General features: G+C 44.4%; 1 protein-coding gene and 3 long non-coding RNA genes across 10 annotated transcripts; 1 reads left to right on the top strand and 3 right to left on the bottom strand.

Annotated features, from left to right (window-relative positions):
* Positions 1-51,780: 51,780 nt before the first annotated feature.
* Positions 51,781-83,614, bottom strand: LOC121042974 (uncharacterized). 3 transcript variants are annotated; one of them, XR_005796574.1, is made up of 6 exons: positions 83,068-83,614; positions 82,566-82,901; positions 71,466-71,584; positions 68,686-68,841; positions 66,913-67,023; positions 51,781-52,036 (listed from the first exon to the last, which is right to left on the bottom strand). It is a non-coding gene; the product is annotated as an uncharacterized LOC121042974 (long non-coding RNA). The 3 variants fall into 3 exon arrangements; XR_005796576.1 differs by lacking the exon at positions 71,466-71,584; XR_005796575.1 differs by lacking the exons at positions 82,566-82,901; positions 83,068-83,614 and adding an exon at positions 73,313-74,618.
* Positions 82,822-112,787, top strand: LRATD2 (LRAT domain containing 2). Of its 5 annotated transcripts, none has more exons than XR_005796572.1 (3): positions 82,889-83,082; positions 83,676-84,910; positions 107,348-112,787. XR_005796572.1 is itself a non-coding variant. In XM_040494415.1 (2 exons), the coding sequence occupies exon 2, from the start codon at positions 83,772-83,774 to the stop codon at positions 84,711-84,713; it is 942 nt and encodes a 313-aa protein (XP_040350349.1). In that variant the 5' UTR covers positions 82,822-82,931; positions 83,676-83,771; the 3' UTR covers positions 84,714-87,139. The 5 variants fall into 5 exon arrangements, 3 of the variants coding, with proteins under 3 accessions (XP_040350349.1, XP_040350345.1, XP_040350348.1); XR_005796573.1 differs by lacking the exon at positions 107,348-112,787 and adding an exon at positions 93,530-94,327; XM_040494415.1 differs by lacking the exon at positions 107,348-112,787 and having other exon boundaries at positions 82,822-82,931; positions 83,676-87,139.
* On the bottom strand, positions 103,444-106,363 carry LOC121042975 (uncharacterized). The gene is made up of 4 exons (XR_005796577.1): positions 106,312-106,363; positions 105,961-106,221; positions 105,683-105,761; positions 103,444-103,763 (listed from the first exon to the last, which is right to left on the bottom strand). It is a non-coding gene; the product is annotated as an uncharacterized LOC121042975 (long non-coding RNA).
* A 12,632-nt stretch (positions 112,788-125,419) lies between the features above and the next one.
* LOC121043221 (uncharacterized) lies at positions 125,420-128,498 on the bottom strand. The gene is made up of 3 exons (XR_005796739.1): positions 127,508-128,498; positions 125,915-126,171; positions 125,420-125,597 (listed from the first exon to the last, which is right to left on the bottom strand). It is a non-coding gene; the product is annotated as an uncharacterized LOC121043221 (long non-coding RNA).
* Between the last annotated feature and the right edge of the window lie 15,681 nt (positions 128,499-144,179).

Genomic DNA, 144,179 nt, shown 5'->3' with positions numbered 1-144,179 from the left:
GGGCTCTGTGCTGACAGCTCGGAGCCTGGAGCCTGCTTCGGATTCTGTGTCTCCCCCTCTCTCTGCCTCTTCCATGCTCGTGCTCTGTCTCTCTCTGTCTCTCAATAACAAATAAACGTGAAAAAATTTTTTTAAAAAGCTGGGGAGGCCCGATGACATCTGGGCTATAGCAATTTTATATTCAAAATAAAAATTCAGCAGGCATATGTTGAGAACATGAGGCTCTGTGCCAGGGGATTATTCTTGAGTTGAACATAATAATGCTTTAGTTGTAGATAATGACTATCCTGTTTCCTAACTAATTTGCTAATTCAGTATTCTCCTCCATGCTTGAGACCTATCACTACTCTAAGAACCTTCAATGGCTCTCCACTACTTACAAAATCAATTCTAAACGACTAAGCTGGCATCAAAGTCTTCCAGTTAAAACATCAAACTATACTCTTTTTTTTTTAAGTTTACTTATTTATTCTGTGAGAGAGAGAGAGCCCACTCATGAGAGGGGGAGGAGCAGAGACAGAGGGAGAGAGAATATCCCAAGCAGGCTCCACGCTGTCAGCACAGACCCTGATGTGGGGCTTAAACCCACAAACCGTGAGGTCATGGCCTAGGCTGAAATCAAGAGTCGGACGCTCAGACCACTGAGCCACCCAGGGGCACTGCCCCCCCCCAAACTATATGCTTTGTCTTAGCATCTAATATTTCTCTTTAATTAAAGAGGGTCCCTTGGGTGGCTTAGTGGGTGTCCAACTCTTGATTTCAGGGCCGGTCATGATCCCAGGGTCATGGGATCGAGCCCCACATCCAGCTACATGTTGAGTGTGGAATCTGCTTAAGATTCTCTCTCTCTCTCTCTCTCTCTCTCTCTCTCTCCTCTCTCTCTCTCCTCCCATCTGCCCCTCTCCCCTGCTCGTGCTCTCTATCTCTCCCTCTCTCTAAAATAAATTTTAAAAAACATATTTCTCAGGTCGCCCTGGTGGCTTGGTCATTAAGCATCTGACTCTTGGTTTCAGCCTAGGTCACGATCCCACAATTCATGAGTTTGAGACCCACATTGGGCTCTGCACTGAAACTGCAGAGCTTACCTGGGGTTTCTCTCTCCCTCTCTCCCTGCCCCTCCCCAGCTTGCTCTCTCTCGCCCTCTCTCGCTGGCTCGCTCTCTCTCTCTCTCAAAATAAATAAGCATTAAACAATTAAAGTAAATAAATATAAATATATAAATATAGAATATATACAAATATACATTTTTCTCTTAAAGAACATTCCACCCTAGTCTAGTCTTTCTGGTCCTAAAGTAACGTCTTACACACTTATACTTCTGTAATTCTCTCTCTCTCTCCCCTTTGCCCTCCATGTCCCTCCCCACACGAATAAGGGTTTTTTACTCTCAAGTCCCCTATGTAAGTGTGACCTATCCCTGTCTTCCTACTTCAAACCCCATGTGTCACTATACGGTATACAGGGACTGTCACTTAGTGCAAGAAAAACCTACTTAGAAGAAACGAAGAGTTGTCTGAGTGCTGCATTAATCGTAAAGCCACCGTTCTAAGTCTCTAGGTCTGTGTTAGCCAACCTGCCTTCAGCTCTAGAAAACATGTAGGCCCACATTCTGCGATCAATCTCATTCACGATGATGATCCAGTTAGGTCTTCCAAGAGATTAACACAGCAAACATTTCCGAGCACTGACCAAGTTAGACACTTTGCTGAAACTTTGCATGGATTGTTGTGCAGTGGCCCTCACAGCACGCTGCGAGGTTGGGACTAAGTGTATTCTCAAAGGAGATAGGTAACTCGGGCCTGGCGAGGTTGGCTTGTCCAAAAGCCAGAGGGCCAGCAAAAGACACCCTAGCAAGGCAGGCGTATTGCCTCACATTCCTCACGGCTATTGAAAAGGGACCCCTTCCCTAGTTACTGCAGACCACTCCGGCAAGGGGACAGCTCTGACAGGGTCTCCCAGAACCTTGCATGGCTCCCTCTCTGCAGAACTTACAGATTCAGAGAAGTGAGGAAGCTTCTTTATTCTCAGAGCAGGTTGAACTGGGTGGCTTTATCTCAAAATTCCTGGAAGAATGCTGACCAACGGTTCATTCTATTCAGAGCACTATTGTTTTCCCAACATCCAGTCTTCCCAAGACAGTGAGGGCCATAGGGATGACCTCAAGCAAGATGCCTCTGCAGACCTCACACATCAATAAAACTGAATGGACATTATCTTCCCCATTTGAAAAGCTCCCTGCCATTTGTAAGCACAATGCTTCCTCACAAAGTACATTGTGAGATGGGGGCAGTACAATGGCAGAATGACTGTCAGTGTCCCCAATTTATAGGTAAGGAAACAAAGGCTCTAAATGACCGAAAGCATCCATCAACTTGTAAGTAAAAAGAAAGGGTATGGACATTGTTCTATTTCTTGATCGGATTAGTACTCCCACAGTATTCATTTTGTCATGATTCACTGAACTGTATATTCTGTTTTACGCACTTTTAAACATATGTTTCCCTTCCAGTAAAAGAGGTTGAAGATGGATAAAAAAAAGCACATGATTAATTTAATAGGAATAGACCCAAATGCATGTGTGATTAATGATCTCTCCCTCCCTCCCCTCCTCCTCCGCCTCATCCTCTCTCTCTCTCCCTCTCTCTCTCTCTCTCTCTCTCACACACACACACACACACACAAACCACTGCATTCTTTGTCATTCTTTGTCATAGCTGTGTAGTATTCCATTTTACAAATGCACAGCAGTGCATTCAATGGTGTTTTCCTAATTGAGTTTGTTGCTAATCTTTGATATTACATTATATACTGAAATAACCATCTACGTACACACATCTTTGCTCATATGTACATGTGTATCAGTAAGATACATTATTTAAAATCTCTTTAGCATATTAGTCCCTAACCAAGCATTTTTATTAAAGCTTTGATAGTTAATGCCAAATTGCCCTCCAAAATTTTGCACCGATCCTTGATGAAAACACTTACTTTTCACACCTTGTCGATATGATGATCATCAGACTGATATTTTTGAATCCAGTCTGGATGAACTTTGTGTTTGTGTTGTAAAGTTCATTTCTTTCATTGTAAGTGATGCTGAGCATTTCTTTCATTTGCTCATAAGCCAACTTTACTTCTATTTCATCAATTACCGTGTTCGTGTTTTTCCCTCTTCATGTTCCTATTGACCAGATGGTCTCCTATTGCTCTGTAAGAGCTCTTTATCTATTGAACAAATCAGTTCTTCATTTGTCATTTGTTATGCTTTTTCTCCTGGGCAGAGATGTTCCATTTTTATGTAGCCAAATATGTTATTTTTTTTCTCACACTTTTGGGGGTTTCGTCTTGTTTAGAAGGGCCTTCTCCATACCAAAATAACTTGCGATATTTTCTCTAATGCAGCATTCTTTTTTTTTTTAATTTTTTAAATGTTTTTTTGTTTGTTTGTTTATTTTTGAGACAGATAGAGACAGAGTGTGAGCAGGGGAGGGGCAGAGAGAGAGGGAGACACAGAATCAGAAGCAGGCTCCAGACTCTGAGCTGTCAGCACAGAGCCCGATGTGGGGCTCGAACTCACAAACCGTGAGATCATGACCTGAGCCAAATTCAGACGCTGAAACAACCGAGCCACCCAGGCGCCCCTCTAAGGTAGCATTCTTAAGGAGATTTGCCTAATAAGATTTTGCTCCTCTCTGTACAACAGAATGTTAACGATAATATTCAGGCAGATTCCATCCATGTTGGGTTTAATACCTAAAGGATTCTTTAATGTGAAACTAGAAACATGATCAAAAGAAATACCTGAACAAGACTAAACAGCCATATAGTATGGCAAATAGAGTTTACTGGACAAATAACTAAAGTTTTATTATGTACAGGAGACCACAGGCATTATTTGACAGGCTTCTGCTACTTGCCCACAATTCCCCATTATGGAGGAAATGATGAAAACATGTAGTCAGATGTAATCGAAGTTTTCATGTAACTTTTCATCTTTCTGCCTTTACTAAGTTCGTTTCGTTTCATGCTATGCCTGATCTTCAAGTGGATCAGACATCTCTGTAATGCCCGAAGTTCCGAAACCTCCCACAAAAGTCCACCAGAGTCGTGAGTCAAAGCCAAGCGGCAAGGGTCGTTTATTGCAGGTTCGAACCTGGCGCCGGTGACGCAAGAGGCCTCGATCAGGGTTGGTACAGCGTTTTTATAGACAGAGACAAACAGCACAGGGGAGGTTTCAAATTATGAGGGGCCTGATTGATTGATTTTAAAGTAAGGACATTTGTTGTTCTCTGATTGGGCGTCCTTTGTCTGTCCTTTGGTGGGAAGGCTTTGTCCGGTTACTTGTGGCGGGAGGAAAAAGGGGGAAGGGGGAAGAGGGTAGGGTAGGTGAGGAATGTGCTAAGCAAGCAAGTTTACAGAAGCGAGAAATGCCGGTTAGTTTATGTACAATTACTCATTCCATTACCTATCAGACTACATTTAGGAAGGTTTACAACCCATTCTACTACACAGCGGGTTACATTCAGGAAGGGCTTCACAATGCTCATAGCAAACAGCAAGCAAAACAGACTTCTCAGCAGTTGTATTTCTTATCAAAGATCCATAATAAGCAGAAAAGAGAACCTAGCTTTAAACTAAGGCAGGGCTGTCATTTGGATTGTTCCTTTCAATCTCCTTTACTTTTGGGGAACAGATCCTCAACCTCCACTTGTGCAAAAAGATCACAGTGGACTCAACGTATAGAAGCTTTACCTGCAGTATTCCAAGGAACTTTCTTTCCTTCTGCGAAGTCTGCAACATCTGCATCGCTAGGAACATGTTGTTCCCAAGATATTACAGTTTGCTGTGGTTTCTTCGCCACCACCAGCTCTCTGCTGTCCCTGGTATGGGGAAGGGAAAGGGAACGGGCTCAAACATTCGCGAGACCAGCCGCTGTCGGGAGGTCCTGCACACACACCACTTCCTCACTGACTGCTACTTAAATTATTTATAAAAAGAGAGAAGAGAGGCTCCCAGAAGTGGGGTAATATGCCCAACGCGGCACCAGCCAGACAGAGATACACACAGAACTTAAATCTAGGTCAGACTGCAAAGCCTGAACTCTTAGGCATCAGACGATATATCCATGTGAGACATTAAAATGTACAAGGTCGGGGGGGGGGGGGGCCTGGGTGTCTCAGTCGGTTGGGCGTCCGACTTGGGCTCAGGTCATGATCTTGTGGTTCATGAGTTCGAGCCCCACGTTGGGCTCTGTGCTGACAGCTCAGAGTCTGGAGCCTGCTTCAGATTCTGTGTCTCCCTCTCTCTGTCCCTGCCCCACTCACGCTCTGTTTCTCTCTCTCAAAAATGAATGAACATTAAAGAATTAAAAAAAAAAAAAGAATTGAAGTAAAGTTCTAAAAAAGCAAAATGTGCAATAGGACCTCAAAGGAGAGGCTCAAGAAACTTTGCCTGGAGGTCCACAGAAAGGGAGGCCCTTGGGAGGGGTCTCAGTAATCCCAGGCGCCCCCTAAGTTTGGCACAGCAATAGCCCCTTACAGAAACTCCCCTGCCTCCACTGATGGGAACAACCAGGGCGCCAGGGGGCTTCCCTTTCCCTTGGTGGCTTGTTCTCTGATGGCTGCAGATGGCAGCGTGGCTGGCTGACTTTTTGTCTAGACAAATCTACTCCCCACAGCTCCCATAATTTTTCCGATGCTGCCAGGCCACCTCTACCTCCTCATTTCCCTCCTCCTCGCTGTTCTGTATTCCCTGCGTCGCCCCGTCCTGTGCAAACGAAAACATCAAAGCCATATGGAGTCATTCTTTCTGGGCGCCCGTGTCCTTTCTCTCTTCTCCTCTTCCTGGAACATTAATATTAATAGCTTGTTTCTTCGCACTTGCTTTCTTCTCCAACCTCAAGGGACCGGAACCTTTTCTTGGTCTTTGTGCCAGACGGAGGCCTTGTTTGAAGGTGTGGGGAGGCGCTCGGGGAAGCGCAGGCACGGATGATGTCTCTGATGTAATCCCGGGCCATGCAGCGCAAGCATGTGACGCCGCTCCCCTGCCAGCCCAGTCAAACCGATCGTTCTTTGCAATACGTGTCCTTTTGGATGAGGAAGAGGAGAGAGAGAGAGATGCAGATGATCCAACAAAAGCCCAGTGAAATCATCCCTAATTAATAATCACTGGTTCTGAAGCCGGGCGCCACACTCATTTTGCATGCAACCCGCTATCACAGACAACATCACAATTCTCACAAGTTAATACCGGTGTCCCCGTTTTATAAACTTAGAGGCTCAGGCTCAGAGAAAGTCAGCCACTTGCCCAATGTCACACAGCTGGTGAGTTTGAAAATGACAAATCACACGCCCTCACAGATTCCAAAACCCAGGCTGCAAACCTTCGCCATCAACTGTTTCCTGCCCTGGAGCCTCTATTCAGGCTGAATTCCCAGAAAATGGAGACAGGAAGAAAGGCTTCTTTTGTGTTCCATCAGCGGGCCCTGGCAGCATCGGAGCATGAGACCTGGCACGGTGGGACCCCGTCTCTGTGGGCCTGCCTTCTCCTCACTCAGGCACACCGCGGGCAAGCTCGGCACCACCTCTGAGGCTCCCAGAAGCTCCGGCAGGAGACAGAGTGAGCCCAGAAGGCCACGGCCAGCCCACCGGGGGGCCAGAGTGCCGCTGCAGGTGGGGAAGAGCAAGGGAAGAGGTGCCAGACTGACCTGGGGTGAATCCCAGAGGGTCAGAGGTCACGTGGGAGCAGGGAGAGGCCACACTGTTGCGAGTTCGTAGGGATAATGAGATGTGGCCTTGGCACAGAGAGCATCCCCGCTGGCTGTGTTTTGTTTTCAATTTGTAGTGCATTCCCTGGACACCGAAAGTCTGACATGGTCAGAACGTCTAGAAACTTCCTGGGGCGCCTGGGTGGCGCAGTCGGTTAAGCGTCCGACTTCAGCCAGGTCACGATCTCGCGGTCCGTGAGTTCGAGCCCCGCGTCGGGCTCTGGGCTGATGGCTCAGAGCCTGGAGCCTGTTTCTGATTCTGTGTCTCCCTCTCTCTCTGCCCCTCCCCCGTTCATGCTCTGTCTCTCTCTGTCCCAAAAATAAAATAAACGTTGAAAAAAAAAATTAAAAAAAAAAAAAGAAACTTCCTTGGTCGTGGCATACAAGGCTTTGCGTGATCTGGCTCTGGAGGGCTTTGGCAGCCGGACCGTGAATAAGTCTCCGACTTCCCCTTAGCCGTGACCGGAGTGGCCTCCTTTCCCTTCTGCACATACCTCAGATTCCTCCCCGAAGGAGGCTTTCCCAGGCTCGGGGCTCCTCCCTCTGCCTTGTATTTACCTGTTTATTCCCACTTCTCTTTTGGGCTCCGCTGTTCCTGCCATGTCAGATTAGGTGAGTTCACCCGACAGGGGAGCCACCGGAGAGTTAATTTATACACGGCACCCCGACAGTGAGCAACGTATTTCCTGTAAAGGGCCGGAGAGTAAATATTTTCAGCTCTGCATCCCATCCAGTTTCTGTCACATCTGCTCGATCCTGTGGTTGGAGTGCGAAAGCCGTCAGAGATGACGCCCAAGTCTAAGTGCATGGGTGTGGCTGTGCCCAATACAACCTTATGAAAACAGGCGGTGGGCTGGATTTGGCTTGTGGGCCATAGCGTGCTGACCTTTGCTCTGGGACATCATTATAATCCCGAAGCAGTTAACTCAGGCTGGCACAGTAAATTTACAACACTGGCAAAATGTAAATTGCTCTTGATTCCAGAAAAGTCAATCACACCCTTGAGTGTAAATTGAAGCAAATATTTCTTACTGGGCTGAGCTCGCCTGTGGTGCGTTGTTTTTTTTGTTTGTTTGTTTGTTTTTTTAAGAGATGCCTATTATCAGCAGTCAGCTGCGATTCAGAATCCCAATAATCCATGCGGGGAAATGAGAGAAAAATTATTTATTTTAATATCCATATCTTGGATCCTTTAACAGGCCTCCCAAGATGCTTTCTGGCTCGGGAAATTGCAAAAGAAAACGTAAGTGAGAATAAGAACCGCGGGTACGCAGACAACATTTTGCCAGCAGTGTTTCAGAATACCAATGCTGCTTTAGTCAGTGAAGTGAATTCACGGGAAGAACTATTTTGGTATATAATTGTGATCGGTTCAAATAAGTTTCTCTGAAGTCTGGCTACAGGCAGGCCGCATACCCTACGGCTGTGTCCTCTGTTTGTAGCATGTACCGGACCCCAGCCCAGCCCACAGGCTATACTGCTATCAGTGTTTCAATAAAAAGACTTCCCACCAGCTTCCAGGGCCTTGTGGAGCCCAGCGAGAGCCAGCCAGAGGAATCTGACCATTGATTGGACACCTACGATGGGTCAGGGGACACAAGTGAGTGAATTACGGACCCTCCATTCAAGGAGCTCCTTGATCAGGCGAGTGTGTAAGTAATACTTATACGTGGAATATAATTCAAAGGAATGAAAATGACACGCGGCACTAAATGCATCCACATATGGGCACGACAGCCGCTCGCACGGTGTGACCCTTAGCCATACACATCTTTGTGGTCATCTTGCTGCCAGAGGACTGGGCCGCCTGGATCCAGGCTGAGGTTAGGTTGGGGCATTAGAAGGCATCGAGGGTAAAAGCAATTGTGTTGCTAGAGAACATGGGCAACCAGAGCAAAAGAAGGGGCCCTTTTTCATGAGTTCGGGCCCCCCATGATTCTCGCACAAATGCCCATCACGTCTGTTAGCTGACAACAGACAACCCTGCCAACACAGGAGTAACGGATGGGCTGACGGAGCCAGCAACAGACCGCCTTTCTTTAATCTTTCCTCTTCTCTCCCACACCTGCTTTGGGATGGTCTGTGACAAACCCCAAATATCTCACTCAGTAATTGCTAGGAGTCCCTAGCAACGTCATAGGGGGCCACATGGCCATAGAGTCCCCATGGGCGTAGCAAGAAATAAAAGAGGGAAGCCGTGAGGTTATGTGGGATGCCTGAAGCACTCCACAAACTCCCTAGCTATGGCACAGGGAGAAATCTCATACCCAGAACCCAAATGTTAGGACGATGTCATGACTCTAAACTTAGGTGAAAGGCAGGTGTAGACTCTTGACCTAGTGCATGGGTCATTCTGCACAGGCTGCTGAGACACGCTCTCCCCCCGCCCTCCAAAAGGGCACATCTGTAAAACCATACCTGCCTGCATCAACACGTATTCTCTCTCGTGCATACCCTTCAGAGAGCCTGTTTGCTGTTTCTTTAAAAAAAGAGGGGGGGGGGTAGTGAATTCTCATTTAAAGCCATTTTGTCCTGCTTCCATTAAATAAAATGTAAACCAGTTTTTTTAATCCATTTGAAAACATACCAACTTATTAGTCTGTGTAGGGCGTGTATATTTTTGAATTTCTCTGGCACGCCTTCTCATTTCTTCTTATACGTCTCTTTCATAGCCCTTTTCAAAATGACAATGAGTTAATGTTTTGCTAATTATTTCTGTAAGGTCTCTTCTGATCATATAGCACATGAGGACAGAGGCCGTGTTTGTTATGTTGTTTCAGGGCCCTTCAATAGCATTTGTTGAGTGAGCAAAAAGATGTGGCAGACTCTCCATGGCCTGCTTCATCAAGCTTCTCCTGGCGATGCCTACGTTTGGGCTGGTTACCGCTGACTACTATCGGAAGCCCATCCGTACCAGATGCTCTGCATCTAGGAAGCCCCTCCCTGCACGCTGGATGGCAGCATCTCCGTTGACCCCCGGGTGTGAAAACAGAAAGAAAGGAACAAAAGGAAAGACTGGTTGGGAGGGAAGGCACTTGCCCACTGGCAAGTCAGATTATTAATATTCCATGGAAAATAAGACACCTGTTTAATATTCCATGGCAAATAGGAAACCCAACACGGTAACAAATAACTTCCTGCTGGACATTTCAAGTAATCCAGACTCTACTTCTGCTGCATGAAAAACTGTGTGAGTCCTGGAGTCAGAGAGCCAAGGCTGAGTTACAGTTTGCAAGGCCAACATATTTCTGAGATCACTCCAGGAGCCCTAATGGGAAAATTCAAATGAGGACACCTGCTTTATTACGCGTCGAAAGGAGTTTCCCCCTCCTCCCCGAGTGCAATTTATTCTCCTAACCTTACAGCATGGGAAATGGGATTTTTCAATGGATTTTACCTTCAAAAGTCATCATGTCTTTACCAAGCCACCAAGCTTTTTATTGAAAATGGATTTAGATAATTTGGGGTTTGGCGTGTCAGGCCTCTCTCTCTCTCTCTCTATATATATATATTTTTTTTTTCCTTTCAATTTTCTTTTTCTGTTCAGGAAGAGACCCATTCTGGTGTAGTCATGCCCCATTGAACAAAGCCAAACCTGGATATAATTATTTCCTCTGAGATGAAAGCAGCCTAATATGGAAGAAGCTATTGAAATTGAAATCTCAGAAAACCACCAACTCAAGGCAGTGGTATTTTTATCAATGATGCATTCTCCCAAGAGGCAGGTTATTAAAATTTCAATTTTATGTATGTGTGTGTATATATATATGTGTGTGTGTGTGTGTGTGTATATATATATATATATATATGCACATGCATATGTTCACACATATATGCATGTGTGCATATAAATACACATATAGTTTTATATATATATAAATATAGTCTTCAGAAGGAAGATATGTGGTAATTAGCAGAGAAAACAGAATCACTAACGTCTAATTAAAATGGAGAGATATCATTTTTTTAAAAACCGTCACATATTTAATTAAGAAAAATGAGCATTTGGATGCATGGCTACCAGTTGGTAGAGAGGTGAAGAGGAGTGGGTTTCAGGAAAACTGGGACATCTAAATGCACAAGCTACCCCACCCCCAAACAACCACGGACCTTCCAACTGGAATGACCATGTGGCAAGTTGGAACTCTTTTTCTATCAGGTTACTCTTCTCATTAAAGAGCCACTGGGGAAGCACATCTGGCCACACCAGGGCTTTAAGAGGATTCTGGAGTCTAGAAGTGTGCACAGGAGTGTCATGTGGGTGTGACATTGTCTCCTGCTTCCCTTCCAGAGACTAAGAGAGGCCATTAGATGTTTAGGGTCTTGGCCCTCACCAGGCAGGATTGCCAAGAAATAACAGATCGTTCCTTCTATCAGCTATACTCGGTTAATTGTTGGTTGTTTCTGACTTATTTCTATCCACCGCCCCTTTTTGAGCCCTAATATGTATTAACAGGAAACCCACCAGGACAGCTGTCTTAGTCCATTCACACTGCCAAAATAGAAGTTCATAGACTGGGTGGCTTATAAGCAATAGAGGTTGATTTCTCACAGTTCTGTAGGCTGGGAAGTCCAAGATCAAGGTGCCAACACATTCAGTGTCTGCTGAGAACTCATTTCCTGGTTCACAGACAGCCACCCGCTCATGGTAACCTCTCATGGTGAAAGGGGCGAGGGATCTCTCTGAGGTCCATCTTATAAAGGCACTGACCCCGTACATGAAGGCTCCTTCCCCACCTCCAAAGGCCATCACACTGAGGATTAGGTTTCAACATCTGAATTTGGTGGAGGAGGGCCACAAACGTGCAGTCTATGGCAACAAGGAGCTCTAAAACGTAGACCTTGTGCTTTATGTCTTGGGGCTAGAACATGTCAGACTTCACAGTCCTCACAAGGAGAACACCTGCTGCTTGCTTAAGGCAGGGCTTAATCTCCTTCTATTGTTCTCCCTCCTCTTTTCATTCCCTGGAATATCCTCTCCCATCATTTCAACCTGGCTTTCCCCTAGGCATCTTTCCAGAATCGGTTTGGGTCTCGTTCACCTTCTACACGCCCCTCAGATGACATGCATGGCCTTCTGTGTGTTCCCACCAGACTTTGTGTTTGCTTCTCGTGTTCACTGACCTCCTGGCATCCAGTTGATTTGATCATGAGTCTGTCTCCCCCTGATTAAGCTCTTGGTGGGCAGAACATCTGCCTTTCTAGCCTTTATGTTCATAGCACCAAACAGAGTAGGCAAATTTTAAATGACTATTAATTTAATTTAATTTAAAATTTTGTTTCCTCTTCTGTATCTGTCACAGTGAGCTGGGTTATGCTACAAACAAACCCTGCAACCCAGTGAAGAACAAAAAATTATCTTAAATCCGGGCACCTGGGTGGCTCAGACGGTTAAGGGTCTGACTCTTGATTTTGGCTCAGGTCATGATCTCACAGTTCGTGGGTTCGAGCCCTGAGTCCGTGTGGCGCCTGCTTGGGATTCTCTCTCTCTCCCTCTCTCTCTCTCCCCCTCCCCCACCCACTATCTCTCAAAAATAAACATTTATTTTTTTTTTTCCAACGTTTATTTATTTTTGGGACAGAGAGAGACAGAGCATGAACGGGGGAGGGGCAGAGAGAGAGGGAGACACAGAATCGGAAACAGGCTCCAGGCTCTGAGCCATCAGCCCAGAGCCCGATGCGGGGCTCGAATTCACGGACCGCGAGATCGTGACCTGGCTGAAGTCGGACGCTTAACCGACTGCGCCACCCAGGCGCCCCACAAAAATAAACATTTAAAAATAAATAAATAAATTGGTCATGAGAAGTCTGGGAAGGTTTTAAAAAATTATCTTTTTTTAAACAAGTATTTTTTTTAACATTTATTTATTTTCTGAGAGATGGAGAGAGATACAGCAAGAGTGGGGAGAGGGGCAGAGAGCGAGGGAGACGCAGAATCTGAAGCAGGCTCCAGGTGCTGAGCTGTCAGCACAGAGCCCGACGCGAGGCTCAAATACATGGACCATGAGATCATGACCTGAGCCAGAGTCGGATGCTTCACTGGCTGAGCCACCCAGGTGCCCCTAAAAAAATTACCTTAAATCAAAAACATTCAGTAAAACACAAACAAACAAAAACCATTTCTTTTTCATTTGTACCACATGTCAATCGCATGCCAGTTGGGGCCTCTGTTCCATATCAACCTCACTGTCAGCCCCAGGATGATGGCATAGGCACCGCTAGGTTGTTGCTGCCAAAGAAAACTCTGGAGAACCTTATACTGGCAGGTAAATACTAACCTAGAAGTGACACGGCTGCCTTCCACTCACAACTCACTGGCAGGAAAGAATCAATCATACAGCCCCCACCTAACCACAATGAACCATGAGTTTCACTCCTGATCCTAGAAAGCAGAGTAGAGAATGTTTAAAAATTAGCTCAAATGATTCCAGAATAACCGTTGAATGGTTCACTCTGAAATCCTGGTGTGCAGAAGTGGCGGATGGCCCGTTACAGAGAAACACAAATCATGCCTTATTTGTCTTAGAACTGGGACCTTGCACTGTGCCTGGCAGGGACTGTCTATGTGCCTTATTGGCCTCCAACTTATGCTCTGACCTCCGTGCTTTTACATAAGCTCTTCCTTGAACTTTGAGCTCTCATTGTACTCTGCCTGCTGTCACCTGATGATGTCCTACTTATTTCTCAGATATCTGATTATATGTGATTCCTCCAAGAAGTCTTCACCGGAAACCCCTTACACATACCATCATATTGCATTAAATATCCTTTGTCTCTCCCTCTCTCTCTCTCTCTCTCTCTCTGCCAAGAATTTAACACTCTATTTTAATTGCCTATCATCTTCCACTAGGCTAAATGTTCCATGTGAGTACGAATCCCACCTTTTCCAATAAAGGGTAACCAACCACTGTATCTCCAACACTAAACACATATTAATTGCTCAGGAAATATCTTTGAAGGAGTGAGTCAATTAGTGACTATATGAATGAATAAATGAAATCTCAATGGTTTTCTGTACTGTTTCAAGGTGCTCTGATTCCTTGGATGCCTTTTAATAGAGAAAGGAATCCATTCTCTTTATTCATCTTTGTGTTTAACCCAGAATCACTACCCAGTGCAGCTTTAGGTACACGTCTCTCTGGCCAAAATTCTAACTCGCCATTTTTGTTTTATTTCTTAAGTTGAGAAATCCCCCTTTGGTTTATAGAAGATCTTTACAGAGCTCTCCTCTCTGAATTCTATAAACTCATTGAACACATATGCACACACAGTCGGGGACTTGATTTCACACACATCAGATGGAAGACACGGCCTGACCACCTCTGGGGCTCCTGCTCAGACACTCTGATTTTATGATCTCATAGAGTTGCTGCATTCCAATCTCTTTATCAGAGTTTTGTTTTGTTTTGTTTTTACTTATAATAAATGCCTGGCCCTCTGACCAGCTGAGCTTTTTCTAAGCCATCTTTGGAAGTTATTAGCCTTATCCGGAAGGAAGCGATACGTAAGGTCATTGCGCCCTGGGATGCGCAGAAAACTTTTTTCTTGTCATCAGCAATATTGCCTGAAATTCCAACATTCATTGATTCAATTTCCTTAGACATTAGTGTGTCAAATCCTATGCTAGCTGTCTTCCCACCGGTAAGTCACAGGTGCTAAGATAAACCTCTTCCCTTCCTCCCACAGCCTACTTCCTGGTGATGTAATCGCTCAGTGAGATATGCCATCACCTTCACCCTGCTTGGAGAGTATGTTTTACTCCAACTCGTTCTCCCCTGGGGAGGCTTTCTGGGACCTTTAGTCTAAGACATCCACCCCTGCAATCTGTTCCCACTACACACTATTCCCCCAAACAACACCCCCCTCAAACCTTGTAACTACCTACTTACAGTCTCTCTTCCCCAGTAGAGAATCCACTTCACTAGGAGTGTGACTTGGGGGGCACCTGGGTGGTCAGTTGGTTATGCGTCTGACTTCAGCTCAGGTCATGATCTCACTGTTCGTGAGTTCGAGCCCCGCATCGAGCTCTGTGCTGACAGTTTGGAGCCTGGAACCTGCTTCGGATTCTATGTCTCCCTCTCTCTCTGCCCCTCCCCCACTTGCACTCTGTCTCTCTCAAAAATAAATAAACATCGGGGCACCTGGGTGGCTCAGTCGGTTGAGCATCTGACTTCGGCTCAGGTCATGATCTCGCGGTCTGTGGGTTCGAGCCCTGCGTCGGGCTCTGTGCTGACAGCTCAGAGCCTGGAGCCTGTTTCAGATTCTGTGTCTCCCTCTTTCTCTGACCCTCCCGTGGTTCATGCTCTCTCTCTGTCTCAAAAATAAATAAATGTTAAAAAAATTTTTTTTAAATAAATAAATAAATAAACATCAAAAAAAATTTTTTTAAAGGAGTATGATTCGTGACTCATGCCCAAAATCACCTTCCCAGTGACCAGAACATAATTCAAGTACTTTCTTAATAGGCACATAGTAAATGTAGTAAATATTTGTTGAATGCATGAAGAGAACTTTCTGGTTGAGACTGAACTGGGAGTTAAATTCTATTATCAGTACTGGATTATCCAATTCTCAGGCTAAGCACATGCTTAGGGCACAGGGTGAGGTGGTGGGCGGGGAAGTGAGGGGGATGGAATTGGGGGTCAGAACAGTTAAAAAGCATTTTAATAACTCCTTTAACCAAATATCCAGAACATTGGGCTCTACCCATCCCATAAGTAGCTATTTTCATGTTAGGATACCATCAATACCACATATTGTTTCAAAAATAGTAAAATTCTATTTGTAGCAATCTTCTAGCCTAAGAAAGCCACCATTGCATTTATTAAAATCAAATTAATGGTCTCTGAAGTGCTGATCGAGCTCATAACTGAAACATCTCCAGATAGCCTTACTTAGCCTTTTATTTGGACTATAGTTACAACTTCGCAACTGAACACCTTCATGAGGACAAGCAAAATGTTTAATGTGAAAGAGAAACCAGGACCTGTGCGCCCAACAAACACCTGCAGGAAGCAAGAAGCCGGATCGCGACTTGCCTGGTCCTGGCCGGGCACCAAAGCGGCTGGGGTGCTGTGTAAGCCACTGCCGAGGAAGCGCTCCAATAAATCTCACCTGTTACTTCCCAGGTGTAAACCTACATTTAGCAGCTCCCAACTTCCAAATGTGTTTCAGTCCAAAAGTACACTTCTTTGTCAGATCCATTGCAGAATTCAAAGCCATTTTCCCACAGAAACGATATTGTAAGTGGTTCTAAGTTTTCTAGGCTCGCTCAACTGAAACCCATTTATTTTATAATTTAGCTGACATACGTTTTCATTTGCAAAAGTAGAAGACAGTGCTCTGAAGGGGATGTTTTCTTTTAATGCCATGCAATACATCTAAACATGGAGAAGAGAGCAAAACACATTTAAAACTCACAATAATTTTTCAGGCCTCAAAGTTGAAGATACAGAACTTGAAGGAAAATGAAGAGCTAGGTATTAGGTTGCCTGCTAAGACTTATAAAAGCGGGACACACAACTAGCTGTTTCCTAACACCCAGTCTCTTCCTCTTCCTTTAGAGAAAGAAACGCTTAGCTTTTATCTGGATACAAGTCCAAGCAGAAGAAAGAGCATATCGCATGATTCCCTGTGCAGCTAGGTTTGGCCATAGGATTCATTCTGCCAGCAGGTACGCGGAAGTGATTTAACTTAACCTCTAGGTTATGCTCTTAAAATTCTATGGTCCTCCTCAACTGGCTGGAACATAGAAATACTGGGGAGCCAACTGAAGACTGATACCCTGGAAAAGATGAAGTCCAAGAACGGTTTCTTAGACGGTCTTGTGATACAAGGCCACCATCAGCAGTGAACCATCTACTCAGCTGTCGCTGTGACACTGAAAAATAAAATTCTGACTTGTTTTATTGTGACTCTGTGATAGTAAACAAACGCATATCTTAACTAATACAAACAAAGAATGATCATATAATCCTGTGACGGCTCTGAAGAACTTCCGGGATGAGGCTAGCTCAAAAAAAATGGTTTCTATTCAAAATTCAAGATGTTTCTCTTCCTTGAAAAAATACTATTCTTTGCCTCATGCGTATTTGTCAAAATAGGTCACAAGGATATTTTTTTCTGGAGCATATTCTACAGACTAACCCAAAAGTTCTATTGACAATTAACTTCCTGCCTCCCTCCCTTCCTTCTATCCTTCCTTCCTTCCTTCTTTCCTTCCTTCCTTCTTCCCTCCCTTCCTTCCTTTCTGCCTTCCTTCCTTCTTCGAACCCCAAGATATACCAGGCATTAGGCTAAAAAATACAAAGTTCAATAAGGCACAGCATTTTGTCCTCAAGGAAGTTACAGGTTCACAGGAGAGACAGAAAAAGAAATAATAGCTTTGGCATGTGATTAAGTGCTATCATGCAGTTATTTCCAAAACTAAGCACACAAATAGAAATGCCTTTAAAAATTATCAAAAACCTTACCTCAAAACCCCAAAAAGGGGGTTTGGGGAGACACAGCTAACAGATACAAGTTTCTTTTTGAGCCGATAAAATTTTTTTTAAATTAATTATGGTGATAGTTGCACTATTCTCTGAATATAGTAAAAGCCATTGAACTATTTGAATGTGTGAATTGTATGGTATGGGTGAATTACATTTCAATACAGCTATGAGCAAGAGAAAGAAGGAAAGAAGGAAAGAAGGAAAGAAGGAAAGAAGGAAAGAAGGAAAGAAAGAAAGAAAGAAAGAAAGAAAGAAAGAAAGAAAGAAAGAAAAGGAAGGAAGAGAGAGAAAGAGAAAGAGAAAGAGAGAAACTCAGGGAAGATTCAGAGTTCCACCGGAAAGAAGTTTCAGTTAACCTGACTTTTCCAAGATGACCCAATGGGTACTCGTATACACATCTGTACTTATTTGATTACATAAAAATAGTACTCCAAAAGTTTGTATTTTGGATCTAAATTAGCTCCATGGTAAGAATCAGAGGCAGCTCCCATAGACACCCTGATTCAGAATGTCCTGTTTAACATATTTCACAGAAGACCAAGGTGGCGTGCATAACGGTCCCAGTTGTCTGCCCTTTCCTGGGTCTGTGTGGTATGCCCTGGAACATCAGTGGGCATTGCAGGATTCAAGTCTGGAAGCACTTGTACGCTTAGCATTATTCTTGCACTTCTGATGCTGCCGTGTGGAAAAGTCACCCCAGCTGTACCACTGGCCCAGGAGAAGGATGAGGGTCATGTGGAAGGGCTGGACCCAAGCCAGAACAGATCAATGAGCCAGCTCGGCTGAGGGAGGAGACCAGTGACTCTATGAGCCAAGTTCAGTCTAGATCAGCCGACCCCCATCCAAAAGACAGAAGACATGGGAGCTGAATAAATGCCACCAACATGCAGCCGTTATGTGACAAAAGCCATGGCTATTTAACTGACATGGGGCCCAAGTAGGATTTATGATCAGGCAAGTTGAGAGCACACTTTTCTGGTCCTTACCCACTTTTCCCCTCTCTTACCTCGAATGCCAGCAACAGATCCTGGCACTCCAGGTATAACTTTGCCACTTCTGTGAGGCTCACTGTTTAAGGTTTCACATGTACCACTGCTCTGAACTCTGAGACTGGAGGAACAGAGATAAATCAAAGTCTTCCTATTGGTGGACAGAGAAACGTCAAGTCACTTTCTCTCATTACCACAGCTTTATCCTTGGCCTTTTGCTGCTGGTCAACGTCTGCATCTCAAAGCTACTGCTCTTAGGAACCATAGTGCAAAATCGATGGCATTGATCCCAGGAAACAATGGAGGCCTTTGCCTACAGAGACAAACTCATTTCTCCCTGCAAAACCCATGCTTCCTTTTCAAGTTCATGTGACTTGTTCACTCAACACGGAGCATGTGCTGAAAGAAAAGAAGATGGACGTGGTTGCTGCAACATTTTTCATTTCCCTTTACATGTGAATTGTATCTGTGTCCGATGCTGAGTGATCTCCGTAAGGGATTAGGATAGGATTTAATAGCTCATATTGGTCTCCTAGGATTAACAGAAGTCCTAACTTCTCTTTTACAGCAATCTCAGAACTGCAGTTGTTCGATCTGATCTTACAAGTGTCTGTTTTATTGCACCTGTATTCTCAATTTTAGGTTTCCAGTCTTTGCCACAAAGTCAAACACATACTCAGTAGATACTTTGGTGCATCTGAAAACACATCAAAATCTTTACAGAAAGAATTTATATTATAGGTTCAAAATCAGATCATCTCTAAGTGGTCCTGAAATCCAGATAATGAATGACAACTTCCAATGCCACAGATAGATCCATAAATACATAGATAATATATATATATAATCAAAAGAGACAGGGTAGAGATTTTTTTTTTTTAATTGTGAGCTTTGGAATTAGACAAACTCGAATTTGAATTCCGATTCCATTATTTTCTATTTGCTTTCTTGGCAGATTAGTTCAGCTATTATTCATACCTCTGTTTCCCCATTTGTAAAACGGGGATAATGAAGACCTCACAGAATTGTTGTAAAATTGAAATCACTTGGGGTGCTTGGGTGGCTCAGTCAGTTAAGCATCCAACTCTTGATTTCAGCTCAGGTTATGATCTCACAGTCATGAGATCAAGCCCTGCGTCGGGCTTTATGCTGGGCATGGAACCTGCTTAAGATTCTCTCTCTTCCTCTCTCTGACCTTCCCCCCACCTCAAAAAAATTTTCAAATAAAACAAATTAAAAATCACTTATGTAAAACACTTAGTATATTCCTCGTGCACAGAAATGTAATAAATAGTTACAAATTGAATAACTTTTAAAAGACCTTCCAGATCATCTTTGTGTTTTATAGAAGACATTTAAAAATGTACTAGTTTTAAAGGAAGCGTGTATCAATTTAGAGACATTATTCCATTAGGCTTTAGCAACTTATTTTTGATGAATTAGTCACCCCGATTCACATAACCATGAAAACAGTGTATATGTGGTTGTATCAGAAGCTCCCAGCCCCACCTTACGTGAGGAATGGAGACTGGATTAAAGTATCCAGGGGGAGGAAGAAACCTGGAAGAGGTGTAGGATGCGGGAGCTAGCTAGGTCCGCTCTACTCCCAGGGCACCCTTCGCATTTAATGAACATTTTGTAAGTGATGTGGCTAGAGAACAGAACACAAACTCCTAACCACGTGTCAGCAGAGCAACAACCTCTTAACCTGGATGCATTTCCCCAACTACATCTAAAGCCTCAGTGGTCCCATGTAGGGCTTTCGCCATCCCTGAATCCCTAGTAGGAACTTAGTACGTACCTGCCACACAGCAGGGGCTAACTAAATATGGACTATTGAGGGGATGAATGAATACCTTTTACAACAGTCCCACAAAAGTCATGGTGGCAGATAGTGTCCTTTTTAGGTCAACAATAACAGCCTTCAACATTGAAGAAAGCACCCCTCCTTACATGGTGTTCTATCTCCCTATAATTCAAATGGGATCACCCTGGGACCCCCACATTGGGCCATTATCAAATGACATCTGAGATCATATGTCAACAGTTTGGAAACAACTGTCGGAAACACTGTGTGAGCGTTCTTACACACGCACACACATGCACACACACACACATGCACGCACACACACACACACAAACACACATACTTTCCTCACAGAAATAGTGGTCACCTTACTTAACCACTCATCCTAGGATCAGGAATAGACATTTAATTTCCCAAAGAGGCACAGTCTTAAACGTATTCTGACCTGGTTCCAGGAATCATAAATTCACATAAATTAAAATATTGAAACCGTGACTTTTAGAAAGAATATTCCAGAAATGACAACTATATTTAAAATAACGAACAGAATGACGGCATCCACAAGAGGCCTGACTGGCGCATCTTGTGTAGTGACTCCCTTTACGTGGGGCTTAGACTAGATGTTTAAAAACATACAGATTGCCAATCCCTGTATATTGAGATTGTCCTAATTCTGTTAGTGCAACTCCGGCCCGGGTTTCTCTGGTTTTAAAAGCCTCCAGGTGACTCCAGTTCCAGTTATGAGAACCGCTATCTTGAATCAACTCATGCATCTTTCTATTCCTAATGTTCTGTGACTCGGCCAGGTAAGAAGCCTGCAACATCACCCCACAGATCTTGAGGCGCCTGACTCAGCAATCTGGAGAGGTACACCTTACTTCTTCGGCTGTCTTTAGATGTCCAGCTGTGAGCCAGGTACGAGAGGATAACCATCCCAGCCAGATGTCAGCAATTCAGGCAAGAGTATGCATTTGCTATGATCCCCTTCCCAAACTTCAAAGGTTTTCTCAGGGTCCATGTTTGAACCTGATGAGTCTAGAAGTCAATTACTCTCTACCCTCGGAGTTTCTCTCAGAGGCTAATCCCCAGAAGCTAAGACAGTCACTCAGAGGCAACTGCTAAATGGGAAAGATTCTACTCCACTGATTTCCACATTTTTCCTTGTTGGAACCCCAAGCCCCATTTCATCTGGGTCCCGTGATCTGAACCTCCTCCTGGGCAAGGATTCCAGAACCAGGAGACAAGGCTGTCAAGTGGATGTAGGGTCTGGCTTACCTAATAAGTCCCCCCCACCTCACCCCCCCTTCGCCCCAGGGACTATGACATTATGGTGACAGCACCTAGCACAGAGCCTGACACACAGAAAGTGTTCAGCGAATTCTCACTCAGTAACACAAGGGAATGGTCTGGTTATGTTTGCACAAGGAAGTTGGTTTCCTGCCCTCTAGGAACATTTTCTTTCAGAATCAGTCTATTGACGAATATTCATTGCTCCCATCAATCATGGGAATTCTGGGCTCCCCTGGCTGCCTTCTAAGAGGATAAAGTAACCAAAAGATGCAGAAAGCAGCTGAGAAAGCTGCAGATAGTTAGCTTGACAAGTTTAAGCCATAAACCAACAATCAACAGAGATGGGCTGTCTGTACTAGTTAAGGAAAAAGGGTGATGGGCAAGTTTAAAAGTCCCCTGTTCTGCTCCTCTGGGAAGTACCACACTGGAGACGTTGCAGGCAGGTGCACAGTGCAAACCGAATGGCCTGCTTCCGGCCCAGAAGAAGCATCCGAACAAAGCGTGCATCCTGCAGGATACTGACGAGGGCTTGAGGAATCAGAGAAGGAAGGGAAATGGAGGCAAAAGGACAAAAGGAGAGAAAAATCTTAAGGGAGGAAGAAAAGTGAGTCCAAGAGTGTTTAACCAATCGAAGTATCTTTTCATCCTGACTTATAAAACACTCTTTTCAATAAGCGAAAATGTCTTTCTTAAACCCTCACCTAATATTTCATCACCACAGTGGGTTGAGATCAATTGTCCTTATTTTACAGCACCAAAGAAGTGAGAGAATTTGTGAGAACCCAGAATAAATCAAAACCAGAAGTTTTAGACCTGGGATGGATTTTTCCAGAAATCTTCTGGCTCAAATGCCTGACTGTGGATAAATAATGTTTAATCCCCCGCCCCCCTCCCCGATTTTATAGGTAACACAAGCTGGCAGTGGGACTGTGCTTATGTTAGAAGGATGTGAAGGGACTCAGAAGAACATAACTTGGTCCACTAAACCGTGCTTTGTGAAAATCTACTCATAACCTTAAATAAGTAAGGACCTGATCCAAGTGACCCAGTGATTCCCAGAATCATCAGAATATCTTTCAAACATTAGTGAGTGATTTCCATGTGTCAAGTTCTGTTCAAAGTCTTTTAATCCTCACAACAAACTTGTGAGGTATAAATAGGATCAGAGTTTCCATTTTACTAGTAAAAAAAAAAAAAACGAAGCACAGAGAGGTCAAGTAACTTGCTTGCAACTGCACAGCAAGTAAGTGTCTGAGTCAGAATTATGAACCCAAATACTCTACCTGCTGAGCCTGGACTTTTCGTCTGTATGCTACCACACCTATTAATTTAATATCCTATTGGTATATTCTGTTTAGGGAAGAAATGACTTTCTAAAAGTGCTTCCCCTCCCCCCCCCCAAGGAAACCTTTTATAAAATGTCCTGTAATCCCATTACAATAGAAAACACCTCAGAGGAGGATGAGAACCCAAGGCCAAAAAAAGCTAAACCTGGCACAAGGTCTGGCTCATCCCTGCTGCATTCTTCGGGTGACTATGGCAGTTGAGAGGAGGAAGTATGCCCAAACCATCACCGGAAAGACAGATGAGAAGTAAGCACAGAGAATCATTTCCTTCGGCTCTGGTGCCCATTTTATACCCACTCTTCATTTGCCCATCTATTTGGGAGCCTAGGCTGCAGAGGCAAGACTTCCCAAATGGGACTCTTCATTTTCCCCACTTCTCTGTGGGGCCTCAGTCCAAAATATATCACGTATTAAGAAGTGGCTGTGTCTGTTCAGGGTTTATACATTCCCAGAATAACAGGTCTGGAGGGTCCCTGACTCCTGTGTGTGCCCAGTGACAGCACCTGTTCTAGAGGTTCCCTCCAGCCTGAAGACACCTGTTCCCCCACTAGACTGAAGCTCCGTGAAGATGGTCCACCTCTGTGTCCCTGGTGCACAGCACACAGCCTTCCCAACCCAGGTGTTCTCCATACATGTTGGGTGAATGTAAAATATGCTTCTAGCCAGTCGTTCTCAGCTGAGAATGACACCCCCACCCAGGGGACATGGGGACATTTGCCAATGGCTGGAGACATTTTTTTGGCCGTCACAATTCCAAGGGGTGGGGACCAGGGGGAGTATGCTGCTGGCATCTATTGGGTAGAGGCCAGGGAGGCTGCTAAACTCCATGCAATGTGCCGGGCAGTCTCCTTAGTGACGAGTCACCTGAGCCAAAGTATCAACACCACCGAGGTTAGAAACCCTGTTCGAACCCAACATCGTCATTTGATACATGAAAAAAAAACAACAAACCAAAACAAAACAAAACAAAACAAAACAAGCAACAAAACCCCTGGGGACTGAAGGGGTGACATTTCTTGCCCAATCTTGTGCCTTCGAGTGGCAGCAAAGTCAGACCTAGGGCCTGACTCCCAGCCCGGCGTCCTTTCCTCCTTCATAAATACTCCAGAGATCACACTGTTCTCTGCAGGGCACACGTGTGGTTTCTTAGGCCAAAAGGCTCAGGCTAAAAAGACAGTCTTAGATTATAGCACGATTCCTTGATATTTGTACTGAAAACAATACGCGCATAGCTCGGTATATATAAACAAGGCAAATGTTGCATACATGTGTATCCTTAAGCATTTTTTTTTCTTTAGTTTCCCACAGACTGATGAGACATTGCTTCTTATCACTCATTTTCCTAAAGATGGGTTGACGGTTGAAGAGTGAAAAATTAAGGGCCAGCTCACATGCCCTCTCCCTCTCTCCCTCCCCCTCCACTTTAAAGAGAGTGACCTGAAACAAATATGGAAGTTGAAAGTCAAGTCTGCTAACTTCAAGTAGACGTTGCATTATTAATTTTGGTATTTTTCAAACTCGAAGCAAGACGACCTCAGCTCGAGCGCCTCCTGGAGCCGCCGCAGACTATCCCCAAACCACTCGCTTTCCATCTTTCTGCGGGTCCAGGAGGCAGAATGGACCACGAGGGGAAGCGAAATCTTTGAGTATCGACATCTCCGCCATTTATTTGGGCAAATTAATTAACCTCCCTGAAACTGAATTTTCTTTTCAAAATGGCTATTTTTAAAAAGAAAATAATTATAGCGATGTTAAAAAAAAAAAGCCATTTGGAAGATGAATTAAGTTCCTTCTGAGAAGAGTGAGCACACACTTGGAGATAATAGATGTCTGCTTTTTACTGTCGACAAAGCTTTTACTTTTTTTCTCCTTTTTTATCTTTCATAAGAAGACTAAAAATACCAGGCAAGAATTAACAGGTAAAATCTATTCCTCCTCCTTCTCTTCCTCTCCAGTCGGTAACCCCCAACTCTTCAGACACCACAACGTGTTAAGTAGGTTGCTCTGGGAGTTAACTTGGTGACTCAATCCTGTCACCAGCTCCACAGATCCCAAAGAACACTGATTACCTGGTGTGTGTGGGGCAGTTCCCTGGGCCGTGGAGGGGAGAAAGGGAGAAACGGGAATAACTCTAATTCAAGGAATAACTCTAATCCAAGCCCTGCCCTCAAGAAGACACCGATTTCGTGAGGAGACAGGACAAGGGTACACAGAATCCTGAAACTGCTCATTCTATAAGGTGGATACAGGCTACCCATTCCCTAGTTCAAACAACAGATTTCACTTCTGGCTGAGCACTGAGGAGAAGCTTCACAGAAGTGGGGCCATCAGAGGTGACCCTTCAAGGAGGGAAGGGATTCGAGGAGAGCTGTCAGGAAGAAGCACATTTCAGCAAGAGGGAACAGCCTGGTTACAGAAGGTAGAGCATCCACATGTAAGAAGAATGATGTCCCGGGGGGGCAGCCTCTGCGAGAGGGACTAAGTGAGCTGAAAATGAAAGGAAGACAGGCTTTGAAAATAGAAATGTGCTTTAGACTGATTGATTGATTGATTGATTCTATAGGCAGATGGGAGCTGCTTAAGATTTTGGAGCAGTGGTGGGTCTGAGCTGTGTTTTCAAGAAGGTCATTCTGCAGCACAAGGAAGAACAGAGGTGTGAACTGGTACAGGAAAGGAGGACACCATGAAGACGGCCTGACGCTCTTAAACTGTGACCTGTTCATTTATTCCTTGGTTTGAACTGGAATCAGGGTCTGACATTTGCAAGTGGGCCTTAAGGGTCATCTGGGGCAAGTTGGCACCCAGTGCAGGAGTTTCTGGGGTTACACACTCTGCCCCAACGTTGCCCGCGATGGGAGGGTCACTGGGACACAGAATGACCAGGGCGTGAGTGGACAGCTCAGGTCCGTGGGCCCAGGAGGTAGGAAGGCACAGGGGAAAGACCACACAGGCCCGGACGCACATCCCCCTTGGCCCTTACGAAGCAGAGCAACCTGGGACAGACTATTCTCTGCGTCGTGGTTTCCTTATAGGTGGCATAGGAATAATAACCTTTCACGTACGAAGATGCAGCGACATAGAATGAAACCTCTCACCCACTATAGCCAAGCACGGTAGACACATACTCTTCCCCTTGGTCTGAGCCAAAATCTTCCTCTGTTTCACCCATTCATGGGACTTACTTTCCCCTTCTAGACATGCCCAGAACACATTTGCTACCAATTTCACAAGTCAGATATTAGAAGATAAAAGTTATGTGGCCATAAGTCTTCTCTTCGCTGAGTTAACATCACCATCCTCCTCGGATAACACATTTTCCAAAGCACTTATCTACGCAATCCTAATATGTGCCCTGTGATGATGTCTAAATCCTTGGTCTTCAATATAAAACCATACTTCCGTGTTGGGCGAGGGGTAGAAGAAGGCTTTCTCAAAGGCAGTCCTAATGATCTCATTCCTGCTAATGAGTAAGTTTATGGACTGAGAGGGAGACAGGGGGCCTTGTTGATGGTCTCTAGAGACTTCTGACCTCTTTTTTATTCCTCCAGGCTCTGTTCTGACAACTTCTCAAATGCAGTCTAGGACGAGGCACCGGAAAAAAAAAAATTGAGAACCACTGGTGTAAGACACATGGATCAGTGTTCGGCTGACTACCCGAAATAAACTAAGACTAACAAGACTAAAATAACTCCGACACTTCATGTTAAAGAGCTACCGATGAGCTCCCGTTAAGGCAGCGTAGAAAACAGGGCTGAGGTTTTGGGTACAGTTGGCCTGGCCTGGGGAACCAAGCATGGCCTTGCACACGAGGGAAGAAATAAAAGCTTTGGGAGAGGCCCAGGGCTGTCCCACCAGTGTGGGGCACAAGCTATCTCTGCCTTTAGCAAACTGGAGCCCCTCTTCCAGCAGATCCAAGGACTGAAGCAAACACAATTAGCAACATTCTGTATCCCAGAAAATCTGCGAGCCAAGATAGTGAAAACAGAGCTTTAATTACACAGTGAGAAGAAGAGAAAAGTTGGCTGACCAATGAGTGGAATAAGGGGGAAACCTGAATGAATTCTGTCTCTATAACACAAACATAATCAAAGCCAACAAACTATGGACAGATGATAAATTCTAAGGGTGGTCAAGAAGGAGAAAACAATCTGAGGTGAGAAAATGGGCTAGGCTGGTGGTCATCCCAATTTTAAGACTGAATTCTCTTAAAGGTGAGCCATTTTCTTTGTCTCAAATGAGGGACTTTTGGATTAGTTAATGGTAAAATCGCTTTTAGCCATCAGTTTCTCTGATACATACCCCTCATATGCACATAACTGAGTCCATTTTCCATTACCAATTCAACTCATGAATTTTCACGGCATCAGAGTATCTCCCTACAAGATGCTTCCTAATTGCAAAGGGAAAGTTTAAAACTTTACGGTGGGAAAACCTGATAGATACCACCTTAACCAAATGATCAAAGATTACCTCACCAGTAATAAAATGTACTGACATCATGTACCTTCTGATAGATGAACTGAGAAGGGCATAATATCACTTATGTGAGAGCCCATCCCAACCATTTAATCCGCATCAGTGCAGCGAGTTTGGGACCATCTTTTCTGTACATTGTCTTTTTTTTTTTTTTTTTTAAACCTACTTAGACATTCATCCTCCTTAAAGCAGTGATACCTATGGGTACAGAAGCTGAAATACCATTAATTTAGCTGACTTTATCAACAATCATCACAAAATAGAATCATGTTGATGTAAAAATAAGCCCTCATTCTACTTGGGAAAAAAAATTCAATTAGCAACAGAATCATGTAGAGCCACCGTGGTTATGGAGATTTAGTGACTCATTGCAATCGAAAATTGCCTGTAGTGGTTGGTGGTGATATTTCCCTTTTATTCTAGCTTTGCCAGCCCCCAGCAACCATGCCTGGTTTCCACCCATCACAAAGCAAAATGAAACAAAAATCACCAGGGGTTAAAAGACCTAAATTGGATTACAGTCACACCATTTAGAAAACAAGGTTTTACTGGTAATTGCATTCAGCTGAATAAATATCTTTGCATTAGCTTATGGCCCATTAGTATTCTGATGGTGATTATTTTTGCTTAAATGTGTCTGCCTCTGAATAAATGGGGAATGGGTGGAATGATATGAGGTTTTGAGATGAAATGGATATTCTGTTCAGTAAACTAGAGTTTTTGGCATGGAGCTGGGACTGTGGGTGAGACTGAAACGACACAGACATTTGTTTAACATCAGTTCTTTGCAAAGTTATCTACTGGAAGCATGAACTTATGGTTTCCAAACTCTGCTGCATGCATCAGAGCCAGGGCCTAGAAATCCTGAGGCTGAGGCTCTTCCCCAGACATTCTGCATTAGAATCTCTAAGAGTGAAACTCAAGAACCTGTATTTCTAACACAGCTCCCAAGTATTCCAGCGAACAATCACTTTGAAGAATACTGGTTCCAAATGTTTCCCAGTCTTATTCCAAGTTATCAGTAACGATTCAAGCACAGATTGATCTAAAAGGACAAAATCCACCACTGGAGATAGACCAAGGATCAGCAAACTATGGCCCCTGGGCTACATCTGGCCCAACACTTCTTTTTGTATATAAAGTTTTATTGGAACACAGCCACACCCATTTGTTTACAAATTATCTATGCCAACTTTCTTGCTAAAATGGCAGAGAGAGCAGTTGTGACAAAGACCATATGGCCTGCAAAGCCTAAAATATTTACTACCTGGCCCTTTATAGAAAAAGTTTGCCAACTTCTGGTGTCAATAGATGGGGACTATTGGGGGTCTCAAAGGACTGAGAGACGAAGAACGTGGGCATGCTAAGAGATAGGCTAGCAGAGTAGCTGGCTTCTAGCAAATTGTCCTCTCCCTTCCCTGGACTTTTTTCTAAGTGATCCAGGGTGGGTGAACTCTATTTTTTCCAGCTTTACTGATATATAATTGATGTGTGTGTGTGTGTGTGTGTGTGTGTGTATACACACAACATTGTATAAGTTTAAGGTATACAACACCTAGATTTGATACATTTATATACTGTGAAATGATTCTCTCAGTAGCATTAGTTAATTCCTCCATCACCTCACATAATTGCCGTGTGTGTGTGTGTGTGTGTGTGTTGAAAACACTTAACGTCTACTCTTTTAGCAACTTTCAACTATATAAGTATATAATACAGTACTGTTAACTTAGTCACCCGGCTGTATATTGGATCCCAGAACTTTTTCATCTTACAAGCTTGTGCCCTTTGACCAACATCTCTCCATTTCCCCCTCACCCCAGCTGCTGGCAAACACTATTCCTGCTTCTAGGAGTTTGGCTTTTTTCCATATGTAAAGTAGGATTCCACATATAAATGAGATCAAACAATATTTGTCTTTCTCTATCTGACTCATTTCAGATGAAATGAGCACAACACCCTTAAGTGTCATCCATGTTGCTGCAAATAGCAGGATTTCCTTCTTTCTCATGGCCAAATAAGATTCCATCATAAATATATATATGGTGGCTCTTCATCAGACATTTTTCATCAGAATCTCTAGGGGTGAGGCTCAGGAGCCTACATTTCTAACACAGTCCTCCATTCTTAGCTACTGTGAATAATGTTACAAAGCACATGGGGGTGCAGCTAGCCCTTGAAGATAGCAATCTAATTTCCTTTGGACATTTACCCAGAAATAGAAATGCTGGATCATATGGTAGTCCTATTTTTAGTTTAGTTTTTTTTTTTTTCCAGTAACCTCCATACTGTTTTTCCATAGTAGCTTCAGTAACCTCCATACTGTTTTCCATTTCCGTGGATTCTAACCTCAGCTCTGCCCCATACTAGAAGAACTTAACCTCCCTGAACTTTAGTTTTCTTTATCTGTAAAACTCAGAAGGTTTAGACTAAATAAAACAACATTTAAAGGACAGGCACTATTGCAGTCTTTGTACTAGATATAAAGAAGAAAGATGAATAAATCATAGTTTGTCTCCTCAGGTTGCTCAAACATGATCTCTGGGTTCTATTTTATCTTTAGCTTGAAAAGCTGAATGGTATAGTTATTTAAGAGTGTGGGTTCAGAGGTCAGATCTAGGATACTGTTTAAAATCTGGTTCTGCCACTTAGTAGCAATGTGACCTTGAGAGAGTTCTTTATGCTCTTTAAGCTGCGCAGAAAAATGGAGACAGTATTTACTGCAAAGTGCCAAGGTGAAGTTAAACTAGACAATGCAGGTAAAGTGCCTAACACAATGCAGGTCTATAATACCTTGTTAGTACTAGCTTTATTCACATTCTAACATTCGTTAATCAAGGGAGACCCCACTGGTTGGGGCCAGACAATTCTTCTTTGTACAAACCTCTCCAGAACATTTAGCAACCCCAACCCCCAAATACTAATAATGTCCTTCAAGTCAATGGGATAACCAAACTGCCCCCAACATGTTCAAACGTGGAGAGAGAAGTGTTGTTGCCTCCTGGTTAAGAACGACTTAGGCAGTGAACTCCTTGAGGACTTGTTTATTTTTGTGTTCTCTATCCAACACTGTGCCTAGCACATAGACAGCTCAATAAACACTCCTAAAAGAAATGAATGAAGGTGAATGAATAAAACAGTATGACTTTGTAAATACGCTTCACATGCCACTATTATATATTTATACCTTTTGTTGTACATGATTCTATTAGGTTTCTAGAATCCCTCATTAAATTGCAAATCATTCCGAGGGAAAGTACTTTCAGCAGTTATTAACTAACATCAAGGTGGCTGAATGCCAGCTGTGACAAAAGCCCTACAGGAGTAGTTTACAGAACAGAAAGGAGATGGACTGGTGTTCAAGTACATGGTCAAAATGGAAAGCTTTGTATGATCTCTAATGATGCCTCTGCATGGGTCCGTGCATAAAAATAAGAAAGTATATGTAATGGGGGCTCCCTGGGAGATACATCTCTTACCCACCTCCCCCTGTATTGTTAAAGAAATTGAAACCAAAGGTCCTTTGTCATTTACCATCATTTTTCTCCTTTTTTTTTTTTTAAAGAAGTGATCAAAATATCCAATAATAAGGATTTTGGAATCATTATGGTATGTCCATATGAAGTAATATTTTAAGACCATTACAAATCATGTTTGCATGAGGTAGTTAGTGACATGGGAGAATGCTCATGATATAATCTAAATGCACAGAAAGAGAAAAAGAGAGAAAAACTCAGGGGGAAATATACCAAAATATTAACAATTATAAATCTCTTTGTGTTGGGATTACAAATTATTTTAACATTGTTTTTACCTTATCCTTTATTTTCTAAAATTTCAAGGACCTTAGTCAGTTGAACAACACAGATAAAGAATATAATATTCCTGACTGTATTTTCTCATTACCAGGACCAAACATCTAGGTTATGGCTGGTATATTCATATTGCCTTTTTCTTTCAGTCTTGTTTTCAACTATTATTTTCTAATTAAAAAAAAATTTTATTACATTTATTTATTTTTGAGAGACAGAGAGAGACAAAATGTGAATGGGGGAGGGGCAGAGAGAGAGGGAGACACAGAATCCGAAGCAGGCTCCAGGCTCCAAGCCATCAGCACAGAGCCCAACGTGGGGCTGGAACCCACGAACCGTGAGATCATGACCTGAGCTGAAGTCAGATGCTTAACCGACTGAGCCACCCAGGCACCCCTATTTTCCAATTTTAAATTTATACTTTCCTCCAGGATCCCCCAATGGGGTTCAACACCCTGTGGAAAGAAACAAGGGACTAAACGCACTGGCAAATGAGAAAACTGTGACATGTAGGTCACGAGTGACTCCCCTACTCGGTTCTCTTCACTTTGAGTCCAGGTCATGTCCCGAACGTGGCATGGAGCCTCCCTCTCTGACATTGGACTTGTTCTTAGATGCGTGATGAGCACAGGATGCTTGGGGGCCAGTGACTGGTCAAACTCAGAGCTCCTGGGAGCTGAAGCTCTTCTCATCCATAGGTCAGCGCTGGGTAAACAGCAGTGGCATTTAAGAGAGAAGGCACAGGGGCTTCCACTACATCTCACTCTCCACTTCCTATGCCTAGAGCTGTGCCTGGAATCTTCAAATATACCCAATGTCCTCTTTCTTTCTTAGGAGCATCTATACCCCATATGCCTCTTTCCTCAATAACCAGTCTGCCTGAGATAACAAATCTGAATTCTCTTCTCTCCTGTTTACTTTTTTTTTAATTAGCCAAACGATTTTCATACTTCCCTGAAAGCTCCTGGCCCAGCAACTATTTTTCTCCTCAATCCTCTAAAAGTTACTGTTTTCATGACCACCTTGGTTTTCTTTCCAGCTCAAAGTGCTTCCTCTGAAGAAGATATCCATTCTTGTGGCTTTAACAACAACACATTATCTTTACTTGAATATATAACCTCAGAATCACTGAGTTTTTTTTATATTTTGTCAATATAAAAATATTTACCCAAGAACTGACAATTTATAAAAATTCGTCTCAGGGCGCCTGGGTTGGTCAGTCCGTTTAGCATCCAACTTTAGCTCAGGTCATGATCTCGTGGTTCGTAGGTTCCAGCCCCGCATTGGGGTCTGTGCTGACAGCTCAGAGCCTGGAGCCTGCTTCGGATTCTGTGTCTCCCATCCTCTCTCTCTGCCCCTCCCCCTGTTCACGCTCTGTCTCTCTCTCTCTCAAAAATGAATAAACTTAAAAAATTTTTTTAAAAATTCGTCTCCACTCAAGCATCCTTCCCTATTTAAAACAAAAGTCTCCTAGTCCATCAAGACAAGTAAGGCAGTCATTCACTGATTATCACATGTAAACATCTACTAGCACCATGAAATACAAGAGCAATTCTATTTCACGGTAAAATTGCACATCTTGTAAAAGACACAGGATTTCAGGGCACCTGGGTGGCACAGTCAGTTAGGCATCCGACTTTAGCTCAGGTCACAACTTCACTGTTCTAGAGTTCAAGCCCCACAATGGGCTCTGGGCTGACAGTGCAAAGCCTGCTTGGGATTCTCTCTCCCTCTCTCTCTCCGCCCCTCCTCCACCTGTGCTCTCTCTCTCTCTCTCTAAGTGAATAAATAAACTTAAAAATTAAAAAAAAAAGACGCAGGAGTTCATGAGGTCAGAGTATAGCTGAAACACTTCCAAAGGCACTCATATAAGAGAACTTGGGAGAGGTACTTCAGTTAAGAAGTGAAAATCAATGTGTAAGGATGATGACAGAATAGTGACTTCAAAGTCTTCACAGAAAATTATCTGAATATGGGGCGCCTGGGTGGCGCAGTCGGTTAAGCGTCCGACTTCAGCCAGGTCACGATCTCGCGGTCCGTGAGTTCGAGCCCCGCGTCGGGCTCTGGGCTGATAGCTCAGAGCCTGGAGCCTGTTTCCGATTCTGTGTCTCCCTCTCTCTCTGCCCCTCCCCCGTTCATGCTATGTCTCTCTCTGTCCCAAAAATAAATAAACATTGAAAAAAAAAATTTAGGGGCGCCTGGGTGGCGCAGTCGGTTAAGCGTCCGACTTCAGCCGGGTCACGATCTCCCGGTCTGGGAGTTCGAGCCCCGCGTCAGGCTCTGGGCTGATGGCTCGGAGCCTGGAGCCTGTTTCCGATTCTGTGTCTCCCTCTCTCTCTGCCCCTCCCCCGTTCATGCTCTGTCTCTCTCTGTCCCAAAAATAAATAAAAACGTTGAAAAAAAATTAAAAAAAAATTATCTGAATATCAAAACATTAAGAGAGTTTCTTAGAAAAAACTGGTGAACCCTCAAATATTTTTGCAATCTTGTCCTCTTTATAATGATGCCATAAATGTAAAACAGAGTACTTGAAGAGCTAAAACAATCTTGAAAAAGAACAAAGTTGAAGGTCTCACACATCATAGTTTCAAGCTTATTACAGAGCTACTATACTCAAAACAGTATGTTACTGGTATAAAGACAGACACAGAGACCAGTGGAATATAGTAGTCCAAAAATAAACCCCCACATATACAGTCAGGTAATTTTTTTTTAAGTTTATTTATTTTTGAGAGAGAGAGAGTACAAGCAGTGAAGGGGTAGAGACAGAGAGGGAAACAGAGAACCTGAAGCAGGCTCCGTGCTGACAGCACAAAGCCTGATATGGGGCTTGAACCCATGAACCGTAAGATCATGACCTGAGCTGAAGTCGGGCCGCCCAACTGACTGAGCCACCCAGGCATCCCGTCAAGTAATTTTTAATAAGGATGTCAAGACTATTCAACGGTGAAAGGACAGTCTTTTCAGTAAATAATTTGGGGAAAATTGGATATTCACATGCAAAAGAATGAGGTTGTACCCTTATCTTCTATCACATACAAAAATAAACTCAAAATGGATCAAAGACCTAAATGTAAGATCTAAAATTGTAAAGTTCCCAGAAAAAAAAAAAAAAAAAAACACAGGGGAAAAGCTTCATGACACTGGATTTGTCAGTAATTTCTCGGACATGTATGACAAGAAAAAAAAAATTGCCTCGGCCCTCTTGGGATCCCTGGCTGAGGTTGAAAATTAAACTGATAAAGACAGATTTAACAAGAAATGGCTAAACCTGAGTATCATTATGCTGGGTCTGATGAAGAATGGACAGTTGTGGAGAAATATGACAGGGCAAAGAGTGCAGGGTAAGTGTAACAAACCGGGGGAAATTTAGCAAGGCCTGTTTGTAGGAATTCTTCTTGCATTCTTTTCTCTTCAGAGGTAAGAATCTCCTTTCCTCCAGTTCCTCCAGTGTGAGAGGACTTCTCACACAGGGTTTTATGACTGCCATTTTCTCAAACTCCTTCAGCTTAAAATACTGAATATGCCAAGGTGCCATACTTTGGGGGAGCGTCCTCTGATCTACATCAGATATGACATGAAAAGCATAGTCAACAAAGGGAAATGCATATAAGTTGGGACACATAGAAATTGAAATTCTGTGCATGAAAGGACACAACTGACAGAGTAAAAAGGCAAAAGCACACTATGAAATGGGAGAAAATATTTGCAGACCACATATCTGATAAAATGTTAACATCCAGATTATGTAGAGAACCCTGAAGAATCAACAGCAACAAAAACCAAACAACCCAATTCAAAAATGGGCAAAAAACTTGAATAGACATTTCCCTCAGTATAGACGAAATGGACATTTCTCCAAGATATATGGATGACCAATGAGCACATTAAAGGTGTTCATTGGGAAATGCAAATCAAAACCACAATGAGATATCCCTTCACAACAACTGAAACAGCTACAATTTCCTCAAAAAACTGAATTTCTGTATATATTTTACCACAATTAAAAAAACTATTTTAAAAGTTTAGGGGAAACCATTATAAAAATCTAAAAGGATACATCATCAGATTGCTTCCCAAAAGAGTTTAAATTTTCACTCCATGTTGAGGAAGCAAGATTGGCTTCTTTACTATGTGTGAGATCTGTGCATGAGAGACCAGTCAAAACTCTAACCAATATGCCAATGATTTATTTTTAAAAAAAGATTTAAAAATAAAAATGCATTTGCTGGTGGGAATGCAAGCTGGTGCAGCCACTCTGGAAAACAATATGGAGGTTCCTCAAAAAACTAAAAATAGAACTACCCTACGACCCAGCAATTGCGCTCCTAGGCATTTATCCAAGGGATACAGGTGTGCGGTTTCAAAGGGACACCCCCTTGTTTATAGCAGCACTATCGACAATAGCCAAAGTATGGAAAGAGCCCAAATGTCCACCGATGGATGAATGGATAAAGAAGATGTGGTATGTATATATATATATACATATATATGTGTATATATATATATGTGTATATATATATGTGTATATATATACACACACACACACACACACACACACACACACACACAATGGAGTATTACTCGGCAATCAAAAAGAATGAAATCTCGCCATTTGCAGCTACGTGGATGCAACTGGAGGGTATTATGCTAAGTGAAATTAGAGAAAGACAAAAATCATTATGACTTCACTCATATGAGGATGAGAAACAAAACAGATGAACAAAAGGGAAGGGAAACAAAAGTACAAACAGGGAGGGGGGCAAAACAGAAGAGACTCATAAATATGGAGAACAAACTGAGGGTTACTGGAGGGGTTGTGGGAGAGGGGATGGGCTAAATGGGTAAGGAGCACTAAGGAATCTACTCCTGAAATCGTTGTTGCATTATATGCTAATTTGGATGTAAATTTAAAAAAATTAAAAATAAAATAAAAAAAATAAAAATAAAAATAAACATGCATTTATATGTTTTTTAAAGTAAAACAGAGTGAAGAGTCTCCTAACTAGCGAGTGCACAAGTTTACTGGATGTATGGTAATAACAACAACAAATAAGCAATTAATTATTTGTTCATTCTAAGAATTAGTAACCAGTTGGAATTATAAATCATTTTAAATATAAGATACAAATAATTATTTGTAATTATCTGTTTCTTTTGAGGCCCCAATTTAACCAGTTTTCCACTATTTATTGTTAAATATCAGTCTTGTCCCATGTGGATTCATTTAAATGATCTTTTTGCAATATAAATCTTCGTTGGATAACAGAGACCTCCTTCAGTTATGTCCTCTGCGCAGATGACTCCCCACTCTATCTGTGGACCTGAGCAATCTAAGTTTTCCAAATGCCCCAGGACATTTTTACTTAAAGTGTCTCTCCATTAATTCAAATTCAAAGTAAAAAGTCAAAGCTATCATTGCCCTTCTAAATACCACCTTCCTATTTCGCAATGTCATTATATACACCCAACCAAGTGAAATGAGAACACCAGTGTCAGTCTGTCTACTTACGTCCATTTACTCATCATCATTTAATCAGTTTCCAAACCTTGCTGACTTTTCTTTGCGAGGGCATCTGTCCCCGTCCTCTCTTCCATTCCTTCAGTGGTTCCCTAGTTCTCTGGTCCTTTGTACTCATGTTTGGATGACCACAATACACTTCTCTTGTCTTCTCACTTCTTGGGTCTTTTCCTATTCTAGTTCTACCTAAATAGCCTGCCCAGGTTAATCTTTCAAAAAGGTAGCTCTGATCTAATCAAAACATTTTACTCACTCTCCCTTGAACACATCTTTCTCTTTCTGTTTCTTCCCATGTGCATCACCCCTTCTCCCTCGAATTCCCTCTTCTGAGTCTCCTGCCTCTCCAAAGTCTACTCAGATCCCAGCGCTCTGTCCTGATGAGCTCAAGCTAAGTGTTTTCTCCCCAAGAACACATTCTGCCTACATCTTTCAGAAGAGAATTAGCCAAGCAGGTAAACTGTAGCTGTTTACAGCATAGAATCCAGAAGTAGGAGACCTGGGTACTTCCCAATTGTATAATCTTGAAGGAATTCTCAATGGGTACGATTACAAACATTTGTTATTTGTTGACCACCTACTGTATGTCAAGCACTTTATATTTATTAGAACAGCCATTATTTACTGAGTACTCATTGGGCACCAGATCCTAAATAACATTACATAAATCGCTCCACATAAAAAGCTCTATAAGAAAGGTAGTATTATTAGCCCCATTTTTCAGATGAAGAAACTAAGGCAGAGAGAAACTTTATAACTTAACAGAGAAAGTTGCTTCTACTAAGTGGCAGAGCAAGGATTCAAACCCAGAGAGCCCAGCTCCCAAATCTGTATTCTTAACCACTACCCTACAGTACATTAGAACATGCCATTTAATCCTAGTTACCCTACAAGACATATATTAGTTTGCCCACTTTGAAAATGAGAAAAACTAAATTCAAGAAAGTTAGGAAATACTCTAAGATGTGGTGAGTTGATAATGCTAGACTCTATATCCAAGTCTGTCAGACTCCATTAAATATTATTTTTTGTGTTCTTGAGATTAACATCACTACTTCAAAGGTTATTATGGGAATTAAACAGGATCATGAATGTGCTTTACAAATGCTAATAAACCACACTGAATGTTGGGTTGAGTTCCCTGTGAGCACACTCTTATGGAGCCACCATGCCAATTAGTTTTAGATAGTCTCTGAACTTTAATCCCACGCTTCTGTTGGCCTTTTTATTGGTTTAGAGTTGTACTAATTTATGCACAAGTTTAATATATGTATTACTATACTAATAAATCTTGATTCTATCTCTTATTAGTTAATCAGTCTTATGCTAGTTTCTTATCTATGCCTCAGGTTCCTGATCCTTTAAATAAAGGATCCTTACAACACCCAAATACATCTTAGGATCCTCCCTCTCTCTCTGCCCCTCCCACACTCATGCTCTAGCTCTCTCTCCATCAAAAATAAATAAACATGAAATTTTTTTAAATTAATATATGTAAAGCATTTAAAATAATACCTGGTAGGGCGCCTGGGTGGTTTAGTCAGTTGAGCGTCTGACTTCAGCTCAGGTCATGATCTTATGGTTTGTGGGTTTGAGCCCCGTGTTGGGGTCTGTGCTGACAGCTCAGAGCCTGGAGCCTGCTTCGGATTCTGCATCTCCCTCTCTCTCTTCCCCTCCCCCCACTCAGGCTCTGTCTCTGTCTCTCTCTCTCTCAAAAGTAAATAAACATTAAAAAAAATAAAAAATAAAAAACAAAAAACAGTACCTGGTACACAGTAGAATGTATAAAATGCCAAATATAATAATTATTATGATTGTATCTATTGTAAAATACAAAAAAATGAAATTTAAGGAAAATCAAAAATAATAAATTTTAGTTTAGTTTACTGATTAACGACATAATCTTCTGTGCTGAAATATTACTGATATTTATTTTACTGAAATATATTACTGAAATATTACTGAAAATATTACTAATTATTGACAATATTACTGAAAATTATTACTGAAAATATTACTGAAAAATATTACTAATATTAATTTTACCAAGAGAAATATGATTAAATATGCTCAGTTGCTTTTGAGAGTCTGGACACCACATTTCATGGTGCAGCAATTTCATGGCCTGGTTCAAAATGTATTTTGTTTCCTGAAATTACTAACTGCCTAGTTGCAAAAATATACTTCACAAAGAAACCACACAAGTCCTCATGGAAAAAACATATTCATATACAAGTGATCATATCAGCTCAAATTATTAAGTCTTGGTCCCTACTTTTGGTCCCATTTATTAATAATTCTAAGTTTAATGTTGATATGTGATCAATAAATTTCCATCTTATATAATGTCAGTCTCTTTGGTTGAAAATTAATGGAAAGTATTTAACATTTATATTTTTACAATTGGTCTTAAAACCTACCTAGAGTCTTCATTTGGAAGATTTTCTTTTAAAGCTTATTTATTTTGAGAGAGAGAGAGAGAGAGAGCGAGCATGAGCAGGGGAAGGGGCAGAGAGAGAGGGAGAGAAAAAGTCCCAAACAGGCTCCACACTGTCAGTTACAGATCCTCATGTGGGACTTGAACCCACAAACCATGAGATCATGACCTGAGCCAAAACCAAGAGCCTGACACTCAACCGACTAAGCCACCGAGGTGCCCCTGGAAGATTTTTGAACAGACTAGAAAATTCAGCTTGAAAGCCTTATTAATATCAAAATACAAGAGTTTTACAGGTAAAATACATCCATGTTCATCTCAGGAACAAAAATCACATAATGATGGAAATATTTTTAAACATATATTTTCAAAACTCTTTCTCCAAAGCATGAATTTCTTTCAAAAAGCTGCCATTTCCTCATTTATTGTCAAAAAATTACTTTTACCTCGAAGGGATCAATTACGTTGACATTATTTTGTCATAAGGTCATTGTCAGATTATCTATCACCAATCACCATTGTTTTCAATCCCATGGTATGTCTGGAAAAGAGCCCAAAATAGAAGAACGAGGCTTGCTATTCCTTCATTTTCTTGTTGTTATCTTGGGCTTGAATTGTTGGTATCATTTTTTTTTTAAGTACAGCTCTATGCCCAATGTGGGGCTTGAACTCATAACCCTGAGATCAAGAGTCCCGTGCTATCCTGACTGAGCCAGCCAGGTGCCCCTGTTAGTGTCATTTCGACCTGCAGTTTCTTTGCAGGAAATAGTTTAGGTCACCTGTATGTTTTAAGAGGGTTAGTATATTAAAATCAGTAATACAGGGACGCCTGGGTGGCTCAGTCGGTTGGGCGTCTGACTTCGGCTCAGGTCACGATCTCGCGGTCCGTGAGTTCGAGCCCCGCGTCGGGCTCTGGGCTGACGGCTCAGAGCCTGGAGCCTGCTGCTGATTCTGTGTCTCCCTCTCTCTCTGCCCCTCCCCCGTTCATGCTCTGTCTCTCTCTGTCTCAAAAATAAATAAACGTTAAAAAAAATTTTTAAAAATCGGTAATACAGTGTACAAACACATTTCATCAAGAATATGCAAACTGTAATATGTCACCATACATTCAGAGCAAATTAATGAATGGTGGCTGGCCACCACCAACCTCTAACTTAGGGTCCCCGTTCTTGGAGTGTCCTTGCAGACTGTGTGACACAGAATCATCTGACTTACTGATTCGGTGATGGAACCAGTACGAGGCCATATATCAAACATTAGTAAAGTTCAGTATATTTCCATTTTCTGAAGAGAAAATCTAGACAGAAATTGAAGTTGTACTATTTTCTTCTGGGATATTCTTGCACATCCCTAGAATGTATACACCCCTCTTTGGAGAGGACAGCACTAAGCTGTCTCATGCCAACAGCGCCACCACGTGGTCACCAAGAAAACCAAGATGCCTGCTTTTCCTCCTACCTCTATTCCCATTAAAGGGAGCCAAGCACTCACCCCCTCTTCTGTCCTTCCCCGTCTTTACTGGGAAACTCAAATTAAGACAAACATATCATTTTAAACGACATCTCTCTCTTGTTTCATATATATTCCCCGTAAATGTTCCCCCTTCTCACTCTTTTTTTCCTGTGAGCTGAAAATTTATCATCGCTTATAAGCATAAAGATAGTATTAGCTATACGTCAGCATTCAAGAAAATAGAAACCATCCATTTTTATCTAAAATGAAACAGTAAGTTCCAGTATTCTCAATTTCAAAAGCCTTCACAGATTTTTAGACATCTCCTTCAGAACTCCTATTCTTCACTTAAACTACCCATCTCTTCATCTTCCCCTAATTACATCTATTTGCCTTAAGCATTAGCATCCTGTCTTTTTCTTACTCAAGTTTAATATTGTTCTGTTTCAGGAGTTTCCAGTTCCTAGTAAGATGAGTGAGCACAATCCACTCTTTCTCTTTCCCCGGGCACAGCTACAAACGGTCAGAATACACGAAAGAGCTACTCGGAGGCTCTAAGAAGTGAATAGTAGCAGGACGACTGGGAAACAAGGTCAGAAGTTGAGCTACCACCTATCCATGTTGAGTTTTTTCGTTTGTTTTCCCTTAGGTATCCCTCCACCTGGGTACGGTGGAGCCTGAAACCAGGAAGTGAGTATCAGTCCAGAGAGCTCCAGAAGAAGCCCTCAATTTGGTGTCGAGACGTGAAAAGAGAACTCTAGTTCCGGAATAAGAGCGTATATAAAGCTCTCACATTTCTTTCCCCTTCTGTTTTGCATCCCGGTCCCCAAGCAACACACCATGGTAGTGGTGGCAGAGACCCTCCACGGGAGCCCACTGAATGGCGAGGGCCCTGGGGTGCCCTACTCCTCTGGTGGAGGTGGAATTCCAACAAGTTCCAACAAGGTTGGAATGCCAACAATTCCATTCTCCCTCTCTCTCTGTCCTCCCAGAAGTTGGCCCAGGCCATGGGCATAGTCGCAGAAATGTGTGGGGGGGGGGGGGGGGATTAACAAAAACCTCACTTTCCAGCTAAAAGAGCAAAGGGAACAAATAAACACCAGTAGATTGCAAAAAGGAAACACATGAAGAAAATCACCCCCATGAAGTTACTTATAAACTCGAATGCATTCCCTCGACCTGCACATGCATGGAGGTGATCCTGACCTGCATATCAAAGAATTTGAGAACTGAACACACAGGACTCCGCCCACATCTCAGCCTGATCCCTGAATGCCACACACATGGGACTGATCTAATTAGACCTGCAAAAGCTTTTCTTTTCTTTTTTTTTAATTTTTTTAAATGTTTCTTTATTTTTGAGAGAGGGAGAGAGGAGGGGCAGAGAGAGAGAGGGAGACACAGAATCCGAACCTGGTTCCAGGCTCTGAGCCGTCAGCACAGAGCCCGACGCGGGACTCAAGACCACAAACCGTGAGATCATGACCTGAGCTGAAGTCGGATGCTCAACTGACTGAGCCCCCCAGGGGCCCCAGACCTGAAAAAAACTTTAAAAACTGAACTGACACTGGAAAGATAGCCCACAGAATAAAGGTTGGAACCTGTAGCCTGAACCTAACCGGACAATTACCTGATTTAAAAACAAACAGACAAACAAATAAAAACAACTCTCAATCCACATAGGAGAACATAATCAACAGACAGCAACCTCAAGATGACACAGTGTTATGGGATGAACTGTGTCCCCACAAAATTCTTATATGGAAGCCTTGACCCCTAGTATCTCAGAATGTGACTGTATTGGGAGATAGGGCCTTTTACGTGTGATTAAATTAAAATGAGGCCCTTAGGGTGGGCTCTGATCCAATCTGACTGGTCCTTATAGGAAGAAGAAACGACACACAGAGGCACAGGGATACATGTGCACAGAAGAAAGAGTGCCTGAGCCACCATAAGAACACAGCCACATGCAAGCCAGGGAGAGAGGCCTTGGAAGATCCTAAACCTGCCGGCACCTTAGTCTTGGACTTCCAGCTTCCAAAACTGTGACAAAATAAATGTGCGCTGTCCAAGCCCCTAGTCCGTGGTGATTGTTACGGCAGCCTTGGTAGACTAATACACACAGATAGTATAATTTTCTGACTAGAGGCACCTGCGTGGCTCAGTCGATTGGGCGTCTGACTTCGGCTCAGGTCATGATCTCGCGGTCCGTGAGTTCGAGCCCCGCGTCGGGCTCTGGGCTGATGGCTCGGAGCCTGGAGCCTGTTTCGGATTCTGTGTCTCCCTCTCTCTGACCCTCCCCCATTCATGTTCTGTCTCTCTCTGTCTCAAAAATAAACATTAAAAAAAATTTTTAAAAATAAATAAACGCCACAAGCAATAGCAAACATTCTTGAAACAATTGAAAACTAGAAAATCTCAGCCAAGAAATAAAATATCACAAGAAACAAATGGAAATTTTAGGAATAAAAAGTACAATAGCCAAAAACTGTATCAATAAGCTCACTGGATGGGCTCTGAGACGACAGACAAAATATTCGGTGAACCTGATGACAGATCCATAAAAATCACCCAATGTGAACAACAAAGAGAAAGGAGATTGAGCAAAACAGAGTCATAGGGACCTGCAGGGCCATATAAAACAGGTCACTGGCGTCCCAAGACAGCATGGTGCCGAAAAAATATTTCAGGAAATAATGACTATTTCCTCAATCTGGCAAGAGACTGAAACCTACAGATTTAAGAAAACTAAGCAAAACCCATACAGGATAAGCCGTCAAAAATCCAGGTACTTTGTGGGGGACCTGAGTGGCTCAGCGGTTGAGCATTCCACTTCGGCTCAGGTCATGATCTCCTGGTTTCGGGAGTTCGAGCCCTGAGTCAGGCCCTCTGCTGTCAGCACAGAGCCTGCTTCAGATCCTCTGTCCCTCAATCTCTGCCCCTCCCCCAGCTGTTCTCTCTCTCTTTCTGTCTCTCTCTCTCAAAAATAAATAAAAATTAAAAAAAAAAGTATAAAAAAAATCCAGGCACATCATCATCGAACTTTCAGAAACTAACATAAAGAAAAAAATATTTAAAGCAGCCAGAGAGAAATAATGCCTTACCTACGGGGGAACAATTTGAATGACAGATTTCTCATCAGAAACCAAAGAAGAGAGAAGAACTGGAGCTCTCAGAAACGAGACCCAAAGCACAACTCATAAAAAAAATTATAAACCAAACTTCATTAAAATTAAAAACTTCTGTTCCACAAAAGACATTGTTAAGTGATTGAAGAGACAAGCTACAGACTAGAAGAAACTAATTAGATATCTGACAAGGGACATGTATATGTAGGTATAGAAAGAACTCTCTCAACACAACAGAAAGAAAACAGAAACCCAATTTTAAAAATGGGCAAAAGGACAGAGGATAGCGGGATGGCAGATACGCATATAAAAAGATGTTCCACATAACTAGCCAGCAGAGAAATCTAAATTAACAGCATCAGAAAGATGCCACTACATGTCTATTAGAATGGCTTAAAAAACAACGGTAATTATTTTGAATTATTTTGAATTAATTTTAATTATGTGGAATAACTGAAACGCTCGTTTGGTGCTTGTGGAAGTGTTAAAATGGTACAGCCACTCCGGAAGACAGTTTGGCAGTTTCTTACACACATACGTGCGTCATACGACTCAACAGCAATTTCACTCCTGGGCATTTTCCCTTGAGAAATGAGACCTTGTAATTCAGGCAAAAACCCTGTACCTGAATGTTTACATCAGCTCTATTTCAAATTGCTAAAAACTGGGAAGAAACCAAATGTCCTTCAGTGGTCATGCAGATAAATAGACTGTTGTATGTTCATATAACGGGATATGATGCAACATTCAAAAGGAATAAACCGGGGGCGCCTGGGTGGCTCAGTCGGTTAAGCGGCCGACTTCAGCTCAGGTCATGATCTCGCGGTCCGTGAGTTCGAGCCCCGCGTCGGGCTCTGTGCTGACGGCTCAGAGCCTGGAGCCTGTTTCAGATTCTGTGTCTCCCTCTCTCTGACCCTCCCCCATTCATGCTCTGTCTCTCTCTGTCTCAAAAATAAATAAACGTTAAAAAAAAAAAAAAGGAATAAACTGTTGAGATATTTAATAACATGGATAGACCTCAGTAGGATTATGCTGAACAGAAAAAAACCAACCTCAAAAGATTCCATTTACACAATATTCTTGAGGTGACAAAATGATGGTAATGCAGTGATTGGTCCTTTGCCAGGATTAGGGGTGGGGGAAGCTATTTGAAAGGAGGGCATGAGATAGTTTTGGGGGCACCATAACTGTTTGGTAACCTGACTGGGGAGATGGCTACATCAATCATACATGTGTTCAAATTCAAAGAACTATGTACCCCAAAACAGTCCATTTTCCTCTGTGATAATTTAAGAAATAAAATTAATAAATGAAAAAATATATTCTTCTGTTTTATGTAGTTATTCGTTTGGTAACATCACCACTTTTCCAAAAATGTCCATTGTCAGATACGACTTCCAGTGTTGGAGAAATGAGCCTTTGGCAACTGGCCTGGAAATGTAAATACAACTTACCACAATATTTTCAGCAAATAATAATAATAATAGTAATAATAATACATTTTGGGTTTCCACCTTTACTTGACAAAGAAGGACGACTTCAATTCAAAGTCAAAGAAGCAAGATGGGGCCAAATTAAGACTAACGTGGCGGGGTGGGGCCAAAAAGAAAGCTGTGGGCAGAAAACACGTTCAGCGCCAGTGAGTGGGGGGTGGGTCCTCAGGGAGACAGGAAAGGACAGATGTCCTAAGAGGGAAAACATCGGGCCTGCAGGGAGGTTGAGCTCTTAATCAGTGGCTTATTTACCGGGCCTGCAGGGAGGCCTTCAAGAGTCTGAAGAAACTGTTTCAAAAAGAAAGAGATTGATATTTTCAGTCACCAAATGTTAGTATGGCTACTCTAGGCCAGCTGTCTCCCTCTGCTGGGGCTGTCTTAACAGACCACCACAGACTGGGGGACTTAGAAACGATGGAAACCCATTTCTCATAGTTCTGGAGGCCGGGAGGTCCAAGATCAAGGCCCCCAGCAGATCCTGTGTCTGGTGAGAACCACTTCCTGGTTCATGAACGGCATCTTCTCGCCTGGACTTCACATGGCAGACGGGGCGAGGGGGCTCTCTGGGGTCTGTTTTATAAGGGCACTAATCCATTCCTGATGGTACTACCCTCATGACCGAATCGCCTCCCCAAAGCCCCACCTCCTCCTACCATCACATTGAGGGTTAGGATACGAACACAGGAATTTGGGGGACAACATAAGCATTCAGTCCATTGCACCACCACTCAGTAGTTAAGGGCTTACCAGAGCAAGATGCAGTAAATTCCAGGTGTAACATCTTTTTATTTTTCTTTTTACCCCAAATACTGACACAGTATGTGTGCCCAGTGGATGAGGACTCCAGGGAAGTACCGAAGCAGCTGCTACCACTGAGGCTTGGCTATGAGCAGAATGTGTCAAGGACAAGGGCAGCCTACCTGTTGTGGTGATCCTTCTGCAGAGACTGTTTCAAGGTGCTTCCTGTCCACAAGGTCAGAGCCAGGCTTGGGAAAACCAGCTGATCTTTCCTGGCAAGAAGTTTCCACGTGGGGGACGGGCGCGGAGGTTGGCTTTGTCCAGCTCCGTGAACCCGGAGGTCCTGGAGGGCCTGAGGGCAGATTCCGCCCAAAGACTGCACTTTGTGCCGGGGTTAGCCCTGTCCACGAGAGAGCAGCCTGGAGCCAGAGCTGGAGGCCAGAGGGAAAGCCCTGGAGGAAATGAAGCTAATCCTGCAGGCTGCCGGCTTCCCACGCAGGCGCAGGCGTTGTCGGAAGAGGTCATCCGGAGGACACGACTTCCGGTTGACCCTCGAGCAATCAGAGGTTCTTACCCCCTCCTCTGTCCTTGAAATATACACTCAGCCCACCATTGCCACACTAGGAGCCACTCGAGGATGCAGCTGGAGGGAGGGAGGTGCTGGCGGGTACCATGACTGAACCCCGTTAAGGCCTCCGTGTAAACCGCTAAGATTCTGGCTGGCAGGTGCAGAGATCTACGCTCTTGGCACCTGGGATGATCCCCTGCCTGCCTCCTAAGTTCCCCTGCTATTTAAACCCATCACCTACTGATCTGGAGTGGCCTGCCTCTTTCTTCCTTCCCCGTGTCCTCCCTGTGCAGAGTCTGGTTTCGAATTTTACCTGGAGATCTGAAGTTTCAAACCACCCCAAAATCAACACACATTAGAAGAGATGTTTGGCCTGGGGCGCCTGGCTGGCTCAGTCAGTTAAGCGTCCAACTTCAGCTCAGGTCATGATCTCACGGCTTGTGGGTTTGAATCCCCAGCTGGGCTCTGTGTGGATAGCTCAGAGCCTGGAGCCTGCTTCGGATTCTGTGTCTCCCTCTCTCTCCGCTGCTCCCCCCGCTCACGCTCTGTCTCTCTCTCCTTCAAAAATAAATAAACATTAAAAAAAATTTAGAAGAGGTGTTTGGCCTGCTGTGGTGTCCTGGTGCTTTGGCCAGGAGCAGGTGGGGACCAAGCGGGCCAACAAGGCACCTGCCTGTGAACTGTTTTCCTCCAGCAGCAGCAGGTGCTGAGGGCAGAGGGGCCAGGGAGAGCCCAGGCCTGGCCCCGACAGAGGAGCTGCTGCCCAGACCGGGACTCTGTCCAGACTGTTTGACTCAGTGCAGACACCCACGGACCAGGGTGAGCTTCTGCAGACCCCATGGACACATTTGATTCTGTAAGTGGCCTGGACACTCCTCCATTGAAATAGTAGAGTTTAAATCCCTTCATCTGGGGGCACTGAGTGGCTCAGTCGGTTAAGCCTCTGATTCTTGGTTTTGGCTCAGGTCATGATCTCACAGTTTGTATGTTCAAACCCTGTGTTGGGCTGCACGCTGATAGCACAGAGCCTTTTGGGGATTCTCTCTCTCTCTCTGTCTCTGTCCCTCCCTGCCCATCTCTCTCTCAAAAATAAATAAATAAACTGAAAAAAATAATAATAATAAATCCCTTAGTCTTGAATGTGAGCTGAAGTTAGTAACTTCGTGACTCCTTTTCAACAAATAGATGTGGTGTAGGTGATGGTATATGACTTAAGATCCTAGGTCATAAAAAACATACACCCCTGTGCCTCTCTCTGCTCCCCCCACATTGTTCTGGGGAGGAGACAGCCACCGTGCCATAAGGCTTTTCAAAAGCCCTACAGAGAGGCTTACACAGACACGCATCAAGGCTTTCCATCAACAACCAGCGCCACTGTGAGTGGAGTGGACAACGTGGAAGGGCCACTCTCCAAGTGGATTCTCCAGCTACAGCCAAGCCTTCAAATGACCACAGGTCCAGCTAATATCTTATTGCACCCTCATGAGAAACCCCAAGCCAGTGGGGCACCTGGGTGGCGCAGTTAATCATCTGACTCCTGATTTCGGCTCAGGTCACGATCTTACAGTTCATGGGTTCGAGCCCCGCATTGGGGTCTGTGCTGACAGTGTGGAGCCTGCTTAGGATTCTGTCTCTCCCCCTCTCTCTGCCCCTCCCCCCTCCAAGGTAAATAAACCTTTTAAAAAAACAAAGGAAAAACAACAACAAAAAAGAAACCCCCAGCCAGAACAGCCCAGCCAAGCTGCTGCTGAATTTCTGAGCCACAGAAATGGTGAGGGATAATAAATGAGTATTGCTGCTTTAAGTTCGTAAGTTACACAGCATTAGATAACCAGAGCCTGTCTGCATCAGCCTGCCTATGTGCTACCTTAGTTAACTCTCTTAAAGCGCAACATCTCATTTTACAGATCAGCAACCTGCTGCCTGGAATTATTGAAGAACTTATCACATGGTCGTGGAGCTAATTTACAGCCACGCTGGATTTCACACTCAAGGCATACCGTACAGGTCATACGACTGAGTGCCAGGCACGGGACAGAAACACAGACATGAAAACAGGTAAGTGGGGCGTCGATCGGAGAAAGAGGGTATGGAACAGGAGGAGAAGGGTCATGGAGCTCAGCTGGAAGGAATGGAACTGTTAAATGAGCAAATCCAGTAGGGTGAGGAGTAAGATCTCAGGCAAAGAGAAAACCACAGCAAGAGGAGAAAAAGGAGAACAAGGGAATGGTTTGTTTTCTTTTAATGGCAAATGAGGGGACAGCAGAGACCACAGCAGGAACCAAAGTGGAGAAAGAGGCTCTGGCAAAGCTAGCCTGCTTATTTTCTGTTACTCATTTTCTGTCACCCCTGGCAATAGGACCTCCCCCCTGTAGTAATGGCATTTAAATGAGAAAAGTGTATGCAAACGAAGTAACTTGTTATTTTATTGGTGCTAATGTTCACATTCCTCAAGTTAGCTCCACCTTATCCAGAGACAGGAGTAGGAATCTGAGAGTTTTGTCCCAGAAAAAGAATGAAACCAAAAAAGGGAACGTGGAGAATATGACAAGGGCCTCCCAGGAAGGTCTCCAGAAGCCACAGATCTGATTCTTTCCCCCGTAACCCTGGTAAGGAATCAGGGTTAAGTAATAAATTTTGCAGTTGTCCATGCGTGATTCATTCTGGCGTTAATGCTGAGGGAAATCCTAGAACTCAGGCCCCGGGCTGGCCAGCCAGTCACTCCCAGCGCTCTGTGTAAGGGGTCAGAATCTTGTAGGTGCCCTGCCTGCTTTGGCCATTTCTACAGAGAATTAGGCTGCCCACGAAGAATGTATTAGTTTCCTAGGGCTGCCTTGCCAAGTAGCACAAACTGAATGGCTTAAAAGAACAGAAATTCATTATCTTAGTTCTGGAGCCCTGACATCTGAGATCAAGGGGTGATCAGGGCCATGCTGTCTCTGAAGGCTCATGTGGGAGGATCCTTCCTTGACTCTCCCTCGCTTCTGGTGGTCCGCTGGAAATATTGGCTTGCAGTTATAGTCCTTCAGCCTCCATTATCACATGACCATCTTCTCCATGTGTGTCTCTGTGTCATCTTATTAGGACATCAATCGTGTTAGATTTGAGACCACCCTAGTGACCTCACCTGCAGAGATTACATCTGCAGAGATCTTTGTGCATCGTAAAGATCGCATTCTGAGGCGTTGTGGGTTAGGATTTCAATATAAGAATTGGCTAGGGGGAAGCATTCAACCCATGACAGAAAGGGAGCAGAATCCAGAGTCAATGAAAATAGACCAACGGAGAAATGACCCCAAATGAATAGCCCAAGTTGACTCACACCTTAGATGTACCCACCTGCATTCCCGTGACAGTCCTTCCTCTGTCTCTTCACATCACTTGCAGTCCCCACAATATCACAGTTAATCTGCGAGATAAGGTGCCAGGCATCGAATGAGAAGATTTGGCTCAGCATGACTCCGCTGCTGACTGTGTGACTTTTCCAAGCTGCCCACCTGATCAGTGACCTTCAAGTGAGTGTCCCTCAAACACGCAGCAGCTCATGGGTCACTTGAGCTTTGGTGAGGCATTCACACTGGGCAGGAATTTCAATATGGGAGACGCCTACTCCTTAAATGGGTGCTGGTTCCAAGATGTATCTCTTAGCTCCCATCATGGCATTTGCCACTCAACCTTACAGAAAAGAATGGGCAAAGGGAGCATCCACCCACAACTAGTTACAGGACAATCTAGAAATGGCACACACCCTCCTGGGAACATCCCATTGTCCAGAACCCAGCTATATGGTCACACTTGGAAACCAGGAAGGCTGAGAAATGAGGTTTCTAGCTGGGTGGCCATGTATTCAGCTAAAAATCAAGAGCTTTGGGGCACCTGAATGGCTAGGTCAGTTAAGCATCTGACTCTTAATTTTGGTTCAGGTCATGATTTCATGGTTCATGGGAGCCTTCACATAAGGCTCTGTGTTGACAGTGTGGAGCCCGCTTGGGATTCTCTCTCTTTCCCGCACTGTCTTCCGATCCCCCATTCTTGCTCACATGCTCTCTCTCTCTCTGTCTCTCAAAATAAATAAATAAACTCCAAATAAAATTTTTTAATAATAAGGATAAAAATCAGAAGTTTATTATTCAAAGTAAAAAGGCCGAATGGATATTAGTGGAAAACTGTCACATACTTTATATATATTTTTTATATTGTGAACATTTTCTGTGTCGTGATCTTTAAAAATATTATTTTAATATTTTCATAGTTTCGACCACTGTTACATAGTCATATAAAAATTTACATCATTATTTCCTTCTTGTTGGACATTTATAATGTTAATTTTTTCACAGTATAAATGCTGTCGGAAAGAACAAACTCACTTATCTTTTTTTAAATTTTTTTTAATGTTTATTTATTTTTGAGAGAGAGAGAGAGACTGAGTGCAAATGGGGGATGGGCAGAGACAGAGGGAGACACAGAATCCCAAGAAGGCTGTGCTGTGTCAGCAGTGCTGACCGCTCAGAGCCTGACACAGGGCTCGAACCCACAAACTGGGAGATCATGGCCTGAGCCAAAGCCGGACACTTAACTGAGCCACCCAGGCACCCCCAAATTCACTAATCTTTGTGCAATTGTTTGATCATCTCCTTAGGATGAGCTTCTAAAAGGCTTCCTTGAGGCCCCACGACCCAAGTATTTGTTACAGGGACCAAATTAGCCTGAAAAACTGCTGATCCAAGTTCTGAGAGAAGTGAATCTTCCACGTTCTTGGTACACCTCGTGCCTCCCTCCCCCATGCCGCCTAGCTTTGGCCAGCTCTTCTAGGCCCAGAGCTGGTTAGGAGCACCAAGGTACTTGGGAGATAATTTGTTTGTAGCTGGAAGTGCCATTGCTGGATGTGTTGAAGGAGTCTGATGTGAAGGACTTGCTTTGAAATTGTGTGCCAGGCACTTCTAGGCCTTGGTATGTGTTCTCTTACTCATCAACTCTATTTGATTTTGTTTAACATTTACTTATTTTTGAGAGACAGAGAGAGACAGAGGGTGAGCGGGGGACAGGCAGAGAGAGAAGGAGACACAGAATCTGCAGCAGGCTCCAGGCTCCAAGCTGTCAGCACAGAGCCCGACGCGGGGCTCGAACCCACAAACCGTGAGATGGTGACCTGAGCCGAAGTTGGCGCTTAACCAACTGAGCCACCCAGGCGCCCCCCCGCCCCCGTCCCCCCTCCCCCCCCGCCATCAACTATATTTATATACTGCTCTACAATTTGTAAATACTTAACCACACATGATCTCATTGGCTGGCTCCAACAGTGACTTTTCTGAGACACAAATCTGATAACTACCACTTCCGTGGCTCACACACTTTGAACTAACCATGGCACTCTCAGATTCAAGTCCAAATTCCTTAACATGATTTATACATCCCTATAACTGCTGTATTAATTAGTTTTTACTAAAGAAAAAAAAAACACTCAAAATTTAGCTGATTAAAATAATAGCCATTTATTTAACTCATGATTTTATGAGGCAGCCACTCGGGCTGGGCTCAGCTGGGCAGTTCTTCTCATGAGCTTTGCTGGGCTCACTCGTGCATCTGTGGGCAACTGTAGGAAGCTTATATGCAGGCATTTTTCAAGCCTCTTCTTTGCATCATATTTATTAATTTCTCATTGGCCGAAGCAAGTCCCATAGGTGATTCAGATTCAAGGGATGAGATGGGAAAGTCTATGACCCCTGTTGATAAGAGGAAAAGAACATGTGGCCATTTTGCCCTCTACCACGACTTCCTTTTCTTTCTTTTTTTTTAAATTTTTTTTTTAACGTTTATTTATCATTGAGAGACAGAGTATGAGCAGGGGAGGGGAAGAGAGAGAAGGAGACACAAAATCTGAAGCAGGTTCCAGGCTCTGAGCTGGCAGCACAGAGCCCAATGTGGGGCTGGAACTCACAAACCGAGATCATGACCTGAGCCGAAGTCTGACGCTTAACTGACTGAGCCATGCAGGCGCCCCAACTTCCTTTTCTAGTCTCCTCTCTTTGGGTCCCTTTTTTCATCTCCACAGACTGCTCCAGCCAAGCTGACCAGCTTATAGCTCCCCATCCTGCCTTGTTCTTCTAGGCTTCCAGGCTATGGTTCAGGCTAATGCCTTGCCTACTATGCTCCTGCATTATTCACCTAGCTTAGTCCAGCCGGGCCCCATCCCAGATGTCCCTTCCTCCAGGACGCCTTCTCTCATCTCTAGATAAGAGTAGGTCTTCTTTTTTGGCATTCTGTGTGCTTCCTCTTCCAACCCTTACCAGGCTCTGTTACAAACGTCTGTTTTCTTGTCCCTTCCTTCCACAAGACGGTAAGGGACTTGAGAGCAAGGTTTGTTTACTGTTGCATACTTGATACTTAGTACCAGATAGTAGGAGCACAGTAGCTATCCATTGGTCTACTGACTAACTGCATATGAATGAGCAGAAAAAAACAGATACAGGAAAGCCTTTTGCACATCTGTAAGCACCAGACGTATCATGAGGATAGAATCTTTGAGTTGGAGGGGACCTTAGTTACCTTCTTGTCTCTGCATAAACCCTTGGCACAACATGGTTAAAAACTGCTCCTCAGTCCATCGGGCACAACCATAGGGAGGAGAAAGTCGCCTGTTCATCAGAGCTCATTCTATTGCGAGCTGCTTTCAGGCTTAAAACTCCCTCTTTCGGGTTGAACCCAAATCTAGTGCCTCCTGCCTGTTGCACGAGAGGAGCCTCATGGTAAAGATGAGGCTTCTGTCTGAAGCCTCAAAGGTAAAGATAAATCCATCTCCCACACATCAGGCCTCTTCATCTGAGATCTAGCAACTGTTGCTCTTAGCCCGTTCTTACAGCCCTCACCGTCCTGCCGGCCCCCCTCTGGACATGCCCAAAGTGTCTCTGCTTCTCTTGGAAAGTGACATCCAGGGCTGGTCAAGATCTGCCCCGGGGATTGAGAGACGCATCTCTCTGTGAACCAGTCATCAAGACTGTGATAGCAGCAGCGAAGTCTAGGAGTGCTGGGAATCGCAGCTCCCATAGAAACGGAACTCAGGCGCAAATCAAAATATTAGGATGACATTTCTAAAAAGCACGGTTTCATCTGGCACCGGCATGAGGACAACCTGGGTCTTTTTTCCCCCCTTTTTTCAGGCGTTCTTACCTTTTGGTTCCGGGTAAAACCCCCCCCCCCCCCAAACTCAAACTTGCCAGATTTCGAATACGTGTTTCTGGTAGAAAGTGGCAAGGGATATTGAGGTACATTTCATTATGAACAGATTGTAAGCTTTGGAATGAAGCAAACAGGGGATCGGACAACTAGGTCCAAAATGCAGTAGGTGTGTGCATTAAGGAAGGGACTGAAACTTCCTAAGGCTATGCCTTTCCTCATCACCCCCCCCCCATAATTGTTAGGACCGCGTGCATATTTAGAGCTCGTCAAGGGTCACGCTGAGTACACTCATGCATTTTATGCATTTTAACATGTACCCCACTCTAGGAAGAAGGCTCCAGTATTATGCTCGATTCGTAGAAGAGGAAATGGAGACTCAGAATGTTCATAGAAAGTCATTTGCTAGACTCCGCAGAGCTCGTAAGGGGCAGTTCTGGGCCGTAATCCCCAGCTTCTCCAGCTCCAGATCCCCTGCAGCCGTGGAGTACTCTAGCAGCCTTCGCACCTGCATCCCCACCTTGAAAGTCAGAGCCGTGGGTGATTCCTGCCAGTGACGGTGACGGAGAGGAGCTGCCACGGCTCCGTGACCATGGGGCTCCCACGGCAGCTTTGCGCCACCCTCAGTGGTGAAGGCCTGGCAAAGGCTCCGCTCTGCGTAATAGTCTGTCCGTCTCTTCAGGGTTTTGCAGCAGTGACCAGCTTTGTTGCTATATTGGCACACTTTCCCAGAAATAGATTAGAAAGCAGGGAAAATTTTAAAAACGGGGGTGGGCGGGGGAGAAAACCCACTCTGATGTGTTAGTTTGCTACCGGCCTTAACTCCGTAATAAATAAAGACTGCAAATGGGAAGCAAAGGCATGAACTGAAAATAAGCTGGGTGAATCATGGCGTGCAGTTTGTACAGTGTATAAATATTCATGTTAAATTACCTTTTACTCCGACACCATGGTTCTCCTGTGTGCACTTAGGGCTGAGTGGTTTCCGTAGGCCTTAGTTACTGACACAAATGCGTGTGACTTTTGTGAGAGCTCAAGGAGTAACTAAGGACTATTAGCACAGGCCTGAAGAATGTAGGATCCCGGTGTAAGCCCCAGAAGCTCAAGCACCCTCTCTGCTTTTGGCAAGAGAACAGTAATCCATCTCTTGGTCTTTCCTAGTCAACGGAAACTGAGCTGGGGGAAAAAATCCTTAATCTTAGCAACAGCAGGATCTGGTATTTGAGCTGCAGAGCTTAAAGAAAAAAAAAAAAAAGCCTTGTTGAAAAGTTCAAATCTAGGTAACTAGTTTCTGAAAGAGTCTTTTGTACGATGGAGACAGGCTGCATGGGGAAGGAGGAGTGAGGGCCATGCAGGGAGGTCCCCACGCTTTCCTGACTGCTGGGTCTGTTCCCTTCCTGCGAGGAGAAGCATGGCGGCCCCAGGAAGGGCTGGTACCGACTGTCACAGCACTCCGTGGAAAAGCCAACAGGGGGAGTGAGAGTGCCAGAGGTTCAGCTGGCTCAGAGGCCCACATTCCTTCCCTTGTTCTCTGCTGGCCTCCCAGTGACCTTGGGGTTAAACTCCAGTCAAGTCCAATGGCCATGATAACACTTATCTCACTCTGTGCAGCGTGAGCGGCTTCCCACCAAAGGCCACACTCTCCGTGTGAGCTGTTGGAATTTCCTTACAAGGACACAGAGAGATGTGTCGCAGTCTTACTCCCCCCCAGCCATCCCCAAGCGTCCCTACCTAGGAAAGGGAAGTGTGCGGCATACGTAGTTCATGAGTGATGTGTATGTTTATATCATGCTGGCTAAGTGTCTTCGTGGAAAAAGATTCTACACAGATTGTGTTATATGGACAGGCAGGGTGACTTTCACGTGTTAAACCTGCCTTTCTCCTTTGCCTCATGGGTGCAAATTCATTACATCGGCATTTCCTTCAAATAAGGGTATAGAATCCATGAAGTTAAAACTTTCTAAGTATAGCTTTGGATGTTTGTTCCAGTTAATTCAACAAGCACTTCCCGAATACCTAGGATGAGGCAGGGATTACATTCAGGGCCAGGAGTGCGAGCACATCTGGTGCGGAGAAGAGAGGAGACTCTCGAGTCGGACCTGATTCACATTTGGGCTCTGCTACTTGGACCTTGGAGACCTGAGGTAAAAATGCTAAAACTTTTGGTGTCTAAAGTTTCTTCACCCATAAAGTGTGTTCACAATGCCCCAGAAGGCAGATGGGAGGATTCAACAAGAGAGCATGTCTGGAACCGAAGAGACTTTCTGCATTTTGCTGGTATTAAATCCCAGGTGCTACCTGCACAGAGGGCACAGCCTAACAGGGGGCCTTTTGGGCAGATCGGAGCATCTCAGGGTGCGAGTCTTGAATAGAGCGTGACTGCAGTTCTAGGGAAGGGCAGACACAGGGAAACTAAAGAGAGAGATGCTGGTGTCAGGCAGAAGGGCAGCCTTCCAAAGAAAGGACCGGCAGGAACAAGCGGAAGGAGGTGGGAACCTGAAGGCTATGTTCAGAGAAGCCGTGTCAATCCGTGACACTTGGATATAGTAGGATTGGGAAATATTTCTATTTCCTGTTGGTGTTAGAGAACCTTCGTGGAATATCTCTTGCTCCCTATGACTGGAGCATTTATGGATGTTTATAATAAAATATATAATTAATTAATAAAAGTAAATAAAACATAAAATAAAATAGATTTCAAGAGACAGAGTCATATATTGAGTACCCACGGGTCTTTTGCATACATGATTTCCTTTCATTCACTCCAAATAACGCATGAGAAAAATATTGTTATCTCACCTCAACAAATGAGGAAACTGAGGCTCACCCAAGTTCACACCATCAGTGAGAGGTGGAACTGGGGTGCCAAACCACCTTGACTAATGAACTCTGGCTGTAGGCAGAAGCAGGGTGGGCACCTTCTCCGTGCAAAAAAAGACTCACCTGTTTTCTGTATGTTTGTTAATCTATAGAATATCCCTGGGAGGTAAGACACAGAATTCACAGAAATCTTAGGTACCATGGCTTGTTCATGCTCACACAGAAAGTTAAGGCAAAAGAAGGACCATATGTAGGGTGCCTGGGTGGCTCAGTCATTAAGCGTCCAACATTGGTTGAGGTCATGATATCATGGCTTGTGGGTCTGATCCCCACATCAGGCTCTCTGCAGTCAGCACAGAGCCTGCTTAGGATCCTCTGCCCTCTCTTTCTCTGTCCTTTCCCTGCTTGTGCTCTCTCTCAATCTCTCTCAAAAATAAATAAACACTTAAAAAAAAAAAAAAAAAAAAAAAAAAGGACCATGTGGAAGGTCTGTGAATACCAAGACCGGAGATGGATGTATCTCTATGAGTCAGCCTCTTTGATGATAAGAGCTCGTATCATCTTCATACATTACATTCCACACATTCTGCACCTTGGCAAGTGAAGTCCCCATGTTCTGCCCCTCCAATAACCCAAATAACCCTTATTCTCTTGAGAACCATTGCTTTAGTGATTAGTAGCTTAAATCACATTTTCTCTGTAACAGCACATTTCCACACAACCTGAAACGGCAAAGAAAAAGATGAGAGAAGCACAGAAAGTGGGGTGGGTTCAAAGAAGTGTTTGAGCATCCCTCAGCACAGGAGACACAACACTTAAATTTTCCTTTTAGACCCACAGAAGCACAAACTCATCATTCCTTGGGCTTGGGGAATGCCTAGCCCACATGCCTAACCCCAAGTATTCCAGTTGGGCCCTGCTTCGTGCACTTAGCCCTAAAACGTCACCAACTCTTGAACCTTTGATAGAGAAAACAGAAATACTAACAGTCATGGTTAACTGTCCATAAATACTGAGTGCCAGGAACGGTGCCGAAGGCCTGAAGGTCATTGCGTGATGTAATCAGCTCAGCCATGCTGCGAATTGCTTTGTGCTGGACATCTTCCCTTCACCCACCACGGCCACCCTCCCCACCCCCCGCCTCCACTTTGCTCTCCGCCCCGGGAGGCTGGTGGGTACAGCTAGTATCACCTGCTCTCAATGCCCTCAGCTTCTCCTTGGGTTTGGCCAATAGGCAGCCTCGGGAGAACAGGGTTTTGGAGAAAGGAAAGTAAGAAAGGTCAGGTTCTCTTCCTGTGAGGCCATTTCTGGTAGACTAAGGTCTTGGCTTTTCTCAAAGAGGCCTTTTCTAAGCACCTCTTCCTCCTTCTGATTCCTGTCACTTGTCTCTTCCCTCTTTCCTACTAGCTTATGTGTAGCCACAGCTTTATGCAACTAACCTGAGTTACCTCACTAGCTTGTGTGGCTTCCACGTATTTATAGCTTCTCTTTTTGTAAATAAGCCCTGTTTGAATGACCCTAACTTGAGGGTGGCGCCTATTTCCCATCAGGATCCTGATAAAGGTACTATTATTACACCCATTTTACAGACAGGTCTCAGAGAAGTAAAGCAACTTGTCCAAGACCTCACAGAACTGGGTATCAAAACCAGATCTACCTAATTCCAGAGCCCACGTTCTTAACTGCTCTACTGGAACAGCAACAAGTGGTTCTGGACAACGCAGGCCAGCTGGGAACCCTGGGGGATGTGGCCTCGAGCACCTCCTCATGGGAAAGTGCGGTGGGCAGAATGGCACAGGGCAGACAGTGCGTACTTGCCAGCCTCCTTACCAGGCAGGGAGAAAAAGAAAGTGGGCAAAAGACAGACATCCTCACTGGGCCTGCTGCCCCTGGAATCCCAGACTCACTCTACGATGCCGGGACAGACCACATCTGCTGGTGCAGAGAGGCTATGAGGGGACAGCAGACACATTTAAATCCTGGTTGGGAATCGTATTCCAGACCCCCATCAGCCTTTCTCTAAGGGCCCTGGCTGAACCAAGAGAGGCTCCCACTGGGGCCCTTGGATGAGGACAGGCTATGGTTGATTCTTTATTCCAAAAGGAAAATCAGGGGCTACATTTGATCCCCAACATCTCATTCATTCACTAGTCCCTGGGAGAATTCATAGCCAGAACTAACTAAAGATGCTGCTTGCATCTGAGCAGGTCTGACCTCAGCGTGCTGGTTTCTGTCTTCCACCCCAGGAAGCCAAATGATCTTTATTTAATTCTGCAACATTGAGCCTCCCTCTGCAGAGTGAGGAATTCATCATCTCAGGCCTCAGATTAAGTGAAAAGAATGTTTTAGCCAAAATAGTTACATATATGCATTTCCATAAATTACTTTACCATAACTTAGGAAGAAGTCTACTTCCTCTGACTAAAGCCAAAAAGATTTTAAGCGAGGATTCTCAACAGTGCCTTCTTCCAAGTAGTTCTGTTACCTCTGACACCTATCTTGGCAGCCGCTGCCCTCAATTACATTGATAGGTCATCTCCTGCACTAGAAAGTGAGGTACAGATCATGTACCTCCTTCCTCTCTCCATCCCTCGCCCAACACAACGCCTGGCATACAGCAGGCACTCAATACATATTACAGGAGGAACACACACGGATGCCTCAGAACACCCTGCGAGAGCTGCCGTTGGAGTGCGTTCTGCGATTATATGTTGACTCATCAGCCTCATCGAGGAAGGGAGACACCATATTCTATTTATTTTTATAACTTCCCTGTTTGGAATACCATGACTGCTCAAAATACATTTTGCAGGAAGAATGGAGACGGAAGACGCAGCACACAAGAAATAAAGCTTCGTTGTCTTTGACCCTCTTGCGTTGCATGGAGATACTTAGACAGCCCTTGGGGTTGGGGTCAGAGAGTCATATCCACCGTATGCCCCATCATTCCAAAAAGGGCTACATTTCCATCATGGGGTTGCCTTATGGGGAGGACAGTGGAAAAGAAGAGTCTGATAAGCAGGATTCGGGTGGAGCTGGTCACAAGAGTAGCAGTTTTTTCCCTCACCCAAGTCTACTCCGACTTATTCCTGAGATCTCGGGTCAAGTGCCCCTTCCTATAGGCAACGATCCCTGGCTCTCCAATAGCAGTCGTGTTGCCAACACGTCGTTCTGTAGGGAACTGTGTATTCCCTGGCATGACCTGTTTGGTGAGTGCCTGACTCTCCTGAAAGTTCCATCAGTTGCAACTGTTTTGTTCATTATTCTAGTCCCAGTGTGAAGCGTGACATCTTCCAACAAGGTGTCTAGCAAATAAGTGCTGAATTAATATGTGAATGAATGAATGAATGAACAAATTGTCACTCTGTGCTCAACTCCTATTGGACCACGTTTTCTCATTCCTGTCCGATGTTCTTCCTCTTAATACTAGCCATTTTAAATATTGTCTTTTATGTGCGTGTAGGAATTGAGGTTTTCTGTGAACCAATCATTCTTGCCCACCCTCACATCTGTTTACATGGGTGGCCTCCCCAACATCTTGGCCGCCTCATAAAATAAAACCATAAAAATCAACAAATCAGGAGACTACAGATGCTGGCAAGGATGTGGAGAAATGGGAACCCTCTTACACTGTTGGTGGGAATGCAAACTGGTGCAGCCGCTCTGGAAAACTGTGGAGGTTCCTCAAAAAGTTAAAAATAGATCTACCCTATGACCCAGGAATAGCCCTGCTAGGAATTTACCCAAGGGATACAGGAGTGCTGATGCATAGGGGCACTTGTACCCCAATGTTTATAGCAGCACTTTCAACGATAGCCAAAGTATGGAAAGAACCTAAATGTCCATTAACTGATAAATGGATAAAGAAGTTGTGGTTTATAGATACACTGGAATACTACTTGGCAATGAGAAAGAATGAAATATGGCCTTTTGTAGCAACGTGGATGGAACTGGAGAGTGTGATGCTAAGTGAAATAAGTCATACAGAGAAAGACAGATACCATATGTTTTCACTCCTATGTGGATCCTGAGAAACTTAACAGAAGACCATGGGGGAGGGGAAAGGGGGAAAAAATGTTACAGAGAGGGAAGGAGGCAAACCGTAAGAGACTCTTAAATACTGAGAACAAACTGAGGGTTGATGGGGGGTGGGAGGGAGGGGAAAGTGGGTGATGGGCATTGAGGAGGGCACCTGTTGGGATGAGCACTGGGTGTTGTATGGAAAACAATTTGACGATAAATTACATAAAAAGAAATAAAAAGAAGAAAAAATTACAAAATAACAATAAAGAAATAAAAATTCTGGGGCGCCTGGGTGGCGCAGTCAGCTAAGCGTCCGACTTCAGCCAGGTCACAACCTCGCGGTCCGTGAGTTCGAGCCCCGCATCGGGCTCTGGGCTGATGGCTCAGAGCCTGGAGCCTGTTTCCGATTCTGTGTCTCTCTCTCTCTCTCTGCCCCTCCCCCGTTCATGCTCTGTCTCTCTCTGTCCCAAAAATAAATAAACGTTGAAAAAAAAAAAAAGAAATAAAAATTCTTACCCTTTAGGGAAAATAAATAAATAAATAAATAAAGGGGGGGGGGAAGGCATAAACTCTAAACTAGTGTTGTTGTTGTTTTCTAAAGCAGTGGTTTTTAAACACGCTTTCCCTAGAAGACCTCTTTTAAAGTCTGCACCCAACAAACTGTGCTATATCCATTCAATGGAATATTATCCAGTGATAACAAGAAATGAGCTATCAAGCCACAAAAAGACATGGCAAAAAACTTAAGTGCATAGTGCTCAGTAAAAGAAGCCGATCGGAAAAGTCTACATGTTGTATGATTGCCACGGTATGACACAGGGAACACCATGGGGACAGCAAAAAAGGCGGGGTTTCCAGGAGTTCGGGGAGGGCTGACTAGATGGAGCACAGGGCACTTGTAGGACGGTGGAACTATTCTCTATGACACTATAATGTGGAAACATGACATTATGAGTTTGTCAACACTCATAGAATGTACAGTAATGAGTGAACCCTAATTTAAACCATGGGCTTTAATAATAATGTATCAGTATTAGTTCATCAGTTGTAACCAATGTACCACACTAATGCCACATGTTAATAATAGAGGAAACTGGGGAGTGGAGAGGAAAGGGATTATGGGAACTCCGATTTCTGCTCAGTGTTTGCGCACATCTAAAACTGCTCTAAAAAAGTCTACTAATTTTTAAAAATCTGCATCCTGGCTGGTCACTCAATATATAAAATATAAGAACAGGCGGATCCTGGCTGAGGTAGGAGTGCAGTCCTGCCTACTTTATACCCACAGGCACATCTCAGATCTTACTCTCCTCCTTGTGGGTCCCTGAGATACCACTGTGGAAAAATCCCCATTGTACTAGGCAGTTACGTGAACTCTTCCCTGGCTTTGCCTACCCCCCGGCTGCCATCCCCATTCCCAGCACCACAAGTGTGCCCTAAATAGTCTGAACTGGCTCCTTGCTCCGTAGCCCAGCCTGGAAACCCACCTCAGGCCCCCGGTGCTGTTTTAGAAAGGCACGTGGTTCTCCTGTGGCTTCTCACAGGCCATAGCACAATTTGCCTGATTGAAACTCCGTTCTTCTCATTTTGGCTCTTCCATTGCATGGGCTGAGAAATCCCAGTTTGGGCCCAGCCATCTCCCAGAAAAGGTCTATCCAGGACCCGTGGGTATGGGAGACCACGGAGGAGTGTGGAGAGAGGATACATGGATTGTAAACTGGGTGTGCGTGAAGCCAGACAGTTTTCATGTTCCAAAGTCACTGCCAAGACTCCTCAGCAGTCCTACTTATAAACACACTCTAACTGCTAACAAAGAGTCCAAAAGATTTGAACTCAACAACCCCTTGAAGGCAAACTGGAGCCTGTTAACTAGAAGCGGTGACACCACAATTACTGGCAAATATTGGCTGGGCAGAAGGGGAGGCCGTGAGATGCCGCAGGGCACCGAGACCGTTAGGGCCCGGTTCCACCGATTAATGGAGTGCTTCTGAGTAGTGGTTGTGTCTGGGAGAGTCTCTGAGATGAGCCCCCGGCTGCACCGGCTAAGGAAGGCCCCTGGAAAGAGGAGAGCAAGCTCATGCCGTTCTGCAGCAGGGAAGCAGGCGACACAGCATCTCTATGGCTACCCAGCAGAGCCTGCCACAAAGCCTTTCAGGAATCTCCGCTATTTCTGGAAACTGGATCGCATTCCCCAAAGGCCAGCATTCCCACACTGCATGTGCCCTCAGTGGTTGCTTCTCTTGATTGTCCCTCACTCCAATTAAAAAGGCCAGAGTGGGCCCTGACACTCCGCTCCTGCTGGGGCCCCTCAGTGACACTCACCTGGAAAGCCATGCAAAGCAGAGGCAATCCCAGCAATTTTCATGCCCATATACTCACAGATTATAATGTGAAACGTCATTAGCATACTCTCGAATTCTTGACGGGAATGGAGGGGGAAAAAAATGGACCCTCACTGATATGACCAATGGGCCACTTAAGGACTCAGGTCTTTCTTCTTTTGCTCTTCCGGGTTCTGTTATCCCAACACAATCTCAGGGGCAGGTGAGTGACAAGACAATGTACTTGCTATTGTATATTTGCCACAAAGAACACCCAGTTAGAAAGAAACCTTCCCGGGGCGCCTGGGTGGCGCAGTCGGTTAAGCGTCCGACTTCAGCCAGGTCACGATCTCGCGGTCCGTGAGTTCGAGCCCCGCGTCGGGCTCAGGGCTGATGGCTCAGAGCCTGGAGCCTGTTTCCGATTCTGTGTCTCCCTCTCTCTCTGCCCCTCCCCCGTTCATGCTCTGTCTCTCTCTGTCCCCAAAATAAATAAACGTTGAAAAAAAAATTTAAAAAAAAAATTAAAAAAAAAGAAAGAAACCTTCCCACTGGGGCCAGCAGTGGATGTTGGTCTGCATTTTTTCAAAGAAAATAGGGGAAATGCGTAGATTGGTTTAGTGTTTTTGGAAAACGATAGAAACTGCATTTATTACAACCAACCCCCCTCCTGACCGGCTAACAAAACAAACAAAAAAATATCCACAGAAGAGTCCGTGAGGCTTTCTGTTCAAATGGCCCCTAAAATTGTCTGTGCAACTATAGCGGTCTTTTCTGGACAGCAGACCTCTATTATTCCGGAAGAGACACCACTTTGTTTCTAGGGTAGCATCTCCAAAATTGCTCTATCGGCACCCCCTGTCCAAATATGCCATTTACAGGCAACTGTCAGAAATGGTACCTTATTGCTTAGCCAGAGGAAGGGCATTTCACCGAAAGTAGATCAATCAGAGTTCTTCCCAGTGGCATTCAGAATGGCGCTGAAAGGGGAAACACCCTTTTCCCTTTGCTGGGAAATTGAGAAAAGTGATTCCTGGAGCTGAGGGCAGGTGTGGCTCCAGGCTCAGGGGAAGGCTTTTGCCTAAAGGAATGAGGAAGACAAGTAGAGAAGAGCAAGAACGTGATAGAGAGAACCCTGTGGATATCCAAGTCTTCGGCTTAAGGTACACGTGGGAGACTTAAATCCTGTCTCCTCATATACACAACCTGCACAGTCCCCTCCCATGCTGATTCGCATCTTGGCCACAGGACTCGCTGAGGCTGGTGGGACACCAGCAAATGTGATACGATAGAGGCTTGGAACGCATTTACATGTTGGGACCTACTCTCTCCCTTGCTGCTTTTAGAACTTGGTCAGCATGTGAAGAAGCCCAGGCTAGCCTAAGGAGACAAGCGGCTCAGCCAATAGACAGCACCACTTGCTGGACATAAAAGGAAGACCCTCGTGGATCATCTGGCCCCAGTTTTGTCACATGAGCGATACCAGAGATCAGCAGAAGAAGTATCAAGTTGAGCCCAGACCAAAATGATGGTTCACGGAGCTATGAGCAAATGAAAGGGTGGTTGTGTATTTCTCCGTGTTTTAGAGTGGTTGTGTTGCTCAACAATAAATAACTTGTGACTCTCTGGGACCTTCCTGCCACCATGTGAAGAAGGTGACAGTAGGACCAGAAACCATGTAGATAAAAGATCGCAGGTATCTCAAAGATCTCAGCTACGCCAGCCATCTGGCTAAGGTCACAGATGCAACACTAAGCCCAGCTGACACCATATGGAGCACAGGTGAGTCTCTCAGATGAGTTGCCAATCTACAGATTCATAAACAAATAGATGCTTACTTAAACTTTATAGGACAGCAAATTTTGGAGTGGCTTGGTTTTCAGCAAAAGCTAACTCGTATAACTTTCTCGAAGCCACCCATTTTTGCCTTTCTCCTAAAGCTACTGTCTTCTCCATTTTGCCCAATCTGCTGTGCAAGACTGTTCAGTGCATTCTTCATATCCAATCACTCCTCCTCCTTTGTCTGAAAAATTGATTTTGTGTAGGGGAGGCAATGTATCGCCTCTAAATACTCTGTCCATTTCCCTTGCAGCTAGAAGTAGTTATATGACACACAGTTGAAGCCTTTAAGAGGGATATACCAATAGAGGAGGTAGACCATATCCCTTCCACTTTCCCACTTCCTTACTAGAATATAGATGTGATGACTGCAGCCACAGCAGCTCTTCTAAGACCAGGTGTTTTTACAAAAAGGGAAAAAAATCCCAAAGATACCAGACTTGATATTGTTGAGCCACTAAAGCAATGACAGTGACCATCTACCTCCAGAATTGTTGTCCGAGAAAAACAGAAAATTGGTTTCAAGACACCGTTTAAAGTGAGCTGCTGTTTCACACAGCCAATTCTGATTGTAAGAGAAAGGAGTTAGATTTCTGTCACTTGTGACCTGACCAGTCCTGATCAGTGATCTGGTCTTTCCCCTACGGAGTCCTGTGGTCGGCTCTCCAGGTACCTTTAAGGTACATTGCTCCCCCTTCTCTCTGGCTCATGTGCCAACACAGTCATTTCCCTCTTTCACCTTAAAACAGGAAAAATAGGTAAATATTTTCAGAAAGTACTTCATTAAAACCCAAAGAAAAACACAAATAATTGCAAGAAATATAAACAGCATGAAATTGCCCTGTTCCTATCACATCTGATCCTCAGCTCAACAGTTAAGCTTTATGAGCCCCCTACTCTAGTCTCTTTATGGCAGTGGTTCTCAAAGAGGAGTCACCAAACTAGAAGCATCAGCATCACCTGAGAACTTGTTAGAGATGCAGATTCCCAGGCCCTACCCCAAACCTATGGAACCCAAAGCTCTGGGGATGGGGGCTAGCAACAAGTGTTCAAACAATGCTTGCAGGTGATTGTGATGTAGCCAGGGTTGAGAGCCACGACCTTATGATAAATATTTGCCAATATAATAAGACAATAGCCCGAGCTCCTTTTTTTTCTCTTTTTTAAATTTTTTCAATGTTTATTTACTTTTTGAGAGAGAGAGAGAGAGGGAGCACAAGTGGGGGAGGGACAGAGGGAGAGGGAGACAGAATCCGAAGCAGGCTCCAGGCTCTGAGCTGTCAGCACAGATCCTAATGTGGGGCCTGAATCCATACAACATCATGACCTGAACGGAAGTCAGACGCTCAACCGACTGAGCCACCCAGGCGCCCCCCCCACCCCCACCCCAAGCTCCTTTTCTTTAGACAGTATCGGGTAAAGCCTAGGGTTTGGAATCAAAGAGAATCTGGTGTCAAATTGTGAGTCTGCCATATTAGCTGTGACATCCGGGGCCAGCTGATTAACCCCTAACTTCGTTATGGTCTCAAGTTCATTCGCAGGTAAAATTCACTACTTGTTAGGATTGTTTAAGATCTGCAAAATGCCTACCCACCATCCGGCCCAGGGCAGGTATTAAATAAAGTCAGGTAACTCTGCCTTTAAAGCCTGCACCTTGGTTCTGTGGCCACAGGTCAGTCCAGCAACAAATGTTTGGTACCTGCAGCCAAATTACTTTCAAAACTAAAAAAGAAGTTCCATAAGTCCAGTTCAAATCTCCCAATGCTCCTACTAAATACTCCCCTTCCAGCCACGTGCCAAGACGGAGAGTCCACCTCATTTCTTAACTGATTTTCTGGAATTACCGGCACTCATCACGCCCCAGTGGTCTGGTCTTTCCTGGCTGAGGTTGGAGAAACAGCCCCCCTCTAGGGCATTTCCATCCTCCACACCTCAGGGGCCTTCCTTCAGTCTACTTCTTTCTGATGAACCCTAAACAACCTTTAACTGTATTATAAATACTTTGCGAGTTAATCACATTCAGAAACAATCATCTGCTCGGAGGAACCAATTCAGGAACAGTGGAGTGTAAGAGAGACACTTGACCACAGTTTATTTTTTTAATTTATTTTTTCTTAAAGTTTACTGTTTTGAATAAGGAATCCATACCCATGATTAAAAGATTCAAAAAATATAAAAGAGGATATTATGCAAAATTATTCTCTTTCGTACCTCTGGCACTCAGATCCCTACCCAGAGGCAACTATGCTTCCCAGCTTTGTGAATGAACTTTCAGAATAGTCTACGTAAGGAAAAATCATGGGGAAAAAATATATAGTGATATATATATATATATGTATATATATATGTGCATATATATATATACGTATATATACACACACATATACATTACTCTGTTTTCCAAAAAAGTAATATATTATACATACCGTCTGCACGAAGAATATGGAAAGCATGGGCAGAGGAAGACTGAGTAACAGAAGACAGTCGTAATCTTCAAAGTCCTCTATGGGGATGCCAGAGAGTTTGGATGATATCATCTGCAACGTAAAAGAACCTTATCCTATGTCTCTTGTGTCTCTGGCTACACACACTCTCTTGATGATTGTATCTGTGTGTGCATGAGTGTGCATGTATGTGTGCCTTACTCTGCAAACCCACAAACACGACCACGCCATCTTTAGGATCAGCGTTGTCAATGACACCGGCCTGGTCACTCATCTGTTGCAGGTTAGACTTCTAGGTTCCGGGATGAGTTGCCTCTTGAAAGCCCTGTGCTACTGACTGGCTCCCTATTCACTTTTCTCACACCCAAGGCTGTGTACTGGGGACTCACACGTGACGTTGCTCAAGCCTTAAAGCCCAGTCTACCTGACTGCACACCTCCTCCTCCTGTACCTCTGACGCCACTGATGAGCAGCTGATGGGATCTTAACTGTCTCTCCCCATGTTTTACAGTTGGGGAAAATGAGAGGCAGGCCCAGGCCTAGGGAAATGCCCAAAGGCACACGGATAGCAATATACCCTGGCTCAGGACACTGGGATCAGCTTGGGCTTTGCTACACATGAGCTGTGTTTTCTTGGTTCTGGGGCCTCAGTCTGAGTATCTGGGAAGGGGATGATAATAATTACATACAGAATAATTAAGATTATAAAAAATATATATGTAAAACACTAAATAATGTACACTCCAGAATAATAAGCTTTCCAAATTTTAAGTTGCACCCCAATATTTTTTAAAGAGGTTCAAAAACAAACAGAAAAAAATGGGGTGCTTGGGTGGCTCAATCAATCAGTTAAGCATCAGACTCTTGATTTTGGCTCAGGTCATGACCTCCCGGTCGTGAGATGGAGCCCCGCGTTGGGCTCCATGCCGGGCATGGAAGCTGCTTAAGATTCTCTTTCTCCCTCTCCCCAACTCGTACATGCACACTCTCTCTCTCTCTCTGTAAAAAATAAACAAAGGGGCATCTGAGTGGCTCAGTCGGTTGAGCATCCGACTTCGGCTCGGGTCATGATCTCACGGTCTATGAGTTCAAGCCCTGCATCGGGCTCTGTGCTGACAGCTCAGAGCCTGGAGCCTGCTTCAGATTCTGTGTCTCCCTCTCTCTCTGCCACTCCCCCACTCATGCTCTGTCTCTCAAAAATAAACTTAAAAAAAAAAAAAAAAAAAGAAGTGGAAGGTATGGGAGAGACAGCCAACTAGTTCCTGGAGCCCAGTGAAGGCTTCCTTCCCTGGAGGTGTGATGAGCAACTAGGAACACCGGACACTTACCTACTTGCCGTTGACGGTGTAAAGGGAGAGCCAGGGCATACGTGACTGCTGCCCCAAGGCCAAGCACGAGGTGAAACAGAAACTCACATTTCCAGGCATGTCTCCTCAATCACGCCCAGGGATCCCACAGAGCTACTCAATGCCACCGCAGCGCTGTGGTCACTTTCATTTCTGGGCTTCCAGATGCACAGGAACACAAGAGTCCCCCTCCTCTGCACCCAGGCCGGTCCTTCCACCTTTCATACTCAGGCCCGGGCATGACCACTAGATGAAGTCTCCAGAGAAATAAGCCTCTGAGGATAATTTGTCAAGCACGCGATTCGGCGGCAGGGCAGGGAATCTTTCCTGACTTCTGCAGATAGGGGCTTGCATCACAGCATGAAATTTGTTTACCCTTATCTTAGCACACAAGAACAAATTATCTCACCCTTGTTATAAATCCAGCAGCACTGCCTCTGTGAGGAGGTTTCCACGTAAATCTCCAGCAAACTCTACTTGGCTGACTATTCCCTTTGTCTGCTGCCTTTTCCTGGCCCCAGCTCACAGGAACATTAGCCTCACCAGTGGACACGCTGGTTTTCATCTGTAGAGACAACAGAAGAAAAGAAGGCAATCCAGCCGTGACTCTGAAACCCGACAGAAACCCCACCAGGCAGAGCAGAGCGTGTGTCCTCTCTCCCAGCTGAACTGCCATGGGTCCCTGACCCAGAGAGTCCCAGTGAGATCTGCCCTCAACCTCCTGGGAAACCAGAATTTCCCAGTTTGCAGGGTCCCTTGTAGTCTTACTTGTTCAGGACGGGGGCTAGTATGAACAGATGGTCCTGAGTGGGGTGAAGAACCTGTCCAAGTGGGTTTTAAATGGCCTCAGCGGCCATTTAAATAACGTGGATCAAACAGGGGAAGGGGGCCATACAGCTAAAAAAAAAATGTGACCTTTGAGGGGGTTTTGGGGTGATGGTGGGATTCAGGGCCGATGGTCAAGAAAGAATGCTTGAAGATGTCTTTGGTGCAAAAGGTGACTTTATTAAAGCATGGGGACAGGACCTGTGGACAGAAAGAGCTGCTTTCTTTCTTCTATACAGCTTCAGGTTCAGAGGGGGTTAGGGACAGTGTAAGTCTCTAAGGAATTTCGGAAGCAAGGTTTCTAGCACCTTGAGAAGCTAGCTGTTGGTAGGAAAACGTCATTTATTACTGTTTAGTAAAACCTCAGTCATGAGACCCTTCAGATGTATATCAGGGGCCATATGCATGGAGTATAATTGCCAGCATATACTTGGGAGTTAAAGATAAAGGAGGTTTGCAAAGGAATTTTTATGTGTTTGAGGAGACTCACAGGATCCTGGGAGGGGTCAGGATAATGTTAAGCTAAAATTCCCTTTTGCCCCTAGCAAAGTGTCATCATCGAGGCAGCTGAGCTCTTAGAGGAAGGTCACTCTGCCTGTTTCAAGGACTTGTCAATGGGCTGTAGGCAGTAAGGAAATTTAATTTTTCATTTGCCTTTGTTTCTGCATCACCATGGCCAGCACTCAAACCCCCTTACATCTTGATGAGGGTGTTTATAGAGCTCCAGGAAACAGAGTCTATAGGTTGCTGGAGATTAGGCTATGGATAAGATTGCCTTTTTCTTGCCCTTTACTCAATTATCCGTAAACTGAAAGAGACTCCTATCAGTTTAACCATTCATTTTCTGTCCTTTCCTTTGTTCTTAGGCAGCAGGAGTGCCTGAGGAATATCACATATATTTCACCCTCGGGGGGTTGGCGGGGGAGGCGGGTAGGCAGCGGTGCTGGCTTGTGCTTTGCCCTCTGCTTGCCTTATGCTCCCTTATCAACCATCAAAGTAAACGTCCTTGGCCTGGATGCTTAGGCCTCAAAGACAATAGGCTGGCTTAGAAAAAAAAAATTTTTTTTAATCATTAACAATAACAATAGCTCAGAGCCATTACCTTACAATGCAGGGCTCAATAGGACTCAGCTCATCTGGCTTTAACTCTCCACGTGTATTACCTGGCAGGGCTCACAGTAGCCCAGAGAGGGGTGCACTGTTCACACTAGGGAACTGAAGCACAGAGAGGTTAAGTGAGATGCCCAGGGTCACACAGAAGTAAGAGATAAGAGCTTGATGAAAGCAGGTGGTCAGACTTCAGAGCCTATGTTCTGAGACAGTGCTTCCTACATGCTAACGTGCACAAGAATCGCCTGGTGACCTTGCTAAGCTGCAGGTTCTGATTCAGTAGGTTGACTAGGAAGTGGGGGCCTGGGGGCCTGAGAGCCTGCATTTCCAATGAGCTCAGCTCCCAGGTGAGGACCATGCTGCCAGGTGAAAGACCACACACTGGGAGGTGGGGCAGTCTGACCCAGCACTGATGAGGGAGCAGAGGCAAGCTAGGGGCAAAGCACACAAGCTAATAACACCCCACACCCAGGTGTGGTATATGTGATATTCCTCTGGCACTCCCACTGCCCAAGAACAAAGGAAAGGGGAAAAAACCCAAATGATTAACTGATCGAGATCACAGTCTTGCAAGACAGGAGTCTCCATCAGTTTATAAATATCTTAGTGAATTACAAGAAAAAGACAATCTTATCAATAGCCTAATCTCTAGACACCTGTAGACTCAGTTTCTGGAGCCCCCAACACCACCTTCCCCTCCCTAGTGATATGGGGAAAAAGGCAAGAAGGAAGGGTCAGGTAAAATTAAATTTCCTTATAACTGCAGTCCATTGACAAATACTCGAGGCAAATACAGAGTATAACATTTCTCCGGGAACCCCCTACCGTCATAATGTTAAAGCCTTACTAGAGGAAAAACACACTTAGCTTCACAATAGCTAGGCCTCTGATATCTTATGAGTCTCCTGTAGCATAAGAAAGTCCCCCTAGGGGCTCCTGGGTGGCTCAGTTGGTTGAGCGTCCGACTTTGGCTCAGGTCATGATCTCACGGTTTGTGAGTTCGAGCCCCACGTCGGGCTCTGTGCTGACAGCTCAGAGCCTGGATCCTCCTTCAGATTCTGTGTCTCCCTCTCCTTCTGCCCCTAACCCGTTCGTACTCTGTCCCCATCTCTCTCAAAAATTAAATAAACATTAAAAAAAAAAAAAGTCCCTCTGGAGGCCTCCCTTTTGACCTCACCTCCCCCAACTCCATAAGATATAAACAGTGCAGCCCTTCCTGCCCACAGGTCCTGTCCCCTGCTCTAATAAAATCACCTTTTTTGCACCAAAGATGTCTCAAGAATTCTTTCTTGGCCATCAGGTCCGGACCCCCATCACCCCAAAACCCCATCGGCACTCTAAAGTGGAATGGGAGTAGGTCCACCGACTGTTACCTGTCCACAGGGAAAGAACAAAAACTGGGAGTGAACCACTCGAAATTCTGTAACTATTTGACAACTATTGCATATCTGTAAATCTAATAATCACTTTTTAAAAATTAGGGCTTGGACTCCTGTTATTATTTTTACTTCATTCTTCTGGTAATTGGTATCTATGTTCTTTTGCAAAGGTACCACGCACAAAAAGTTAGAAATTATAAACAAAGCAAGCCAACAAAACAAACAGCCTGGTCCTTCCCCACAGATAATGGGAAAATTCCTTCTCGCAATTACAAAACTGTACTGACTCCCCAATCGATGGGAAGTCTAGGACCATGGGATAAACGTCTGTCTTCCCCACCTCAATTTCGCTTCTCATACGTTCCATTTTCTTGTGGTTTTTGGAGCAGTTCGGGCATATCTAGCCTCTCATGCAGAGGAAAACTGCCATCCATAAATAAAACCCCTCAAGTAATGTGAATTCTGTTTTGTGCCTTCCTACTAGTTTTAGAACATATGCCTAGTCACTCAACCTCTCTGAGGCTCCTTTTCCTCATCTGTAGAAGAAAGCCCACCCACCGTGTGGCAAAATGCGGTGAAATTGCTGTAAAGCACGCACAGGGCTTAGTGCAACACCTGGAACTACCATTAGCAATCAATAAAGACCAGATACAATTATTATTGGGGGGGGGGGGGGGAGAATCTGCACGAAATAAATTCATAGCAGGTAGTCAATGACTCCACCAGCATGTTTGAGAAAAATACCCCTGACACTCTGCTAGGCACCAGGAAGGCAAGATGCTGTGTTTCTCTTAATAAAACTAAATTAATTTCTTTTCAACTAAGGAGAGTTGGCACCCAATTTCTCACAAAAGTCTACAACTACATGGAGATTTTAATCCTAACCACGAGGCAAGAAGAGTGCCCCGAGGCACTGCAAGATGTGCGATCACCAAGCAAAAATGTAATTATTTGTATTCTACTCCAGAAACTTAGGCAGGTAGGTGAACTAACACAGTTTAGGAAGATTTTCAATAACAAGGAAGGAAACAAAGCAGATTTTATTTAACCTTCGGTTAAGCAGAAATCCAGCTAACTAGAGATGGTCAAGGTGGAGTGTTCCTAGTTAAAGGCTGTCATATTCTGCCAGTAACTCATTTACATAATGACCCAGGAGGGAAGAGCCCCTGGGGCTTGTGGACAATGGAAGGAAAGAGGCTGAGTACAGTATTGGTAAATATTGATCCAGTCCCTGACCATTTGGGCAGGAATTTGTAAATCACGAGGTGAGGGAAATTTGCCAGCTGGGAATGGGAATCTTTTCGACCTTGCCAAAATGGCAGACTTCTTCACGCTCAGGTTTGGTGTTGTGTTGAAGTGCCTATGGGGATGTAGCGATTCGGTACAGCACACTGAAATCCAATTTATTTATCATAGTTGGCATGTCCCCAAAGCTCTAATGACTCAGACCCTCCCACAGTAATACGTTCATTTGTCAAATTAGTCAGGGTCCCCAGGTTGTTTCTTTTTGCCTCTCCCTGGGCTATCCTGATATGGAAAGTTCAGGTTCCTTTTCCCAGTGGGGCCATCTTCGATCAGGCTGCTACTGAAATCAGTATGGGTGTGCTAAGTCCTAAGAAACCAGTCTGAAAACCTTGAGCTAGCTGCTCTGGGTAAAGCATGCCCCACTTAGAGGAGGAGGAAGAGGAGAAAGAAACACTTAATGGCTGCATTTTGCCTTACCAAGAAGCTCCTTTCTGTTGTTGTCACATCAGTGGGGCAAATAGTGGTTGGAGCACCGGGGTTCCCGGTCCAGTGAGACTTGTATTCAGACCTGTCTTGGTCCATTTTCTGTTGGTTGGCTTCTTTGCCAGCTCTGTGATAGGAACGGGTCCCTTTAGATGGTGCACTTTCCTCAGCTATAAAGTGAGTATTAGACTCCTGATAGAACCTGCCCTGGGAGGTTGTGAGAAGGGTTAACCAGATAATGATTACAAAATTACCACAGTACCTGGCACGGAATGAATTCTCCTGCTATCTCAGAGATAGGATCTCATCGTTTTGCTAGTTCATAGTAAAGAGTAGTATAACACACCATCCCAAAAGATGTCACTTTGGCACAAGGATTGAGTTGAAAGCAACTGAGAAGAAGCAGATATAAGAAAAGTTCTCTGCCCTCTACCTCTCTGCCTGAAAACAGAACATAAATCCCCCTTGTTAAGGTGTCCCCTTTCCCCACTTCCTGTACCACTGGAGTTAAGATGGCACTGAGGAAATTTCCATTAGTTTCCCCATATATTTGCCTTCCCACAATTTGCTTTCCCTAGAAGCTCAAAGTCCTTTTTCTTTGTCACGTCACTTCTCTACAAAATTACTATACTTTGCTAAGATGTTATACAAGCCCAGGTTCCAACCACCCTTTTGATCTACTGATCACAGAGCACTCCTGTGTAGATGCGTGAAGCACACGTTAATAAGCTTTTATTTGTTTTTCTCTTGTTAATCTGTCATTTGCCAGTCTAATTTGAGGACCCCAGCCAATGAACCTAAGACAGGTAGAGCAAAATCAGTTGCTTCCTCCCCTACAATAGCTATGTACGGAGTGATTATAGCTTCTCCAGTTTGCGAACGCTAGGTAAACATAGCTATATAAGCTTATAGAACTTACCCTTTGGGCTCAGTCTCTAAATATACTTCGTCTGGCATCCCCAACTGCGTTTAGGACTCTTAAGACAAAGGCTTAATTCTATGCATTCATTAATCCGTTACTTAAAAAAAAAAAAAAATGTTTACTAAATACCTCCTGAGCTGTTCAGTAGATGCTAGTTGGTGTGATGGAGCCGTGAGCATCCGAAGGGCAAATATTAGGTTTTGTTCCCTCTGCATAACAAGGGAGAACAACGGATGGCATAAAGTAGGCATTCAATATGGATTCCTGGAGCTGCACTGCCAGGCACAGGGGCTCACTGCCATGTGGAGCAGTGCACATTCAGCCCCTGCCACAGGGCCCAGGGCAGGGCTAGCCCGCAGGCGGGTCCTCACCATGTAGAGGGAGAACGCCATCCCATCGTTCGCTCCCGTAGTTTAGTCCGAGAACTCAGCCACCAAACTGGCAATCAACCCCAATGCCGTGAACTTTAGCAAAACCCTTTCTTGATATTTGTTCTCCTTAATAGGTCCTTATTGTATTCCTTTCTTTTTTTTTTCTTTTCTTTTCTATTTCTCCTACTTCACCCATTTTACTCCATCTACTTCTTCCTGGTTCCCCTTCACACCTGGGTTTTACGAACTAAGCACACACTTGAAACTCAAAATCATTTTTTGGAAGAAATGCTTCTCCTGAGTCACATCAAATGAGAATATCAGGCTAATCCAAAGAAGAGTGTGTTTAGTCAGCACATATTTGTTAAGCATCTACTGTGTGTAGGACACTATACTGGACAACGAGGGTTCAATAGTGACACATCAGTCTAGATTCCTTGAGACACAGGCAATGATGAAATAAGCAAATATAATCACTACTGTAATAAGTGTTATGTAGGAAACAAACAAGCTGAGGAAGGGTGAGGTGTGTAACAAGCTAGTTAGCAAAACCCCCTCTAAGGACTTGACTTAATTGGAGGCATAAAGAAGACAAAGGATTTAGCTTTGTTTAGAGTGGAATTCTAGAACATTCCAGGCCCAGGGAATGGATCTGTCAAGGCCTGAGGTAATCACAAGCCTGGTGTCGACAGGAAACCAAGGACTGACGTGGCTGGGACATACGTAGTGGGCAAGTGGGAAACTGAGAGGACATGATGTCGGAAGGGTGACGAAGAGTCAGATTCAGGAATGAATGCAAAGGTAACAGGTGAGGGCCTCATCACCCACAGGTGGGACCAGGGGGAACGTGGAGTATGAAGACAAAGGAACTCTGCCATACTGGTTACTATCTGGGCCTGCTGGGCAGCTAGCTCGAGGTTACCCCTACTCTGTGGCACTGTTTTATTTATGTCTGACTCTTGACTCCGCAAGGCACTAGCTGTATTGCCATGGGCAAGATCCTTGAGGATAATGATAACAACGCCTACCTCGTAGGTGAAGGTCTTAGAATGGTGCTATGCATAGTAAGCATCTCACAGACGTTAGCTGCTACGATCTTATTTACTTGTTTGTTTATTACCACCTCCGTGAATTCTCCATCATTTGAGGTGTATGTAATCATCAAGCTCAAAGGCTCAGAAACCAACTCTGACAACTCACGGAAAGTGGAGGGACTTAGCCCACAGAGTCAGAGGCATAAAGCCAGCCCCTCACCTCTCAGCTTACTGATTGACAAAAGGAAATATAATTATTAAGTCAATTTGTATTCTTTGTAAGCATGTCTTATGTGAGTCCCCAGATGCCTCTCAGAAGGTTGCTTAGCTGGCAGGGAGTAGCACATGCTCAGTAATGTTAATGGCTGGTGTCCGGGCTCTGTAAAAAATATCTTTTGTTTAACCCAGGAGATCTAAGATATCACAATTTCAACATGTAATCACTCAGAAAAAAAAAAAAAAAAGTAAGATATTTAAATTTTTTGTGTCATAGTGTAAGATTGGTGTGCATTTTACATTTACAACCCATTTCAGTTCAGACCAGTTACATTTCAGGTGCTCAATAGCCACATAGGACAGGTGGCTATCATGTTGAACAGGACAGAGCTATAATTTCTTGGTGAAATTAGCTGCATTACCTGTGCTTAACTTCTTAATCCCTCTGAAATTCAACTGTCTCGTAGAGTGCCTGGCACACATAGGTGTTTAGTAAATTTTATAAGTAATTGCTTATCTCTAAATTAAGAACAATCCTTTCCATGTGTCAAACACAGTTCTGGAAGCTGGGGATACCTCAGTGAACAAAACAAGGATCCCTGACTTCATAGAGCTTATGCTCTAATTAGGAGAGATAATAAACAAAAATAATTAATAGAGAAATTAAAGTAGAATCCTAAAAGGTGATAAATGAGTTGAGTGATCAAGAAATTGATCAGGAAAGAATAAGGGGTATGTATGGGAGGACATCTGGAATTTTAAATAGAGTTGCCAGGGAAGGCATACGAAGAAGCTATCATCTGAGTTAAGACCTAGCACACCATGAAGATATCTGGGGGAAAATGTTCCAGGTAGAAGGAACAGCAAATGTTAAGGCTGTGAGAGAGGAGCATGCCCATCACAGGAGAGGAATAGTAAGGTGCCTGTGTGTCTGGAGGTGTGCGTGAAGAGGTGCCAGAGAGGTAATGGGGAAGGTGGGCCAGGGCTTTCGGGACTATTTTAGGGACTTTGGCCCTTCTCCAGGGGAGATAGGGAGCCACAGGAGGGTTTTGAGCAAAGGAGTGATCTGGTTTGGCTCAGAGTCTCATGGGATTGCTGGGGGCTGCTGGGTTGTGAACAGATTATAGTGGGGTGAGTTCCCCATGGGGTTCCCTTGGTCCCAGGCCTAGAAGTGGCTTGGGGAAAGTAGACAGAAATTGACCAACCAGATTTGTTGAGCCCTATGCCCCAAATCCTGGGTGGGTGGTCCCCCTAATCTGTCCTGAAAAAAGCCAAGCTGAACAAATGCTGCCTTCCTCTCTCATGTCATCCCTTTTCCCTGGAAGCATGAAGAATGCCCAAGGAAAGAAAAGGGGGTTGGGTTCGCTGTGCTAAAGCTTTTCTCATTATTGACAGCCTTGTCTCCTCTCTAAATATCTCATCCTCCCCATTTTGCACAAGAAGTGCAAAATAAGATTCTTAGAATTTAGACTTTTTTTGAAATCTCTACATTTGGATTTGCAGAGATGCCAATATTTGGATTTATGGAGCTGTAATTTAAGCCAGTCTCTCCCCTGGAACCGCCTGGTGAAATGCATCTTTCATGAGGCTTCTGCAGGAGCCCAGCTACAAGCTCAGACTCCCGAGCACAAATCAAACTCTCCGGTTCAACATCAACAGTATGTTGTCAGGGGCCTCCCAAAACAGCAAGGATCTGGGGGGGACAGGCCTCCGTGTTTTCCCACTGGTGAGCCCTCTTCTAGAAAAAGGATTCAAAGCTTCCTCGCAGTTTGGCCACAGGATGAATGAATGCCTGGAGAGCTGATGGTTTGCGGTGGGTGGGGTGGGTGGCCGCCCGAGAGTCCTTCTCGGGGCATCTGGTCTTCATACCTACCCACAGGGCAGACTAGCTGTGGCCCAGCCTGCTGGGGAGAGCCCGCTCTGATTGTCTGGGGGCGGCGTAGGGGGAGGGGACGCAAATAAAATATGGGAGCCGATGCCACTCCCACTAGGCGGCCTCTGTGATTCCTTCCTTAATCTGAAGGTCAAGGAATAATTCAGTTAAAGTGCAAAACTCCTGCAGGTTTTAAAGCCCAAGAGAGCCAGCCTAGGAGGGTGGGAAGAGCAGCTCACAGGGGAAGAGAGACCTAGCCCTTGCCTCCTGCGGAGGAGCCCATTACAAAAAGAGAAAAAAGAATGAATGCCAAAGCAGGTTATCTGTGTTGTCTTTTTCATGGGCTGGCCCTGCTCCTGCAGTTGCTGCTGTGTGTATACAACCTCACCTCTGTGAGGTAGGTCTGGACTAAAACACCTGACTCACCTTGCTCCTGTCCCATCCCTGCTCCACCCCCCGGCAACACCCCCACGAAAGCCCTTGATTCAGGGAGGGCAATGACATCCATGTAGGGCAGCCAGCTGTCCCAGTTTGCCTAGGATACGGGACTTCCCGTGCTAACACAGGGATCGTCTCAGGCACACCAGGACAAGGTGGTCACTCTACATCCAGAGGACATAGCAGCCCACACCCTGGCCAATGTCTGAATGAACATATATGCTGCTGTTCCTCAGGCAGCTTGATGCAGCATGAAAAGTAGACTTGGAACCAGCTGGATTTGGATTTGAATCCAGCTTCTCTCACTTACAGTCAGCAAGATTCAGATCCCTGGGCCTTTGAGTGCTCATCTGGGAAATGTGAAAACACAGGATTAGTATGGAAATTTAGGAAGACCATTCCCACGACAAATGGTTATCCTTTTCCTCCCCGTGTTAAAATCATCATCTGGCTCTTACATGATGTGTGAATAATGCCTGGCATCTCCACAGTCTTTAGGGTTTACAAGGTACTTCCACATAAACGGTCTCACTGGAGGATTCATAAGACAAGGAGTAGCATCAGCCCCATTTTAGAGACTGGGAAAGGAGGCCAAATGAAGAACAGAGGCTCCAAGGTCATATACCTGGCAAACAGGACGCCAGCCCAGGTCACCTGTTTCCATTCTGCTACCGCTCACTTCTTACGATCTCAACAAAACCTCAGCAGTGGGTAACGGGTGCAGGTAAGTCTGGGAGTTTCCCCAAATAAGAAGGTGTGGAAGAACCTGTTTTCCAGCAAATTCTCTCAGCTATCTGCTGCCACTGTAAGCCTGGGGCCCAGCCTGGGGGAGCAGGCAGAGTTCCAGACTGCCTAATCAGATAATTCTGCCCTCGTGCTCCTGTTTTCTACATTCTTGGAGTGAGCCATTCAAACCACTACACCTGAAGAGTCTGTGCCCATGCCTTGTCAGGTAGAAATGTCAGCTCTCGATTATTCCCTGCTGCTCTGGACAGGGATACTGTGAGAGTGACTAACTGGCATTCAACACAGCTTGTTTTTATTGAGCGCCTCCTCCAAGAAGGTGTGTGGGATGTGACATTTTGGGTCACTGCCGGGCTGGGGGGATGAAGCTATGGTGTGGCTGAGAATCCAAATCCAACGAACATGTCTTCAGTGAGTGGCTGCTCTTTGGGAAGATGCCTTCACGGGGCTTCATCCTTTGCCTGCCAGGCTCCATTTGCATGGAGTGCCTTTTCTCACGCAGCCTGGCCCCTCTACTGGACGTGCGTCCTCTCCCATACTTTTCCGGTCCATTTTCCAAGGGCCTTCAAACTTCAAAGCCTTCCACCTCTCTGACTGTACCTCCCAACCCAGCCCCTTGCTCACTGGCTCCTTTCTTTCTCCTGAACATCCCAATTCCTTCCCACCTTGGTTAGGAATGTGAAGGGAATGCCAAGGCCAGCTCAAGTTCCCCTTCCGCAGGAGTCCATCTCTGACCATCTTATCCAAAGTAGGTCACCACCCCAACAGCCTCTCTGTAGCCACAGTTAATCCCATTACCCTATTTTAGTTTCTTCATGGCCCTTATCTCTCAGAAATCCTAATTCATTGACTTACTTGCCACCCCTCCCCCTGTCAGTGTATAAACGCCATCAGAGAAAGGACTTTGTCTACTGCGTTTTATCTCTGGCACCCAGTAAAATCAGCAAAACTCAAGAATTTGTCAAATCTTTAAACAAAGTGGTTATGAGCACAAGCCTCGAAGTCAATGGGACCTGTGAAACTGTCCCGCTTGCTGGGAGAAGTCATCTAGCCTATCTAAATTTAATAGAATAATAGAGTCAAGAGCTCACCGGTCATTGTCATTATTAATCTAGAGTTGTGTCACCCCCATGAGTCCAACACCCTTGATGGCAGGCATTTTGACACTCATTTTTATACCCACATACCTTGAAACTTCTCAGCACCCTCTACTTCCTCTTCCTTCAGGACATGTCATACTGTCCTAAGAAGTCTACTTATTTCTCTGTCTCCTCCACTACATTGAGTTCCATGGGGACATGGAGGTACCTAGTAGGTCTTCAAGAAATATGTTTTCAATCAAGCTCTCCCTAGAAAAGACATTTTAAGTACATGAATTAAAGAATAATACCAGGTGGTATATGATCCACTGCTGAATTATATATAATGAAGTGACAAAAGGGATAGTGGTAGAATTTGAATGGCAGAGATGGCCAACACAGAGATTCTCCGGGCCGATCAAGGAACCAGGTAGGTGAGGTGGTAGCACAGGATTGGGGCCAACTGGCGTCTACATCTCATCTCCAAGGCAACCATCACTTAGTTCTAGCTCTTTGATGTTATCCTGGAACATGGGCCTGATGGGCTCATATAGTTAGTTTTTTCAAGTGAAGTTGGAAATCTAAACATGAGATTTCCCAAGTGTAATTAATTAAATGATTATTGGAGATGAGCAAAGTATGTTTGGGAGCCCTATACAACCTCTGACCAAGATGATGAGATGGCAGTTGGGGCCCCCAAACAGGAATTAACAGAAGCTACCCAGGAGGCAGGTGATGGCCAAGGTTCCAGCAATGCATCTATCAAGCATTTATTGAGCACTTACTAAGTACCAAGCATTGGGATATAAAAATGACTCAGCACAAGTTTTCTCTGAGACTTTATAGTTGGTCAGTTGAAGAAACATTGCTGAGCCACTATCACATACATGAACAGATCTCCTCAAGACAAGGGGACAGACATCTAGACAATGAGGTGTGGTTTCCTAATTATTAGATCTTTGCCCCAAAGTGCTGGCAGCAAACTGTCATACCACCACATCCTTCTATGGATTCTCCCATCCCTAGCCAACCTACCCAGTAGCAGCTAAGAGCAAAGTGGCCTTATCACTACTGGTGCCTGTTGAACTTGTAGAATGAACGTGTGGTGTATAAGACAAGTCTCCCAGTCTAATAGACATAGGATGAGTCACCATTGCCTCTAGAAGCCTAACTCCTCCCTATAAAATGGGCACCTACATTGACACAAAGCTTTCAGGTAACAGCAGCACCTCAGAACATGTGCCTCAGGCTGTTCAGAAAATATTTAAATTTAATCTTCACAGCAGGCACACAGAAGTCTCTTTTTGGTCTAACTTATACTGTGATTTTAGACTTGCTGAAGGACTAACTTCCATCACAGCCCCACCAATATTGATCGTTCGGGCTCAAAAGGACCTAAGTAGATTGATTTTTTTTTTTTCTCTCTCAAACTAAAAAGGATCGCAGTAGCGTTAGTATATGCCTGTTTCCACTGGTTGGTATGCACACTGAATAAATAATAGTGTTACCTGGAAAAATTTAGTTAAAAGAAACAGTGATGGAAAACAGGGTAGAAGAGGTCTTAAATTGCATTCTTAATTCCACCACGCATTAGTCTGGTGTTCCAGTGACTGCCTGAGCTTGTCTATTAACAATGCCCCACCCCCACTCCAATCTAGACCTATTATTTTTTAAAAGACAAAGAACATTTTGGTAACCTGCATCTTAGGTACAAACAAAACAAAACACAAAACACACATACACAAAGAAACAAAAAGCAAAATCAGCATGGAGGAAGTGTCCACTTGTAGTGAAGGTTAATAGGCAATGCTCCTCTCCTGTCACTTCCTTCTGTAAACCAGCAAATAGGAAATACATCTAGGAGGGGCCTCTGCTAATTTGTTTTTAATTTAAGGACAATTAGACAATCCCTATGTCCCCTAGCCCCAAGAAAAACAAGGAGAGCTGAATGCTTTCTCTCACTACCGGATGACCTGGTAACATTAGAAACAAAGAGATTATGAAATCAACTTTGTGCTAACTTCCAGGGACATCTAATAAATGGAGCGCAGGGCTTGAAAGCAAGCCAGCAACTTAGTCTTTGTTCTGTTTTATTCTGTTTCCTTTCTGTGAACTTTTTTTTCCCGTTCTAGGAACACTTCTAAACTGAGCTGTCCTAGCAAAACATTCTTTTCTGTGACCTCTGGCAAGAAATACAATCTAGAGAAGAGAAGAGAAGAGAAGAGAAGGGAAGAGAAGAGAAGAAAAAAAAGAAAGGAAAAGAAGCAAATGTCTGTTTACTACCTAGTGACTATTCCTCCCTCTCCAGGTACTCTAGGAAAGAAGAGAAGAAACACAACAAACACCAAACTCTTATTTTCTCTCTCTCTCTCATCTCTGCATTGGCAGGTGGCGTATGCCTTCCAATTTCTTTTTAAAGCCATCAGCTGGGAAAAATACAAACTGAGCAAGCAGCAAAGACCCCCACAGCAAGCCTTAGCTCTAAGAAGGCAAGTAGGATTCCCAGGGGCCAGCGCAGACGGCGGCGATCAGTGTCAACCAGCCCGCCCGCCCGCCGGTTGATTACTTACCAGTTGGATTTAAACCCGCTCCGACGTGGGGGCGTGGTCTGGGCGGAGCCTCGCGGCCCGGGTGGGCGGGGCGGGGGCGGGGATCCCGGAGGCTCTGCGCCGTGTGGGAAAGACCTGGGCTCCGGGAGCAAGCTTCTGTCTCTTTAAATGCCAGGGGCTGCGCTCCCGCCCGGGGAGCCCGGAGCCGGATCTACAATCCCGTCCCTCCCGCTCCGGCGCTTGTTGCTCGCCGGGTCCGAGCCGGAGCTGCTGCCGCCGGGCAGCCTGGCTGCTTCCTTCTCCGCCTTCTCGCGTCCCACCTACCCCCGAGAGTAGGTTGAGGGGGAACAGCAGTCCCTGCAGGAGGGAGGGGGTCGGTGTAAACAGGTATTGCCCCCCACCTTCATATCTTGGGGCGCTACGTACCCGCGGGGGCAAGACATGCGTCGCTTCCCGCTGCCCAGCCTCGCTGCCACCCGCGCCTGGAGAGGAGGGATTGCGGATCCCACACCTGCAAACTCACCCTAGAAGTCTCAAGGTGCGGTTGGGGGGGAGGGAGGGGTAAACTCCCCAAGGCCTCCACCTCTCTGCGGGTGAGTTTTCGCAGGTAACCCGAAGCCCTAGGGCAGGCGCGCGGGGGAGGGGCGGGCGAGACGGGTGGAGAGAGCGCCGCAGGTGAGCCAGGTAGGGTGGTTCACCTGCCCCGGCCGATCTGCGGGATCCTCGCCGGTTTCCCCGAGGATGGAGGCCTGGGGGGCGTCTCAGGGGCTAAGTTAGGGCCCAGGGGTGAAAGGAGGATGAAGAAAAGGGGGATTGGAGTAAAGTTTCTCGTCTTTACTCCCTCCTGCCTGGGCTCGGCAGGTAGGGCGCCGGCGGAAGCTGTTGGAGCTGCTGATGCAATGGGCTTTTGCCCGGGCGAGGTGAAGTGCTGGGGGCGGGGTAGAGCTAGAGTTGCCCGGCCTCCTGTGACCGTGACCCTAGAGGTGGAGAAATGAGGGAAGGCTCGCCGCAACCGAGCCTCCCCGTAAAATGGCTCCAGCTGCTGGGCCCCCAGCCATTCTTCCTTCTCTTAAGAAATCGTCCCTTTCACGGAGGGTCCTACATGGCTTCCTTGCTTTCCTCTTCCAACAGGTGGCCTCAGCCCCTGTCCGGGGACCCGTGCCAATGACCCTAGTGGTGGTTTCGCTTTCTCCCCTCTCGGCTGTGTGAACGTGTATCCGCAGCGTGATGGGCAACCAGGTGGAGAAACTGACCCACCTAAGTTATAAGGAAGTTCCCACGGCCGACCCGACTGGCGTGGACCGTGACGACGGGCCTCGCATCGGGGTCTCCTACATTTTCTCCAACGACGATGAGGACGTGGAGCCGCAGCCGCCGCCCCAGGGGCCGGATGGCGGCGGCGGCGACGGCTTGCCCGACGGCGGCGACGGACCGCCACTGCCGCCGCCGCAGCCGTACGACCCGCGGCTGCACGAAGTGGAGTGTTCCGTGTTCTACCGCGACGAGTGCATCTACCAGAAGAGCTTCTCGCCGGGCTCCGCGGCGCTGAGCACCTACACGCCCGAGAACCTGCTCAACAAGTGCAGGCCTGGCGACCTGGTGGAGTTCGTGTCGCAGGCGCAGTACCCGCACTGGGCTGTATACGTGGGCAACTTCCAGGTGGTGCACTTGCACCGGCTGGAAGTGAGCAACAGTTTCCTGACCGACGCGAGCCAGGGCCGGCGCGGCCGCGTGGTGAACGACCTGTACCGCTACAAGCCACTAAGCCCGGGCGCCGTGGTGCGCAACGCGCTGGCACACGTGGGCGCCAAGGAGCGCGAGCTGAGCTGGCGCAACTCCGAGAGCTTCGCCGCCTGGTGCCGCTACGGCAAGCGCGAGTTCAAGATTGGCGGTGAGCTGCGCATCGGCAAGCAGCCTTACCGGCTGCAGATCCAGCTCTCGGCGCAGCGCAGCCACACGCTCGAGTTCCAGAGCCTGGAGGACCTGATCATGGAGAAACGGCGCAACGACCAGATCGGGCGCGCGGCGGTGCTGCAGGAGCTCGCCATGCACCTACATCCGGCCGAGCCGGACGAGGGCGACAGCGATGCGGCGCGGACTACGCCGCCTCCCGGGCGCCCCCCTGCGCCCGGACGGGAGGAAGAGGCCCGAGAGGCGGCGGTGCACTGAGGCGCGAGCCGAGTGCTGAGCCTTGAGAGGGAGCCGTTCGCCGCGGCCGCCACCCCCTCCCTCCTCTCACTCCCTCCTCCAGCACCTTCGGGGCCCCATCTGGGCTCCTGGGCCCTTTGGGAAAAGGAGAGGTGGCGAATTGCGCAGCCAGCTGTGGCTTGAGCTTTTATCTTGGACGGAGGAGGAAGAGGGAGCAGGTAGGAGCACTTTGGCCGGGGCGGGGGGAGGGGGGCACGTCCTGCCTGCCCGCTGGCTCTTTCTTTCTTTCTGAGGTGGGCCAAAAGGTGGACTTGCCCGACACTTCATCCCTGCTGGCCCTGGCTCCAAAATCGACCTTTAAGCACTCGCCCTCGGGGGTGGAGGGAAGTTCAGAGTACTGGGGCCGGCCGTTGCCTACCCCCCCCACCCCGCCCCACTTCCTCCCCTCCTCTGAAGGCCTGAAGGGTGCCCTGTACTGCGGCCTGGGTGGCGGCGCCCCGCCAGCTCCGAGAGCTACAGATCTGCTACCGCCACTCCCCAGGGGTGTGTGTGGTACCTGGGGGTAGCTGGGGATTCCTGGGGTGTAAGGCCGGAGACCAGGCCCAGGTCCGGGAGCAGCAGACTACAGCAGGGCAGGCCCCGCCCGTGAAGGGTGATAAATAGTTGGGTAAACTTGGGCTACAAAACAAAGACTTTGCTACCTCCCCCCTCACACCCCCGCCCGCAAGTAATTCATCATCTGGCGCTGGCTTCCAGCAGAGTCTCCTGCTCCTTCCTGCTCCAGCCACCACTTCCCAGGTTCCAAGTAAATCATTGTCACCGACCAGCTAGGGGAAGGATTCAATTATGGTTCTGTTTTGCCGCCTTTGTTTCTCACCTGCTATCGTGGGCACTTGGCAGCCTCGTTGTTATCAAAGGAGGGAATAGCCCTTTGTGTCTCAGATCTAATTAAAGCTGCTTGGCTGTGTTCCTCGGCAGGTCACCCAGGGGGCTTGGCTGGTGCCACCCCATAAAGTATCCACTACAGAAGCAGCCAAATGGGGTTGCCCTGGCAGGGATTAGTTAATCTCCCACCCATCACCCTAACCCCCTTCCTGAACAGTGAAGGTAACCTTTTTTAAAATGTAAGGCTTTGGTGGTGGGCTTGTAATTTTTTTTTTTTTCCTCCTCACTGTTCCTCCCCCTCACTTTCGCTTTTATTCTGCCCCGGATAAAATCTTAGGCTTGAAGTGGGCTCAACGACAAGGTGTTTGTTTCGCTAGCCACACCTGATGCAATTTAATTCAAGATGCAAAGTCTTGTTCTGTTGCAGCAGTGTCTTTGATCCTTGGAGAACACCCCTTCAGAGCGCTTTTGCAATTCAGAGGGGTGACAGCCATCACAAATTAAATGCCACCTGGTGTAGTCCGCACCAAATCTGGTGACAGTCCTAAGGCACGGGTTAGGGTTGTGAGATCTGTCAGCCACAGGCTGGCCTATACCATTTGGATCTGCTGCTGATCCTGTGTGCTTTACTGTGGGACTTTTAGAGCATTTTTACAACCCATCTCGTATTCCTCTGAGCTCTTTGGTAGTGTATGCCCTTGATTTCACAGTTCTTCTCTGCTGCAGATTGGCATTGCTAATGCCGTCTCAAAAGTTGAGTGAAGTTTTTCTTTCTCTTGGGAATCCTTATAGATGACACTAAACAAGTCCTTTTGTGAATGAATTCTCACAGTTGGATTGGAATTCTGTGTGAACATCCTATAGTGGTCCATGGGCCTTCTGCCCCGGGGATTTCTAACTCATGGCAACAAGACTTGAAGGATGTCCTGGTATACTTTTTTCAAACTTGGAAGCTGAGGCCATAATTTTTAACAGCCTAGACCGTCGTAGCACCTCAATATGAAATAATTTAATTTCAGGGACATTAGCTGTGTTCCCTGTTCTCACAAGGATCACCAAACAGGTCCTGTCACTTTGCTAAAGATGAACCACACTCAGCCCTGGTCTGGAACTTTGGAGAGCTACCAGTCACCTGTGGAGATGCAGATCTAGTTTTCCATGCTTAATAATGTCACAGTTTCATGTGTACATTCTTTCGCTCATGGAAAAGCTGAGCAAGGTAAGAGACCTTTAGGAGAGCCTAACATACCTAACAGATCTGGATTTTCTTTTATGCTTAACGCAGTAGTCGAAAGACCAATGTGCGGACAGCCAGAAGGAGAACAGCAGGACGGCACTTTCTAGCAGTTTTGGGCTGGCTAGCCAGCTAGCTCTTCCACTCCCCCATCTCTGTGTCCCTCCTTTGCCCTCAGTTGGAAAGTGAATGTCATTGGTCACATGGAGGTAACAGCAGTGACAGGCTGTTAAAAAGGAACTGCTTTTTTGTTTGTTTTTAAGTTTTTATTTATTTATTTTGAGAGAGCGAGCACGAGTGGGGAGGGGCCGAAAGTGAGGGAGAAAGAATCCCAAGCAGGCTCCGCACTGTCAGCGCGGAGCCAGACACAGGGCTTGAACCCTCGAAGCCATGAAATCATGACCTGAAGTGAAACCAAGAGCCCCCCGGGCACCCCAAAGGAACTGCTTTCCGTGAGAAGTCTCAACTTGAAGGAAGAACTTGTGAAATCCGCGCCCATTGTATCATTCTGCCTCCAGAGAAGAGGTTTTTGTGAAAATGAACCTGACGAGAAAATCCATCTACTCTGGATACGGCTTTCCCATGTAACGCATGTGTCTTTACTGGCTACCCGAGAAGTGAAGCGTGTAAATACAAAGAAGGATTTCACTGGAAGTTTTGTTAGGGTTCTAATGCTTTAAAGAAACAACCAACCAACGAAGGCTCCAAGAAAGGGGGACTCAATGGACTCCGCTCTCTCCTCAAGGTGGCAGTGTTGTGGATAAGTGAGTTCTTCATGTCCAGGCTATGGCTGCATCCGGCACTTTAAAAAAAAAAAAAAAAGATATATTTAATAATTTCTGTTTCTCCCTTGTAATAAGACTTCAGAACTGTTTTGCGCTGTGAAGTATGTATGTTCTCTGAAAGAAAGAAATATTGATTCTGACGTTCTTGAGAAGCTGTGGCAGGGATGAACAGGGCCGCGGACCGGACCGAATACTAAAAAGTAATGAAACAAATTCTATTTTCTTATTTGAGCAAATATTTTATTGAGACTGCTTATGTATGTCAGAGAAGCCCACAACTTCAGCGACACGACTTTTTGTATTGAAAGAACTACTTTTTGTAGCTTTTATTCCACATGTGGTTTCAAATGACTTTATAATAAGCACTAAAATGCCTAGCAGAAGACTTTACACCAGACCTTTAAGAAAGTTTTTAGTTTTTATGAAAAAAATGACACTTCGGTGGTTAACACTTCTCGTGTCTTTGGTGCTTCTGGCCCTAAGAGCACCACTAGACAACACGACAACCACATGGAAACATATTTTTGGAAGCAAAACTTTAATTTTATATGACATATGCTATGGAGAGTGAAGAAAATTTAATGCTACTTGTTTTCTATTTTTTTTTTCTTAAGATGGAATTCACTGTGTCGAAGACTCTTGATAATTATGTGATTGTCTAACCATTTTTTAAAATATAAATGAAAATACTAAAATCTCTTGTGATCATGGTCCTTGAATGGTTTTGTTTGAAAAGTTATGTTTTATTTGTGAAATTTTTTTTTTTTCAAATCGTGGTAGCTATGAACTTGACTGGTTTATTCAGATTTTCACTATGTTCTCTTCTTAGCTCTAATTCCTGTGACCCATGGGGAATTCCTTTGACTAATACGGTAAATTCTCTGTGTGTTTTATTTCCTGGTGAATTGTGTAAACTGTATTTTTGTTGAAGATTGTACGTTAAATCAATGTTACGTTCTCATACCACTTCTTGAGAAGGAGGTTCCGATTTGAAATTGTATCATTTCCTTCAAAATGAAGGGCAGTGTTTAGTTAAATAAAAGACTGATGACCTCTTTTGAACTACTTCCTCTTCACTATCTTATTAAAATAAAATCTGTCAAGTCCTTTTGAAAAGCGCTCTGAGGGTTTCCAATAAACCATCCATTAGTGTTAACTGAATTTATATTTTTTTCCCACTTGTATACCTTCTTCTGCCATATGCGGTCCAAAATCAAACTGCAATTTTTCTGCGACTGTTAGTGTGTTTCATCGTTACGTTGTTCAGTAAACATTTTGATGAATTCATTTAGTGACAAAGCCCGCCCTACGTTTGCTGTGTGAGAATTTCATCACCCATTGCTTCTAGGTTATCAGTGTTCATGAAAAATGTCTCCTAAACATAAATTTTCTGAGCGCATTGATTTTCAGAATCAATGGGAACATTGCTGATCACTACGCTCCCTTGTTGGAGTCTACACTGGGGCATTTTGGTATTAAGATCAGTTGCATCTTAAGTAGTTTCAGAGTCTCAGACAAAGGGAGTGTGCTCATTGGGTAGCTGAATTACAGAAAATGGGCAGATGTGACCATATGGCCCTGTTGGCATAGTAAGGAGGCAGGTGCCAGCAGTTGGTAGAGGAGCAGATGTGGCATCTGGGACTGGTGTGTGGGAGGTGGCCAGCACCTGAAACCATTGCCACAGACCTGTGAGATTCAAAAGCCTGGGCTTTGTCAACAGGCTCCTATGAAAAATGTAAATAGGAAGAAAGGTGAATGCAGAAGGGAGTAGGAAGCTCCATGGCGGGGAGCCCATTTATCCCCAGAGTGGGAGTCCTTAATTTATCATGGTTCTCACTGCACAAAGTAAAGGGAGGGGACCCTAATACAGGATGCGCATTTATACTTGGGTGATCTTGGTGTAGGCTGCTGTTCCCATTTCCTCTAAGTGGACCGAGCCTGCCTAATGTAGGAAAATGACATGTTTGGAGGCATTTAAAAGGACCTCCAAAATGAACAGGCCCAGAAAATGTGCAGAAGGGCTTTTATTTCCTTTTACTGAATTAACTGGGGAAAACTGCTTATTGAACGAATGTAGCAATTTTATCTGCAGAGTAGATGCAAGAGTGATTAGGGTATATTTGCGAGCACAAGATACTACTAGCTATTTATGAAGGGCTGGAGGATGTTGAGCTCTAGTCTAGGTACTAGAACACAGGTTACAAGCAACACCTTGAGAGATAGTCCCTGCCCTGGAGTTTGTTTCTCAGGGCAAATCAATTTCACACCTATGTTTAGGACAGATTCTAATCAAAGATAGCCCTGGAAAGTGCTGATGGTTGGTAGGTCTTCAAAGAAAGCAGATGGGTGTAGGGTTTGTTTTTTGTTTTTTGTTTTTTAATTTTATTTTTTTAAATTTACATCCAAATTAGTTAGCATTTAGTGCAACAATGATTTCAGGAGTAGATTCCTTAGGGCCCCTTACCCATTTAGCCCATCCGCCCTCCCACAACCCCTCCAATAACCCTCAGTTTGTTCTTCATATTTATGAGTCTCTTCTGTTTTGTCCCCCTCCCTGTTTTTGTATTATTTTTGTTTCCCTTCCCTTATGTTCATCTGTTTTGTCTCTTAAAGTCCTCATATGAGTGAAGTCATGATTTTTGTCTTTCTCTGAGTAATTTCACTTAGCATAATACCCTCCAGTTCCATCCACATAGTTACAAATGGCAAGATTTCATTCTTTTTGATTGCCGGGTAATACTCCATTGTATATATATGCCACATCTTCTTTATCCATTCATCCATCGATGGACTCTTTCCATCAATTTCTATTTGGGCTCTTTCCATGCTTTGGCTATTGTTGATAGTGCTGCTATAAACATGGGGGTGCATGTGTCCCTTCGAAACAGCACACCTGTATCCCGTGGATAAATGCCTACTAGTGCAATTGCTGGGTCCTAGGGTAGTTCTATTTTTAGTTTTTTGAGGAACCTCCATATTGTTTTCCAGAGTGGCTGCACCAGCTGGCATTCCCATGGGTGTAGGTTTAGTTGAAGTACTCCCTTCGGAGAATTCAGACCAAAATTGTACAAATGATGGCAAAAAAGAGGTAACTAATAAAATACTCTCAAAGTACTTAACCGGGAGGCTTCTAAATTCCCAGTGCCTAACCTACAAAGATAAACCAGATCCATAGTTTCTGTCCTCAATGTAACTTCCATTCTGACAGGTAAGGCAGGTAACTACTTGCCAAAAAGGAATTCACAGTAAGGAATTTCATTTCAGTCAGTGGGAATGTACAGGGTATATAAAAGAGGATCTCTCCATCAATGAGTCAGTGGAGGCTTCCATGAAGAAGCATTTATGCTGAACTCTGGAAGAGGTGCAGGAGAGAGCCAGGGGCTTCAGAGTGTGCACAGATTACATTAATTCGGTGGGGGGTGGGGAAGTCTGGGGAGTGAGCAAAAGAATGTTGAGTGCTCTCAGAATGGCTTTGCTTCATACTCCAGTAGGACAAAGCAGAGAGAGTTTGAGTGAGTGAATGAATTTGGGGATTGGGTTTGCTAGAGTAGAAAGCCTTCCTATCATCTAAAGGTACTGTCATAGCTCTGGTTTGAATAGGGTCAGGCAGCAGTGGGTTTAGGATGGAATGCAAAGTGGGAGCAAGTGAGTGATACTGTCTTTCCCTCTCCCAGAACTCAATTGCCAGCCAGGTTATGAAGTAGAGTGAATTTCGGTCTTTTACCTGATGCTATAATAAGTCTTTGATGCCTTGCTTGTGAAGTGTGGCCATAAATGACTCAGAAGATGAGCTCTGCTACTTTTGGGGAGAAACTTGTACAATAATGTAATTAACCCCCAAGATTTGATTGTCTTGATAGGTGCATTTTTTTTTTAAACCTCATAACTGAGGATTCTCAGTAGTTGGGCTAAACTGGAGAGACTCTAAACTAGAGAGTCTGACCTAGGTAACAAAGAACTGAATAGTGGTTAAGGCCTGACTGTCAAACTACCTGGGTTTCTCTCCTCTGCGCTCTGCTTACTATGAAGCTCGTAATCTTAAGCTTCGTGGGAGAGGTTAAATACTTGCTTGGAAGCTTTAGTTTATCTTCTGTACGGTGTGGCTTACGACGGTGGTCAATTCATTTCAGTCATTCTTGAAAAATATATAGTGTGTATAATAACATAATCGGACTAAAATAATAGTATCTACTTCAAATGGCTGTAAGCACAAAATGAAACATGCACATAAAGCGCAGATCAATAGCGATTATGATTGACTAGAGAAAATCTAGGATATTGTATGTGTTGAAAACCTTATTCAGAATGAAGTGACTCTCTGGGAGAGAGATCTTCCCTTTAGTTCTGGAGAATTTCTCAGCTAGATACACGAAATTGGTAAGGTAAAGAGATAACTAATACTTTAGTTGTCTCACTACTGCTATAGCATTTGAAATGTTTTCTTGAGCTTTGATTTTTAGTAGATGAACCGTTTAACTTCTTAATACGTTTTATTACGTTTACTCATTAATTCAACAAATATTTCCAAAGAACTTTTAAGGTACTAAGGTGTTGGAGAGCTGAGGAGCAATTAGAAGTGATTGTGTGGTGAGAATATTAACACTGATGAGGTCACCTTGTCCACAATGTCCAGTTTGAATCATCACAACAGCCTTTCTGGACAGATGCTCAGATCTCCATTTTATAGTTGAGGAAACAGGTTTAGAGAAATGAAGCGATTTGTCCATGGTCACATAGCTAATAAGCTACAGCTTCTGGCCTGGAACAGGAATGCTGGTCTCCAAAGCCCCAGGCTAGGACTCCCCCACTAGAAGATCATCTGGTCACTCCCCACTTTTGGCTGCCCCTCCCTCCTTACCCAAAAAGAATATATAGAACATTCTTCTGCTCTGACATTTGGCTTGTTGCGTTATCTGAGTAGCAGGTAGATTTTCATCCTGTTGCAGCAACTCTGAGGGCAGTGTGACCCTGGAAGCCAGAAGAGTCAGGAAGAGGAGAAGCAGCTCTCACAAGAGAGATTTTACATCCTTATAATGAGTAACGATCACCAGCCCTGGGTAAATGTTGACCATCCCTTAATTACCTCCACCCTCCCTGTGGCTGAGCATTGTGACAGTCCTACTGAAACTGTCCCTCTCTGTGCTTCTGTGACTCCCTTTCCCCCTTAAGGCCAAAGTCAGGTCACACAGGCCGACTTCATATCATGGCTCCAGCCCCTGGCCTGCTAGGTGGCCAGTGGGCAAGTGAATAACTTCTTGAAGCCACTTTGACTGACCTAAAAATTGGAGCTAGTAGGACGGTCTACTCCATAAGTCTGTTTACCAGCTTACATGAGATAACGTGAATCAAGTGCATCATGGAGCATGTAGGTATGGAGTGGTGGCCATATTGGCTCTGCCACAAATGGTGTGGCTACAAGTATGATATATGACCTTGAACAAGTCCCTTTACCACACCAGGACCCTGAATTTAGGACTCCCAACAGCAGTCCATGACAAGATTCCAAGTACAACTTTATCCTTTGAGATGGTTCTAGAAGTTGCTAGTTGCTTTAATTGATTATAATTAATGAATACTTATTCCTTGGCCATAGCCCTAAACCTCATTCATGTAAAAAATTAATATGTAAAAAAATTACTATGTAAATGTAAAAAAGTAATACTAGGATGACTGAACTTCAGGGAGTACTTTTATTATGAAAAGTAGAGACTATATAATGTTTTTATGAACCGGCAAATTTTGTTACAATATTTAATGTTAGAAACCAAATCTGGGCCATTGATGAGGTAAAAGGCAATGATAAGAGTAAATCTGTATCTCCTTTAGAAATAGTATTTCCTAGAATAAGTTTTTTGTTGCTGTTCCATTTGTAATTTTTTTTAATTTTGCTCTTTGAACACTGATTTTTTTTTCTTTTTTTTTTTGCACGCTAGGGTACACTTTGCTATCTGGCTCTACTGTTGGTGGATACATCAAAGCCCACGGAGAGAGAATTCTCTTGTATCTCAATGGATACACATGATTTATTCTACTTTATTCTAATGGGGTCTATTTCTTTTTATATTTCAGTAAGAGCAAGGTTGTTCATAAAGCCATAAAGCATCAAACGGTGGCAGTTCTTTGTGCTGACATCTCTTTTAGTACTTTAAAAAAAAACTTAATAGACTTTATTTTTTAGAGCAAAATTTATTTTTTAGGTTCACAGCAAAATTGGGTGGAAAGCACAGAGTTCCCATATCCCCCCTCTCCCAACCACAAAGCCTCCCCCAGGGTCAGCATGACTATCAGTTTCGCACATTGTTCCACTGGATGAGCCAACATTGACACATCATTAGCAACCATAGTTACATTAGGTCTCACTCTTTGTGTTGTGCATTCTATGGTTTTGAAAAGTATATCCACCATTCTAGTATCTGGGAATAGAAGACATGTCTCCTTCCTTTCTTTCTCTCCCAAGCTAAGAATTGGACTATTTTCAGCTCTTTATCAAGCCTTAAGGGACACTTCTCTGCAGGACCCTTCTGTTTTCTTTGCCATTCCGAATGATGTGTCTGGCTAGCATTGTGTTCATTCATTCTTTATGTATTGAGGCTGACCAGGCAACCTGCTACCCACTGGGGCTAGAAAGAGGAATACCACGAGGTCCCCGTGTCCAGGTGCCTACCCACATTCCGCTGAGCAAGACAGGCACATAGTAAATAGGACGGAGAATGGGCAGGCTCCAGGCGTTATAGCAGCACTGGCAAGGGGTGGGGGTGTTAGCAGCTAACCCCATGTGGTGGGGTTAGGGAAGGGGGGGCCAGAATGAGCTTCCTAGGCAAAGTTAAGTAGATAGGAGGAAGTCTTATCAGAGGAAGGTTCTGACATAATCCTGCTCCCATCTCATCAACCCTTTATTTTGGGAGCAAAACACACATCTGTCTCTGTACGAGGTTGGGGGAGTGGGGGGACATGAGAACAAATACCATAAATTGCTTAGTAATTCCTTTTTTTCTTTTTTGTAGCGCGGATACAGATTTCAGCCAACCAGGGCACATTATTGAAAGCTCTGAAAGCATAATTGCACTGCGTTAAAAGTGTTCTGTTCTCTTTAGCCCCATCCTCCAGCTACCTTTAGGCATAACCAAGCAGTTCCAACACAGTTGAGGTTGAGGCTGCTTTCTCTGTGTTTCGAGGGAGCTGAGAGGCTCTCATTGGAAAGGGAGTGGAGATCATTGCCCGGTGCTGGAGTCAGGCCTGGGTTGTCAGCCCAGCACCTCCCCTTTCTGTGCCACTTGGGCAGATGTCCTCACCTGGCTTGGGAGACCGGGCTGTATTCATTTGTAAAGGGGGAATGATGTGTTACCCACCACGCGGGGTTATGGAGTACCTGGTAATAGACAGAAACCACTGGGAAGTAGTCCTGGGAGGAAGCTTGATGCTCAGGGATTGGTGGCTGTCATTATCCATTTTCCCCTTTTCCCTTTTGCCCTGTGTGCACGACTCACCCAAAACCCACAGATGAATTTAGGATTGGAGCAAGTTGAGCCAAAGAAACTTAACCAGAGTTAAGATGGTCGGAGATGATGTGACATTTAGTTTTGTAATGGTTAAAACTCTCTGGCTCCAGGTGTTTGAAGAAAATCATAAATAGATGTGCACATACATGTATGCTCACATGCACACACATCCCAACAAGCCAAGTGCATCATTTCATCGGAATCTTTAGTTTCTCCCCAGCCTGACAACGTAGGAGGTGAAGCTCAGGCTTTGACATCATCATATCCTCATACAGCTGTAACTGTTTTAGTACCTCCCGGGTTAGTGCCTCTCTCTGCCTGCCCTTTAAGCCTATGAATATTTTTTTATTAATATAATTTTATTACTTTTTTTTTTACAGTTCAAAAATAATATGTGCTTAAAAGAAGTTCAAATAGCAAAGTCTATAAAGTAAAAGAAAGGACATCTTCCATTGCCTTTTTTCACCTTGTTCCACATGTGACCAGGGGTTATCAATATTACATGTGTTGTGTATTCCTTCTAGAATTTTTTCTATGAATATTCAGATATGCTTAGCTGCCCAGTTTTTTTAATTAGCTCATGCTACCCATATTACTGTGATAGTTCTATTTTTCACTCGTTAATAAATCCAAACCTTCTTCATATTAGTACATAAAGTTTCTAGAATGTTCTTTTTAAATACCTCTTTAATATTTCATAGTAAAAAGTTTCTGTTTCTTATTTATGCGTTTTTTCCTTAATGTGCATTTCAACTATATCCATTTTTTCTTAATTATAAATGATACAGACATTTTTGCTATACATGTTCTTGGCATGTATGGGAGTGTTTCTTTAAGGAAATTTTTTTAAATGTTTATTTTCTGAGAGAGAGAGAGAGAGAGAGACAGAGTGTGAGTGGGGTAGGGGCAGAGAGCGACACAGAATCCGAAGCAGGCTTCAGGCTTCGGGCTGTCAGCACAGAGCCTGATGTGGGGTTTGAACCCACAGCTATGAGATCATGACCTGAGCCAAAGTCAGACGCTTAACTGACTGAGCCACCCAGGCACCCCTGAATGGGAGTATTTCTGAAGGACATAATCATTGAAGTGAAATTTCTGGATTAAAGGTTATGCAAAATGTAAATTTTGATAGGAATGACCACGTGACCCTCTAAAAAAGATTGTGCCAATTACAGTAAAGCTGCTTGAAAATATTCGCTTACTTACAGGTGAAAAATAGTACATTGTTGTTTGAGTTTCTATGGGAGTTTTCTTTTTTACCGCCCGAGCTAATCTCATTGGTATCTCCAAGAATTCAAATCAGCGGTTTACAGTGTTATTCCATTACAAACATTCTAATTCTCTCCAAAGCACTTGGTTATTGAGTGGGCCTGACGAATTCCAGAGTCTAATATGTGAACTTGAGCAAACCAAAACTGTGCTTTTAAAAATGTTAATCGGAGTGTGCAACATGCTGCTTTACACCCTTTAGTGGCTTCCAGTGGTGCTTAGAATAAAATCTAAGTTCTTTACCGTGACCTGTTGGCCTGCACAATCCGGCCTCTGCTTAGCTGCCAACTTCACTTCTTATCACTCCTTCTTGCAGCTGTATTCCAGCCTCACAGTCCCATATTTTTTTCCCTAAACACACCAAGGTCTTTCTAACTTGCTTTAGAACAGTATTTTCAGACACTCTATCGACCTGCAATAAGAAATGAACTGTGTCATAACTAAATGCCTACATATATGTGTGTGTGTGCCTGTGTGTGTATATATATGTGTGTGTATGTACACATCTGAAACTAAATTTGACCAAACAATTCCTAACTGCACTGTGATACCATGTCGCAAGATGGTGCAGAATCATGGCTCCCCAAAGCTGTCTGCACCCTAATGTTTTCTGACTCGTTGAAATCCTGAAATTGAAGATTCACTCGTAAGGGGAAGAAATATCCAGAGCCTCATAGTTTCACCTCTTTACAGATCACTTTAGACAAACGTTTCATTTGAATGCCTGTCACCTCCTTAGCCTTTCCTTCAGAAGTGCACATGTTCACCACACGTTTGGAGCTTACAGACCTGGGCGAGGCATGATAGGGAGATGTGAATTGTGTTAGGAGGCATGTATAATGCTTCAATAGTCATGTTGGAAGAATTAGATTAAAGAGTTGAAAGACACTTGAAAGTAATAAGGATAAAATGAGACATTCAACTGTGAGATGTAGCTAGGGACAAGAGGACATTTGAGCCACCTTCATCATCTCCCTCTAGCAATGAAAACACTAATGTAATGTGTTGATAATGTTATGCATTGCTAAAGCATGTTTCACAGGTTATTGAATTAAATCTCTGCACCCTCTCTTTAAGATACGATTACCATTCTCCTTGAATAGTGTAGAAATTGAGCTTCTGAGAAAAGGAAATAAAATGTTCACTGAGCACATACTATACCTCAGACCCCATGGTTGCAGCCTTACAAGTGGTATTTCATTTAATCTCCAGTATAACCTGGGAGGTTGCCACGGTGATTCTTATTTTAATATGAAGTCATGATTTGTCCAAGATGGCCGACCTGTGAAATGGGCCAAACAAGATTCAGCCCACAGTTATCAGACTGGAAATGCGAGCATTTCCAGGTCACACAATCACAAAAGCTTGTCTTCAGATTTCCTCGGTGCTGCTGAAAGTTGGCGAGGTGGAACATTCCACCTATACCTTCTTCAGTGGCCCCTGGTACTCTGAAAACTGAGTCAATGAAGGCAAGAAACTGAACAATCCAACTGACAGATGACCAAGAGCTGAGAGAGGACAAAGCCCTCTGTACAAAGGGCTATGATTTTTTTTTTTTTTACTTGAACTTATTATTTGGGCAGAATTTCAAAGTTGCTTCAATAAGCATAATGCAAAAGAAACTCTTATCTACCCTTGATGCAGATTCATCTTTTGTCAGCATTTTGTTCCATTTGCAAAATGGGAGTGGGATACGTGTTTTTAATGTCATTCTTGCCAAGGACTCCGTGAGTCTAGCAGCTCTGTTATTCCTCATAAGAAGTGTCCTGCCGCCCATCTCTCTTACTCGTCCTTTCCCACCCATGTTCTCAACTTCAGTTTTGCACTATTGCCCAGGATTTCCTGCTCTCACCCATCAGAGGTGCATGGCTGGCTCTGGCATGGGCCAGCAAGAATCCAGATCGCTGGTCTACCACTTACTAGTATTGTAGCTTTCAGAGAGGCAGTTTCCTCGTCGAAAGAAGGAGCCTGAGGTGGCCCCTTCCAGAGTGTTTGTGAAGATTATGTGGAATCACGTGAGAGAAAAGTTTCGCCACAGCACCAAGCAGAGTAAATTCCCCTATAAATGCAAACTCACATTGCGAAGGACCCCTATTTCATCCTGTAGCCATTTGAACAGCCTAGCAGATGTTAAAATCTTAAAACACTTCCATAGCAGTTGATAAATATCTGCTTCCCCAAAACCTGCCCCTCACCCCCTCAGCACTCCCACTTTCCTGGCTACCTTGCCCCTGCCCTGGGACCCCCCCCCCCACAACATCCCCAAAGACTAACAGGTACACGCCTGCAGAGTTGGGGCCTCCAGCACTCGGCTGAAGTTCTATGTGCACCACTTTGATTGGTTGATGACTGCTGAAAAATGTTAATATCACTGCAGAATATTAGCTTAAGTACCTATAAATACTACCACCCCCATTTACAAATGACGAAGGAAGTTGAGGGAAGGAGGGAGTAACTTTGCCCAATGTCACACAACTGATAATGACTTCAGCCTGAGACTATTTAATTTCCAAAACCTTATCCAGTCCCCACAGAGTAGAGTCCCAGGCTCCAGGCTGGGTTCAGCACCTGTGACCTTGAGCAGGGGACTTCATCTCCTAGAGGGGCAACAGAGTGAGAATGATTCTCTGGCTTCCCTACTTCTCCAGGCATGGAAAAAGTGCTGATTTAGGGACATTTTCCTTGTCTTTTTGTTCATGGCAAATATTAAGTTCAGTGGTCAGTTTTAGTCCAGAGATCAAACTCAACTTGTTAATTATTCACAGAGTTGATGATAATTCTGCTCTTCTCTGGAAACTGTTGAACCAGTTGGAACAAGCCAGAACTACAAAGCTGGTAAAACTAACTTTTTAAAAATAACTCGTTGAGGCAGAACATAGGAATATTTTTAGAGACAGAATGTGAGCCAATGAAAGCAAAGACACAATGAGAGGAGCATGTCCTTGGGAGCCAGAGAGACTCTTATTAGTGGTGTGCTATTGGGCCAGTTATATAATAAGTAATCTGTTTTTCATCACTGGGAAAATAAGAATAAGTCCCTTGAAGACTTATTTAGAGTCGAATACAATGGGTGCAAAGCCCTGAGCTCAATGCCTAGCACCAAGAGTGAGTCAAAATATTTACTAACTTGGATTACAGGCGCCTAAAGAAACCAGTCATGGTGAATCAGCATCCCAGAGGCTCTCAGGGGGCCCCCCCGCAGGCAAGGAGTTAATGCTTCCTTACTGGATAATGGGGGCAAGGAGGCCATGTACCAAGTAGAACGGAGATCTTTTAGCTACTGTACTCATGTGTCCTGACTGAACAACAGCCTTGGCTGGCAGTAAAAGAAAGTGCTCACCTACCGTTCAGTCTAGCCTTCATTATGTGAGAAAGAGGGAAGGGGTAGAGCTAATGATTCGGGGGTGGTTTTTCCCAATGGCACCCGAGGGGTAAAGGGAAGGTTGAAGCCCTTCTCTCTTTCACTTCCCACTCTTACTTCCCACTCACTCCCCAGACACAACAGCTAATAGCAGATTCTTATATCTTTTCCCAGAAATTAATCAATTAGCCTTCTTCCTTCCTTCCACACAAATGGAATTATAATATAATAATGGATAATATTTATCACATACTTGCTATGTGCCTGGGAAGATTTTAAGCATCTTGTATGGACTATATGCCATGTAACCCTCATGACAACTCTGTGAAAAAGGTCCTGCTTTTATTTTCATATTTTAGATAGGAAAACAGGCCCAGAGGGGTTAAATCACTTGCCTAAAGTCACACAATACTTAGGGATGGGAAGAGAACCCAGGAGGTTAAAAAAAAAATCTATCTTATTCTGTTTTGTGCCTGAATAGTATCTATGGGAATGAACCGTAGTTTGTGTGACTTATTGTTGGATATGGAAGTCGTCCAAATCTGTTCTAACAATCACACGGGCATCAAACAAGTTTGTATATGTATCTTTGATGTCTGAACTCTTAATCGATGTCTGCTTTGTGCCATGCACTCTGGGACACTCTTTATATGTATTTGTCATTTAGTGCCCACAACTACTCCATGAAATTAGGAATTCTCCCCTTTGCAGGTAACGGACATTGAGACTCCGAACAGTTAAGTAACTTCCCCAAGGCCCCAAAGTTCATGATTGGCAGAAAGTGGAATTGAACTCAGGCTCTGAGTTCAGGACCTGTAACATGACTGTTACTATGGAATATACATGGATGTATATGTATGGATGGCTGTGTGTGAAAATGCCCATGAGGAATTCACATGTCTACAAGAATATTCTCCTCTTAATACCATTGTCCTTTTATAGTTTTTCATGTACTAATTTCACTGAGACTCCATTTTCATGGAGTTAATAATACCTACTGCTATGGACTGAATTGTGCTCCCCAAAATTCATATGTTGAAGCCCTAACCCCCAGTGTGATGGTGTCTGGAGGTTGGGCGTTTAAGAGGTAATTAGGTTTATGGGGCGCCCAGGTGGCTCCGTTGATTAAGCGTCTGACTCTTGATTTCTGCTCAGGTCATGGTCTCACAGTTCGTGAGTTCAAGCCCCACGTTGGGCTCTGTGCTGACAGCATGGAGCCTGCTTGGGATTCTCTGTCTCTCCCTCTCTCTCTCTCTCTCTCTCTCTCTCTCTCTGCCCCTCCCTGCTATGCTCTCTCTCTCTCTCTCTCAAAATAAACATTAAAAAAAAGAGGCAATTAAGTTTAGATGAGGTCATGATGAGATGAGTGTCCTTATAAAAAGAGACACTGGAGACCCTGCTTCCTGTCTCCACCATGTGAGCATACAGCAAGAAGGTAGAGTCCTTGCAGAGACCCGACCACACTGGCACCCTGATCTTGGACTTCCAGCTTTCAGAACTGTAAGAAGTTTCTGTTGTTTAAGCCACCCAGTCTGCGGTATTTTGATATGGTAGCCAGAATAACCTAACTTATGAAATTGTTTTAAAATTAATACAAACAACTATGGAGTTATCCTATGCCTGGCATTGTTCTCAGAGCATCGCACGTACATTAGTTTCCTAGGGCTTCCATAACAAAATGCCACAAACTAGGTGGATTAAAACAATGGAAATTCATTGTTTCACAGTTTTGAAGGTTAGAAGGTCCAAATTCAAGATGTTGACAGGACCAAACTCCTTTTGAAAGTCTCTGAGGGATGTTCTTCCTTGCCTTTTCCTAGTTTCTGGAAGCCACAGGCATCCCTTGGCTTACGGTAGCATAACTCCAATCTCCACCTCTGTTGTGACATGGCATTCTCCCCCACGTGTCTGTGTCGTCACTTAGTTACCTTTTTATAAGGACACTGGTCATATTGGGGGAAGAGCCTGCCTTACTCACGTCTTACTGTCATCTTAACTAATCACATCTACAATGTCTCCATTTCCAAATAAAATCCCATTCTGGGATATTGAGGGTTAGGACTTCAGCATATCTTTTTTGGAGACAACAATTCAACCTATCGTAATACATATTTTCTCATTCAATCTTCATAACAACCCAATGAAGCAGATATTAGTATTATTCCCATTTTATAGATGAGGACATTGAGGCTCAGAGAGGTCACATAACTTGTCCAAAGTCACATAGCAATTAAACAAGTGCATGTGCTTATGCTTCGTGGACAGAATAGACACTCGGGAAAAACTGTGGGTTTGCTTTATTTTGAAATGCCTCCCAAATAGCAAAAACCTTTAGACTAATATCCCTCATCAAGATAAATGCAAAAATTCTTCACAAAACATAAGCAAATCAAATGCAGGCATATATAAAAAAGGATAACACATCATGACCAAGTGGAATGGAATATATCAGTGATAACTGATTTAAGTCTTTGCCTAGTGAGTCCAGTGTCTTGAGCTTTCTCAGGGACAGTTTCTGTAAACTATTTTTTTTCCCTGTGTATGGGCCATACTTTCCTATTTCATTTCATGTCTTGTATTTGTTGCTATTGTTACTGAAAACTGGACATTTAAAATAATATGGCGTGTCAGTTCTGAAACTCAGATTCCTTCTCTTCTCTGAGCTTTGTTATTGTTGCCACTGTTTGCTAATTTAGTGACATTCCTGGACTATTTGTGTAAAATATGTATTCTATGTCATGTGTAACTTACTGAAGTTTCTATTCATTTAGCCTAGTGGTTAACTGATGACTGGACAAGAGGTTTCCATAAAATTACTCAAACTAATAATCTTCCAGCCTTGTTAAGGTGTGTGTGTGTGTGTGTGTGTGTGTGTGTGTGTGTGTGTAGAGTTATGTTTTCAGTGCTCTGGCAGGCAATTTACAACTCTAGTTTGTAGTCAACTCCTTGCTCACACAGAGACTCAAGATAACCAGAGGTGAGAGTAGGACTTTCTCAAGGCTTTCCTGGGCACACCCAACAGTCCTGAATATGCACATGGGCTTCTAGACTCCCGGGAATATGCTGGAGCTTTTCAAAGATGCCTATGATATCTCATTACCCAGTTTTGCTTTTCTTTTTAATACTTTTGGTTTGCCACTTGTTAGCTCCAACTGTTAACACATCCTCAGGCAGCTGTGATATTAAACAATTGCCACTGATTATATTTGACAAATACTCTGTGGGTGGGGCTCCTCAGAAAGCACGCTCTGATTAGATCAGATAAAGGCATTCTTGAAAGTGGAGCTTTTCCGTGAACTGCCAGACAGATCACATGGCGACAGTTTCTAGGAATGGGACTTCCTAGAAGCTCCAAAGCCATTTTGCTTTCTTCAGTAGCTGCTAATCTGCTATTTTTCACAGCTACTGTAATTGTGAGGCTATTGGCTTCCGGTGCTACTGAAGTGCTGGGGAGAGGGTGATGGGCTTAAGTCCCGTTAAAATGCCACGATACTCCCTGTCCTTGTTGAGATTCGGCCATTTTTCTTGAGTAAATGATGCTGGGGTTGTTGCAAGCCACTGGTGATTTTTCAGTTACGAAACAGTTAATTTTGACAGTTTTCACTAGGGTTCTCATTGCCGTTATGGAGAAGTGGGTTTCAGAGGTCCTCAATCAACCATTTCAGAACAACCAGCTGTATATCCACTTTCTATAGTTACGTAACAAATTAGCACAAACTTGGAGGCTAAACCAACACCCATTTATTATGTCATAGTTTTCATAGGTCAGAAGTTTTGGCACAGAACAACTGGATTTTCCGCTCAGGGTCTTATGAGGCTAAAATCAACGTGTTGGCTGGACTGAGTTCTTTCTGAGTCTGGGCTCTCCTTTCATCCTCCTTGAGGTTGTTGGTAGATTTTGAGTTTTGGTTGCAGTACTGAGGTCCCTGTTTCTTCGCTGGCTGACAGTCCATTCATCTCCTCAAGGCCACCTTCAGGTCCTAACATGGCCTAGAAATTTACTTTCTTTGAAGCCAGCAGGAAAAGCCTCTCCTTGGTCTGTTAAGATAGAGACTTAAGCTACATAGTCTAATCATGGGAGTGACTAGCCTATCATATTCACAGGACATACTCACACTCAAGGAGGAGGGATAATATAAGGTACATACACCAGGGGATGGGATTCTTGGGGGCTATCTTAGAATTTTGCCTACCATAGTCTTAATTGTAGGGTTTTGTGTAGCACTGTTTTATATAAATCATACCTATAAATTAACCTAATGTAATCATCACAGCAGTTCTTTGAGATAGCAAAGAAAGTGTTCCAAAACGCATTTCAGAGATGGGAACTTAAAGGCTCAGAGAGACCATATGACTTTCTCATGGGCGTACAACTAATGAGAGGCAGATTAAATCCTCTGATTCCTGTAGAACACCCGCTGTCCTTCTGCACACCTGTCCGCCATGTTAAAGCTCAGGCCTTTCTAAGTTTTGTTTGTCACGCGGCAGTAAGGATGTTAGTATCTGAGGCCCCTTAAAGGAACTTTGTTCCCGGCACAGTCTCCCCCGGGCTCCTGCATCTCCTGCCTGTGTATCTGGGGAGAATACTTGAGCATGGAAAATAGTATTAACCAGGAGTTTTGATAAAATGGAGTTTTCAGGGGTGAATTGCAATTTAAATAGCTGAGAAATTCCATTTACTCCCAGCAATGTATTCTGAATGCTCCCTCCGGCCCAGCTCTAAAGGAGCAGACAGTCATCTCCCGCAGAAAGTAATGGAATTTTTATTTTTGTCTTAGAAGTGCCTTGAAATCAGCAATCTCAAGGCTGGCAACGGGGCCTTCCTTGAAGGCCTCATCACAAAGAATAGCAGAAGGTTCTGAAGGTAGTCAGCCATGGACCAAACTCATTCTCACTTCACTTCAGTTGAATGGTTTTGCAAGTGGTAGAGGAAATTAACCATTTAGGACCAGCTTTCCCACCTCCCTCTACTTAATCTCCTTATTCAGCGTGTCCAATCATCTAAAAGATAGCGGGTTTTCTTTAGTTCCAATTCGATCTTTTTAATGATGCTGCGGCTTTCCATTGTAATGCAAATGGACACTTGTGGCCCTCATCAATCAGTCCTTCAAATGTTCGAGGACAGTGGAGCTGGAATGTTGGTTCCCTTTCCAGATTCCCTTTACTTGGTCCCCACACAAATTCCCCTACTGCTGTGAGAAGGTATCTCTCGTCTTTCCCCACTGCCTCAAAGCGGCAATGACTAAGCAGGTGTGTTTCATGCTCCAGAGCTCCCTTTTTGATCAGGTGAAGGCTGGATCCTGCCGAGACCAGAGACCACATCCTTGCTTAGAATCCTCCTCTGCCCACCCTGCTCTCTGCATTTCTTCTCTCTCCAGGGCCTTCTGCAGGCATTGAATCTACATTCACCCAAATCACCGTTGCAAGGGCTGCTTTGATGTCACTGACCTAAGGCAGATAGTAACGAAATTCTGCTGGATCTTTCCTCTAAGTCCAAAATAATATCATAGCCAGGAATTAAAGGTCTTGCTATAAAAAACCATTGGCTAGTCCCCCTTGTCCTTACGAATGTGGAGGTCATTTACCTTTCAGCGTCAATTACCTTCAATGTAACCACAGACCTAGAAAAGGCTTATGAGTAACAGATCTAGATATTGTAAGATAAAAGGCAACCTGTACCTTCGTCATTAAAAACAAAGTGCAGGTGTTGGGGCGCCTGGATGGCTCAGTCGGTTGAGTGTCCTACTTCTGCTCAGGTCACGATCTCATGGTTGGTGAGTTCGAGCCCCACTTCGGGCTCTCTGTTGTCAGCTCGAAGCCCGCTTCTGGGTCCTCTTTACCCCCTCCCTTTGACCCTCCTCTGCTGGTGCTCTCTCTTTCTCTCAAAATAAATAAACATTAAAAAAGAAAGAAAGAAAGTGCAGGCTTTGATGTCTGACAGATATACATTTGTATACCTGGGTAAGCTGGTGACCTTTCCCATTCTCTGGGTCCCGTCTGTCATGCAGGGCTCACCCCATCCATCTCACAGTGTTGCTGGAAAGACAAATGGAACAATTCGTTAAATGAGTTAGTACAAATCAGAGCTTCAAAAACCAAGAAATTTTTTTTTTTAACATTAAGGTCTGTGTGTGACAGGAAGCATGCTATTTTAGGCCGGGTACAGGCCAACTTCTGTTTCAAAGCTGAGGCTCAGAGAAGATCCTTTTACTTACACATGAAAACAAAAACTCACCAGCTCCAAGAGAAACAAAAATGAACTTTGATGTTCTGCCTCACCACACTGAGTTCCATTCGGAGAGGAAGGGGGTGGATTGCTAGAACCGGAGGAGAACACGGGCTGCGGTTGTCCAGGCATGGTGCGGTGGGCGTGGGCAGTAAGATGGGGTAGGCATTGTCCCGGAAGTCTGCTGAACCCAAGGAGCTGGGGTGGCCGTGTTTAAACACAGGAGGGGTGGCCAACGTGGAAGGTGACGTATATCCTCATTGGTTAAACCTGGGGAGCGAGAGCTCTGTCGATGTCTATACTCTCTGTCATCTTACGTAAGTTGGAAATATTTAAAAATAAAATGTAAAATTGGGGCACCTGGGTGGCTCAGTCGGTTGAGCGTCCGACTTAGGCTCAGGTCATGATCTCGCGGTTCGTGAGTTCGAGTCCCACGTCGGGCTCTGTGCTGACAGCTCAGAGCCTGGAGCCTGCTTCGGATTCTGTGTCTCTCTCTCTGCCCCTCCCCTGCTTGTGCTCTTTCTTTCTCAAAAATAAATAAATAAACATTTAAAAAAATAGATGAATAAAACGTAAAATAAGAGTACAGGTAACAACGGGCTGAATGAGAATGATTAAACCCACGTTGTGAAATGAACCAGGCATGGTATAATTTACCGTACCCTAAACTCAAATTAATGCTTACCCACCATATGTTTGCATCAGTGAATTTATATACATGTGTGTGTTTATCTCTATGTATTTTTCACATAACACATATAACCACACATGAGTTTAACTGAATCTTCTTACCTGGCATCGGCCCCGGGGTAGTAAATGAGCAAATTCTTGGATCCCGTGTCTCGTTTACAAATGCCTGCTTCTCCCAGATTCCAGGACAGCCCTGTGCCCTCCCCCCTTCTCCCCCTTTGTCCTTTCCGGTTCTCTACATCTCTGAGCTGACACCAGAAGTCTTTTCATTAAACCTGTGAATCTAAAACTGTGTCCTGGCTTAGAAAGCATTCCTCATTTCTTTAAAACCATTATTGCTATTTAATTTCCTTTCTTCGGTTACCAGTGAAGTTGAACATCTGTTCTGCTCTTCGTCAGTCATTCCCAGCCCCGCCCTGCCCCAGAGCCAGTGTGGTCCCTGATCTGCTCTCAGGAGTCCTGGGGGGTGGAAGGGGAGGGAGCCTGGAGGTGCTAGACAGGGAGGAAGATGTGGTAGGGGGATTTGGGGAGGTATGAGAACTGAGGTAGGTCGTTCCTGATTCCGTTTGTCAGCTCTTCCCTTAGCATTTGTTCATCTCTAGGGCTAAAATCTCCTTGCAACATTTCCCTTTATTCCTCCAGGACCTATCATCCCCAGGGTAATTTATTTTAACTAGTACTTCGTTCTCAATTATCCTACCAACAGAAATTCCAACCAGAAGCCAAGAACTTCAAAGCTGGACTCCCGCCCTCTTTTGGAGCAAGCAGCAGCATCTCAGGCAAAGTGAAGGGAGTGGCTTCAGTCTTGTTCCTGGGAGAAGACATGCCCTTCAGGTTAGTCACAGTCAAGGCGAGTTTCATGGAGAGGCTCCTGATGTCACGTGTGGGTATAAGGAAACCCTGAGGGCCAGTACCAGGGCTGATAAGAACAAGGTTCCTTTGCATCCCCAGGTCCAAGGGAAAGAGGGGCAGAGTGGCATATCGAACAGAAACAGAGAGGGCCTGACCAGTATGGAGAAAGCTGCCTGACATGAGACAGACCCAAAGAGGAAGGAGGTGGCCGTCTCCAGGTGTGACTCAGAATAAACACCCCACCTCACATTCCTCCCTCTTCTGCTGGTGTTGATAATTAGCCAAAGCCTACAAGAAGCCGAATGGCAAGAGAACCCATTGATGAGTTCCTCCAGACGGCCTCCTGGGGCACAGAGAAGAATGGAGAGAGGATCTGGGCCAGTCACTTGCACACGCCCAGCACAAAGGCCACGGGGACCACATGTCATCGAGTGTTCATACGGCAATCTAAGACTTTTTCAATTAAATGGCAAAGTAGCGTACAACGATAATTACTTTGCTCTGATAATTCAGTCACTACTTTGAGTCACCCTGTAAGGGATTTATTATTATTAACTCCCCAGAAACCAAGGCAGACAGCGATTAATTACTGCTCCAATATAGCTAGAAAGACTTCTGAGAAAAAGTTTGTAAGATGCCTCTGTTCAGTCCTTGCTTATAACCACTACACTCTACAAACTTATTCTACCCTCTCCTTGGGCACTTTCTCAGAGCCAGAGGCTTCTTCAACACCCTAAGGAGCCTTTATGACCTGGTTCCTTGACTTCCCCTCCTCTCCAAAAGTTGTCTGAGTCACTGGTCACAGGATTCAGAAACCGGGTCCAGGCGCTAACAGGCAAGACCGGACCCGGTGAAGGCCCGCGGTTGAGCAGCTCGTGGTGGACAGACAGGGCCACAGAACAGTGACCAGGGAACCAGCAGAAAGGAACATAGAGACCAGATGCAGACTTTCACCTGGAGCCTGAAGGTCAGGCCCAGAGGAAAAGCGATAAGGAACATAAAGGTTATACATGAGGTTGGCACCATTCCTCAAGAAATGGGTGAAAGAGGAGAGTGACACATTGCTTTAGTGCAACCACGGCAGCCACGATTTGTATAGTGCTTTAGTGGTTAAGACAGATTCCCAAATATTTCAGCAGCCGATAGTTTCCTTTACTAGACTGTGGGCTTCCTGAGGATGGTGGCTTGTCATTTTGGTGTCCCTACAACCCAGCAAGGCATCTGACACTTAGTAGCTACCACCCGCAAATCCATTTGTTAAATCAGTCTTTGGAAACAGAGCAAATAATGGAACCCTGAGGGTTTTGGTAGCCAATGACATCAGGAACATCATTCTGGTGCTATTGATCTTTGAGTGAAGTGAGAGTCCCTGGGGAGGCCATCGAGTCTTTGGGAGCCTGAGTGTGCTCACACATGAAAGGACAACTAAACGTCCCTACATTTGCAGGATTTCTGGGAAGTTGTACACACACACACACACACACACACACACACGCACACGCGCACACTCAATACTGTTTTTGCATCTGGCAAGGTAACCATGATGATATGATGACAGTGACCGTGATAACGAGGACGCAACCTCCCTTGGGGAAACGTTTCGCTACCTCCATTATTTGAACGAATTTGCTTCCAGACAGTCCCGTCTAAACAACAAACAGGTCTTAAGCTTCCCACTTGAGAAAAAAGCCGACGAAGAAAGCTGTGCAGGTAGCAAGGTGACCTGTTATTAAATCAACACAACGGAGCAGGCTTCTCACCCCACGTGTAAGGGTTACGAAGGAAGGTTTAAAAGCCGCCCCTCCTCGTCCTCTCTGAGGTAAAAGCTCTTGCTGCAGGGGTTTGATGAGCCTTCCTAAGGCCGGGGTGACACCAGGTCACGAGATGGTGCTTAAGTAGTTCGTCTCTGGGTTAGTTGTGATTTTTTTTTTCTTTATCTTTGTTTTGTTTTGTTTTTCCAGTCAGCTTTCTCAGCCTGTAAAAGTTCGAGTCTTTTTGCCTCCATCATTCTCACCACGAGAGTCTCATACCTTGCTCTCGTTCCCATGCTTCCCACCCCTCATTCCACCAAAAGCAGTGTGTTTAGTGGTAATATCGGTGAAGACAGCATTTAACAGACAAAATGGCGGACCGACTCCCCCTGGCTCTCTGTATCAGCTCCCTCGCGGACACCCACCTGAGGTCTGACAAGGAGGGACTCTCTCTACAGGGACTCTCCCTATCTGTGTTCACTGTGTTTCTAACATGAGCTCATCAGTCTCCTCTGCAACCTGGGTGCTGGAGGAGGAGAGAGGAGGCAGGAATGAGGGGCCATAAAATACGAGGCATTTGGCAGCTTTCTTTCAAGGTGTTATTAGCTAAACATTAAAACAAAATGTTCTCATTAAATTCAGCAGCTGAGGATGTTACTTGGTTCCTGTGCATTATGGCGATCCATATAACATGAATCACAGTCAGGAATGCAAGCTGGACTTGAAGCAAACTTCCCTGAAATGTGTAGCACTGGTAAACATTGCTGTTTGCTGCATGAAAGTGCCTGGGGAAGGCTCAGCCGAGGACTTCCCATAGGGCACATTTCAGTAGCATTGATCCAAGTGACCTTGTCCTCTCTTCTCCTGCACTACTTGGAAGGGGAACCATGTTGGATTCATCGATCCTCTGGTTCTCTCCCACTTGAATGAGTGCAGGAATCTCAGCCTGGAGTTCACTGATGTGCAAAGATCTATACATAGTGTTCATGAACCTTCTGATACTTAGACCAATTTTGTATCTCTGTCTTCCATGGGCTTCTCTTTCTGAGAAAAATTTCCAAGTCTTTCAGGAGAATCCCATGGTTGTGCACATCCTCCAAAACATTAAGAACCACTAACATGGAGGGTTAGTTGAAACATTCTGTAAACTGTACAAAGTATATTTTAGGCAAAAAAGAGAGGGGAAGAAACTCCCTTTTTCCTTGGCTTACAGGAGTCTTACTCTTGTCGCAAGACCCATGCACAGAGACGGTGGTGGGCATGGCGAAGGAGTAGTGGGAGTTGAAGCTCAGTTGTAGCCCCTACTCGGAAACCAGCTGGCTTTCTGAATCTGCGTGGTCTCCAAAATACTAGCCATGAAGTGGTTAAAGATGGGCACTCACCCTCCGTGCCTGCCACACGGGTACAGCCAGGAAGGGATATGTTGATTACACAGAAGCTTTGATGGCTTTTGTGTATTGCCACAAATATGCTCTTACAAGAACAGACACTCGACATTCGCTGAGTGTGCAAAACCACGGAGTGAGTCTTCTCAAAGTCTCAAGGTCTGTGTCCTACATGTGAATTTTGACGAATTTCTTAATGAGCCTGCGTTCCGTCACCTGTTCAACCCAGGCAAGCCTGCTCACCTAACTCGCCTTTAAAGGATGTAATAGTTAAATGGTAGAGTTAGTGAATTACTAAAGGGAGGTGAAAAAGAAGCCGAAAAGAACATAGACACCTAGGTATTCTATTCTTAACGGAAATAATTTGAGTGTTCTGAAAGGGCAACCAGGTCCAAAAAGCAGGACAGGCTGCTTCCAGGAGGAAACTGGGATCCCCTAAAAACAGATCCCTGGAGCAAAGCTCACTGTGGGCAACCAGTCTTCTACATTAACTGTTGGGATGTGACTACTTCGTGTGTTGTTCACTTGCACTGTAACATATACACTGGAATCTTAATACTGTTGCTTTTCACAAGTATGCACTGTTCCAGGCACGACTTCATGTCATTTCACTTATTTTTGACAAATACTCTGCACGGTAAATACAATAGGTTTGTTGGAAATAGGTTGGACCTGGTTGATAGTGTCAGGAAATAGCTTTCTTTTTCTCCCTATGGCCTTCACACTCATTTGCCTCTTCCTTCCCCTGATGGCATATTGGGGACAGTCTATAGCTTCCTGGTCACTTGTAAGTATTAAAATGTCCAGTCCAATTGAAATCAAAATTTAATCTCATATCCAGTTCAGAGCTTCTCCCTTCTGCCCGGCTCAGGTGTATCCAGATGCTAAGGTACCAGAAAAGACATAGAGCCTTTGATCTGTTCTTCAACAATCTTTGCTCCACGTCTTACCTGACTCGCCTAATTGCCGATGGATATTCCAAAGTTAGAGTAGTAAGAAGGATGAGAGATCTCGTGGCGGATGCTGTTCTTGGTGTCCTTTTAGCTGTTGAAGGCCCTACAAATAGTAGGATCCAAATGGTGGCTTTCATTAGAGACCCTGACTTGGCAAGGCACTCTACTAACCTCTTGTGACTTCTCTCAGTGTCTGTACCTCGTGGTACCCCAGTCCATTTGAGCAGATAAGTTAAGCTGGCTGCTTTCCATAGCATTCACCTGGCCCTAGTAAAATGCTTACATACCTGCTTTGCCATCGTGGGCAGCTTTCACGAGCCCCAGCCCCGACCTTCTCCAGGCAAGCACTAGGCACCAGTCTCTTAGCAACCAATGCCAACAGAACATATTTGAAGATCTCCCAAGAATTCCACTATGCTCCAAGACTGGACAGCTTGGGACCAGTCCCTGCATCTCCACGTCCTACAAGCATCCGGCCTGCCCTCTTCCAATGAATCCTCTCTCCAAGATCAGTTATCCTAGATGTCCTCATCTTGTTGTGCGTGAATGGAAGCAATGCCATACCCAATACTACTAGGCTCCTTGGAAGAATTCATTTTCTCTAAGGAAGCTTCTAGCCTTCCTATAAACAAGCTATTGGGAATGTTGATTTGGATACAGACCAGGCATTCTTGTGGAGAGGGGTCGAGGTCCTGTCTTTAGGACACACGGCTACTTACCTTTGTCCCCATCTTTGAGGTTTCAGCCAAAACTTCGTCTTAGTAAACGTTGGCTATTATCCTTTTACCCACAAGGAACTGAACTGCAAAGAAATTTGTTGCCAAATGCCAGTAGTCACTCAACTTGTGAGAGCAGAAATCAGATCTGAACCCTGATCTGTCCTTCTCCCTGCTCAGTCTTCCCTGTACTCCAAAGTTGCTAGAAGTTGCCTAGGACCAAGAAGAAGAGATTACACTTAATCCTATTTTACAGATGAGCCAACAAAGTCTCCAGAAATTTAAGAGTCCACCTTGTAGACTAGTCAAAGTCCATCTTGTGGTCGAGTCAAAGTTCCAGCAGGAAACAGGTGGCTCACACAAAGGAAGCAGCTCGAAAACAGTTTAATAATCATTTAGAAAGATGTGGGCAGCATTAGGAAGCCACAGGAGATAGTGCAGTTTTTCGGGACTAGTTAGCAGCAGGGCTATTACCCTCGGGACGAAAAGGAGGAGGGAAGGAGAAAACGGTCTTGAGGGCCACTTTGAGAGGAGCAGAGAGCTCAGGTTGTAGGAGACAGCAGGTCCTAAGTCATGGCTCAGGAAGGAAGCCAGCCTGCCTGCCTCTACTCTCTGTCTCCAAGCTCCTCTGGGAGTCAAACCCAGTAAGGAGCCAGCAGGCACTACCTGTGCCTGTTAAAGCTGTCCCTATATATGGGTCTCCCAGAGCCATGAGCAAGGGGATTTGGGGTGGAGAGTGGATCTGACCCACTCAGCCAGTAATGGCGGAGCTGAGGTTTGAAACCGTGTCTGCCTACCCCAACCCCTATGTCACATTTGGTTGCCTCTGCCTTTATTTCATGACGCACTTGTGACAATTTGACTGCAGTGGAAATCCTCTCGGGGCAGGGACTTTTTCTTACTGTGTTTATAATTGCTGCCATCCTGAGCACACACAGATATTCAGTAAGAGTTTGTTGACAGCATTAATGGGTGGAGGGGCAGGTTACAGATAAGCTTGAAACACATGAGGACAGTATGAGCAAACGGAGAGAAATGCTAAGCATTGCAGGAACTTAGTGTATAGGCATTTATGTGAGACAGTGTAAACAAAGTTATGTATACATACGATTTCACATGACTTAGTTCGTAGACATTGTCTCTTTTGAAGATCACCTCAGCTCTTGGATTATCATCCCTCGACGAATCACACAAGCTTATCTGTGTAATGACTATAGCTGATAGGGATATGTGCTCAGGTCACCTCATAAAATCAGCACTCTTTCCAGTACCTCCCAAATTGAGTATAACATGGTGAGATAACAACATAATCATGGTTTGTTCTCAGTCTCTGTCTCTGTCTGTCTGTATGTTTGTCTTTCTTGTTTTTCCTCCTGCCATTGACTCCTTGAAGAAATCAAGCTATCTGTCTTTTACGATGTCCCACATTCTGAATGTGTGTTTCTTTCCTTAGAGTTTTATGTAACTTGTTATTCTTTCTCATGCCCCTTTCCTATAAATGAGCCCTTGAGGATTGATTTGATTCAGATTCAGAATCAGATTTTTGTTTTGTTTTGTTTTTGGCAAGAATACTTCATGAGTGGCGCTTTGTGTGTGTCTCATACTACAGCACATCAAGCTAGACACAAAGTCCGACTACTCCACCTTTCCTGCGGCTGAGATGAATTGGTGGATTCAGGTGATTTACACAGTTTTATCATTATCAATGACTGGTATTGTAAAGTTAAGTATCAGCAACGTAGCAGGCACTAAGCTTGGCATCACATGTATGTTATCTTATTGAACCCACACAAAAACTGCATAAAAAGGTCTCCTCGTGCTCCTTTATTAACGAAGCGAAACAGGCTCAGAGGTTAAGTGGGTTGCCTGAAGTCATACAACTAGTGAGTGACAGAGGCAGGGTATGGAGTAAGGTCTGATGGGCTCTGGAGTCTATGTTCTGAACAATTCGGTGACATTATGTGTAGTTTTATTTCTTTTCAGTGCATTCTCACAGACTTGCTCCTAGAGATTTCGATTCTTGTCCCTTTAGTGGATGGTCCGTGTCAGAGTAATTTAGACTTTTAACGTTAGAGCCAGTGTTGGGCAAAGGGCCGAAGAGGGAGGCCACTTCGGTACCAACCAGTCCACAGGAGGGGGAAAGGAAAGATAACAGGTTATACGGCAAGGTGCTGAGAACAGGTGGCATAGGCAGCGAAGTTCAGAAAAGCAATCTATTCAGATGCTTTTAATTGCACTTTATAAAATCACAATCCAAAAATAACTTAAGAAAAAAGGATCTTTGATTTAATCAGGTCACCAAACTATGGAAAGGCCAGAGATAGGCTGTCCTCAGGAATCTCCGGAGCCAAGTACTAGAGTTCCATTGAATGCTCTCTCCAACTCTCAGCTCAGCTTCTTCATGCACGCTGGTTTCCTGCTGTCAGGCTGGCTGTCTCCACACGGCAGTAAGCAAAGCTACAAGCAGCTTATCCTTACAGCTAACTGCATGAACAGAGAGGAAAGAGAACTTACTCTTCCTAACTCTAGTGGAAAAAATTCCAGGGAAAAACTCTGATTGGCTGAGCATGGACCAGTCACTATGGCCAGGGAAGGGGAGCCCTACCATTGGGTGACTTGGATCACATGTCCCTTCTATGACCAGTAAGGCAGGTCCATTACTGTAAGAAAGGAATTAAACACACAGGTAATGGCACTACGAGGGGGATTGTGAGCTGGATTGTCACTCCAGTCTCCATTTTCCTCCTTCCTTCCTTCTTTTCCTTTCTTTTCTTTTCTTTTCTTTTCTTTTCTTTTCTTTTCTTTTCTTTTTTCTTTTTTCTCTTTTTTATTCTCTATTCTCTTCTTTCTTTCTTTCTTTCTTTTCTTTCTTTCCTTTCTTTCTTTTCCTTTCTTCCTTTCTTCCTTGCTTTCTTCCTTTCATCCTTTCTCTCTCTTTCAGGTGTAATCAACATATAACATTATATTAGTTTCAGGTGTATGACACGATGATTTAATATTTGTGTACAATGCAAAATGATCACCAATGTCTAGTTGTCATCTGTCCCCATTCAAAGCTAGAATTTTTTTCCTTGTGATAAGCTCATTTTCCATATATTCTTATTAAGAAACAAATGACAACAGATGATACTTAGAGGCAGGCTCTTTTGACTAAAAAGAACAAATGTAAGGGGGAGATAACGGAAGTTAATTAAATACCCACATGTACTACGTAATATTCCAAATGCTACATTGTAGCTCGTTTAATCTTAAGCAACACTACCAGAAACTCAGCATTTGATTCTCTCTCTTTCTCTTTTGTTTTTAAAGACTAAGCTGAGGCTCACAGAAGTTAAGCGACTTGCCCAAGATCAAAGTTAGTAAATGTGAAGTCAAGATTTGAATCCAAGTTTTTATGATCCTAATGCCTATGCTCTTTCCTCTGGGTCAGACATCTTTCAGTGCCAGAGGGACTGAGGACAGAGGGATAATACTTAGCTACAGAAATTCTGCATGTAAAAGAGAGACTTCTTCCCCAAAATGAGGCAGGGCCCTATTAATGTTATAGGTCATCTGGCCAAAGCAAAATCAAACTCATGGCAGATACATCATAGACTAAAAACCGTTTTTCATCACTTAAACACAAATTGAGGGGCATTCTACAAAATATCTGATCCATATTCCTCAAAGCTGGTCAAGGTCATCAAAAACAAGGAAAGGCTGAGATGCTGTCACAGACCAGTGGAGATTAAAGAGGCATGGCAGCTAAATTCAATCCCGGATTGAGTCTTGGAACAGAAAAAGAAAAAGACATTAATGGAAAAATTGGTGAAATCCAAATAAAGTCTGGAGTTTCACTAAAAATAATGTACCCATGTCGGTTTCTTAGCTTTGACAAATATTACCATGATAATGTAAGATGTTAATGATAGCGGACGCTGGGTGAAAGACATACAGGTGCTCTTCGCACTATCTTTACAGTTATTCTGTGAATTTAAAGTTATTCCAAAATTAAGTGTTTGTTAAAACAAAATTGTGTGTGTGTGTGTGTGTGTGTGTGTGTGTTCATTTTCCCCTGCGTAAACACATGATCAATTGTAGAGCCTGGGGCAAACCTGTAGGTGGGGGGGGAAGCTCCTGACACAAGGTGTTATAGACTGAATGTTGTATCCACCCCCAGATCCATATGTTGAAGACTTATTCCTCAATGTGCTGGTATCTGGAGGTAGTGCCTTGGGGAGGTAATTAGGTTTAGACAAGGTCATGAGGATAAGCCCCTGTGATGAGATTAGTGTCCCGATAAAAAGAGGAAGAGATCCAGAGCTCACTCGCCCCCCAGCATGTGAGGACACGGAGAAAAGGCAGCCATCTGCAAGCTAGGAAGAGAGCTCCCACCAAGAACCGAATCCACTGGCACCTTGATCTTGGACTTCACAGCCTCTGGACCTGTAAGAAATCAGTGTTTGTTGTTTAAACTATGCAGTCTGTGGTATGCTGTTATAGCAGCCTGGGAAAGACCAAGACAGAGGATGACATCCTTTGTTAAGGGTGGCAAGCTAAAGAAACGATACTTTAAAATGAAATTGCAGTAACGTGGGGGAATTGGTAATGGTTCATTTTGACTTGCATCTCACATTCCACCCAGGCAAACCTTTCTTCTGTGGTTGCTCGCAGTGCAGACTAGGATGTCGCTAAAGCTCACTTACTTCTGTGCCGTGTTTGAGTCACCAATCCGGGGTTGGACCCCAAATGGTGTTGAAACATGTGCCGCCCCTATCGAAGTTGTGCCAGCACCCCCCCTTCCCCAGCGCTCCATGTCTCAGCTTCTGTCCATGGCTTCGTTAATTCTCTGGGTTTGCAAACAGCACAGACCAAAGAGAGACTTGCTAATTTCTAATGGTGCCTGATCTCAAATGTACCATTTGGATGGCTTACTAAAAATGAAGAATGTTCTCCCCATTAGAGTCTTCGCAGATGATAAAACTACATGATCCGCTGAGAATATTATGGCTCCTCATTCCTTCCAATGGTGTCTCATTTTTCACATGTTTTCCTTAACCAGCTATAGGAGGTGGGTTAAAAAGAGAAAACAGTGTGGGTGACTTGGCTCTAATTGAGAGAAGAGTTAGGATTCTAAGCATGCGCCCAGTTGACCCTCTTTTCGGGGTAGGACAAAAGGTCTTGTGTAAAGTTTATAAATACACAGATTTCAGAGTTGAAAGTAGGGTGACTGACATTCCTGGTTTGTCCATGACAGAGGAGTTTCCAGGCATGTAAGACTTTCAGAGTGAAATTGGGATAGTTCCAGGCAAGCTGGGATGGTTGATCATCCAGATGGAAAGGACAATAAAGCAATCTTCTCAGACATAAGGCTCCAAAATATATTCTCTCCTCTGGGGGTTCTGACTAGATAAATATTCAAAGGGGTCTGTACATGGTAGATGTGTTGTCAGGAAGCAATGGGTGTCATTGACAGAGATGGATTTGGGCTGGTCATGGGGGCGGTAGGAAGCTAGTCTGGCAGAGTCACAGTCAGAACACCTGGGTGCAGGTACCAGCCCTATTGCAAAACAGCTGAGGAAACTTGTATACGTGATTCGTCTGTGCTACTCCAGCTTCTTCATCTGCAAAATGGGAATAGTATTTAGTACCTCCCTCATATGTTTGCCTTGAGATTAAAATTCAATAACTCAGGTAAAGTTCTTAAAATTCCGCTTCGCGTATACGACGTGCTAGCCAAATATCACCTTTTATTATTGCTGTTGATACCATTAGCAGTCTGGATTTTTATTCCTAGCTCTGCCAGTTACCAGTCACGTGGCCCTGGTGATCGCAGCTTCCTCGTCTGTAAATGGAGAAAATGACACCACCTGACGTGGGATCAGGTGGATTTAGTGATAAAGCAAATGCACAGTCCTCATATAGATCATGGAGGCTGCTTTCTCAGTACCCAAATGGTCCAAGGCTCATGTCTTGTCTCATATTTAGCTCCGTTAGTGGAGTAGAGAGACAACAGGATTTGTAGACTGGGTCTTAGTCTTGGCTATGCCATGACTAAAGTGTTCATTCAGTGACTTTTCCTTAAAACAAACAAACAAACAAAATGCTCTGCTTTTCTTGAAAGCCTGGAAATTGGCTGTGGAGGCAGTTACCCAAAAAGAGTGTCAGTCATGCTTTGATAGAGAGAATCATCATTGGAAGAAGCATGTAATCTCTGTAATTATTCATGCTATAACCCACATGTTACCTTTGTCCTCGTTCTTCAGTTCTCGTCCCTTTCCAGATATATCCACTCGGGCACAATCATGACTAGGCAGTGTCATACACTGATGATTCTAAGGGACGGTGGAGTTGAGGCTGTAACTGTAACTATAACACAATTCACCACGATCTCCTTCTAGTTCTCCTTTGCCGTTTCCTTCTTCTCTCCTTTCTTTTTCCTTTTTCCTTCTTCATTGCCCCCGTCTGCCCTTTCTCTGCCTTCTGTCTTGCCAGAACACTTCCTCATTCTTGATCCTCTCCATCTCTCAGCCCTCGCAGTAGAGACTACCCTGTGTTCCTGAAAGGTGGTTTTCTCTTGCGCTTGGACCCATGGTGAGAGTGCATTTCCCAGGGTCCTTTGCAGTGAGGTGTAACCATGTGACGGAGTTGATCCACTGACATACGAGTAAAAATGGGGAGCACCACTTCCTGATGACCTGGCCCGTAAAAACCTCGCATGGACGGGCCACTCTCTCTTCCCGGCACTACCGGCTCAGTGTTGAAATCCAGGGACTGTTGATGGTGTTGAAGCCTCCAGCAACCTGTCTACATGTGGGGCCGAACTACTTCTAGCTCTGGTCTACACCTCTACCCCTTGCCATCACAATCATCTCTTGGGGGCTTACGTGAGTGAGAAAGTTCTTGTAAATGAAAATTAAACTGTATGTCTAAATAGCCCGAGAAGACTCCTTTCCCACTGTTTCGGATCTTGTGCTTTTCCAAGTCACTCTCTTTTTCTTTTTGCCATTGGTCAATTTTATTAGGAAGTGGATATTACAGCAATATGAAAAGGGCTGTTACAGAGGAAAAAAAGCCACAAAGGGCAAAATTCAATCTCTTGGAGGTTGGGGGGGGGGGACAAAAATGGAAGGGACAACACTATTGCTTTGCTTTAGTGACACTTTATGAGCTAACCTCCCCGAGACCCGGGACCACAGCACTTTTGCTCTCTCTTTCATCTTTACTGCCTGGCACAGAGTAGGTGTTCAATAAAAATGTGTTCAGTGGGGGTGCCTGAGCGGCTCAGTCAGTTGAGTGTCTGATTCTTGATTTTAGCTCAGGTCATGAACCCAGGGTCATGGGATGGAGCCTCACATCTGGCTTTGTGCTGAGGGTGGAACCTGCTTAACATTCTCTCTCTCTCTTTCTCTCTCTCTCTCTCTCTCTCTCTCTCTCTCTCTTTCTCTCTCTCTGCCTCCTCCCCTTCTCATGTGTGCTCTCTTTCTCTCTAAAATTATTTTAAAAATGTGTTCAGTTGATGTGCATGTATGGCCTCAGATCCTCTAGGTACCTGCTGGAAGAACATTTCTTCTTCTTTTCTTTTTTTTAAAGTTTTATTTAAATTCCATTTAGTTCACATACAGTGTAATATTAGTTTCAGGTGTGCAATACAAGGATTCAACACTTCCATACATCTCCCAGTGCTCATCACAAGTGCACTCCTTAATCCTCATCACCTATTTAACCCATCCTCTCACCCACCTCCTTCTTTCTTTTTTTAAATCATTTTATTTTATTTCACTTTTTTCTTCATGGTTAAGTATACTCTTTAACCCCCATCCCCTATTTTCCCATCCCCTCACCCACCTCCACTCTGGCAACTATCAATCTGTTCTCTATAGTTAAGAGTCTGTCTCTTCGTTTGTCTCTGTTTTGTTTTCCTTTGCTTGTTTGTTTTGTTTCTTAAATTCCATATATGAGTGAAATCATGTGGTATTTGTCCTTCTCTGACTGACTTATTTTGCTTGGGATTGTCTTCTCTAGCTCTGTCCATGTCCTTGCAAATGGCAAGATTTCATTCTTTTTTATGGCTGAATAATACTCCAGGGTGGACATATGTATATATATACACACCACATCTTCTTTATCCATTTATCTATTAGTGGGCACTTGAGCTAATTCCATAGCCTGGCTATTGTAAATAATGCTGCTATAAACATAGGGGTATATGTATCCCTTTGAATTAGTGTTTTCATATTTTTTGATCAGAGTAGTTTTATTTTTAATTTTTTGAGAAACCTCCATACGATTTCCCACAATGGCTGCACCAATCTGCATTCCTACTAACATTGCAAGAGGGTTCCTTTCTCTCCACATCCTCACCAACACCTGTTGTTTCTTGTGTGTGTGTGTGTGTGTGTGTGTGTGTGTGTGTGTGTGGTGTATGTGTGTGTATGTGGTGTGTGTGTGTGTGTGTGTGTGTGTGTGTGTGTGTGTGTGTGTGTAGCCATTCTGACAGGAGTAAAGTGACATCTCACTGTAGTTTTGATTTGTGTTTCCCTGATGAAGAGTGATGTTGAACATCTTTTCATGTGTCTGTTGGCCATCTGGATGTCTTCTTTGGAGGAATGTCTCTTCATGTCTTCTGCCTATTTTTTAAGTGTATTATTTGTTTTTTAGGTATTGCATTGTATCTGTTCTTTATATATTTTGGATACTAACCCTTTATCAGATATATCATTTGCAAATATCTTCTCCCACTCAATAGGTTACCTTTTAGTTTTGTTGATTGGTTCCTTCACTGCACAGAAACTTTTCATTTTGATATAGTCCCAAAGGTTTATTTTTGCTTTTATTTCTATTGATTCAGGAGACCTATCTAGAAAAATGTTGCTACAGTTGATGTCAGAGAGATTACTGCCTGCACTCTTTTCAAGAATTTTTATGGTTTCAGGTCTCACATTTAGGGCTTTAATCTATTTTGAGTTTATTTTTGTGTATGGTGAAAAAAAGTGGTCCAGTTTCATTCTGTTGCATGTGGCCGTTCAGTTTTTCCAACACTATTTGTTGAATAGACTGTATTTTTCCCATTGTATATTCATTCCTCCTTTGTCAAAGTTAACTGACCATATAACTGTGGCTTATTTATGAGTCTCCTATTCTATTCTACATATCTATGTGTCCATTTTTATGCCAGCACCACACCGTTTTAAAAGCTACCACATTGTAATATAACTTGAACTCTGTAATGTATCTTGAAAACCTCCAGTTTTGTTTTTATTTTTCAAGATTGCCTTGGCTATATGAAGTCTTTCATGGTTCTGTACAATTTTTTTAGGACTGTTTATTCTAGTTCTGTGAAAAATGCTGTTGGTATTTTGACAGAGATTGAATTAAGTCTATCGATTGCTTTGGGTAGTATGGACATTTTAACAATATTTGTTCTTCTCCAAGTCTCTCTTTTCTTGATTATGTAGATCTCAGGCAGCTGTTTCCATGCTGGCACCCTCACAATCCATGCAGTGCTCAGCAAAGAAGCCTTCAATTACAAAGGAAGAGTACATTCAATAATATTTATTTTTGGTGATATACTATCTTACATTCAACATATAATCACAATACACTATGTTCTCTCCCATTCTCTAGAAACGAGATAGAGCAAGGAAAGTCAACAGCTGCCTTCAGTATTCTAAAATGGATAATACAATATAGTTTGGAAGTCAGAGAGCCTTATGGAAGTCAAAGCAGGGATAACTAATTCAAAGTGGACCTGGGGTGCCTAGGTGACGCAGTCGGTTGGGTGTCTGCCTTTGACCCAGATCATGATCTCATGGTTTGTGAACTGAAGCCCCACATCGGGCTTTCTGCTGTCCACACAGAGCCCTCTTTGTAACCTCTGTGTCCCCCTCTCTCTGCCCCTCCCCTGCTTGCATCTCTCCCTCTCTCTCTCTCTCTTTCTCAAAAAAAAATGTTTTTAAACAACACAAAACAAACACAAAAACAAAGTGGACCAAAGTCAGGCAAGTCTTCCTAAGGAAGGACCTGACTTGAATCTTAAGGAATGAGTAAGAACCAAGCAAAGGGTGAAGGAAGGGCGAGCTCACATGAGAATTATAAACAAGACGGCAGTGTGATGGCATGACTTCCCCAGAAACTTCATTTTACATCAGGCCAGAATGAAAGGTATAGATGACTTGGGTTTGGATGATAAACCTGGAGATCCCAGCTGGGACCGGATCCTGAAGGACATCACAGTGAAGGTTAATGTGCATTTGACACCATCTGTTCTTGTCTCCTTATTAATATACCATGTCATGATTCCCCAGTCACCACATCGAGAATAATCCCTGTTCCCCATACATGGCTGCCCCTGTGTGCTAAGCACGGTTCCTGAGGTGGGAGAGATATCAGTGCAATGACCGAGCTTTTCCACAGTCACTCTGAAATGTCACTGTCTTGGGTGTTCTTAGGGTCGGCCTCACTCTGTGTGAATTTGCTGAGGAGCTTCCATGAAGAAAAAACCATGTGGCGTGGGAGAACGTGACACAGTACCTTAAAACTCTTCTTTGTGTGTGGGTCGTGAGCCTTTTCATCTTCAACCACAATATCATCACCGTTGCTGCATTTTGTCCTTTTTGCTTATATAGCCCTTTACTGATGATAATGGTTTTACTTAAATTTGATCTTCCCTACTCTCCTCTACAATGTGCAAAATGGATTCTGTGATCTCATCGTGTAGGCCTGAGGTCTAGAGAATTGAGATATTTTGCCTCTCATCATTTGTAGGTGGTTGAGCCAGGATCAGAATATCGATTCAACAAGTGTTTTCTAATGCTTCATCTCCTTGAGACCAACCATCACATCTCTTAAAATACTGGCACCTTACCAGTGCTTTAAATAGCCACTTAACCTCGATTTGAGATTTAACTTAAAATAGTGATTCAGCACATGAGCTTTGAAACAGAGGCTAACCTGGATTCAGAACCTGGTTCTCGGCATATTTGGGTGAAACCTAACCCTAGCAGAGCAGCGGGTTCTTATGTGTAAGTGGGACTGTGAATGTTTTCCTCATAGGGCTGTTGTGAGAGTCAGATGAGGCATTCAGCATACTGCCTGGCACACAGAATTGCTTAGTTTATGCTATTGTCTCTTGGTCCCTGGGTCTCTATTTGCAGTCATTATCTTTATCTTACACGAAATTTTAAATGTATTCGAGTGTAGGCAGAATTGCACAGTGACCACCCCATACCAAACACACAGCATCTACGGGGCTCAGCTCATGGCCAATTTGACCCCCGTCCCCATCTTCTTTTCCCCGTTATTACTTTGAAGGAGATGTCAAGCATCCTATCCTTTCATCTGTAAGTTATGCAACATGTACCCTTGAAAGATAAAGATTAAAAAGTAGTAGTAACCATGGGGCACCTGGGTGGCTCAGTTGGTTAAGCATCCGACTCTTGATTTCGGCTCAGGTCACAATCTCACGGTTCGTGGGTTTGAGCCCTGCATGGAACTCTGTGCTGACAGTGCAGAGCCTGCTTGGGATTCTCTCTGTTTTTCTCTCTCTCTGCCCCTCCCCTGCTCACACTTGCACTCTCTCTCTCTCTCAAAATAAATACATAAACTTAAAAAAATAGTCATAACTACAGTACAATTATCACTTGGCCCTGAAAAACACAAAACCAAAGAAAACCAATAGTCGTAGCAGACTGAATAGTAACTCCCCAGAGATGTTCATGTCCTGATCCCTGAACCTGCGAATAAGTTATATGGCAGAGGAGAATTAAGGTTACATATGGGTTTACGATTGCTAATTGGCTGACCTTAAAATAGGGAGATTATCCTGGATTATCCAGGTGGGCCCAAGGAAATCGTAAGAGTCCTTAAAGGGAAGAGGAAAGCAGGGAGGGAGAACCCTAGAGATGGCAGCAGAGGAAGAACATAGTTGGGTTTTTTTTTTTAATTTTTTATTGTTTATTTATTTTTGAGAGACAGAGTGTGAGCAGGGGAGGGACAGAGAGAGAGGGAGACACAGAATCTGATGCAGGCTCCAGGCTCTGAGCTGTCAGCACAGAACCTGATGCGGGGCTTGAACTCACAAACTATGAGATCGTGACCTGAGTCGAAGTTAGACACTTAACTGACTGAGCCACCCGGGCACCCCAAGAAGGGCATAGTTTGGTACTGCTAGCCTTGAAGGTAGAGGAAGGGGGCCAAGGAATGGGGGTGACCTATAGAAGTTGGAAAAGGTAAGGAAACAGTTTTTCCCTCAAAGCCTCTAGGAAGAATGAAACCTTTTATTAACTCAGTGAGACCCATTTCAGATTCCAGAACTATGAGATAATAACTTTGTGTGGTGTGAAAACCCCTAAATTTGTAGTAATTTGTTATAGGGCAGTAGGAAACGGATATAACAATAATTACTTAATATCATCAAATATTCAGTCAGTTTAGCTCAGTGTTTGAACTCATAGCTGAGAATTCTGGCCATTGTACTTCTCTGTTTGGACTAAAGGTCTAAAATACTGCTCTCATAAAAATATTTCAGAAGGCTTTAAGTCTGTTTTTGACTAGAGAATCCAAATGAAGTATGTTGCTTCTAAAATGAAAGATAATTCTTGATGAAGAATATTTTATTTTATGTTACTCATTTTTTTTTTCATTCTTCTTCTATGAGTTATCTATTTTGCTAACCCTTGGGAGGGTAGATATACTATGACCCACTCTTTCTCCTTCAAGGCTGTGGCAGCAAGGATAGGACAGAGATTAAAAACATAACTTCTGGGACCATACTTTCTGGTTAATTTCAGTTCTGCCACCGGCCAGCTGCATGATCTAAAGCAAGTTAACTACTTTCTCTGATCATCGGTTTCTTCGTAGATAAAATGGGGTTAATAGTGGTACCTACGTCCTAGGAATGCTATGAAAATCAAATGAGTTCATTGTTATGTGTGGAATCCACAGAATGCTGCCTGAAACCTATTAAGCATTCCATAATTTTTTTTTGTTGTTTATTATTATATTGTTCTTGGGTCAGACAGATCTTGTTCAAGTTCTGAATCCTTACCTTCAGGTCGACACAATGGGATTAATAATGAAAACTTACTGTATTTAACAAAATAACTGAAATATTTAGTATACAGCTCATAGAACACAGTGAGTAGTAGATGCATGTGATAACCATTTTTATTGTTCATTTAGTTGCTCACTTTACCTAGGAAATTCCGGGCTCAGTGATGTTCTATGAAATATTTACTGAAGTAAGGAAAGAAAAGCCAGGCAGTGCTCTTGATTCTGTTAGTTTCTTCCAGGTTGGTCATCCACTTTTGCTACTGTGCTCTGGTGGGAGGAAGCAGAAGAACAAGGCCGGGAAGGGGTTCAAAATTATTACAAGCATCATAGAAACACCCTAAACTAACTCCCAGTGAGGTATCCCTTGTATAATCCCCTCCTCTGCAGTGTGGACAGGACCTGTGACTAGTTTCTAACCAACAGAATATGGCAAAGGATGTCAGTCCCTCGATTTGGTTATGCCATATGGCAGAGTATCCCTGCTGTCTAAGACGTAAGCATAGAAGCATTTTCTAGGAAACTTCTAAGTTAGCTGGAAAGTCATTATCTGCTCTTACTATGTCACAATAATTTTCTGGCATTACCTGACTCTTCAGTGAAAAACTTCTAGTATTGTTGCAGTCTGCTGCATTTGACTGATGGGGCCGATCAGGAAGGGGGCCAGAAGAGACCAATTTCTCTATCCAATTTCATTCCAAGTTTTGGCACAAAATTTCTCTAGAGCGAGGATATCAGTCATAGCACAGAGACTCCCAACCCGTGGGGCTGTAGAGAAGCTCCGAGTACTAAGTAAAGTGTCACCAAGTCATGCTCTCCACAATAGTAGAAATTAAAAGGCAGCCTGGAGAGAATAGGAAGGATTACTGAAGCACCTGCTTTTCAAAGCTTAATGACCACCCCCAAAAAGACTGAGAACCTGCTTGAGAGACCAGGGAAACTGAGGCTGAGGCACCTCCTGTGTGATGTAGGTGCGTGCATGTGCACACACACACGCACACACACAAACACACACACACCCCTCCATAATCATAGAAGCTTGAACAAATAATCCAAGATATGCAGTCAGAAAATCTTTTATTTTTGTTAATGGTTTATTTATTTATGAGGGAGAGAATGCAAGCGGGGGAGGGACAGAGAGCGAGGAGGACAGAGAGTCTGAAGCAGGCTCCCAAATGACAGCAGCGAGCCTGATGTGGGGCTTGAACTGATGAACCGCGAGATCATGACTTGAGCTGTATTCAGCTGTTCAACTGACTGAGCCACCCAGGAGCCCAGAAAATCTTTTTTTGTTTGTTTTGTTTTTGTTTTTGTTGTTTGTTTATTTTTCAGAGAGAGACAGAGAGACAGAGCTCGAGCAGGGGAGGGGCAGAGAGAGAGGGAGACACAGAATCTGAAGCAGGCTCCAGGCTCTGAGCTGTCAGCACAGGGCCCGACGCGGGGCTCGAACTCACGAACTGTGAGATCATGACCTGAGCCGAAGTTGGTTGCTTAACCAACTGAGCCACCCAGGCGCCCCCAGAAAATCTTTTATTTTCAGCATACGTGTAACTTTTGTATTTTATCATTTACTAACGAGAATAAGGAACAGCCACTATGAACTTTTGTTTAGGTCCTTGAAGATCTATAAAGACCCTCCTTAGGGTACATACACCTATCAACACTTGGAGATGCTCACCTTCCGTGGCTGCCTGCCCTTCTCTGGCAATGGCAAAGGTACAGATTAAGACTCACTTCCTGCACTGCCAGCCGTAGCTGATCTCAACCTGGCTCCCCCTGGTCTCTATAGATACTCAGACCTGCTGATACTCTCAGCAGGAGGAATCTTGGGAACACCCAGGTCATCTCTACCATTGACAGCAGAGATCACCAAGCCTCAGAAGAGTGAAGCCACGTATTCAAGGTCACACAACCACTCTGGTGCAGGGACAGGACCAGCAGCCAAAGCCTGGTCTTCTTTCCAGCTCTGCCCTATTGCTATTCTGCATCTGCTGGAAGAAGGAGGCAGTGGATGTTCAGGGAATGCAAAGTCATGCTAGTGTTTGGATTTTAAAATTTAATATTGCAATTTTAGCCTAAAATAAAACCAAATTAAAAAGGTACATCTGCTGCAAAAAAAAAAAAAAAAAAATTAAATAATGCACTTTGGGCGCTAATACACACAATTGTGAATAATTTACCTTGTAGATTTATTCCTAGTAGTAGGGCGGGCAAAGGCCCCAGGGGCAGGAAGGCAGCAGGGCTTTGTGGGATGTCTTTCCTCCTGGGCATTGCCCCCTCTTCCCTATTCCCTTCCTCAAAGCCATATAGTGGCCTCAAACTTCCCTGTGTTCTTAGGGGTACCCCTTCCCTCATCACAATTGACATTTCTTATGTTCACCAGGCGGCCAGCTGTACTCGTTTGCTAGGGCTACTGTAACCAAGTATCACAGCCTGGGTGGCTTAACCAACAGAAATTTCTTGTCTTATCTCCTGGAGGCTGGAAGTCCCAAATCAAGGTGTTGGTTGGGACGGCTGGTTCTTTCTGAGGGCTCTGAGGGAGGGCTCTGTTCCAGGCCTCTCCCCTTGGCTTGGTTGTCTTCATGTTCAATGGCATTCTCCCAGTATCTTCACCTGGTCACATCATCTTCCATCTGTACATGTCTGTGTCCAACTTTCCCCTTCTTCGAAGAAGCACAACAGTCATATTTGATTAGAGCCCACCAGAATGACCTTGCTTTATCTTGGTTGCCTCTGTAAACACCCAGTCTCCAAATCAAGTTATATTCTGAGGTACTGAGAGGTTAGGATTTCAACACGTGCATTTGAGCCAGGGATACGATTCAACCCTTAATGCCAAGTGCACTGGTAGACCACGTGGCTGTGAGTTGGCCGGAAGATAGGACTTGTTTCTCCCGGCTCTGAGTTCCTTTCTCAGTCTCACCATCGTCTGCCTGAGAGAACATGAATAGGTCACTGCTTCTTTCTAAGCTTCTACTCCTGTGTTTTCAAATTAGACGAAATCACACCTGCTTCTCAGAGCTGTGATGACAAACAGGGTAGCATCCATAAAAAGTTCTAGGACAACACCTGATATACCAGACCCTTTCAGTACCTGTTTATGTTCCTACTTTTGTCCACACCAAGAAAATACCCATACGTAAGTACTTACTCTGATCATTATTAAAGGAAACTGAGCAAAATACATCTACATATCTGCCCTTGGGAGCTTTCATTCAAAGAGAACGTCATATATAAAAACAAAACCAATATATAAAATAAAGCACGGCAGTGGGAAGGATGGGACCAACCACCAAGGATCCTTCTTCTCCCCAATATTTACATATTCCCTGAGAACACTCAGGAGTAATTTCTTCCTTGTTTTTCGAGGTGTGCAGGGCAACGGCTTGGGTAGTTTTACTTTATATTTAAAAATAACAAGGGGCACCTGGGTGGTTCAGTTGGTTAAGCGTCCAACTTCGGACAGGTCACGATCTCACAGCTTGTGAGTTCAAGCCCTACGTTGGGCTCTGTGCTGACAGCTCAGAGCCTGGAGCTTCCTTTGGATTCTGTGTCTCCGTCTCTCTCTCTGTCCCTCCACTGCTCATCCTCGGGCTCTCTCTCTCTCAAAAATAAATAAACATAAAAAAATAACAAATGGGATCTATGTATGGTTATGAAATGCAATAGAAAAGTTGAAAATATCATTACATACTTTTTTCATAAAAATCTGTTTATTTGTTTTTGGTAAAAAATAGGACCATATAATAAGTGTCGTTTGATAAATCTTCACATTCCCTATGTTAACCACGCCCCTTGAACATTGTTCTATGTTAATGCATGTCCTTCCCTAAATCATTTTCAATGGCTAAATAGCTTTTTGTTATATCGGTGAACCAAAAGTTGATGGGCATGTAACTTTTGGCAAATTTTGAATTATTCTGATAATGAATATCATTTTTAGACCTTGTATATAACTAATATTATCCAGTATTATTAGTAGTAGTAGTATTATTGACCAATGCTTTGATGAGATCCTTAATCTTTCTACATCTCCTTGCTCTCTCCACTGGTATGATCATTAATCTTTGCATATACAGACCCAAACCGAATAGCTGGGATTGCGGAAGATGAAAAGGACATGTTATACACAGAGCTCTATTCACAAGAGTTTTAAAAACCGACACAAGGATTTGTAAATATATCTGGAGAGACTTATTATGCTTGTGCTTCAAATAAATTAGTTACCAAACTGCTGCTGAAAAAAAAAAAAAAACCTCTTCCAGCAGGACATTTGAAAATAGTAGGGAGAGAGGATATAATAATTAGAATCAGAAGAAGGTACTAATGAGTCATAGAGGAATCTGGAGAAAGGGTTTTGATTGGGAAGAAAAATGGCTGAGGGAGCATTCAGAAAGGAGCCTGGAAAGGAAGTAGACCTTGTCCATAATGTAGGCATAAAGGGGGAATCCCGCCCAGAAAGTGGTGCAAAAAATCAAAGATCTCACCTGAAGTAAGGAACCCCTTTATGATTGCTGGGGCTTTTGTCTTTATGGAATTTTGTGAGAAAGTGCTGGGAGGATGTGGGTTCTGGAGTTGAAGCTCATTGTGTTGTGCAGACTTAAGCAAGTCAGTTACTATCGCTGGGCCCAGCTTTCTCAATCTGTGAACTAAGGACACTGGGTTAGAAAATGAATAAGGTCCCTTTTAGATTCTATTTTTAAAAATCCTTAGTCTTTTAAGATTGCACAGATAGAAAACTAACAACTTAATGAGTAAAGGGGCCAGGAGGTTAAAAGTGCAAAGTCAGGGCTTCACCAAATGTTATTAAGCCTCGGGTCCCACCTCTGCTAAAGCCCCATCACTCCTGCCCTCTCTTCTGGCTCCTGTCAATTTACTATTCAGATCAACTGACTAATTCTGTCTGAAAAGAGAATGGAAAATCTCCATGTCATCGGATACACTTTCGCTTTGATGGATGAGGCTTAAGTTCCAAAGAGAGTGTTAGGCAGGAAAATCCGGCTCTTTCAAACTAATTACTGCATATCTGATTTATTTTCCTCCTTAATGCTGTTTATTTTGTTTTTATTCAAAATATAAAATTGCTCCCAGAGTTGGGAGATTAATGGCTTTCTTCTCCTTTAGCAACAGATCATTTGTGGATCCAGGTTATAAATAGGAGGTTAGAATCCATGACTCATTGTTTTGTTTTGTTTTGTTTTGTTTTGTTTTTTCCTTGTTCATACAGGATGTCCCTTGAGATTAACTGTGGCTTTTTTTTTTTTCCTGTCAAGTTAGAAACATTAACATCTAATTATTTGTGGGCTGCTGTGTGCAAGGTTTTTGTTTTTAGGAAAATGTAATGCTTTTTTTGTGTGTGCCATTCTCCTGGAAAATTTCATATTTTGATAAACTAGAATTTCAAATATCATTGAGCCACGGCTGGATTGATCACATTTTTGCTTGATTGATTCGTCCATCCATTTAACAAATGTGTATTTATCGTACACTGACTCCATATAAGGAATGTGCATGTTCACTGTCTCAAATACAGCAGGCTCTGATACTGAGGCTGGAAGGAACAGAGGTAGGGAATTGCTTCCTGGGTCAATTTGTTCTATGCTTGGAGTTTATTCATTTGTTTATTACGTGTTTCCTACTCATCCATCAAACATCTGCTACAGTTACCCATCCTGCTGGGGTTTTTGCACAAGTATGGTGCATTTGCCATTCGTCCGTTCATTTATTCAGCAGCAAAAGCAAGAACAAAATACAATCCCCTAACGGGTGTCACTCCCCAACTGGACTGTGAGATATCAGGAAAACCGTTTTGAAGGGCTTTGAATGACATATTTAAAGAACTTCGACTTAATTTAGTATCTGTTGTTGTTGTTGTTGTTGTTTTCCCCTGCTTTATCCATGCTCTGCTGTACTCCCTGGCTGTTGAACTTGAGACAAGTTACTTAACCTCTCTGTGCCTCAGTTTCTCATACATTAAGTGGTGTACCCATCAGTATGCAGTCAAGAAAATAGAATGCACTGCAGATATTTCCAGCAGAGAAGGCTTCAATGCAGGTGATTAGTTATAAGCCTTGGGAAGAGATCGAAGAATAAAGGGGAGAAGAGAACGACCAAGAGGGGAGTAGGCGCTTGCTTACCAGACTTGGCGGGAGCACAGCCTGCGAGTGCTGTTCATCCGCTAAAGGCATGGTCGCTGCCACTGCTCTCAGGCAGTCCCCGCAGCTGTGAGGACCAGAAGGGGCACCCCCACTAACACCGCTACCACTGGGGGGGGGGGGGGGGGGGGGCCACCCGCGGCAGCAGAGACCAAGCAAAACAAGACAGAGGCAAACTTCTCCCTTCCTCCAGCGTTCCAGTCTCTCCCAGTGCCTCCCACTGGCGAAGCCCAACCAGGAGGCAGCTGACCAGGGGGCCTGGGAACTGTAGTGTGCAGGCTCCCACGCGCTGTAAAGGAGACCAGCAGAGGGCAGGAATGGAGCTGGCCGTTGACAGGTAACCAGCACAAATGGGGACAAGGACCTTGTCTGCTTGCTGTGAGTTAATGAGTTCAAGTACGCAAGGCCCTTTAAAACAATACCTGGTGTTAGTAAGCAGTTGCTTTTAAGAATTATTGCTATTATCTAGTGACTCAGGGAGTCAGGGAGGGCGTGTAAACAGAGGGGTAACAGAAGCAGATTTACATCTGAGAAAGTGCAGCTGGGGGCCATGGAAAAGGAAGAACATTAATGGGTCACATGAAACGCAGGGACCACTTAGGAGCGGGTTGGAATATCTGTGCAATAATGGGGATGGAAAAGAGGGAATTGATTATAGGGTTATTGAGGCAATAGAATTATCCAGACACAGTGATTGGTAGGAGGATGTAGAAGGATCCTGTTCCAAGATGGTTCCAAACTTTGGGTATGAATGACTGTGTGGAGAGGGGATGGTCTCATTACCCATCATTATGTCCTCCAGACGAGGGTGGAGTGTGTCTTATTTTTTTAAGTCTTTATTTATTTATTTTTCAGAGAGAGAGAGAGAGAGAGAGAGAGAGAGAGAGAACGAGTGGGGGAGGGGCAGAGAGAGGAGGACTGAGAATCCAAAGCGGGCTCTGCACTGACAGCAGCGAGCCAGATGCTGGGCGCAGACTCATGAACTGTGAGATCATGATCTCAGCCAAAGTCACACTCAACCAACCAAGCTACCCAGGCGCCCCTGGAGTGTGTCTTATTGATCAATAACTCGTTGCAACGAGGAGAGCGCACAGTAGTCTTTGTGTTTGTGCCTGATTATTATTTATTGAGTGAAGGAACCAATGAGTAAATTACTTAATGCCTTCACTTTATTAAAGATGAAATTGAAATATGGAGACAGTAGTTCACTTTCCCAGAGTTCTGTAACTAGTAACTAGCTAAGTCACAATTGTGAGTTTTCTTATGTCCATTGCCCTTTGTAGTGACCACACAGGGGACATAACACCACAAGCACATGAAACCATTGGTCCCTGTGCCAACTGTGGGTCCAGAATAACTAGAGACCAGATTCCTACTTTTAAGAGAGAAATTAGGATAGGCAGCCTATACCCACACAAATAACCATGATGGCTGCTGACATTTGGACACTCTTCAGGAAAGAAATGGAGATCAGTTCCATTTATTTAAACAAGCATATGTAATCTGCCCAGGCTGTTTCTGTGTTAGGAGCTGGGGTATACCTTCAAATAGGATGCATCCCTTCTCTCAAGGGTCTTTCGACAAGGGATAGAATCTGAAAAATTATGTTGCAGGAGCTTTTCTGGATTTAGAAAGGTAAAACACTGGAAAAGAATATGAAAACTTACCCTGTGCACCATACCCATCTCGCAGTGGGTGCTGCCCACCCTGGGATTTCTTTGCAAATAGCACAGACCAGAGCCAGAGCACCTGTGGGGCCAGCCTGGGTACCGAGACATCTCTACCATACCTCCCAAGGAAGACCTGGGAGATGATGTCCCATATCTGTGTAACCTAGAATATTCGTTAGAAGTGTAGGTTCTTGGGCCCCAACCAGACCTGCTGAATCAGAATCTTGTGGGCTAGGAGCTTCTGGCAAAAGTTCATGCCTGAGAAATGCTTCCTCTGGCCTCAAGCCAGGACCCTGCCCTGTTCATCTGTCACTGACTTGCTCCTTTCCTGAAAAGCAAAAGTAGTGTCTACTTCATTCAATCGCTTCTCTTTCACCAGAGCCCTCCTCATGTATTATGCATGCCTCTACATCTGTGTGCCTTCCCACTAGCCTTCCTTTGCTCTGTGATGACAAAAGTCACTGTCTAATTGCAATCCCCCAACTCCCCACAATGCATGGGACTAGGTTCAAGTTCCCGGACATACTTTGCTTCCTCTTGACCTTAAGCATCTGCACAGCTAGTCCTCACTTGACCATCATCTCCATTTCTTTGTTTTGTTGTCTCTTAGTCAACCACCCGAACAGCTCAAACATGTTCTCCACCAGGAACCCATTCTATACTTCTCAGATTGCCACAAGTTCTTGGTGCTCCCCTTATCGGAGTCATTCTTTTTATTATTGTAGCTTTCTCTTTGCTTACCTGACACTTCTGTCTCTCATGCTTGACCGTGCACTTCTGTGAAGGGAGGGAATTGGGTCAGATTCTTGGGACCCCCAGATTCTGGTCTGTAAAGTTAGTCTCCACTGAGTTAAAGGACAGCAGAGTTGATGAGCTAACTACACATCCTAGCCTCTGGCACACGAGCTCTACCCTGGGTTCTGGGGAAAGAGAAAGAGAAAGTTTCCCTCCAGACCACGGTGTCAGCTTAACATCTGCCACTTCTGGACAGTGTCCTACGGCTGGGTGAGCCTTGTATCTTTGTACCTTTGGGTGATTATCCCTGTTTGAAGAAGGTCTTGAGGGTAAAGGGGAAGTCCCCACCAGGGGTCAAAGCCCTCTGCACATTCCGAGAAACTTGACCCGAAGAAGAGATAACACCGCTTTTCCCTTTCCCCAGTCATTGCAGAGGGCAAGCTTCTCCACCCTTCAATCTCAGAAACAGAAGCCTGTCCCCAACACACCCAGTCATTTGTTTTCCAGGATTTGAAGCAGAATTAATTAGCTTGGAAAAGCATGGGGAGAATGCTAAGTATTATTAATGGCACAATTAACAGTTCCTTCCTACAGGGGCTGGGTGGCTCCGGTCTCCCTTGGACAGCTCTTAAAGATGGACCCTGTTCTCCTCATTTTCACTCTAATAAACTCTGCTGAGTGCCCTGGGACTCTGTTCCCAGCCACTCCCTGGCAAAGTTGTTACCAAGGACCCACCTGTACCAGGATGAGGTTGAGTCCCAGGCTGCTGCTCACTCTGTGGCAGAGGAAGTGGATGGACACCAGGCATAAGTTCTCAGCAAAGGAGGGAAAACCTAAGGGATGCAAAAGGGAAGCAGGCAGAATGTGAATCAGCACTGTATCCCAGGATCTATGCTTGATGCTTTATTTGCTCAATATAATCCTCATCACAGACCCATAAGGTAGACACATTGCTATCTCCATTGTGTAGGCACAGAAAGGGAGGCTCACAAAGGATACATGCATTGTCCAAGGACACTTTTCTAGTAATTATCAGAGGATTTACCAAAAACCTCTTTTGGTTTGGCTTTGAAATAACAAGTGTTCAACCAACATGTAGTATTGATAGATTCTCTACAAGGACCTAACACTTTACTACAGGTCCTGTGCATGGGGGTTTGTCCCCATCCCCCACCCAGATGCCACCCCCTCAATAAATCTCTCTGGGCTTAGCACTTGCCTTCACCACGGATCTATCCCATTTCCTTTCTTTCTTCTATTTGTCCACTAGTATTGCCGCCTTTCCTGGATTCCTATGGCAAATGAGAGATGATTCAAGTTAATGATTAAAGAGACCTGCCTTGGAGTCAGTGTGCATTACAACCAAATATCAGCTCTGTTAATTGATAACTTTGCACTTTGGGAGATGTATTTAACTGTTCTATGCCTTTATTTCCTCATCTCTAAACTGGAGATAATGATAGTTAATTCGATTATTGCTGACCCCTAGAATCCCCACTCTTTCCATATTTTCAGCTGAGTCAAGCCTCAGCTCCTCCAGGGAGCTTTATGTGACCCGTTACATTGAGTTAAGGACCCCGCTCTGTCCTCTGATACTATCCTATATGCTTTCTTGGATGACTACCCCCACCACATTATTTTATAAATGCCTACTGCACTTGACTAGTACTATGTGCTGTACCATGAAATACCATGTGTTGTTCATCTTTGGATTCCCCAATAAACCAGGATGGGTCCTAGCATATGATGGGTCCTAGCTAGGATGGGTCCTAGCATATGATGAATCTCCAACTAACATTTGTTGAAAAAGTGAATGAGGGGCGCCTGGGTGGCGCAGTCGGTTAAGCGTCCGACTTCAGCCAGGTCACGATCTCGCGGTCCGTGAGTTCGAGCCCCGCGTCGGGCTCTGGGCTGATGGCTCAGAGCCTGGAGCCTGTTTCCGATTCTGTGTCTCCCTCTCTCTCTGCCCCTCGCCTGTTCGTGCTCTGTCTCTCTCTGTCCCAAAAATAGATAAACGTTGAAAAAAAAAAAAAAAAAGTGAATGAATAAATGAATGAATGAGTGAAGTGATTATGAGGTTGACTTTTGAAAGATGAGTAGAGAGGCAAGTGGACAGGGAGGCAAGAGGTAGAAAGAAGGACAGCTTAAATAGAAGGAGCTATGTGAGCAGAGGCTTGGAAACATGGAGCCTTTGGGGATCTGTATGGGAACTGAGAGTAGCTGAGGACAATAGGGTTACAGGCTCCAAGTTAGGGGGACAGAGTGGCATTAAGTCCAGGGTCCTTTTGCTTCTGGGATCAACACTTCCGAAGCCTTAAGTCTCAGGATCCATCGAGGCTTGAAAGGAACAAAATATTGGTTCAGCATGAAGGATGTTTTTGTTGTTTTGGTTTTTTCCAGTTGAATCACCAGATAATGCATTGATTTGGTCACACTTTGAAACCATCCAGTAGGCATATTTCTAGAAAAAACAAACAAAAAAGTACTTTTCATTCAAGTCACAGTTCAAGACAACAAAACAAAACAAAACATGTTTCTTTAATTAAAAGAAGCACTTAAGCCATTTTGGCATTTCTGAAATTGTCATCCATCGTTCAAACTACCGTGTCTGTGTTGCCAGGGCAAGGGTCCTAGAATGGGCATTTTATCCCTGTACAAAGTATCAGAAAGGTGAGACCGGTTTTTCTCTCCAGCCCCATCACCAAATCCTCCATAAGGAAGGAAGAGTCATTTTTCTGATTGATGGGAGAAGATTTCTTCCACTAGTTCAGAATATTTTCAGACTGGAGTGGTGACTGATTAAAGGTTGAAATCAATAAAAGGTTGAGATTTACATCACATAAATATGGAGGATGTTGTAAATATAGTTTCCGCGAGATTTATTTCGGGTTGGGTGCGTGCACACACGTGTGGGATCATAACATAAAACATATCTTTATTTATGTATTTATGTATGTATGTATGTATTATTGTATTGTATTTTAATTCCAGTTAGTTAACATACAGTGTGAGGTTAGTTTCTGGTGTACAATTTAGTGATTCAACACTTCCTTACATCACCCGGTGCTCATGACAAGTGCATTCCTTAATTCCCATCCACAGTTTCACCCACCCCCCTGCCCACCTCCCCTCTGGTAACCATCAGTTTGTTTTCTACAGTTAAGAGTCTGTTTCTTGGTTTGTCTGTCTGTCTGTCTGTCTCTCTTTTTATTTTCGTTTATGCTCATTTGTTTTGTTTCTTAAACTACACACGAGTGAAATCATATGGTATTTGTCTTCCTCTGACTTATTCTGCTTGGCATTGTACTTTCTAGCTCCCTCCATGTTGTTGTAAATGGCCAGGTTTCATTCTTTTTTTATGGCCGAGTACTGTCCTATTGTGTATATATACTATATCTTCTTTATCCATTTATCTATTGATGGACACTTGGGCTGCTTCCATAATTTGGCTATTGTAAATAACACTGGGTGCACAAATATAAGGGTACACAGGATGTGAAGGTGATCTGGCTGTGACACCCGTCACCCCATTGATCACTAGCATTGAGTTGGCCAATCTGGCTGGCTGGGTTGAGGTCCCCTTCCTCCATCACTGCTCCTTGTGCATCCCTCCCGAAACTGCACGATCGGTCTGTCGAAGAGGATGACCTTCCCCGATCGAGGAGGATCGTTCTTCAGGCGAGGCTGTAGGAGTAGTTGCACTTGCCTCTAGCATCTCCAAATAAGCTCTCAAGGTCCTTTCTCAGGAGAACGCAGGGTAGTCAAGTTTCCAAGACTCCGGACACATCCAAAGGAGGTGCTGCGTGACGCAGCCTGCCTTTCTTTTAAAACAACAACAACAAAAAACAACAACAAAAAACCCACAGAGGGGTGCATATATCTTTTTGAATTAGTATGTTCATATTCTTTGGGTAAATAGCCAGTAGTAAAATTACTTGATCGTATCATAATTCTATTTTTAATTTTTTAATTTATTTATTTATTTTGAGAGAGAGAGAGAGAGAGAGCACATGAGCAGGGAAGGGGCAGAGAGAGAGAGAGAATCCCACGTTGACAGTGCAGAGCCTGATGTGGGGTTCGATCTCACAAACCGTGAGATCATGACTTGAGCTGGAATCACGAGTTGCACTCTTAACTGACTGAGCTACCCAGGTGCCCCTGTTTTTAACTTTTTGAGGAACATCCACACTGATTCCACAGTGGCTGCACCAGTTGGCACTCCCACCAGCGAAAACATATCTCTTCTTGTAGGTCTTGGTCAAAACCTTTTATGCTTCTTTACTAGTTGATGTCCCTGGACTGAGATGGCTCATCACAGGCCATTACTCCCGCAGGGTCTGCCTGTCTTCACTTCCTCAGGTCATTTGGCCTGCTTCCTGAGCACGATGTTTCCTTTGTTTGCTTCATGTCCAATGTAGTAAGGACATCTGGATCCAGGGCCTCTTCTGGAGGCAGGTTTACAGGCCCACGGTGTCACTGGTGGTCGGTTAGGGTCAGGAAGTTAGAGCCAGGCTGAGTTTCTCGGTGCTGCGGACTGAGGAACATGTCCTTCCTTGGCAGAACAGCTGTAAGGAATGGAGTGGTGAGGGTACGAACAAAAGCGTGGCCAGCCATGAGGACCAGTGGGGGATAAGAGGCAGCCCTCGCTCTGTGTGCCAGGCCGTGCGCCCATGGGGCTGCTGTCGCCAGAAAGGGCCCCTTTTTCTGTTTCATCTGAAAGCTCCCCTGCGGGCCCTACGGCTTTGCAGACTCCACCCAGGAAAATGTACAACCCTTCCTCTTGGCAGCATATCCAAGCTGTAGTTGTCCAATCCAGTTTCGTCCACGACGAAGTTGAGATTTTTATTTCCGGACACCCGTATCTATCGTCAATGGGCTCCCAACTCAGAAGATGAAGGCTTGTAATTATTACCTCCGAGAAACCACAACATCTATGTGCCCAGCTAATGAAAGGTTGGCTCCCTGCTCCCCACCCCTTCCGGAAGTCTGTTATTAAGTCAATGTGTATCTAACAGCCAGAAATGTAAGCCATGGCATTTGGGCTTGGCTCAGTCCCATGCATTGTTGGGGGTTTTGCATTTTGGACTTGCTTTTTCCTCCTGTTCTCAGTTGGTGCCTCAACTGAGAGCTGGAGCCTCTGAGTTTGTGAGGGACTTTGTTCTATCCTGTTTCTTTTTCCTTCCTTCCTTTAACGCCGTTCTTTTCTTCTTCCTCTCCTTTCCTTCCGCAGCTCCTTCAGATCTGTCTCTCCCATGCTCTAGTGTTTTCTGAGTACCAACTTTGGTTAACCGCTGCCGTTATTCCGTGCAGGTCACACCCTCCCTTGTGATACACACACAGAAACAACAAAAATTGAATGCGAAGAAGGGCATGACCCTGGTCTTTTGATTCTACTCTGCACCTCTTTCTATTTTGCTTGTATTACATAGGGCATTTATTCTGATTACGGCAAGGAGACATGCTTAGAACCAGATACACATGCATTAAAATTTATTTTCTCCTATTATCTTCTCAGAAAGGCTTACCTTTCTGAGCCTCAGTTCTTTAATCCTTATGTTGGGAATAAGTTGGAAAGACTCACTGAAGACTGATTGATTTTCTTCTCTCTTTCAAATGATGCTGCCCCCAAACAGTTAGCTGGTACTTTCAGGGTAGGCAGAGATACAATGTCACGTTCATGCTGATCTTTAGGGCGTTATGTTAGGCATGCGGGCGGATGTCAGATTGTCGCGGGATTTTTTACCTCAATACCCGGGGTTCGTCGTCTCACTGCTTTGAAGAACGAAGAGGTGGACACAAAATGAGCAGCAGGCAGAAGTTTATTAGAGTATAAGATCAGAAAGGAAGAAGAGTAGAAAAGCTCTCTTTACCGAGAGGGGGTGTTCGAAAGTGAATGCCCACTACAATAGGCAAGGGACTTTGTTTTATAAGGTTCTGATTGACTCTCCCCTGTTCTCTCCCCCCTGTGTTCCTTCTCAGGTCCAACCCTTACAGGCTTGATAGTTCTAGGTGCTGGGCTGTCCATTCCTGATTGGCTCAGTTCCATTGTATGAGGGGTGGCCTAAGGCCATATCATTCCTAGTGGGTCATACATTTTATGGTCCACTATTTGTTTTTAGTTAGGTCTTTTGTCAGATTCCTGAGGGAAACCTGAGGGGGAGCAGGTGGTATCTGTTACTTTCCTAAGAGGAACCTTAAGCCTAAGGGGGTTTGCTGTGGTCAGACACTCCCAGCATTGTTCCAAAATCTGTGTTCCTTCCCCCCCCCCCCCCCAGGGACCTCAGTCCTAATTTTTCCCTCCCTGCCAACTGAATCCTATCTTTTCCTATCATAAGATGGTCCCACCCTAGGAGAGGGTGAATCCAAAATTGTATTTCTGCTTAATTCCATTCCCTTTAGACAGCAGCCAACAGTCCATGACCTCCTTACCTCTGCTCCTTGTGGCCTGCAGAGCTCTGGGGAGTGGTGGGCCATTTTGTTTAAGGGACCCAGATGATATTCTGAGGAAGAAAGGACTGGTACCAAAGACTCCAAGTGGAAAGAGCTACTCAGAGGACAATGGGAATGTGACCTGCTCAGAGGTGGACAAAGGCAGCAGGGCCACCAAGTTCATGTTGGTATTATTTTCCCAGGGCCCCTGTTACCCTGGAAAATAAAGGGGGTTTTCAACCCACCCCAATCCCCCAACCCACACCCCAGGAGGCTGCAGGGTGGAAGACATAGGAGGGCAGGGCTGAAGGGAGGACCAACGCCCAGAGGTGATGCCAGGCTGAGACCTAAGGAGAACTAGGCCGACAATGTTCGTCCTTGGGGCTGGCCAAGGAAGTGTTGGGAGAGTGATAGCCGATACTCGCTTTAAGGGGTGCCTTTTGTTCTTCATGGTAGTCACTTGACATTATTTTAATTAATTAATTTTTAGAAGTTTTTATTCATTGAATAAAAAAGTACTTATTCATTTATTTTGAGAGAGAGAGAGAGAGAGAGAAAGAAAGACAGCAGAGCAGGGGCAGAGAGGGAGGGAGAGACAGAATCCCAAGCAGGCTCTGTGCTGTCCGCATGGAACCCGATGCAGGGCTCGATCTCATGAACACTGAGATCATGACCTGAGCCAAAATCAAGAGTTGGACACTTAACTGACTGAGCCACCCAGGTGCCCTGACATTATTTTTAAAAACTAACTCATTAAAGACAAGAACGGCTTTATTATGTGGTACTTTGCAGAATCGTGAGAATATTCAGACCTCTTGGGAACATTTCGGACTTCTCTCAGTCTCGTAGAATGGGGACTTGAGATGATCTATTTAGGTATTCAAGAAAAGAGTGACATGAGAGAAGGCAGGGGAACTCAGGGACATTAAAACATTGTCTCTTCTAATCATCAAGAAGATAGGAAGTGATGTGTGTGTGCGTGTGTGTGTGCGTGTGTGTGTGTGTGTGTGTGTGTGTGTGTGTTTAACTGCAGTGTCCATCTTTGCCACCTGAGTTGTAGAGGATGTCTTCAAATCACTTCTCAGAGCATACAGTGGTATAGAAGGGAGTCCAAACATCTGGTCCTTCTTCTTCTAAGGAATCTCCACGTGCCTCATGTGGAGGGGAAGCTTGGCTCAAAAAGGTTATCTATCTCACGGAAGGTTAGGGAGTTTTCACATCTGGTAAATTCTTGAGTCGGTAGTAACTTCTGGAAAAAGTTTGAAGGTCAGTGAGAAAGGGTGAGCGAAATGCAGAATGAGGAGCAGGAAACTACATAAGAAGAAAATGTCATGTTCTTGTTATCACAGAAACAGAGTAAGCCAAAAACACATAATCCGATTAAGTAGAGGTGAAGTCTCCATAAAGACTGTGTATGCATCATTCCTGGTTACCTTGGTAACTCCTTCTTGGGGATCAGGATGTTATAATGAGAAAAAAAAACAAAAACAAAAAGAAAAAAAAAAAAACTTGTACCTGTGACCTAGCAAGAGCTCCCTGGAGGAAGGTCTGGGGAGAAGTGAGTTTGGCACAGTTTGGCCAAGAGGAAAATCTTGGGTACGGCAGACCACTGTGCCCTCTGCTAACTTGGATGCAGTCAGTGTAAATGACAAACTAAATGCATGGGGATCCACAGTGCTTCTCCTGCCCCACTCCAGGCCCCCTGGCTGGCTGGTGGGGGACTTTGCAAACACTGAGCAGGGGTGGTAGAAACCGAGGCTCAGATGGCTATACCTCCCTTTATTATCTGCACAGCAGGATGGGCCTGCGGGAGTTCAGGCCAACAGCCTTTCATCTCTAACTGAAAGGTGGGCATGTCACCAGCCGCTATCTCAAAGGGGTTTATGAAGATTAAATGAGTTAATACACAGAAAGCACTTTGAACAATGCTTGGCATGTAGTAAGTTTTCTTAATATGGTAGCTGTTAATATTGTAGTTGTTCATAGTATGTGACAGACAAAGTTGGAAGAGAACCCAGAGTCAGCACTTTAGTCTCTCTCTGAGCATGATGTCTGGATGGCAAAGAACAGAAAGGGAGGAAAATGTTGGTTGCTAAATAGAAGATGGTCTGGGGCCAGGTCAAGTCCAAAACGCAGAGCTGGGTCAGAGTCCCTGGCTCCCAGAGAAGATCGTTCTTACACCAAGGACAGTGATTCCTGGGTCCACTTCCCAGGGTTATACTCTGTGACAGGGACCCCACACCCCAATGGGCTCAAACGTCAGGCATGATTGCTTCATTATTGGTTTGTTCAGCTCAGGCCCAGAAAAAAAAAAAGCTGTTCTCAAGTATAAGCCAGATTTGGGAGGCACTGACCCCAGCATCTGTGACCTTACAGACCTGCCAACGTCACGCATCTTCTCATCTTCTGACTCGGTTGTCAGGGCCAGCCTGACTACCATGAAGAACAAAAGGCACCTCTTTTTTTTTTTTTTTAATTTTTTTTTTTCCCAACGTTTATTTATTTTTAGGACAGAGAGAGACAGAGCATGAACGGGCGAGGGGCAGAGAGAGAGGGAGACACAGAATCAGAAGCAGGCTCCAGGCTCTGAGCCATCAGCCCAGAGCCCGACGCGGGGCTCGAACTCACGGACCGCGAGATCATGACCTGGCTGAAGTCGGACGCTTAACCGACTGTGCCACCCAGGCGCCCCCAAAAGGCACCTCTTAAAGGGAGTATCGGCTATCACTCTCCCAACACTTCCTTGGCCAGCCCCAAGGACGAACATTGTCGGTCTAGTTCTCCTTAGATCTCAGCCTGGCATCACCTCTGGGCGTTGGTCCTCCCTTCAGCCCTGCCCTCCTATGTCTTCCACCCTGCAGCCTCCTGGGGTGTGGGTTGGGGGATTGGGGTGGGTTGAAAACTCCCTTTATTTTCCAGGGTACTTTATCCCCCCTTTGGTTTCAACCTTCTCCTTGTAAATCACAGCTGCATCTTGTCTTTCCTAACCCCAAAGGACATAGGAATGTTTTCCTAAGTTAGTGAGCTATTCATCACGTATCGTTAATCTTAGCAAGGCAGAAACTTTGAAAAAAAACCTTTTTTTTTTAATTCTCCCATCCCCTGTTCTTTTTTTTTTTTAACGTTTTATTTATTTTTTTGAGAGGGACAGAGAAGAGTGTGAGTGGGGAAGAGGCAGAGAGAGAGGGAGACACAGAATCCAAAGCAGGCTCCAGGCTCTGAGCTGTCAGTACAGAGCCCGACACAGGGCTTGAACCTATGAACCATGAGATCATGACCTGAGCTGAAGTCATACTTAACTGACGGAACCATCCAGGCGCCCGTCTCACCCCCGTTCTTAAAGAAAGTCCAAGATACTCTCTCCCTTTTAGCAGCATCTGCTGGTGGAAGGAGAGAGAGGCCATGAAAGAATGTCTTCACTGTTGTCCAGAGCAACTTCTAGTGGCTATGGGCTTTTAGCTTTCTTTTTTTTTTTTTTCTTGCTATTTCAGGGAAAGCACATAGTAGATGATTGCAGTGAGTCAATAAACATTGGTCCTCCCCATGGCCTCCTCTTTACCCTTCTTCTTCTCCCTGAAAACAAGGGGAAGGCAGAATCAGACAGCCCTGGTGCTAAGGCTCTGTCCAATCATGACATTTACCAAACCTAGTGCGTTTCTGAGGATGGAACCCAGTTGTCTTGCCAGGAAATTTCACGGGAAACTTGGGCACTTTTACAACTGTCTGTGGTATCTGGCATCATGCTGACACTCGCTGCAGAAGTCAGAAATCTCACCCACAATCTTTGGTGTCAGCATTTCTGTGAAGCTGGTGGTGGGAAATTTATGCTTCTCTCTGGCTACTGTGCCTTCTCAATCCCCAGC

Source organism: Herpailurus yagouaroundi, unplaced genomic scaffold (assembly GCF_014898765.1).
Source record: "Herpailurus yagouaroundi ecotype Mexico unplaced genomic scaffold, PumYag 186, whole genome shotgun sequence".
Classification (NCBI taxonomy): domain Eukaryota; kingdom Metazoa; phylum Chordata; class Mammalia; order Carnivora; family Felidae; genus Herpailurus; species Herpailurus yagouaroundi.
This window is presented reverse-complemented; position numbering and strand designations above follow the sequence as displayed.

Bases quoted from the DNA above. Each gene is read 5' to 3' on its own strand.
- LRATD2 (XM_040494415.1), top strand. From the start codon at position 83,772: ATGGGCAACCAGGTGGAGAAACTGACCCACCTAAGTTATAAGGAAGTT.